Consider the following 132,632-nt stretch of genomic DNA (forward strand, 5'->3'; position numbering starts at 1 on the left):
CATTTTGATAAAAAATAAAAATAAATAAAAAATGGCCAAAAACCGTTGAACGGGTTAAATGAGTTGATAGTTCAACCGGCTATGTCAAGGAGTTATTGACCAATTCAATGATTTTTGATCGGGGACCAAGTTTGGGGTAAAATGGAACTGGTAGCCTGAATAATTCTTGGGCCGAACGGTCCAACCATTTGAGTCAAGAAAACATTTTTATAATGTATTGAAAATTTAAAAATTAACAAGGCAAGAGACTTTTGACAATTCTATTAGACCTTTTTTTTTTGGTATTTTATTAGACATAAGAGGAGAGGCTTTAATCTTTTTTTTCGAAAAGAAAAAAAAGGAAAGGTTTTAACATTTATAAGGAATTTCAAGGGAGGCTAAATTTTACCCAAAACTCAAACAGATCCCAATCTCAATCAGAATCTAACTCTCAAATAGATTCATTGAATCATAATCTACCACATGATCCAATTGAAGTTGGTTTCAGGCTTTTAGCACTGTTCAATTCCACGTTGCAGAAAAAACAAGCACAACCTAATTTTCCACACACGTTTTGAGTAGTTTTCTATCACAATCACATTTTCCACGTGTCAAGTTTTTCTTCCCCCCACACGACCTGCCTTTTGCCGTCACGTTGGAACACAAGAAGATCACGAATTGCCACGTGTTTGCATGGTCTTTTTCAACCGTCCACGTCATCAAGGTTGTCACGCGTATGCCATAACCCTAAGTGGCCCCCACATTTCCCATTTGTAATTAAATACAGTTGTAGTTGGGTGAAACCTCGGTCGGCCTTCCTTCCTTTCCCTTCACAACTGGTAGACGAATAGACGATTGACGAGGAAGAGCTGCACAAGGCAAAAAAAAGCTGCTTTTGTTCCCTGAAAACTGCTTTGAATTCACAGTCCACACCGTCTCAAGGCTCATTTTACAGTTTATAGCCAACCGACTTTTGTTTTGAGGTAAGCGAGAACCAAATCATTTCTACTTTTTTTTTTTTCTTTTATTTGAGAAAAAATCAGTTCGAGCGAGATAGAGAATTAAAACCCTTTTCAAATTCAAACCCTTGCTCGCAATCCAAATGCTGGATCTTTGAACGGTGAAAAAGCAACAAACACCAAGCTCAGCCCTGTGATCAGCCAACGGCGAAAGAGGGTTTCAGTTTCAGCAACCCCACCATTATTCGACGACCTTGGTCCCCGTCGTGCTACTTGCCTCTTTTAACTGCGACAAAGGCAAAGTGGATTGAAACTCTCCAACCCCAATGGCGAATTGAGCACGGTGTATGGACCCTGACCAGCAACCCATACGCTAGATTTGGAATCCCAGCCTCAGAGTTTTTGCACAAAGATTTGATTTCATCACCGAAAGAGTGTGCATTTAGCTTCCAAGCTTCTTTGTTCTTCCTTTACCATGTAATTGCGATTGATCATATGTATATGCGAACTTGGAAGTCGGTCAACTTTAGTTGCCTAGGACCTACTGATCAGTCCAAACCCTGTTTTCTATGAAAATTGGAAGCTTTTTGTTGATTCAAGTCGATCGATGTTGGGCATCAAGAGTTTAGATATGCCTCCTTCTCTCAACAAAGCTTTCTTCATCTTTTACACCTTTCTTTAATATTTTCTAATTGGGGTTGTCGTCCAAAAGAAAAGATTTTCAAATTACTCGAGAAAACTAAAGTAGGAAGTTGAATGGGCAAAAAGGCATAAAATTAAAAAAATGGTCTGGAAGATTTCTTCTTGACAATCTGGGTTTGGCTTGCTTCATTTATTCTTTCTTTAAGTGTTTTTCTTTTTTCAAATCTTTTATCAAATTTGAAAAAGCTCAATTGTTTTGGGCCTCTTACCTCGACAATTATTTATTTATTATGATTATATTATTATAGTAAGTGTTTAATTGATTTGTACAGAACCAAAAATCTAGGGTTTGAGGAGTTCTGAGTTTTTTTGGTTTGAAGGTGGTGGTTTGCAGATCGCGTTGTTTCTTGTTACGTGAAGATCAAACCTTCGTGTTTATTACTAAGATTCACCAAATGGTGTGTGTCCTCTCTCTGTGTGTGTGTGTGTGTGTGGATGCTCTGATTTGTAGCTTAAAATTGTGACTGGAATTTTTTATCTGCAGTGCATTTCTTTATTGAAATCTGCTTTGTCTATTTGGCATTGTGTATAAATGTCTGAGTTCTCTTGGTCGAGTTGAGGATCTGCTTGAAGTCAGTTCATTCTTTGTAAATGTGATTGTTTCTAGGCTATTAAAATCTCCATTTAATCATCTTTTACATAGATTATATTTTTTCCTTTAGTTTTTATATTCTTTCTTTTGGGCTATGGTTTTGATGTAGATAGGGTAGGGATCCTACTAATTTAAGATCTGGTCTGGTGGTAGAGAAGCAAGTAGATAGCCTGCTGTCTACCAAAGAATGAACAAGAACTCAGAAAGAGAGGAGAACTCTTGCTATTATGGTAAACAGAAAGAGGTAGATCACTTATAAGAAGAAATAGGTGAAAGAGAGGAAGAAAAAGAGAAAAATTCCTGGCAACAACAAGAATTCACTAGACCGAACTATTTTTCTTTTTTCTTTTTTTTCAAGTAATCTTCTCTTAACTCTAATTACAATGACTCTATTTATAGGCTTAACTACAACTTATGAACTTGGGTGTCCCTTAACAGACTCCAATTTGGACTAAGGAGCTAACTGAAATCAACTTCTAATTGCTTGGGCAAAAGGCCTATGCGAAGTCCCTTGGATTTACAGGCATGCCTTTAGGGAGATAGATTGTCTATTAGGCTCAGTTTGGAAGGAGTGCAAATATAAATATGTACAGTGCAAAAACATATAAAACAATGCAAAATACAAGGCTTTTTACTTTACATATTTGTATTTGTACTCCTTTCAAACTGAGCCTTAGGAGATAAACACCTCCTACATATGGGGTAGAATAATTGCAAATGGAATGGCAGGTTCACTAGCAAAACAAGGGGATCTTGTCTCCTAATTGGTGCTAATATAAATCTTATGTATTTTGGGTGGTTGAATGGTGGATCTTGTCCCCTAATTGGTGTTCTTTATGTAAGTTAAATGGTGAGATTGCTTTTCATCTCTTAATCTCCTGTCCCTTTGTTTGTTGTACTTGGGAATGGTTCTTTTTCTCTCTTTTTAGTTGCAGGTGAAACCCCCTTGCCAGTTTAGAAAGGTTGTTTTGCCTGTCTATTTTGTCATTTTGAGGAGCACAAAAAGGAGGGGTCAAATTCTGTGGAAATGTACAAGGGCAGTGTTGCTTTAAACACTTTGGGAAGAAAGGAACCCAAGAATATTTGGGGAGAAGGAGAGGAGTTAGGAATAAGGGTGTCAATGGACTGGTTTTGGATTGGACCCCGTCTAGTCCAAAATCAATTTGGATGGATTGGACGGAAAAACAAGACATATTGGATTAGACCAATCCGGTCCAAAATATTTATTAGATTGGATTGGACCTGGTCTGTCCGTAAAAAAAATTATATTGGATTGAGTTGGATTAAGCCAATATCTGGTCCATTGATATAAGATAAGAATATATGTGCAAATGGACTGGGTTTGGGTTGAAACCGATCTAAATCAAAATGAATTTGAATAGATTGGATGGTCCAGACATTGAATTGGACTGGTCCAAATTGGTCCAAAACATTCATTGGATTGGATTGGACCTGGTCCATTTATAATGGACTTACATTGGACTGGATTGGATTGGACCAAATCCAGTCCAATTGACACCCCTAGTTAGGAAATAGTGATTGAGAATTTGAAATTTGAGATCATTACTCTAAGAATTGAACATTGGGTAAAGACTTTAAGGTGGAGGATTTCTTTAGGAATGGGGGGGGGCAATAGTTGGCTTTTCCTTGAGGAAACAAAAAGTCCTAGAGGTTTGGTCACCTAGTTGGGGGCTGGTTGAAATTGAACTTTGATGGCAATAGTGTTGGCAATTTGGGTCCCTTAGGAATTGTTGGGTGATAAGGGATGAGGGTGGCAATTTATATGCTTTGTTCTCCAGCCCAATTGAGCAGGGTGATTCAATAAGGGCAGAACCGTTAGCAGCAGTTTTTGGGGTACAGAAAGCTAAAGAAATGGGAATTGGTAGATTAATCATTGAAGGAGATTCGAAGATAGTAGTGGGGTGGTTGAAAAAAGGTGAGGGGGTGATTTGGCAACTCGTAGATGAGTTTAAGCTGTTCAAGTGGTTATCAAAAGACATAAACATTCAAACAAGATGGGTAAAGATCTGCTAATATCCATTTATCAAAAAAAAAAAAAAGATTTGCTAATAGCTTGGCAGATGGCTTAGCCAAGCAAGGGGTTCAAAGACAACAAATGTATTGGGCACAATTGCAATATAGTGTTGGGTGGGTTTGCTTTGTAAAGGGTATTTCAGATTCTCACAACTTGTTGTAATTCAAAGAATTTAATGAAAGAATGATTTTCTATGTAATAAAAAATTGTAAAATAATGGAACTGTTAAACATTATGAAAGTTCTGAATCTGGGATAAAAACCTTAGAAAATGGTGAAATGGATACCAACACATACTTAATTTCCATACATGATCTCCGTACCCAGCTTTAAAAATCAATGAATCACTCTTGAGGAAACTTGTTAAAATGAGCCTTTCTTGCATAGTTGTTAAGGCGACGCCTAGGCGGGTGCCTAGGCGACAAGGCACCCTTTGAGGATTGCCTCGCCCAATCGCCTAACAATTTTCTACTGCCTACTATAATACTTTTTTATTCATAATTTTTTGAGATTATAATTATAAAATAGACATTATTAAACTAAAATAAAACATTTTGTGTGGTATAACTCGAGTGTTCAGGATTTAGGAGTTCGCAGAAGCCTCTCGTTCAAGAAAGCAGTGACAACAGGGATCTGGCCAGAGTTCGGGGTTACGATTCAGAAAAGGGAGGGGAAAAGATGGTTCCTAGAAACAGAGGAAGAGGGAGTAAGGGAAAGAAGACATTTCTTACAGAAATGTCTTGTGGGATGCCTTGATAGGAAGTTGTCGGTAGAGGTGATGGAACATTGGGCTACTAAGCATTGGTCCGAGGCGGGTGGTGTGAGAGTCAAGTATCTTCCGGAAGAATTGTTGTTGTTCATATTCCCTTCGGAGGAAGAAGGCAAAATGGCCCGTGGTATGTTGGACAAAATAGATTGGCGCTTGATTGGTGGGAAACGACAGCAACAAACCAGATGTTAGAGAGAAGAGAGTCGATCACTAAGAAGGAGGAGTGGATTAAAGTTTTTGGGTTACCCTTAGTCCTTTGGTGCTCAAGTCTGATAAGAGGGATAGGGGACCTTTGTGGAGGTTTCCTGGGTACGGATGATTTGACGGTAGAACTTAAAACATGTGAATGGGTGACGATCAAAGTGAAAGCGGGAGCGGAAATCCCTAAGAAGGTAGAAATAATGACATGGAACTTATCCTGTTGGGCTTCGATCTGGAAGGAAATTAGGCCGAAGGTGAGTCAGAGGGGAGGGAGTGAGGAAACTAGTGTTGAGAGGGGAGGGGGAAGGAGGAAATGGAAAAAAGGGGTTTGGAGGTAAGTTTTACGGTGGTTTTGTTGACGGAAGAAGAAGGAAGCTCAAGTAGAGGAAGGTCGCTGGAGAAGAGGAAGATGGAGAAGTGGAGGTTGGGGGACGGACAACCCGTGTCGTGCACGGATGACGAAGTGATGCAAAACCCGTGGAAGGAGACGAAATGTTAACCCCACCTATGAATCATCAGATGTTAGACCAGCCTTGTGATGGTGCAAAAAAGGAGATTCAAATTTCAAATGTTGATAAAAAGTGAGAAGAGTGCTCGAAGAATCGGTTGAAAGAGATGCTTCTAGAATGTCTAGTGGAGTTAAATGTGGTGTCAGATAGAAGGATGCTTTATCCAAGAGGGAATCGATAAGGTGAGATGACAAGTGGCTCGTTGGGAAGGTTGGGAAGGGCAGTTTCAGAAGCTAGGGGCGGTCAGAGAGTCGAAGTAGACTATCTAAAGTTAGGCCAAGGTTGCGTGGGGTCAAGTGGGTCTCCTGTAAGGCTGAGCCTAGAGCAGTTTGCCCGGGGTGGGCTGGACCAAGACCTTCCACACTTAGCCGGCCCAAATTGGCTTTTAGCCCTGGCTCAGTCACCTATTTTGTAGGAGGAGTGTGGTGGGGCTCATCACCAAAATGAAGTCCGCAGACTCGACTCTGATAGCACAGACCAGGTGTTGCCCTCTAAGTTGCTCGTGGAGTTTCAGCCAGATTCCTTTCTAGCAACATCGGTAAGAACTCCTTTTGATTGTATTCCGAAGCAGGCTACCCAACCCAATCATTTGTTGGAGGTGGTGGAAATCACACTGTTGGCGGTGATTAGGGAGGAAGCAAGTGTTGCTCATAGAGAGTCCACCATTGTTGAAGGTAGTTTACAGGTCCATATCACAGGGGAGGAGAGGGAAGGAGGAGGAAGGGTGGGGGAGATGTCAAGGCAATCGAGGGATGGGGTAAAGAACAGGCAAAAAGGGGGAGTTAAAGGGAAGGGGGAGGAAGGTTTGTCAGCTTGGGTGAATTCGAAACTCCTGGGTCTGGGGAAATTTCTTGGGATTTCAATAGCAGACATGGAGGTGGAGACAATTACTTATTTGGAATCAGTTGAAAGGAGGTGGTGGGAGGAGAAACATAAAGTAAATGTGAAGAAAGGGGGTAATGGGTCGAAGTAGAACACAGAGATGTTGAGATTTGTGTGGGGGTTGAATGACACAGCAGGGAAGGGGGAGGGGCCATTGAGGGGAGAGGGGAAAGTAGTAGTGGAGGGGGTGTAGGGGGATAAGGTTATCTGATTTTAATGGATATGCCTATCTTATCGTGGAATGTTTGGGCTTGTGCTCTGGACGTAGGAGAATGGTGGTTTGTAACCTATTGAGTAAGTGGGAATCAGATGTAGTGTTCTTCCAAGAATCAAAGTTGGAAGCAATAGATGCAGATTTGGTAAGAAGTGTAGGGGGTCAAGGTCAGGTACAGTGGGTTAGTAAGCCAGCTAGGGGCAGTGCAGGAGGTTTGTTGACCTTGTGGGATAGGTCTAAATGTAAATTAATTTCTTCTCATGTGGGTGAATTTACAGTCTCAGTGGTTCTGGAAGTGGAGGGGGGGGGGGTTTCAAGGTGTTTTCACAGTGTATGGACCGACGGATAGTGGGGAGAGGGAGAGGTTGTGGGAGGATCTGTTAGTAGCCAGAGGTAACTCTAACCTGCCTTGGGTTGTTGGAGACTTCAATGTATTGAGATTTTTGGAGGAAAAAATAGTGGCAATGGGAGATCGAGGGATAGAAGAAGATTTGCTGATTTTGTAAATCATTCTGAACTTTTAGACCTGCCTCTTATGGGGGCTCAATACACCTGGAAAATAATCAAGAATCCCTGATTCTGGTAAAACTTGACAGATTTTTAGTTTTCTTGAGTTGGGAAGAGGCATTCCAGCAAATAAAACAAGTAGCTCTTCCTAGACCTATATCGGATCATTCTCCAATTCAGTTACTACGTGGGAGGTTGGAAAATCAGGTGAGAAGCAAACCCCCTTCAAGATGGAAAATGCTTGGTTTGAATAGAAAGAATTGGTTCCTCTGCTTATGTCAAAATGGGCAGATTTTCAAGTGGAGGGTACCAGCTCTTTCATCATGGCTAAAAAATCAAAGGAATCAAAGAGGTGCTGAAATCTTGGAAAGTGGACTGTCAAGGAAAAACTGAAGCGGAGAAGAGTAAGTGCCTAGAGGTAATAAAAGAGCTGGATTCGGCTGAAGAAGTGGGACCCCTTAGAGAGGAAGAGACTTTTGGCCAAAGTGACTTTGGATTCTATAGCATACAAGGAGGCGTTAAAGTGGCGGCAAAGAGCGTAGGTTAAGTGGCTTAAAGCGGGGGATAAGAACTCCAGTTTCTTTCACAAAATGGCCAAAGCAAGGAAAAGAGTAAATCAAATTGAGAAACTTGAATGGGGAGGGCAAGTGGGTGAAGAATGGACAGAAATGAAACACATTTCCACTAATTTTTTCTCGGAGTTGTTCAAAGAAAACTGGGTAAGGAGTTCTTTTCCAGAAGATCTTAATTTCAAAAGTCTTTCTGTGGATCAGCAAATGGAGTTAGAAGCTCCCTTCACAGAAAATGAAATATTGCAGGTAATTAAAAATTTGGGAACTAAGAAATCTCTGGGGCCAGATGGTTTAACTAACATCTTTTATAAACAGTGCTGGGAGGGGGTGAAAGGGGATCTGCTGAAGGTGTTCCATGACTTTCACCAAAATGGCTCATTGGTTAGAAGTCTGAACAGCAGCTTCATCTCTCTTATACCTAATGTGGAAGGTGCAACCAACATCAAAGATTTCAGACCAATTAGTTTGCTGAACAGTTTCTATAAAATTCTATCCAAAGTACTAGCAGAAAGAATGAAGAAGGTCTTCAGTGTGATCATTGAGAAGAATCAGCTTGCTTTTGTGCCGGGTAGACAAATGTTGGACAGTGTGCTGGTGGCAAATGAGCTGATTGACTCAAGAATAAGAGAAGGTAAACCAGGGCTGCTATGTAAGGTGGATTTGGAAAAGGCGTATCATGTATGATCATGTAAACTGGAAGTGTTTGGACTTGGTGCTAAAGAAAATGAACTTCGGGCAGAAATGGAGGAATTGGATTAAGGTATGTATTTCCTCTCCAAAGTTCTCAGTTTTGCTTAATGGGCAATCTACGGGCTTCTTCAAAAGTTCTAGAGGTTTGAGACAAGGGGATCCTCTCCCTGCTTCTGTTTATTTGCGCAATGGAAGTTCTAACTCTATTTGTGCAGAAAGTGGGGGATGAGGGTATATAGAATGGTTTTGATGTCTCTCCGGGTGGGGAAAGTGTTCAGATCCTTCAGTTTGCTGATGATACTCTGTGCTTCATTGATGCGGAAGTTGATCAACTAGAGATTCTCATAGAGGTGCTCAGTTGGTTTGAAGTGGTCTCGGGTTTGAGAGCCAATTGGACTAAGAGCAGACTGATTCTGGTGGGAAAAGTGGTGAATCTTGAAGAGCTCATAGAAGTTTTACCTGGTCAGATTGGATATTTGCCTATTTCCTATCTTGGCCTCCCTCTTGGAGCTAAATGTATCTCTGCGGTGGTGTGGGATCCGGTGGTAGGGAGAGTGGAGAGGTAGCTTACTTCTTGGAAATTCAAATATCTGTCACTGGGGGGCAGAATCACATTATTAAAAGGCTCTCTCTCTAATCTTCTTGCCTATTTTCTATCTTTATTTCCAATTCCAGTCAAAGTAGCCCAAAGAATTGAGAAAATCCAGAGAGACTACCTTTGGAGGGGTTGGGAGGAGGAAAAGAAATTATATCTGGGTAACTGGGATCAGGTATGTGGTCCTAAGGAGAAAAGGGGTTTGGGGATCAGGAAATTAAAGTTGTTTAATAAAGCTCTTTTGGGAAAATGGATTTGGAGATTTGAGAAAGAAGAAGACAGATGGTGGAGGAAATTAATTGCAGCAAAATATGATACTGACAGTGGGGACTGGTTAAACACTAATCAGTTCAACTCATTAGGTTGCTCCCTGTTGAAGAAAGTTATGGAAATTCTCCCTTGGATTAGCAGTGGATTGTCTCCAAAGGTGGGGAATGGGAATAGGCTGCAGTTCTAGAAGGATACTTGGTGTGATAGTAGACCTCTTTCTGAAGTTTTCCCTCAGCTGTTTCAGATTGCAGAAAATCAGAATGGTTCGGTGGCTAGTCAGTTTGAAGTGAGTGGGGGTACTATTACTTGGAGCCCTTCACTTAGAAGGTCACTTCAGGACTGGGAAATTGAGAAAGTTGCAGATCTCTTGGGGTTGCTGTACAGGCAGTCCATAGATTTGTCGTCTGAGGACTCTTGGACTTGGAAGTATAGTACGGGTGGTATTTTCTCTGTTAGTTCTTTTGCTGGGGTTCTGAATGGAGCAATTCAACCAAAACTTCCGGCTGAGAAAATTTGGAACCCTTCTGTGCCCTCAAAAGTGAATGCTTTGGTTTGGGCAGCGGTTCTGAATAGATGTCTTATGAAAGATTCCCTGGTTAGGAGGGGTGTGCAGATTCAGGACCTGCTGTTTGTTCTATGTGGTCAAGTGGCTGAGGATGGCAAGCATCTGTTCATTCACTGTTTTGTTACAGATGCAATCTGGAATCACTTTCTTTCGGGATTGGGGCTTCTATGGTGCATGCTATGTTCTGTTTTGGATATGCTATGGAATTGGAAGCTTAAGGGTGGTTCAAAGTTGGCGAGGTGAATTTGGAGTGTCCTGCATGCAGCCATTTTGTGCACAGTCTGGACTGAAAGAAACAGAAGAATCTTTCAAAATAAGGCTTCTAATATAGATTGCTTGATTGCCTTTTCTTTCGGCAAACTCATTTCCTGGGTGGCTGCGGCTAAGGGCCTTCAAGCTTCTGTCCTCTGTTCTCAGTTGAGATCCAGGGACTTCCTTGAGTTATGATGTATTGTAGGTGGTTTAGTGTGTTTGGCTCCTTGTCTTGGGGGCTTTGGTTGTAATCTGTCTTATCAGGTGCTCCATGAATAAAATTTTACCTTTTCTCAAAAAAGAAAGCCTATTTAGACTAAAAAGCACTCCCAAACGCGGCATTAGATGGCTGTCTCCAAGCAAGCTGGGTATTATGACCTAGTAAAAGGGCCAACCTCTTCTAGTTAAGGTTGCAACTTGGGCCAAGTTAGCCCGAATCCAACCTGATAAATTTGGGTTGGGTTGAATTTTGGGTTAGGGTAAGGGTTGAGGCATTGACCTATATCGGCCCAACCTAACTTAATATTTGTATGTAAAAATATTATATTAACATTTAAATATGCAAGTAGTTATGTATATATGTATCTATGCATGTGGCATGTATATATATGTGCAACTATACATCCATAAATGTATGATGTATTTTTGTATCTATCTATCTATCCATATGAATGTGTTCCTTAACTTTAAAGGAAATAATTCCAAACTGAATTAACCTCAGCCCTTGAGTCTAGGAAATAAGAACATTCAGCAAAAGAAAGTAGAAAAGTTGGGCCAACCTGAACCAAACCTGAAAGTTTAGGGTTGGGTTAGGGTTGAGGGTTCTACAGCTCGGGTTGGGTTTACAAACTTAACCCAGGCCAACTTGCATCCGTACTCCTAGTGTTTTGAAGCATGCATAAAAGAGGCCACCAATCATATGCTTGTGCCTCTTCCCACAAAAGCATAAAAGAGAGAAAGGGAAATTCTCTTAGAGTCAAACTTTTTGGTCTTGTGCAAGGCCATAAACTGATTTATTCTCTGGGATAAAGCAACCTGAAAATAGGTGGCTGTCAAGTGGTTGTAAGTTGGACGCCCATCCCTAAGGAAGACCCATGGTCTCTTACATTTTTGTTTGGGGAGCCAGACTGGTGGAGTCTTTAGCAGTCATATTGAATTGCTTATTTAGGTGGATTATACATTCAACAAATGGCTTAGTAGACTCCTCATGAAAGAGGGGTGGGGGGGTGGAAAGACATATTTTAGAATGGTGGGTTCCAGTCCCATGGATTCACCATCATGGCTAATATTTTTTCGGATGATTAATGAGGTGATTATGTTGTTTGGTACTGTTTTGTTGTTGTGCTTATTGATTGTATCTTAGACGAGGTTTAAAATGCCTGTCGGTGGAAACATCAGTTACCCAAATATAGGATACTTGTCAGAAATGTTGTAAATGTTGTATGGAAATATTCTAAAAATTATATACATGGGGAATTATGTAATGGTAAAAGATGCATGGTAGACCCTTTTAAATTATTATCTTGCTCCACATCATCAAAACTACATTATAGTGCAAGTTCAAGGAAAATTTAAATTTGTAGAAAGTGCAAATGATTCTAATAGATAAACCAAATAATTTATTATACATTAAAAACCAAGATTTGACTGCATGTTTAAAAAGAACTCTGAACCAACTTATGTATGCTCCACATTATCTAAAGTATTGCCACCAACTTATGTAGTTACATTATAATACTATCTCTTGTACCCACATAGCACCGGTAGCTTTCATTGGAGAATATGTCAATTCCAATAATACTTCATGTTGGCATCCATGGAACTCAAAATATGTTGTGGAAATATTAGGAAAATTTGGACATTTTTAACCATGATCTTAGACATGGTCCCTTGCTATTAAACTCCCTTAGTAGCAAGCTTGCCTCTCTTTATGCTACACATTGATGAAGCATCTGATCACTGTTATTGATAAGAAAATAAGAAAAAAAGGGCTAATGAACTATTGACATGATTAGTAATAATTATTATTGTTTTGATTATGAATATATTGAATGTTCTTTCTTAATGTATTGTTCTATTTCTAAATTTGGATGCAATTGTATAGAGACATCATGTGTTATCGTTTCCTGCTAAAATCCTAGTTGGAGTATATGCATGTTGCCTGATGATTAAAATCTACCTATCGGAATGTTGTATCTAAACAATATGAATTGATTTTTCTCTCTCTTTTGGTAGGATACTAATGCAATTAAGGGGAATACGCTGGCGCTTACAGATCATGTGATTGTTCCTGCCAGTGCAATTTCAGCAGCAATAAAAGAACTTAAGGGTGAAGAGATTGGACAAAATGACCCCCTAATCATCACTCAAGCTTCATCTTTAAGTAATCCTTCTTTACATCTTGACTAGTATTTCTTTTCATTTTCTTTCCTTCTTTGCAATTCATCACTTGAACATAGTTCCTACTTACTCTTTTTCTTGGAAGAATGCCAAATTGATCTTATTTTGGTCAAATCCCTATGTCTTGGTGGCGTACTGTCTATATAACTTTTTTTTTTAAACTGTAAGGTGAAGTATTTCATTAATATTCTTTAAAACCATACGACTATGCAGACCCCTGTACAAGGAGAATCTGTACAAGAGGAAATAAACCAGTATACCCAACAATCAGCCCCACCAAAATTATGAACTCCTAATAGAAAGGAAATCCTGATCAGAAAAGGAACATGTTTGTCTATTTTTGAATAACGGGTGGTTTTCCAGCCATGAATGTATCATTCCTGAAATCCTTTTAAACACCTCTTCTTTTGAACTTTGTCTGTCTTAAAAAATTCTGTTGTTTCTTTCACTCCACACTGCCCAAAAAACTGCTGAAGGGAGGATGTTCCAAGCTAATTTTCCAGCCCTGCTTAATCCATTTACATACCAAGCTCCAATGAATCCCTTCACATTAGCCGGGAAGCACATCTGAATCCCAAACAAACTCATCATTCTTGTCCAAATCTAGTAAGTGAATTCGCAATGAAATAACAAATGACTAGAAGATACTACACAACTGTTACAAAGAGTGCAAACCATATCTGTCACCTCCACACCTCTCCTAACTAAATTGTCCTTTGTTAGGATCTTATCCAGCACTGCAGACCAAACAAAAAAAGCCAGTTTGGAAGGAAAAGACCTTACCCAAATCCTGTTGCTTGGAAAGGATGAAGTGTCCTCCCCTAACAAGTTGTTGTAAAAAAGATTCTACAGAGATGTTCCTGATTTCTCAAATAACAATTTTCTTTTGTCTTCCCCTACTCCAGCTGTACTTGAGTCATAAAGAATCTGGAGCAGACTGACCAAGGAAGTCACCTCCCAATCATTTAGGTTCCACCTGAATTGGGGGTTCTAAATGCAAAGCCCATTTTGCCTCTAGGTAATCCGCCACTGGTGCATCTTTATTAGTCACAATCTCGAACAGGTCTGGGAATAGAACCCTTAGTGGACCATTCCCACACCAGTAACCCTTCCAAAAAGACACTCTCCCCATTTCCAACTTCATACTTTATTCCCTTCATAAATTGAGAATTGAGTCTCTGTATTGCCTTCCAAACTGAACACCCATACGCTGATTTTACTTCATCTGTTTCCCACTCCCTGCTGCTGGAGCCATACTTAGTTACGATTAATTTCCTCCATAGAGTGTCCGGTTGTTCATTGAATCTTCACAACCACTTCCCTAACAAAGCATTGTTGACCTGTTTTACTGATCTGATCCCCAAACCCCCATTTGGTCTGGAACAGCAAACTTTTTTCCTACTCACCAGATGGCATTTTGACTCCTTCCACCCCCTCCATAGAAAGTCTCTCATCTTTCTTTCAACACTGCAACCCTATTTGCCGAAATTGGGAATAAAGACAAGTAATAAACTGGAAGGGAGGATAATACACTTCTAATTAGTGTGACTTTACCCCCTTTTGATAAGTATTTGGTTTTCCAAGAGGTCAACTTTCTATCCACTTTTTCAATGACGAACTCCCAAATGGAGTTAAATTTGCAATTTTCACCCAGAGGCATACCCAAGTACTTTGTTGGAAGATTACCATCAATGCAGCCCCAACTAGCAGCCCATGCTTCCAAGTTTTCAACATTTCTGACTGCCATTATTTCACTCTTTTGGATGTTAATATGTAAACCTATGATCACCTCAAACCATCTTAATATTCCTAGTGGTAACTAGGAGCAAGAAGTTAGGGGGGCTTGGGATTGGGAATATTAGGAAAAGGAACATGGCATTGTTGGGGAAATGGTTGTGGAGGTTTCCATTGGAAAGGGACAAATTGTGGATGAAGATTATGGCTAACATACATGGGTTGGATGAGAACGACTGGGATCCAGGAATTTTGGCAAGGGCTACTGCTGTTTCCCTGTGGAAAGCCATTCATGATCTGCTTCCAATTTTCTCCCCTTGGATTAGGTATGATCGAATAAATTTTTGGGAGCAAATTTGGGTTGGGGACTTACCCCTGAGAGACCAATTTCCCTCTTTGTTTGCTTTGTTAGGTTTGAAAAATGAACCCATATCCTCTTTCTTAGTTCCTTTTGATTATTCTTCTGGGTTTGGGTGGAATCTGGGCCTGAGAAGGGCAATTAGGGATACAGATTTGGGTTGTATTTCATCTTTGCTAGCCATCCCTGAAAATGTTTTCTTGAACCCTAGTAAGGAAGACACCAGAGTCTGGACCCCTTCCTCCTCCGACTCCTTTTCTTGTGCTTCGTTTTTTGAGACCTTAGTTTAGCCTACTATTCCTCCTGAGTTGCCCTTCCCTATTAAATAGATTTGGAGTAAACCCATTCCTCCTCGGGTTTGTAGTTTTTGTTAGGAAATTTCCTTGGAAAGAATTAACACAAATGACTTGCTTCAAAGTAAGAGGCCCGATTGTTGTTTACTTCCCAATAGGTGTAATCTTTGCAAAGCTGATGGGGAAATGGGTTACCACATTATGGTTACTAAAACTGTTTGGGAGTGGGTGTTTTCCCTTTTTGGGTGTACTTGGAATCCCCCCGTGAATGTGCAATGCTTGTTCTCTCCCTCGTTCTTTAGATGGCCTAAGAAAAGGGGGAAGGTTATGTGGAGAGGCATTAGGGCTGCAGTGTGCTGGTCAATATGGGAAGAGGGAAACTCATGAATATTTTCAGACAAGGAAAGAACCATAAAAAACTTAATAGAGTTGATACACTTAAGGGTAGCTCACTGGCTGAATTCTATGGAGATATTCTTTGAATTTTCTGTGGCTGACTTATTGAGAAAGTGGAAAGAGGTAGCTACCTCTGCTCCTTGTAAGAGGACCTATAGACCCTCTTGGACCCCTGCTCCTGCTGGATTCATAAAACTGAATTTTGATGGAAGTAGCTTAAGGAATCCAGGGCCTTCTAGGATTGGGGGTGTGTTTAGGAATGAGGGGATTATTATTGCCATGTTCTCAGGACCAATTGAAGAGGGTAACTCTCTTAGGGCCGAGATTCTAGCACTTCTTGATGGAATCCACAAAGCAAGAGAATTAAGCATCAGATGCTTAGTTATTGAAAGGGACTCAGAGGTGGTGATTAGGTGGCTGAAAGGAGATAACAGTGGTTTGTGGTGCTACAGCAATGAAAAGAAAAAATTTAAATGGCTAAGGATATAGAGGTGAAGTACAGTTGGGTGAAGAGAAGTGCTAACTCAATGGCTGATTGGTTAGCTAAGCAAGGGGTGACTAAGGAATCTTTGTTTTGGGCTAATTTTTAGTTTGTTCTTTGTCCTTTTGTTTTTGGGCAGTTAAGATAGTTTACCTCCCCCTTTTCTGTAATTAAAGTTTCACAAATATTATTCATTAATAAAGTTCTGTTATTGATCAAAAAAAAATATTGCTTTTGCATTCCAGATTTGCTTCCAGGAAGCGGCACAGAAAAAAGAGTGTCGTCTGCAAATTGGAGCATAGCAATCTCCACTTCCCCATTCTCTACTTTGAAACCTTCCACTAGCCCTCCCAGTCTAGCCCTCTCTACAAGCCTAGAAAGGGCTTCTATCACACAAACAAACAAACAAACTTGCCTGTGGGCCGTGGTATCTGATGGGACATTGGCCTCCCTCCCGCTACAGCTCGCTGTACATTCCTTTAGCTATAGGCGTGTCCAATCTGAGTTTAGTCCATTCCACATAGTGCAAGGAAGCTCAGTGGGGTTTCATACGAGGGTCCTACGTACTGTGCCATCGCCCAACCAGTACAGTACGGCCATCTCTGCTATGGTCAACAAGCGATAAAAACAAGAAACGGATGAGCGTGTATAAAAAAAAAATATTGCTTTTGCATTCCAGAATTGCTCCCAGGAAGCGTTCACTGCAAAAAGAGTGTCGTCTGCAAATTGGAGCAGAGCAATCTCCACTTCCCCATTCTCTACTTTGAAACCTTCCACTAGCCCTCCCAGTCTAGCCCTCTCTACAAGCCTAGAAAGGGCTTCTATCACACAGATAAACAAGAGTGGGGAGAGGGGGACCCCTTGTCTTAGTCCCCTAGAACTCTGAAGCTGCCCAAAAGAACTCCCATTTACCAGCACTGAAAAAGATGAGGAAGAAAGGCACACTTTTGTCCAATTTCTCCATTTCTCGCTGAAGTTCATCATCTTTAACATGTATTCCAAGAATTTTCAATTCACATGGTCATAAGCTTTCTCCATATTTGCTTTACACAGCAGCCCCATAAGACCACTTTTTCTCCTTGAATCTATTATCTCCATGGTTTAAAGTATCGATACGATACACCCAATACGGGCGTATTGTATAGTATCTTTTGAAAACGATACGCTCCGAAATGCCTGTTTCCAGGTGTTTCGGAACCCCAACTTTTTTAATAAAAAGGCCTGTTTTTAGGTTTCCGAAAAACCAAAATTGAAAAAAAAAAACTAAAAATAAAGAGTTTCGGGCGTTTCTAAGTACCGATACGATACTGCCGATATGCGTATCGTATCGATACTTGGAACCTTGATTATCTCGTTTGCAATGAGCATCTGTCCACAATCAATCTACCTCCAATGAATGCACTTTGAGATTCAGCAATCAGGCTTGATACCACCTTTGCCATTCTATTTGCCAAAAGTTTTGCTAGTATCTTGTAGAAGCTACTCACTAGACTGATGGGTCTAAAGTCACTCAACTTCACTGCCCCTTCTTTTTGGGGATTAAAGTGATAAATGTGTGATTTAAGCTTCTTTCAAGAGCATCCTTTTCATGAAACCCCCTTAATGCGTTCATTACATCTTGTTTCACTATTCCCCAACATTTCTTATAGAATAGCAGTGTGAACCCATCAGGCCCCAGGGCCTTATCCCCCTCTCTAACTCTTATCACTTCCCAAACTTCTTCCTCAGAAAAAGGCTTCTCCATATCTCTAGCTTGTTCAGTTGACAGAGATTTGAATTGCAGGCCATCTAAAACAGGTCTAGTCCTCCAAACTTCAACTTCTTTATAAAGTTTCTCATAATACTCAGCAATGTTTCTTTTAATCTGTCCTTCCTCTATTTCAACCCCCTGAACCTCGATTTTTTTTAATGTATTTTCCCTTCTTCTAGCACTTGCCATTTTATGGAAAAATTTTGTGTTATTTTCTCCATCCTTTAGCCATAGACACCTTGATCTCTACCTCCTTTTGATCTCATCTTGATAGGCTAGTTTATCAAACTCCTTTTTTCCATGTCTCTTCTTTTTCTTTCTGCCCCACTTATGGTCCATTTGGTTGCCGAGAAATAATGGGATGAAAAGGGATGTGAAGAGAAAGGAATTTTTTTTTCTCATTTTTGGCACCCTGTGTTTGTTTGCTGAGAGCCATTATCCTATATAATATGCTTTCCAGTGTTTGGTTGATGAGAAAATTTTGCAGGATGCTTGGTTTCATTCCAATTTGATAAATCTATGCATCTCCAACTCCACAACACAACCCTTATTTATGGGGTGACATGGCATAGTAATAATTGAATTTTGCCACGTGACATGCTGACATGGTGATATTAAAAAATCATGAACATTGAAAATATTGAATTTTCCATGCTGCATCATCCACTAGTTCAAGTTGATGGGCATGGTATTTGTCTAAGTAAGATTTTAGAACTCTATTAAAGATGAATTTCTGTATTCTGAATCAAATATTTTAGCTTGGGGTTTCATTCATTAACATATATCATATCTACCAAACTTTTTTTGGGATTATTTCCTATCTATAAAACACTTGACTTATTTCAGTAGAAAGGGGGAAACTAACTTGTAAAGTGTTTCATGTATAGAGTGAAAGATGTTTCACAGAGACGTCTCTGTAATATATACGTTTAGTGATCAACGTTTTTCTATTAGTAAAAGAATCCCAAGAAAAAAATTAACAAATAATAATATATTCATAAATCAATACTTCAGCAAAAATCGAAAGGTAGGAGAATGTAGGAAGGGTTTGACACCTTCAAAGTTGCAGAGGATACAAGGGAGAAGCAAGATCTGGAGTTGTTCTCACTGCCTCCGATCTTCACCCCAACGAGAAAACATATAAAAATAAAAAAGTAAAAAGAATAATTGGGACCTGTTTTAACAGATCTGAGGGAAGAGAAACATATATCATGGGAAAAACAGATCTGAGGGAAGAAAACTCTTACCTTGACGTGTTTTAACGGGAAGGTTTGAACCCAGAAAAAAGGCACAAACACCTTGACACATTTTAACGGGAACGTCAATCTTCCTTCTCCCCTTTGGCCGGGATCACAGCTAATGGCTGCAACTCCTCTCCATTATTGGTTTTGTCAGTGGTCTCACTCAGAATGACCAGATCTCCTCGTCGATCTTCCTTCTTCCCACTATCGCCTGGCATTTCCCTATCTGCTTCCACCATTTTACCTCCTACCCCTGAGTCTTCCTTACTTTTTTGAGTCTCTGGTACACCCACCCCGATCTCTGCAGGTGAGTTAATAAGCTTTTTCTTGGTTCAAAGACCTGGCTGGGCTGCAGTCCACCCGACGACTCAGCCTGCCTGGGTTCAGAGTACATGTTACTTTTGGGGCCTCCTCGTTGTAGGCCTCCTGCATGTTTGGTAGTGGGCTTGACATTATCGGCCCACTAACCTCTTCTAGCCCACGTGGAGCCAGCTCCAAGCCCTCATTAGGCATGAGATCAGCCTCATGGGAGAGTCTCATGAAAGATCTGGAACGTCTTCTTCAATGTTGACATCTGGATCTACTTCTCCCTCTCCAACGGCTGAGATTGCTCCAACTCTCCTCTATCCTTCGGCGACACCTCTCAACAATTTTGTCACAAAGAGCTTCCCAATTTGAGTGGATTGGAAGATATTCTTGTTTTTTGTATCTTGATTCCATTAATCCTATTTTGTGGTAGTCCTTGATCTGAATCTGGTTTTGTTGGACTAACAGAAGAATTTCCAATTGAGCCCTTCTCTATGGATCTTGTTGTTTATATTTCAAGAACGCTTGAACCTGCTGATCAGTTGCTTGAGGAGATATTCAGAGTGTTGAAACCTGATGGAATGATTGTAGTTCAGATTTCTCAGCCTGCTGCAGAAAACAATGATAAGGTAAAAAAAATTTGTCAGTTCAACCTTGGTGGAAGATCAATTTTGGGGAGATCTCTTAAAGTAAACAAATTGACTTTTTCTTGCAGCCAAGCAGTACATTAGAACGCAAGTTACTGTTTTCTGGATTCCTGGAAGCACAAGTTGTTCAATTGAAACCATTCCTGCAGCAAGAAGATATTCAACCACTTACAGTTAGTTCTGTTTCTTACCTGCCTTTTTATCCATTTTTTTTATGTGCAAACACAGGTGAAATTAGACTTGTGCTTCCATCATATAGATGGAACTGATTCTCAATGGGACTCACCATTAACGGGTGACTATTAAAATGTCCCTGGTTTACTTGTGGCATTTTGTCTGAACATGCACAAGAATGTATTGAGAAGCATCCGGGTTGTGTTTGATTCCATTGCTGTTTCTACCTGAAATGATTTGAGTTGATCAATACAAATTCGTGAGGGATGTGACATGTTGTATGCCTCCTCCACACATGAACTTTTAAGGTCTGCCTGTTTCAACCATAAACTTCGTCAGAAACAGTTGTATGCCATTTATATTGATCAATCAAAAAGTTTTCAGGTAGAAACAGCAATAGTACCAGATACAACCTTGATCATCCCTGTTTTATCTTGTGCATGGTTCTCTAGGATGGGAACAATCAATCCATGGTTCCCGAATCACTGATCCAAGCGAACAGAGGCATTTTGTGATTTTTTTTTTCTCTTCTGAGGATTCTTAATCTCTGACAGGTTTCACTTTGATGTATTTCTAATGTTTAACAGATAAAGGCTAAGAAGCCTTCTTGGAAAATTGGTTCATCATTTTCGATCAAGAAAGTGACAAAAAGTTTGCCTAAAATCCAAATTGATGATGATTTAGATCTTATTGATGAAGATAGCCTTTTGACAGAAGATGACCTGAAGAAACCACAACTGCCACCTGGTAAGATAAATTAGACCAATGTATGGTCATTTAGAAGTTTAATTATGCTCAAATCAATTATTCATGTACAGTTGGCGACTGTGAAGTTGGAAGCACTAGGAAAGCTTGCAAAAATTGCACTTGTGGGCGGGCTGAGGCAGAGGAGAAGGTGCAGAAGTTGGGTTTGACTGCAGACCAGATTAACCCTCAATCTGCATGTGGCAATGTAAGTGTTAGAATTGTTTCTTGGAATTTTTGTCTTTATTTAATGGCAGTCTCCAAATCCTTGGTCTGGAGAGCTTTTCTAGTATTGGGTCTCATTTTGGCTATTCATGCAAGTCTATTATCCATGCTTTTATAAGGGGAACAACATTAGTACTGCAAATGGTGTCTGAATTTTAAATTGAATTTGATGCGGTTAAAGGGTTTTTTTTTGGTAATCTGATGTGGTTAAAGGGTGATATGAATTCTATCTGTTTATAATTGGATCTAATGTGGATCAATCTGTCTGTTTTGGTATATGTACTATATACACATAAAATTTATATACTCAGTAAAATTGGTTTGAATATTGTGTTTTACTACCCCCTTCACACATTTTCAATCTAAATTTACCTTCCACAAAACTGGATTATTTCTAATGAAATCCTACAGGAAACATTACCAAATGGTGCCTATCTTCATGCTTTCATCTACTATGAAGTGGTGTTGTACTTTATTTCGTTACTGCCACAGCTAATGTGATTAACCACGTGGCAATGATGATCTATGAATAGATTAATTTCTGGCTTCTAGATTCCAAGTTGGGTAGGATTTTGGCCTCGCAGTTGTCCTAGTGCTAGATAAAAATAATAAAATTTTCAGTCATCCTGCATTTTGTCTTGGAAGGTTACCTACCTGTACAAGTGTCATTTAGTTGGATATTCTTCATGGGTTAGTAGATGAAGAACCATTATTTTAATTGATTTGGGCTTTATTTCTTTCCTTTAATGGTTTTGTTATGTCCTGCAGTGCGGACTAGGTGATGCATTCCGGTGCAGTACATGCCCCTATAGGGGTCTCCCTCCATTCGAGTTGGGTGAGAAGGTACGAACTGCTAATAAACCTCCAAGTTTTGATTCCCTTGTATTGTGATAACAAACTTGTACATCTACCAAGTGAGATGCCAATTGAACCTACTGCTTCTGCTGCAGGTATCACTACCTGTGAATTTTCTGGATGCTGACATTTAAACGTTGAGGAACAAGTTATCGGCAGGATCATGTTGTTGAGATGGTTTCTGAGTGTGTACGTGGTGTCAGAATCGGTGTAGTGTCTGGTCTCAGTATATATGTAGTTCTGTCATCATTTGTCTCAAACTTGAAAGGATTCAGGATAATAACCAAGTTCAAGTACCCTGTGAAGATTCCTTGATGCTGTGATGAGCCACCGATATATTAGGAAGAAGAGAAACCAAAATTTTAACCGCAGTTTCTGCATTTTGTGTTGTTTTTTCTAGGCTAACTTCTCATTTTGTGTTTGCTTGTAATGGATTCTTCTTTTAGGGGGGATTAACTCTCTCTAACCAAAGTTTTTTTTAGTATGATCCACTAAGAGGTCACTGCTGGCATTTCATGATGTTTCTTGAATGTCAATTAAAAAAAACACTTGCAATTGTAGGGGGTGTTCAACATTTATATTTTCTCTTATAAAAACACAACAAATATACTTTCAGTTTCAGATATATGTATGCTTTCTTAAAACAAGTGAACCGTTTCATTCGATTGGAAAAATAGTCTGGTTTCTAAAACAGAAAAAAAAAAAGCTCTTAAAACCCAAGAAATGTTTGCACTTTAACACAACACAAGACTCTTGTAGACCCCTATTTGCTTTCAAAGCATGCTTTCCGAGGCAAAACAAAAATACGACATTTGGATAGAATAGATGCCGCGCGTGTGATACCTACTATATTATCTTACATATCGACGCTTGTTTTCTTAATGGCATGTGTACCAGTTCGGATCCGGTAGGCACAATGTTGTAACGTTTAATAAGGATTTCAATTTTTTTGACACCTGTCCCTTAAAATACTTTCACCCCACTCTTGAAAAAGATTAAAATCCATTTTTGACACTTGTCAAAAATATTTATCAAGTGCTGTACGCTATTTGGCTACAACAATTACCAAGTATCGCCGTCACATTGCAAGATCATGCCAAATGGCATTGTTGAAATATACATGTTAGGTTGGTTCGGTCTGGCCTTGTCCGATTAATTTTATATCAGGTTTGGACAAATTTTTAAGCTTGTGGGCTCGGGCATGGGTTCCAAACACTATGCTTGTGAGCCGGATTCGGGCTTTCTCAAATAAGCTTGGTCTGCCTAGCCTGAGCCCAAGTTTGATTTGATGGAGATCAAAAGTCGTGATCCTTGTTAGTAGTGATGAACTAGAGCTTGGGTGCAAACTTTGGTGGAAAATATGCAAAAAGCAGTGTCAGAGGGCTTGGGTACATATCCTGGGCAAGGAATTCTGATGCTTAAGTCAGTAAATGCTGAGTTCTCCAAGATACGATAAAGTGTTTGTGCATGAATCAGTGAGTAAAATATATGTACTGTTTACTCACTGAAATGTGGCAAGAGGGGCAACTTAAGTGGCCGACACGTACAGTTGATGGTTGTGCGTCTGCTGTTTACGGGACACACCCATATGTCATGATAGGTGTCTTTATCCACTTCCCCATGAAGCGGAGGGAGTAGTCTCCAACCGTCATTAGGTGGCTTTTGTGCTCACATACATCTTGGGTTGGTCGTTTCGTGCAGATAGGGAAAAGAAAGAGATCTCCATGTAGGTCGGAGGTGTATTGAGGTCGGAGAGGTCCCTCAAGTTGTGGGCTGCCTGGATCAGATGAGTAGGTCGAAACCATAGTGTAACCAAATCGATCATATGCTCCAGATTTGTAAGCTGAACTAACGAGGTGCCTTTAAGCAAGGTTGGAGTTTACTCGGGCTTCATAAACTGATCTGATGAGGTGCCTTTAAGTGAGGCCTTGCCACATGTATTGCTGAGGTACCATAAAGTTTTCGTCGCCACGTGGTAAGATATAATTGGAGGGAAAGATCGTCCCTCATCAATTGCTTCCCACTTTTGAGCTTGAAGTGAACAGCTCGAGCAAAGGAAATAGTTGGTCTATGGCAATTCTTGTCAGACACTCTGGAGTTAAGTTTCTGACAGGTCGTGAATTCATGCAAGTTTGGTTTGCCAATTCAGGATCGTCTAATAGAGATCACATTGCTTTATGCACAAACTTCCCGTGGACATTAACTATCATGGATGCCAAAAAACATGCTAAATTGATTTCGAACCTTGGATCAAAAGGATTTCAACCATCGATGACCCACAATTCTTGCCTATGAATAGCAAAACTAGAGGATCCATTTTCACTTGTCCATTGTGAAGGTGCCCTCTAGAGAGGTTGGAGAGTTCAGTATGCGTTTGAGGAGTCCAGTTAGAGCCAGGTCGGTCGGTCTAGTCTTTTGGTTTTCTTGGGTGTCTTCCTTTCTTTTCTTTTTCAATTCAGTATGTCTAGTTCCTTTAAGTCCAAGGGAGAGGAGTAAGTCGTCACTCCAGTTGGGGAAGGGTCTTTGGTCCAGGAGCGCCAAGGTTCCCATAAAGGGACTTGTCTTTGAGGAAGAAGTCCAAATACGACCCAACTCGGCTAACACTTGCCAACCTCGAACAAATAAGAGACTAGTACCATTTATCTGAGGGTTTCAGGTTCATCCTCCTTGGCCCTAACCAACAACCGTGGGATCACAAGGACAAGGAGGTCTGTGTGTACGAACAGTCTTTTATGGTTGGCCTTAGGTTTCCCCTTCACTTCTTTGTGTTTAAGGTCCTCAATTACTATGACATCACCCTAAGTTAGCTTCATCCGAACTCAATGAGGGTATTGATTGACACATCTCAGTCTTCCATCAAATTAAGTTCCCCTTGAGCATCAAGTCATTTGGGGGGATCTATTAGATAAAGAAGCTATCCTGTGAGGATGGATTTTTCGACTTACCTTGTCACTCTAAGCACATGCTATTAGATGGCCTCCCCTCCAAGATACTAGACTAGAAGAGAAAGCTCTATTACGTCAAGACTGAAGGAGGGTGGCCCTATACTTCAAAGTGGAGAGTGGCCATATCTAACTAGGGTGACGAGGCCCTATCTAAGCCTGAGAAGGCACTGGTAAAAGACCTAGTCAGTAAGAAGTTACAAGTTGGGGATTATTTAGCCGAGGAGTACTAGTCTATGCTAGCTTGAGTCCACTGGGTAGGTCGCCTTTATAAGACACTTGATTTATTGTTGTCTTACATGAGATTGTTGTCTGACGTGATTTGTTCGTTGTAGGAGAGATGTCAAACGTCGATACTGCCAAGGTCTTCTTTGCCCTCTAGGAGAAGAGGAAAATTGTGAAGGTTAGGGCCTCCTAAATAGCGGGCGGTGAGCTAAGGATGGCTAAGCGGGGTGCCCGTTCCCCAGAGGTGGTGCACATTAACATGGACAATGTCAAGATGATGAGATTGAAGGAGGTAACTAGGACAGAGCACATAGAGTCCACTAATGCGACAATTCCCCTTGCCGATTAGGTCCCTAGCACAGAAGTGGTTGGCTTCTCGAGGACCCAGGTTCCTAGAGTAGGAAAAGCATAGCAGCAAGCCTCTAAGCTGGCACCACTATACAATCTCCATTGGTCAGTGCGGGTAAATGAGAAGGTCAAGGATGCATGAATGGAGTTTGAGCTGAGCAGGGGGTCTTTTTCCCCTAGGACGCAATGGAAATGGGGAGCCAGACTCTTCTTATGCTTGGTGGTCGATTATTTTGGCACCTTATGATGGAAAGTAGTTAGCTTCAAGTCAATGCCTTGTCATAGGTGTTAATGGGAAAGGTTGAGATGTATGCCCACCGATACGAGGCCATGAAGAAGGAAGTGAAGGGTGCCCGAGGAAAGTTAGAGGTGGCCAAGGTGGAAGTTGACACCCAAAAGGCCAAGGTGGGAGCCCTCTAAACCAAGGCGAAGAAGGCCAGACTGTTAGAGAAGTTGGATGGCATGGAGAAGAACACTATTGTGCTCCTTAGTGATCTAGAGCAAAAAGAAGTAGAGCTACCTGAGTAGAGGACCAAGCATGCCAAGGAGATAAGGGCCATCAAGGTGAAGGCTATGGAGAAGTACATTGTTTTGCTCGGGTTCCAACTTGACAGGAAAGAGTATGGCTCCGTCTCCATGAGCAAGGACTTCAAGATCTACCATCAACTCGTGGTTGAACTATTCCTAGAGTGACTTGGGGAAATTGAAACTATTGGCCATTACTAAGGAGATACTAAAGAAGGCCTATAAGGGCAAGGACTCTAGGATGGAGGAAGAAGACTTAGGAGACAAAGTCCCCCCCCCCCCCCAATGATGTTTGAACTTTGCCTCTTTTCTTGGAGTTTGTTTATAAAATTGATTATCCTAGGCCTCCGTGCTTAGCTTTTCTCTTTTTGACTTTTCTTTTGTCTTTTTTGCAATGTAAAAATTGAATAAGGAAATGAAGTGATCTCTTCCATTTTGTTCATTAATCTGTGTAAGTCGAGCTTATTTTTCCCAAGTAACCTGCGCATCAATCCAGAATGGCCTAGTTCAAGTTGACTCTCGACCAACACTGTACAAAGAGAAGTCACATAAGTTCAGGACAAGTTGTCCCGATCTGGGGTAGCTCAGTAGTTCAGTTTCACCCACCAAGCTATCGAAACAAACTAAAGCCAAGTTTTCCATTCCAGTGTCAGCTAAAAGCAGGACAAGTTTCCAAGCTCGTAAGGGTGAGCCAAGTTAAGTGAAATAAATCAAATCAGATAAAGTGAAGTAAATTGAGGTGGCAAAACAACTTGAAACTTTATTTAGTAATGTAAGTATAACCATTGGTAGTACAATTTGAGGTTCTCAACATTCCAATTGTGGGTGATGAGGGGCATTTTGGTCAACCTACATAACAGCAGACACGTGGACGTTGTCAACAACACAGTGTCCAACTTAGCAAGACAACTCACCAGTTCGGCACGTGATGGTCTACAATAGGTGCGCGGCCGAGCTGAGGCGAGCTCGGCCCACCGACAATGACAGCTCGCCTTGAAACCATCCCGCACGCCATGTCTATTCTAACACCGTTACCACAACTTCAAGAATAGCTCACCGGACCATGCGCCACAAGACCGTGGGTGATCTATAACCACCACGCGAATCTAGTAACTGACTGACCAGCATACCCCAAACTGCGAAAACAGCTCCACAAAAGACTCAGAGACATTGCCTAATGACAACTAAACCTCAGATAGCTATAAAAGGACCACAGGATCACTCAATAAGGTATGCACACTGAAGCTCTTGAACTCTCTCAAAGATTTTCTCTAAATCTCCTTTCTGACTTAAGCATCAGAGTGTTTTCCTGGGTAAAAAATACCCAAGCACTCTAAACTATCTTTCTTTATAGCATCTTTCAGCTCGAACTCCCAACTCGGCATCACAACTCAGCATTGTCATGATTGGACTCAGTTCGAGCCACCTCATCAGACACGAGGGAGTGAGTGAACTGTGCATCATCAGCAGGGTACCAAACTCCCCTCTAGAGTTTCGAACTGGTAGGTCCCAAGTCCAATACCTTAACAACTTTGTAAGGTCTTTCCCAATTATGTTGAAGTTTTCCAAAACCTACCTCAGGTACCATGACTTTTCAAAGTACTATATTTCTAGCATGGAAGCTCCTTTCTGAACTCAAGCATTGTGAAAGCAAGCAACCTGCTGTTGGTAGGTTGCAGTTTGGACTTGAGCTTGCTTGCAAATTTACTTCAATCAACCAACTGATTTCTTCACCCTATAGAACATAGGTATTTTCCGCCATGCTAGCACAACACAATTTTAATCAAGGCTTTATTGTTGTTTTCATCGCCACATGGCACATTACTAATTTCAATGTTATGCTCTCTCACCTCATACATCAAATATCAGGCATCACTCCACAAAAGCATTCATACATGTTGGAAAGTTCACTATTGCCAAAGTTAAATAAGCATAATACATTGAATTGCTTTTATTGTTCTTTTCAATTTATTCTCTGTGTTTTTCTTTATGGAAAATGTACCCTGATTCCGAGGGTTCTTGATATCTAGGAGGGGTCACTTTGCCAAGAATAAAATGGCCTAAACATGATGAAACGATATTGCACAGGAATTCTTCTTAACCTTCCCTCACCATAGTCATCCTTCCTTGTTTGCCCCTCTTCCTAGCCTACCCTGTACAAAAATCTCTATTTGTTTTTTTTGGTCTTTGTTGCTTCATAGTTTCCTAACTCACAATAAAGTGGGGCAGCTGTTAGCACCCGATTTTTGTTCGGTTCACCGCCTAAACCACAATTCACCCCAAATTCCTGATTAGACCCTTTCAATCCTTCTAAAACACCTAAAAACCCAAGAAACCCGAATTTCACCTCAAAAGCCCTCAGATCTGTCGTTAAACCTGCATGATACCAATCCGACAGCCTCGATCAACCCTCATCTACACTTTTACCCTCAGATCAAACACCGCAATCAGACTCAAGACCTTTCAAAATACCTAACCACAAAATTTTAGCTCAACATTCCTCCGTTTACCCCTTCATTAAACAAAGATTCTGTTGTGATACCTTTCGTTAGCCTAAACACTTGGAACCCAGATTCCCTTGATCTTAACACATCCAAACTGGTCAAACAACACCATTCAACTTTGGATACATCAAAACACTTCTCCATAAAGTTTTAACCCTAGATTCTCCCATTTACCCTTTCACCAAACCAAGATTCCATTCTAAATCCCCTTATTGACCCAAATTTCTATGATCTTGACACTCTTGAATCGATCAAACATTACCACCAGACCTCGGATACCTTAAAATACCCACCTGTAAAATTTTAGCCCAAAATACCCCTATTTGGTCACTCATGCAAAACGATTTTGTTTTGGTCAATCCCATTGACCCATATACACAAAACCCATCTCTGTGAACAAAAACCCATCCCAACCCTCTATTTTCCAATTCAAAATACCCTCCATCCATCAGGAACCCCTAGTTTGACCCAACTTTCCCAAAATTACAAAAATACCCTCAAGATTCTTAATATTTATGAAAATGCCATTTTGCCCTAATATAAATTTCAAACTAAGTTTCTTATTGAGGCTAATACACTTTACATTCTCTTCCACCTTTCAATACCGAGTAGAGGTGGTAAGAAATCCTTCTCCCCCGATCTCTCCTACTGTACCTTCTTTTCTCATTTCCCCTACTCCATCACAAATTTCCTTAGGCAGCACATAATTCACCTCCGACGAAGATCTAGAACATGGGCGATAAAACCCAAAGAAGTGGTGGCAAACCCAATCCAACTCCACCTTCATCATCATCATCATCATCATCATCATCTTCTTCTTCTTCTTCTTCTTCTTCTTCTTCTTCTTCCCCATCATTTCCCCTTTTCCCTTTCTCTGTTCCATCACCGTATAGTGGTGGGCTTTTTTTTCTTCATCTTCACTTAACACCGGCCTACACCCCACCGAAACTTGGTCTCATTTCCTTTCCTTAACTTCTCCCCCTCATTTTCCATCATTTCTACCCAACTATTTGCCAAACTCTCTATTCTTTGTTAATCTCGTCCTTTAGGTAAAGTCGATTGTATTAACCGCCATTTGATGATTGATATTCAATCAGCTGGTGAACTCGCATCTGGAAGCTCATTTGGAGTCCACAAATATTTTGATCTCACCCCTAAAAGCGATCCCCATCGAAGACAAGCTACCTAAAATTGGAATGCAATGAAACCTTCCCATTACACCGATCAAAGTCCAGGCCAAAATCCCAGTCCAGGTAGGTTATTCTCTCTCACTTTCTTCTAATTCTTTTCTTGTTTTTTATTTTGCTCTACTTATCATTTAGATGAAATGATTAATTGTGTTGTGGATTTGAATATCTCTCTCTTTCTCTCTCTCTCTTTACACACACACACACATATATATATATATAAAAAGGGGAAATAAAAAAATACAATAAATAAATTAAATGGGTCTTCTTTGTTGGTTTATTTTTAGTTTGGTGCTTTCTCTATCATTGCTATGCTTTTTATGATTATGTTGCTTGTTTTGGGATTTCCATGTCTACCCCACCTATTGGACCTGGGAGAGGGGTGCCTAACCCCTTCCCTCTCCCATCCAAGACTTGCCTAGATTGGTGTAGCTAGTGCTTCGGACCATTGGAGTCACTATTAAAACATAATGGTTTTGAAAATCATTATTGGATTTTCCATTACCGCTATTTCCAACCCAAGTGAACCATTTTCTAACGCTCACAAACCGGCAAGACCACCGGGGAGTTCTTGGACCATAGGCGGGGCCCACATGGGGTCCGTTTGTCTTGATTATTTTTCTTGTATATATGCATACTTCTATGTTGTTTTCATTTTATTAGAATAATAACTGCTCTCTTGACATTTATTTGATAGTTCTTTAATTCATTGCTTTATTTATGTTATTTCTTTATTTGCTTATGCACATTCTGCATACATCAACTTGCATTTAGACTTAGCATCCCATCATCCTATTAGGAGAGGGCCTAATACACTTGGGCCATCGGGACTAGGAACCCGGTGGGGCCAATGGAAAGCTTTCAGCCAGTCATCAACCCTGAGAAGCCCATAGGGGTGGAGGTTTATAGACTGGTGAGCTTAGCTATGGATCTAGGTGTTACACTCCAACCTCATGCATCACACTTCACATGTCAACCTGGTTAGGGTGTCAACTACCTTAGCTTTCCTTGCTTGTATGCCCCATGTGGGACCCACATCAAATAATAACATAAAATCAAAAATATAAAAAAAGAGATAAAAAGTCAAGAATAAATAACAAAATTAAGGGTCCAAAAAAATTAAAAAATAATAAATATATAAAGTCAAGAAACATAAGATCAAAAAATTTAAATAAAAAAGAAGAGAAAAAGTAAAAAAAAATTGAAATAAAAAGGGGTAGTAAGGTTTCGTTAAGCACAAATATACATAAAAGAAAATTTTAAAAATTAAAAAATTAAAATCCAAAAAATTAAAGAAGAGAAAAATAGAAAAAAAAAGGAATGAAAAGAGGAAAAGAAAAAAAAATCAAAATTCCCAAAAAAATAAAAATCAAATAAAAAGTAAAAAATATATATAATAATAAATCCAACAAATCAAAAGAGAAAAAATAAAGGGAAAGTTTTTAAAGAGGAAAAAGAAAACGAAATGGGAAAGGAAAATATATAAAATTAAAAATAATATGAAGTTTAAGAAAAATCCAAAAACAAAATAAATTATCAAAAATAAAAATAAAAAGAATATATAATTATATATAATACAACAATTAAAAATAAAAAAACATGCAAAAAATAAAAAATAAATAATAATAATAATGAAGAAAATTAGGAAAAATAAAAATACAAAAAGGAACAAAATGGAATAGAAATGAAAAAAAAGAGAAAAAACAAACAAAAAAGAAGAAAAGAAAAAAGTGAAAAATATAAAAATCTAAAACAAATAATAATAATAATAAAATCAAAATTCCAAAAACCTATATATATATATATATATATAATAAAAATTCAAAAAAAAAATGAAAACATATTAAAAGTAAAAAAACAATGAAAGACAAAACACAATAATAAATTATAAAAGAAGATGAAAATCAAAAGAAAAGAAAAAAAAGAAGAGAAGAAGATAAGGAAATAAAAAAGGAAAAGAGAAATAGAAAATGAAAAAACAACAAGAAGAAAATATTTAAGGGATAAAAAATAAAAAATAATAATAAATAAATTGAATAAATTAAAAGTAAAAAAGAGAAGATGAGAATGATCTAGGTTTCCTAGAGTATGTTTCAATCAACCAAGGTTTTGGGAAATGTGATAAAACATTATCTAATAAAAAAGATAAAAAATTATAAAAAAAAATATAACAGAAAAACATAAAAAGAATAACAAAAGAATAAAATAAAAAGGTCAAGTCATCATAAAAACATAAAAAAAGAGAAAAAGAATGAGAAGAAGATGTATGCAAAAAAATGAAGAACAAAGTGAACCCATGAAAAATATAAAAAAGGGAAAATAAAAAATAAAAAAGGAAAGAAAAGAAAAGAACAAAAAAAGAGAGAAGAAAAAGTTAATTAAAAAGAGAGAGAGAGGGAAGAGATTAGGCTAATGTTTGGTTTGAGGGAAAAGGTAGGGAAAGAAAGAGAAAGATATTAAAACCTATACAAGGTTTGTAAAGGTTTACTTGCCTTTCCTTTCCTTTCCCTACTTTTTCCTTCAAACCAAATATAAGCCTAAATGGAAGATGTCCATGTTAGGTCATAAAATAATGACAGTAATAAGCAAAATATGGGATAATGGTGTACAATGATTTAATTGGTGTCCTTTTTCAAAGGAGGATATTCTTGAAGATCCACAATTCAGAAAATATTGTAGTTTAACCCAAATTCTTTATCATGTTTGAAGTCCCTCGTAAGACTGATTACATCTCTCAAGTGATGGCCTCACCAAACACAAAGACAACAGTGCCGACTCATTTCCTTATACTGACTACCTCTATCTCCAAGAATTATTGAATTAGATGTGTATTAAGTTGGCCAAATTGGAAGCTAAGAAATCCCAAACTTCTCAATCTGCTCCCGCAATGGGAATTTAACCATCTTTCCCTTAGGCATCCTATGCCTTTGTACCCTCTTTGTCCCAAAAATCTGCATCTATGCTAGGAAAAACATACCGGTCACCTCCCTTTGTCTTTACTAAGGGAACCAAATAGGCTCATTAGTCGGGGACATTTCCCACCCATAACTTTGAGAGTTCAACCATACCTCAATCCACTATTATATCCTTAGGAGGAAAGAACTTGAATATGACGGTCATGCAATTGCCACTCCAAGATTCCTTTAAAATTGAATTAGAGAAGATGAAAGATGAGTTGAAGAGGTTGAAAGAAGTTCAAAACTTGAGAGTTACAGATTTCAAAGAGTTATGTTTATACCCTGATGCGGAATTTCCTACTAAGTTTAAGAGCTAGACCTTGAAAAATATGATGGGAAAGGATGTCCACAAACACATTTAAAAATCTTTTGCAGTGATATGTTTTAATATGGCTAAAACGAGAAGTTACTCATTAAAATGTTTCAGAAGAGCCTTACAAGGAGTGCTAGGACTTGGTTTGCAAATCTAGGGGATGAAAAGAAAAAAATGACTTGAAAAGGTTTCTCAAAGGCATTCTTAAACTAGTTTTCTTACAACATGGAGTTAGCACCTGATCGAGTAGATCTTGAGTCATAGATTTTGAAGTCAGGAGAAAGTTTCTTGGATTATGCATATTGGTGGCGTGAAATTGCAGCTAGGTTACGACTCCCAATGCCAAAGGAAGAGATGGTGTTGTATTTTATCAAGACATTAAATGATCCATATCATACATTGTTGATTACACAACCTTTGAAGGATTTTAGTGATGCCGTGAGCAAAGCTGTTAGAATTAAAGAGGCTCTTAGGTAGGGTTGAATCAATTCAGTGATGATACTTAGAAATTCACCAATGCTTGGGAAACCCTTACCTAAGCATATCCAGGATATCAAACTAGTTGGACCGCTCCCAAGTAGACATATTATCCCTCACCAGCAATAAGCACAAACATATCATATACTTCCCATGACCACGATAACTCATCAATCTCCTCAAAAGGAAAGAAGAAAACTCTTTCCTCTGCCATGTCCTCATTCTCTACTGCTCCCTGCTTTAGTTCAAAGCAGATTTTTGCAATTGCTTACATGGAGGCCTCCACGGGAGCCCAAACCAAGAAATTATGACAAGAATGCTCACTGTGATCATCATCAAGGACCCAATCACACAACCGACCATTACTGGCAGTTGAAATTTGCAATTCAAGATTTGATTGGTGGAAACATTCATACTTACTAGGACCATGTGCAAATGCAGCATTTTATAGAAGTCAACCAGAACTCGATGCCTTATTCAGGGGCAAAGTTTGACACTTCTATCAATTTCCTAGGTGAAGGAAAGGCATTTTGTGATCCTAGCATTCTTTTTACTCCCATTGGAGCTCCGCTTATGGCTCAACTTCCTAGAGCCATGTTATCAACCATTTGGATCTCTCGGTCTCAACTAAAGAACACCAATCATTCTTCGCCAATTCTCAGAGGAGGTAGTCATTATAAGGTGAAAATTTTGATATCATTGCAACATCGATCAAACAAAGTTAATAATTTCAATTTTGAGCAATTGTCGGTGATTTGTGCAAACTACAGAATATGTTATTGGAAGCCTACCCAAGGAAATTTTTGTGATCGATTCGGATGTTTTAATAGGAGTTAAGAATAATTTGTCTATTTAGATGTAACTTCTAACTTCTGGAGTAGGGGGACAATGCTCTCTATCATACTTTCACATTCGTCGAGAGCATCTTTTTGTCATTGTACATAGTCCTTATCCCTTTTTGTCTCCGTTTCAAGAAAACACACACACTGAATAACCCATCTCACTGGTCTGACCTCTTTGATCAATAAAATACCAGTTTTTCCAATTCTTTTTCTATTATCTCCTTTTGCCTAAAATACATAATCATAATTGAAAAATAAATCCTATTGGGTCCTATTACCCTTATAGAATATGAAGATTCCCCTTTATAAGAAAGTTGTATAATTGGAACCTAAGATAATTGTGGAATTGCAATGAATCACAAAGACATGTCTTCATAAAAGGCTAATTGACAACCACTAAATTGCATATGGAAATACTCGACAAAAAGGAATATCTCAATGAATAAAAGCATTGATGCCCACCCATACCCACCTCACTAAACATTCTAAACAGTCTTGAGCTTACATCCCAATCTTTTTCCATGAGCACCCAAATATCCTAAACTAGGGCAGTTTTGACAATTTAAGTATGCATCCTCTACTAATTCTAAAGTGACCCTATTATTTCTAAAAAACCGCTAGTTAACCTAATTGATCCATGCATAAATACATTTTCCTTGGTGAACTAGTTAAATTCTTGGTGTACTTTTTAGAGGGCAAAAAAAAAGAGAAAATAAATAAAAAAGGCAAAAAAGAAAAGAAAGAAAAAGAAAAAGAAAAAGAGAGCAATGAAGAAGAAACCGGGGCAACCTAATATGGAGGAATGGTCAAAGGAGATTGGATTAATTAGGTTAACTTTCTGTGTCAGTGGCTTAGTCAATGGGTCTGCTACATTCTCCGCTGATGCTACCTTCTAAATTAGGACGTCCTCTCTTCCAACTATCTCTCGTAGTATATGGTACTTTCTCTCAATGTGCTTGGACTTCGAGTGGGCTCATGGCTCCTTAGCCTGAGCGATAGCTCCAGTGTTTTCACACAACAGTGGAATGGGTGATGTGCTGGACGGAACTACTCCCAATTCATGAATGAACTTCTTCATCCATATGGCTTCTTTGATAGCTTCACTTGCGGCAATGTATTCGGTTTCGGTTGTGGAATCCGCCGTGGACCCCTGTTTGTTGCTTTTCCAGCAAATAGCACACAATCCTATCGTAAAAACATACCCAGATGTAGACTTTCTATCATCTGGATCTGACTGGAAGTTGGCATTAGTATACCCTTGGATCTGTAGTGAATTACCATCCAATATCAAACAAAACTCTTTTGTCCTTCAAAGGTACTTAAGTATGTTTTTCATAGCAGTCCAATGCTCCTGCCCTGGGTTGGCCTGGAATCGGCTTACCACACTCTCTGCCTGAGCGATGTCAGGATGAGTGCACAGCATGACATACATGATGCTCCCTACGGCTGAGGCATAGGGAACGTCTTTCATGCCCTCAATCTCCTTGGGAGTCTTGGGAGACATGCCCTTGGAGAGAGTGACTCCATGCCTGAAAGGAACATTTCCTTTCTTGGAGAGAATGACTCTTCACCGTACAATGCAATCTTGGGCCGACCAATCTTGCACGTCCTCAGAGCTATAGTGTCCACCTATTACTTAGCAATGAAGTTCCCAACTGACCACGAAGTAGGAGTAATGTGCAGAGATTAGTTGAAGTTGTGCAAGTGTTCTGTATGGCCCTGAAAGGCAAGGGGAAGCAAGATGTGGATGTTGACCTAGAGCCACCCCTGAAAAACAATGAGGAAAGAGTTTTCCCCATGGAAGACACTGTCCTGGTGCCAGTCTCAAACACCGACACCCGGAAGATAGTGTAGATTAGTGCTTGGCTTCAAGAACCACTGTACTCTGAGCTGATAAGTTTTTTACTTAATAATTTAGATGTTTTTGATTGGTTGGCTATCAAGTTGCCTGGCATAGACCCCTCTATCATAACTTACAAACTTTAACATTGACCCCCTAATTAGACCAATTAGACAGAGGAAAAGGAACTTCACCGAAGTGCGGTAGAGGATAATTAACGAGGAGGTCAGGAAGCTCTTCGCAGTAGACTTCATTAGAGAGGTCAAGTACCTGATCCAGATTGTGAACCTAGTGCTTGTGAAGAAAGCTAATGGAAAATAACACATGTGCGTAGACTACACTGACTTGAACTAAACCTACCCAAAGGACAACTTCCCACTCCCTAGGATAGATCGACCGGTAGATGCGACCTCGGGGTTCGAGCTATTGAGCTTCATGGACACCTATTCTAGTTACAACTAGATTCATATGGATCTTGCTGACTATGAAAAGACTGCTTTTGTAACCAAAACAAGCTTGTATTGTTATAAGGTCATGCCATTTGGCTTGAAAAATGCTAGGCGACCTACTAGTGAATTGTAAACAAAGTTTTTTTTTTCAAACTTATTGGAAATAAAGTGGAAGTTTATGTAGATGGCATGGTAGTAAAAACTAAGTCTTCTAAAAATTTAATTGTTGACCCAACCGATGTATTGTATTAAGGAAATTTAACATGAACCTCAACCTGAACAAGTGCATCTTTGGTGTCATGTTGAGCAAGTTGCTCGACTGTATAGTGAACCTACGAGGTATTTCAGCCAACCCCGATAAAATCTAGGTTGTCTTAGGTATGCAACCTCTTAGGTCCATTAAAGAGGTCCAAAGGTTAATAGGTCAGGTAGCTACCCTGAACCGATTCATGTCCAAGTCGGCTAGGCGTTGTCTTCCATTCTTTAAGGCCATCAAAAAGGCCCAAGACTTTGAGTGAACCGAAGAGTGTCAGCTCGTGTTCGATGAGCTTACAAGGTACCTTAGTTCCCCGCCCTACCTCTCTGCAACTGACGAGGTGGTCAGCTCAGTGTTAATCAGAGAGGTGGATAGAGTGCAATGACCAGTCTATTATGCAAGTAAAGTCTTACACGCCGCCAAGACTAGATACCCTAACATAGAGAAGCTGACCTTCTCGTTGGTATTAGCATGCTGCAAGTTGCGCCCTTACTTCTAGGCTCACATGATCGTCGTTCTTACTAATAAACCTCTGAGGCAAGTATTGCAGAAGCCTGAGTTGTTGGGCAAGTATTATTCGATTTGAGTCATGTCATGTGATAAAGGCCCAGGTCCTACTCGACTTTGTCATTGAGTGCACGTTCAACACGCTGACCCTTGAAGTAGGAGAAGCTATTACCACATCTGAGGCTTTGACCAATGCGACACCTATCTCGACCTGGGATGAAGAGCCATGGATCCTTCATGTAGATGATTCATCTAATTAGAGGGGAAGTGGAACCAGGCTGATCTTCTACGAACTAATCGAGGTCAAGTTGGAGTATGCTCTCTAATTCGCATTCCGAGCATCGAACAATGAAGCGAAGTTCGAGGCACTCATAGTGAGTATCTCTAGCCAAGGAGGTCAGCATGAAGCATCTCGTCTTTTGTAGTGACTTGCAGCTAAAGGTCAACTAAGTGAGCGTGTAGTACGAGGCCTGGGAGCCCGCCATGTTGACTTAATTGGCCAAGGTTAGAAAACTCCTCCCATACTTTTGCTCTTGGTACATCCAGCAAATTCCAAGGTCCGAGAACGCCAAGGCTGACAAACTTTCAAAATTGGGTGGTGAGATGGACACAACCAAAAGAACCATCTACATCAAAGACCTACGCTCGAGCATTGAGAAGGTGCCAAAAGAGGTCGCTCCCAACATGGTAGTAGAGCCGAGCTAGATATATCCTCTCATTGACTACCTGCACCACGAGACCTTATCGACAGATTGTAATGTGGCACAGAGGGTAGAGCGTCAATCAACTCGATATGTAATCATCGGCAAGTAGTTGTACCATAGGTCATTCACACTCCCTTACCTGTGTTGCTATTGCCTACCGAAGCTAACTAAGTGCTACGAGAGATCCATGAAGTTCTCTGTAGAGGATACTTAGGGTGGAGGGCATCAGCATAAAAGGCCTTGCAGCAAGGATATTATTGGCTGACCATGAAGGTAGATGCCATACAAAACATGTAGAAGTGCGACAAGTGTCAACGGCACGCCAACTTACCCCATCAGCCTGCATAGTGGGGGATTGACATATTTGGTCCCTTCCACTGGAAACCGGGCAGAGAAGTTCCTTGGTTGTTGTAGTGGATTATTTTACTCAGTGGGTAAAGGTCGAGCCATTTGTATCTATCACAGCTCGCAACGTGCAAAATTTCTTCTAGAGAAACATCATTTGCCGCTTTGGACTTCCACGCATGTTAATCTCAGACAACGGGAAGCAATTCAAAGACATCAAGTTGTAGAACTAGTGTGTCGATATGGGCATTTAGCAGAACTTCACCGCGATAGCCCACCCATAGACAAATGGACAGGCCGAGGTAGCCAATATAGCAATTTTGTGGGGTCTTAAAGCTCGGCTCTCCTAAGCCAAGTGTTTATGGGTGGATAAGCTACCTAGTGTCTTATGGGATTACCGCACAACCATCAAGATGACAACAAGCTACGCCCCATTCGATTTAACATAGGAAACTGAGGTCATTATTCCGGCCGAGATCGAGGTGCCTACTTTACGATCAGAGGTGTACGAAGAAGAGATGAATGGCGACGAACTACAGACCAACCTAGACTTGTTCGTGACTTAGACTACATTTGAACTACAATGTACTAGCAATGTGTAGCTCCATACTATAACGCTCAAGTTAAGAAACACCAAGTCTGAGTTTGCGACTTGATACTCAGGAAAGTTATGATACCTGAGCCCAGTTTTGGAAAGCTAGTTCCGAACTGGGAAGACCCCTATGCAAGGTGATCAGTGAAGGAACGTACAAGCTTGAAACCCTTAAGGGGAGGTAGGCCCCCTATGCATGGAACATCGACAACTTGAGAACATGTTGTGTAAGGATTATCCAAGTTTTGACCTGCATACGCCGAAGTTCAAAAAATCATTCTAAGCATAGAGTACTTCTTCAGACTAAAAAGCTGTCATTCCAAAACCTGACCGCTCGCTTCAATGACCTACTCAAGTTGACTTATGCTATGAGCACTTAGGCTAAAGAGTGAAAGGGGAAGCCAAATTGCTTTCATCTCCAAGACATACTTAAGTCGACCTCAAAACACGTCAATAGTTTGTGACCATCCTATGCAAGTTGGACCCCACCCATGTAGCTCGACAACATTTTGATTAAGCTGAAAATTTAATAGGCCAATTTGCTCTTAGCACCATGGCCTACATATACCTCATTACCTCGGCTTACATTTTAGACTTAGTCATTTTTCTAAGTTAAAAAAATAAAAAGGCACCAAGGAAGCACAATGTGTTGGAAAAATAGATTTCATTACTTAGCAAAAAAGATAAGCGATCTACATCAGCTTAAAAAAAGGGTCTTGAGAGCCAAGCTCAGAGGCTCATGATACAAAATGTATTTATGGGGGACCCAAAAAAAGAGGCTATGAGATCATATGTTTTGGGGCTCCTCATTGCCCCCAGAGTTCACTCCATCAACTCCAGTATCAGCACCATCTCCAACACCGCCCTCAGCCTCTTCTTCCTCCTTGGAGCCAGGCTCTTAATCGACATGACCCATCATCTCATCGATGCACGCTGATCTCTTCAACTTCCCCAAGTCGAAATCTAGACATACCAAGGCTATGAGCATCCAGCACAGCTTGAACCCCTGATGAAAGGCATCAGAAATGAACTCATCCCTATCCTTCAAAAAATCTGGGGAAGCTTTAAATTCCTTGTCTGCATGGGCCTCGGCGCCACAGATGTCTTCTATGAACTTTGAACATTGCTCTAGGAGCTCAACTTCCTTTTCCTCTAGTTCATAGCACTTATGCTCCAGCTTGCTGGATAGTTTCTCGACCCTCGTCACCAAGTCCACACTCTTGCCCCTTCTAGTCAATCTTCCTCTACCAGGTCAGACACCGACTCGTCTTTGGTGGCACTCCGCCCAGTAGACTCGAGAGCAATGACCTAAGGAGACTCCTAGGGAGCCACCTTTCTCTTCTTCCTCTTCATTGCTTGGAAGATCCTAGAAGTAGGTATGCCTGACATGTTTCCTACATGAGAAACCCGAAGTGATCCAAAATGTCGAGTCAAAATGTTAGACAGTGTATGCCCTTAGCTTCAATCAGATTGATGTATATATACATTTATTATAAATGAATGGAAGTACATTATTATTTCATGTTGACATTGGTATGTTTTTGTATAATTACCCCTTAAACTAGACACTTATGAGATTTGTGTTAGTTTATAATGTTCTCAACTATTGGATAGACTTGGAGAGTTTATCCTACTAAGGCTAACATTGATGTGCTTCCAAAGAAGTTGGTGCAGTTTGTCTTAGCTGTTGCGATTGGACCCGAAGCACATGTAATGTGTGTTTGGATGAAACACTGAACCCAGACCATTTTCCAATTATGCCTTAGACCTTGTAGATTGATGGGCAAAACTACAAAGTTACACATAACCCCTAGATTTGATTATGGTACTACACTAGGTGTTGGGTTGGGTTATCTTTGATATACTAATCAATGAGATCCATCAAGGGTCAAAACCTGGGTATGTTGGTGTAGTTTGAGAATTCACTTGAGTGGGTAATCATAGTGATAGAATCAACCCCTTTGTCATACAAAGTGAATGATTGGATTTACACTTTCTGTGATGGAAACCTAAACTGTTTGCAATGAATTTCAACAGTGTTTTGAAATCTGATTTCACAAGATATATTTATGATATGTATATATTAATATTTTATGAAAAAGCTTACAAAATGGTTTTAATTCTTGGGATCCATCCAAGTAGGGAGTGTGACACTGCACCTTGCAACTAGGGGGTGAGGTCCTTCCCTGTTGGGTAGTGTTTGATCATTATGAGCTGAGAGGTTAAGTGTAAGGGATGATTACCTAGTGGAATTTATCTTACTTAAGTCTATTATCCTTGGGTCTTCATAGGATAGCTGAATCAATGATTATTTAAGTGTAAATGTTGGGCCCATATCGAGCCCATAGTATGTGCTTAGGGTTTCACTGCGTTTAACAATGAATTTAGCCAAGTCTTTTCATAGAGGTTGGGCTAAACCCTTGTTGACTTATATGAGGTCATTATGGGGTTCCTCACCATACAAATCAGGCCTAAGTGGGCCAAGCAACACTTTGGAATCGTGAGCCTTATAGCTGATGGGCCTAAGGCCCATAATTAATATAATTAATTAAGTTGTCACATGATAGCTTAACTTGTCGAATCTGATTTTGGATTTGGGTATGGGGCACCTAATCTTATAAGAAGATAAGATATATCTTTAATTAGAGTCTAGATCTGAATTATCTCCTAATTAGATTAGGAAATAGCTCCATAAGAGATTACAAAAGAGGAAGGGGCGGACTGGTCCAGGACAACTCCATATTTTTGCAATTTCTAGTTCTCTCTACACCCTTTTGTCTCCCAGTTTTTTCCAGTCTGACATCAGCTATCTAGGACTGATTTAGATAAGTTTTCCTCTGATTTTTGTAAAAAAAAAATTCATATAATATTAGGCTCATCCTCCTCAATTCGATCAAAGCAATTGGATCTCAATTTTGTAGAGAACTATTGTTGAATCGACTTTAGGTACACACTGCACCATCTTTAGTGGAAGATGATTTTAGGACTAATTTTGGGCATAAACTTCCATATTGGGATCTGCATTTGTGGTATCCATATCACTATTGGGTACAAACCTCTCTCTTTGTTTGGTTTTAACTATGGTCTAATTCAGTGCAAGATTGATATGGAAAATGTAGTTTTTCAAAGCATAGGGAATTCAATTCCTAGAAGGATTAGGAAATTTTTGAAATTTCGCCCAGCCATCTTCCATGGTTTGACCATCCATAAGATGGATCCGAACCTTCTAACAAAATAAAAAAAAAAAGATAAGGGGAAAGGATAGAAGTAAATTAACTAAGCTTGGGACGATGACCTACCACGAGGACTCAGCCTGACATGTATCAACTTCTCCTTAGCTAAGAATTCACTCATCTTCAACCTCTTGTTCACTAAAACTTGCACCCTTACCTGCATGGACTCACTTAGGGTCTCCTCTACGGTATCCTTGGTGCCCTCTCTCCACGTCGTTAAGAACGAACATCCGCTACTAAGATCCAAAAAGAACTACTTCGTCTTCCAATCTGGTACCTTGGAAGGGAAGCCGCTCAAAAGCTTACATCCGGAGCGGTAGGACAAGTAATAGTTGTACTTATCAATGGGGTTCTGTTTCAACTAGCATATGTCGATGAAGGTCTTAATATCTAATTCGAAGATGGTAGCTTCATCCTCATAATGTTCCCAAGGGTATTGCTGTAGAGGAAGACAATAACCGAACTGGTCCAAAATCCTATATTAAGCTACAAGCTCATAAACATCTTCTATTGTCAATTTAGTGGGACCAAACTCGGATTTGGTCTTAGGTGGTTGACGGGAGGATGTGGCCCCTCTATGGGAACCTCACCACTCCTGGGTAGAGGACCCCTCCTTTCCCTAACCGGCATGATTCCTCTCTCCCCTGGACTCAATATCAGACATGATCAAAGGAAAGAAAAAGACAAGGCATGGGGGAAAAAGACTCACCAAGAAAAAGTGAAAGGACTGACCTCACCGACTACTTTAACTGCATCGAGCTCTGCCATCTTAGAAAGCACCAACTTCTCTTCAGAATCAGGGATGAACAAAATGGGCCCCCAAGGTTCTTATTTATAGACGAGTAAGTTAGGCTATAGACGGTTGAGATCGATTGGATCCGATGGTTCTCAAAGGCGTGATAATTTGTATTCTGAGGCGAAATGAACTTAGTGCATTTTTTTATGTCCGCGGGACCTAATGACCACGTAGCGTCCGTGTGTGCCTGAAACGTGACCTATTGGTTGAGCCGGATTGAATGAACCGATCCGATCTTGAGCCACTGGCCAGACCACAAGCAGACCAAAACTCAAATCAAATCACCTTAGGTTATACTACTCCCTCACCAACTCGCCACATCGGGCTCCGTAGTGTGGGCAATTGATGAGGGGTGATTTGGCCATCAAGTGACATCGTGACACATGACACCTCAAAACCGTCTCTTGAAACCTCAAAAGCACCTTGGGCACACCTTGCCCACCTTAATTGTCCTAGAGTCACCTTGGTAGGGTCGACCTGCGGACATCTTGATAGGGTTGTATTGGCATAAGAGGTGACCCACCTCCGCTGACTTGATTGAGACTTTGTTGGCGATTTGCTTGACGTGGTGGCCGACCTCCTTCAAGAGTGGACTATCATCTTTGACTTCCTCGAGATCATGTCGTCTCACTAGTGGAACTAACTTCTGCCTAATCCGCTTCAAAGGCAAACAAATAAGCTTTATCACTTTATGCGAAAGCCAATTCCGAGCGCAAAACCACCTCTGAGTGAGGTGGACCAATAAGCCACATCCCCCCCCCTCCATGATCTCGGACACGCTATGTGAAACCAACGATGAAGCCAACGACAAACTTTGTCTATATAAAGGCACCCCATTGAGCATAGAAGGTGCACGTGATTTAGCATTCACAACTCTCTTGCTTTCTCATTCTCTAGCATCCAAACACTTATCGCTAACTTAAGCATTAAAGTGCCCACCCTGGGTATTCTGACTTTTGTCTTCTTGTAGCTCGGCTAGCCAACCTTACTAGCCTAGTGTCTAAGCTGTCCTCTATCAAGGAGCATCAGATTGTGTACCATCACATATAATTGATTAACTGATTTGACCTAAACCATCAATTGACATTAAATTTTGTATTACATTTTCATCATTAATAAAATTATTTCTTATGTATAATATTTATTTTTGTTTAATATAATGAATGTATAATATTAGAGATAAACACAATATTTTATTTTTAAAAGTGTATAACATTAGATATGTGCCTAAATTTTTCTCTACTATTTTTACTTTTGTGATTCTTTGTATTTTCCATTTTTAAAAATTTTATTACTATGACACCATTTCATTTCTAGGTTAGATATTAAATTTGGTATTCCATTTTCATCATTAATAAAAATTCTTCTTACATTGCATACTTATTTTTGTTTAGTATAATGAATATACTATATTAGAGATATGTCCAAATCTTTTTATTTTTTTATTATTATATTTTGTTAATCTTATTTTTTATTATTTAATTATGACATTATTTATTATTCCATTTGACTCCAAATGGTTGAATTTCTTACCCACCATCGAGAGGGAACAAAATGATTTTGTTTTGAAATTACTTTTCAAAATACTTATTTTTATACTATTAACATTAATGTTGTGGATTTAATTAGTAGAATTTAAAGATGAGAATATATCTTAAATATATGATTTAATGAGAGGATATACTTTAGATGTGAGATTTAATGAGAGAGTATAGTAAAATAGTTTTATTTCCAATTGGATTTAAATTTTACATTCCATTTTCATTATAAAAACATTTCTTATTTAATATACTAATTATTTTTTATATGTCAAACACATGATGTTAAAAATATTTCCAATTTTTTAATTTCTATATTTTTTTTGTACTTTATCAATTTTTGAATTTTATTATTTAATTGTGACAACATGGATTGGCCCATTTGACCCAAAATGGTTTAATTCTTACTACCACCTAGATGAAAAAACTATTTTTTCCTGATAGATTTTAAAAGTAAAAGTTTTTATGCTATTAGAATTATTAATTTATTATGAATGGATTTAATTAATGGAACTTAATGATGAGAAGAAAAAAAAATGACTTAAATATATGATTCAGTGAAGGTGAGTGAAGTTAATACCTTAAATTTTGGGTTTAATGAGAAGGAATTGAATAAATTGAATTTATCAATAATTGATTACCCTATTTGCCCTCATCTTTTATTAACAAATTTAAATATGGAGGGGTAAATTTTGTCCTCAGAAAATTCTAGAAATATTCTTGAGGCTATTGTGCTTTTTAAAGTAGTATAGATATAGATAATATTAATTGAACCAGGCTCATGCTCTTTTGAGCCAAAATTTGTATTGTTCAAGTTCGAGTTCAAATAACTAATTGAGCTTACCCTGAAATTTGACCTCAATTCAAACTCGAACCAAGTCTAATCAAACTTGAGTTTGAACTATTCGGTCATTGCTCAATTTGATTGCATGGTTTGCACCCATAATTATATGCCAATTCATATTCATCAACCCAAAAGGTTTCATGTAGGAACAACAATGATACCAAACACAAGCATATTCTCCCTAGATCAATTTGCAATTTTGCATCACGTTGTGAGTGCCTTTGGACTCTTGCGTTTGCATATAGATATAGATTTTGAGGCCAAGGGTTTCTTGACCCCGAGCCCAACATTTTAGTAGGTGTTTGGTACTGTGGTTGTTTTTAGTGAGGTGTTTTCTACTAGAAACAGTAGTGCAATACCTCACTAGAAATGGTTTGGCAATGTTTCTGCCATGTAGGATAGCATGCAATGGCTTCACCTATATTAAAAAGTCACATTGGCAATGTTGCTGCCACATCACATCATTATTTGCGAGAAACACTAGCCTCTTGCTCAAAACACCTTTTTGGTGTTGTGAGCATTCCTAGGCATTTCTAATTTTGTTTGTTTTTCACTAAAAACGGTTTAACCAAATAGGTTTTTACCATTATAGCAGAATATCCTATGTGGCACCTACATGGACTCGAAACAGGCATGCAACGCCTCGATACCAAACAACTCCTTAGTCAATCTTCTTTGGATGATTTGAAACTAGTCTGCATGACAGTTGACAGGTGTACTAAGTTGCTATGTACGAAGGGAGTTCAAATCAGCCCCCCACAAGATTGCCCCCATAACGTCCCACAACACATCCTGTTGTGTATTGGGAGCATCTCCAGATGATAATACCAAGAAGGGAAAATTCCTGATCAGTATCCTGTACTTTGGCTTGAGTGACAATTTAGTCCTTGAACTTTAAAATGCGACAATCCGATACCCGAATTTTCAAAATGTGACAATCCAGTACATGAACTGTCAAATGTGACAATCCAATACCTGTCGTTAACCAGTCCGTTAATCAGCCGTTAAGTGACATTTGAAAAGTCAAAAATGCCCAAGGAATGCCATCTAATTCTCTTTATCAACCATCCAAACATTGACAATAAAATGAACAAATCCAAATTCTAGATTCTTCTAAGTAGTCACAACTTTTTTGAATAAAATAGGCTAGGATTTGGGATTATTTAGTTTTTTTGTCAATGTTTGGATGGTTGATAAAGAGAATTAGATGGCATTCAAAGGACAATTTTGACTTTTCAAATGCCACTTAATGGCTTTAACGGACTAGTTAACAACAAGTATTGGATTGTCACATTTTGAAAGTTTGGATACTGGATTGTTGCATTTTAAATTTCGGGTATCAAATTGTCACTTGAGCCAAAGTACACGATACTGTTCGGAAATTTTCCCTACCATAAATGATGATATTATCATTGGGAGATGTTCTCAATACATGGCGGGAATGTGGTGTGGGATGTTGTGGGAGATCACCGCCCCACAGCACATCCCCGCCTTGTATTGGGGTCATCTCTATCATCGGGAATGTTCCCGGTACATGGCGGGGATGTGAACTCTCGTCTTGTGGGGGTGGGGACTGATTCGGTCTCGTACGAAGGAGACGTGATGGTGAGGTTTACACAGCTATAGGTCCGACCGTCCGAGTAGCGTGTGGCCCGAATGAATGGATTCAATTGGTGTGGACTTTTCTGGGTCGTAATTTCGTAGCAATTCAGGGTTAGATTGGTGATCGTATATTTTTTATTAACAAAAAATTGAAAACAATAATAACAGCCAAACCTTCTTCGCAATTTCGAATTAAATTCTCCGAATGCCTTATTCCTTTCGTTCCAGACAGAGAAAGGAGAAGTTCTATTCTCTAATGGCGGAAAACTTGACCCTGGTGCTGAACTTTTCGCACCCCCACTGATTACTTGATTTATAGAAAACCCACTTGAATCAGAGAGCTTACTTTTGTGTATGTAGTTCAGCAGCAGCAGATGGATGAAGTGACCAAGGTGCTTCAATCTCTTCTTATTTGATAACGTTCTTTTTATTCTTGTGAGATTCTCGTTTTCTTTTTTTTGACTTTTAGTATAAAAGCTGGGTCTGATTTGTTGCTTTGTGGATTTTTAGATTGCTGTATTTTTCTGGGTTCTCTATTTTTCTTGGTTTTGCGTTCTGAGACTGAATTTGAAGTTGAAAGAAAAGGAAAAATTGATATCTTTGGACCTTCTTCATTAATAATTGATTGATTAATAACGTGTTCAATTCACAGATTATATGTATATACAGGGATGTATTCCTGAAGTGTGATTCAAATGCGATTCACTGCAATATGTTTGGTCAACATGGTAGCTTTTCTTTGTTTTTTTTTTTTGATTAATGAAGAAAAATTTTATTAGAAAGTGTATAGAACAGGTACAAGTGTCCCGTGGAGAGGCACGAGCTGCGGCCTCTCCAAGACATCAAAAACAAAAGCTTACTACAGAGATGCCCAATACATAAAAAACATGGTAGCTTTTCTAGTCTAATCGCTTTGTGGCTGACAAAAAAAAAGCATAATTGCTTGTGAAACTTAAATGTTCTGCCATCTTATGATAAGATTTATCTTCATTTTTGTTGATGGAGAATATACTGGAAATCCTAATTTCTATTTATCACCAGTTGAACCAGGTGATTGCAGTGGCTTATGGACTTAATATTGTTGAAGCGTTTTATAAATTAAATCTCTTGCTTCAGCATAATAGATGCAAAAAGCTAGATTACTGTCAACTTGAACTAATTTTCTCTTGGAGACTGTTAAGGTTCGTGTATAATTTCTGGACATAGAAAAGCTTAGACATTGGAAATATGGGTGCTTACACATAGGTTGTGAGAATACATACACATTTCTAAGAGCATGTACCAGACTTTCCTGGGATGAGAACTGCCATTTAGTAGGCTTATGGGGCTCAAATAAAGTCTTCAACATGCCTAGCATACCTCCTTTGGACCTTTGGTACAATATGATCCTGGTCTTGGATACTTCATATTAACTTAAAAAACGGCCAGTACTGAATGTTGATCCCAGATATGTTACTTCTGGAAAAAAATATTTCTTCCTATTGTATTATATTTTTTTAGCTGCATCTAAATCCTTGTTTAATTTTCCAAGAAATCTGCAAATGGCATCTAGGAAAGGAATGTATAATTTTAAAAACTTCCTAAACACTTCAAGGTTCATTTGATATGCTATTATGCAATATTAAAAGGAAAACACATACATTTGGAGTTAGAAATTGAATGTCTTTAACGGCATTTTGGATGACATATTCATACTACAACCTAAATTTTAAATGTCTTGATACAAGGTGTTGCATCTGGTTTTCTAGTGTTAGTATTAGGACCTATTCATATATTTGGACCTTTATATTGTTACATTACCTCTTCATTTCATCTAAAAGAATAATCATTATGATAATAGGATCATTTTGGTTAGGGGGACCTCCCATAGTCCACTAAATGATGAGTTCTATCTTCTATATATGCCAGATTTAGCACTATACTGTTGTTATATCTGCTTTAGATGTTATTCTTCCTGTTTCTATTATCATATACAATGTTGACAAATCTTGTCATATAATCACCCTCTCAAAACACACAAAAAAAAGAGAAGTTCCAATTATTGATCAATGATATGTAGCACCTTTTTAGGGTTATGCCTAATGTGGTCCACAGCTCAAATGGTAGTCTACTTAGTCCCATTAATGATGCATTCCAACCTATTGTATATGTGATACATGTCCAGAACCTTCTTGATTGATTGGTTCTTGCACCCCAATGCTCAAACAAAAGTTACTCGCATTGTAATTTACTTTCTTTTATGCCTTTAGTGGGCCTTATATTTAATGCCTTGTGATTTAGTCTACTCCTTTGACATTTGGTGGCCCACCTGTTTTACATTTTCTTTTTGCTAAGAAAATGGACTTTATAATGGAGGGGCCCATCCTTCAAACCTCCAAACCCCCTAACAGCTTAACCTTGACAATGTGGAATTTGATCCTTAGTCTCCTGATGCAGATACAAAAGCAAAGAAAAAATTCATGGGGAAACAAACCAAGTTTTCAATTCCTATGACAAATTCAGAATCATGGGTGATAGAATATTAACAATTCAGAATCATCACCATCATCATTCATGCCTTATCCCAACTATATGGGGTCTGCTACATGAATCTTGTTTCACCAATCCGTTTTATTTAAAGCTATATCAATTGTTAAATTTAGTGTTTTAAAAGGTGTGGGAGGCGTATGCTCGGAGGCGCCCCCAAAGCACCCTGAGGCGTATGCTAGAGGCGTTGACACCTCTGAGGCGTACGCCTCATATGCTTTTTTCATGAGGCGTGCTAGAGGCGTACGACTCATGCACCTCATGCACTCTATTTTCATTCTAGAAGAGAGAGAGAGGAGAGAAGAGAGGAGATAAGAGAGAAGAGGAAGAAAAGTGTGTGGGAGTCAAAAGGTTGGGCTGGCGGCACCCAACTTCTAATTTATAATAACATGCTGTAAAAAATAAAAGAAAAGGGAATTACAAATATGCCCCTGGTAGCACACCCTAATGATAAAAAACTTAAACAAGGAAAAGAACATGTTGACAACACCCTAGGCTGACAACACTCTAACAGTGGAAATAAAACTAAATCCAACAACACTCCCCCTCAAGTTGAGCTGAATACATCTATCATGCCCAACTTGTCACATAACTCATTGGGCCGCAAGTATGGAAGCCCTTTTGTGAGAACATCAGCTAGTTGCTCCTTGGAGTTGGCATAAGGAGTACATATATCTCCCTTTTCCAATATTTTTCTTATGAAGTGCTTGTCCACTTCAATGTGCTTGGTCCTATCATGTAGGACAAGATTTTTAGCAATGTTTATAGCTGCCTTATTGTCACAGAAAAGGGACATAAGATTGTGAATGGTAAACCCAAGTTCCCCTAAAAGGTTCTTCAGCCAAAGAACTTCAGCTACCCCATGTGCCATAGCTCTATACTTCGATTCAGCACTTGGCCTTGCAATTACACTTTGTTTTTACTTCTCCATATCACTAGATTTCCTCTTACAAATGTGCAGTACCCACTTGTGGACTTTCTATCATCCACAACACCTACCCAATCAACATCTGTATAGACTTCCACCTTCAGATGGTTATGTTTATTGAATAAAAAACCTGTTCCTGGATACTTCTTCAAATACCTAAGAATCCTCTCTGCTGCCTCTATGTGTGGTCTCTCAGGGGAATGCATGAATTGGCTTAGGACCTCAACTGAATAAGCAATGTTTGGACGTGTCATCAACAAATAAAACAACCTTCCCACTAACCTTTGAAACTGTTTCACATCTTTCAAAGGTTCACCATCACAATCACCTAGTTAATGATTAACATCCATAGGAGTATTTGTTGGTTTTGCACCTAACTTGTCTGTGTCTTGTAACAGATCAAGGATATACTTCCTCTGAGAAATGAAGGTGCCCCTTTTTGAGTGGGCAACTTCAATTCCAAGAAAGTACTTTAGAGATCTTTTACTTCAAATTGAGAGGCTAGGAACTCCTTCAACTTTTGTATTTTTGAGCTCCAGTTTCATGTAATGATGATATCATCCATGTACACTATCAACACAACAACCTGTTCCTGACATCTCTTCACAAAGAGAGTGTGATCGGACTGACATTGTTTGAACCCTACTTGATGGACCGCCATATGAAATTTACTGAACCATGCTCTAGGAGATTGTTTTAAACCATAAAGGGACTTTCTTATCTTGCACACCTTATTTTCACTTCCTTTGGCACAAAAACCTGAGGGTTGACTTTGTACACCTCCTGTTCTAGATCACCATTTAAAAAGGCATTCTTTATATTTAGTTGATGCAATTCCCAGTCAAGGTTTTCAACCAGTCATAGTTGACTTTGTACACCTCCTGTTCTAGAGCAAATGTCTCATCATAGTCAACACCATAGACTTGAGTGTACCCTTTTGCTACCAACCTTGCTTTATACCTTTCAACTATCCCGTCCGCCTTGTGTTTCACTCTAAACATCCACTTACACCCTATTGGGTCTTCCCCTTGTGGAAGATCCATCAACTCCCATGTCTAATTCTTATGGAGGGCATTAACTCCTTTATAGCATTTGTCCATTCAGGGTATTTTAAAGCCTTTGCAACATTTTTGGTATGGGGATGCTATCAACTGCAGATAGGAAGGCACAGTGAGAGGGGGGAAATGTGATCATAGGAGGCATACTGGTATTGGGGTGTTTGGTAGTGCATGGCTTGACTCCCTTTCTATGAGCAATAGGAATGTCAAGGTCATCCACAACTGAAGTGGGAGTCGGGGTATCAACTGGTGCAATAGTGTTTGGTTCATTTGGACTTACCTCCTGGGAGTTTGAAGGTATTAGTTCCTCAGTGTTTGGTGGCTCCATATCTTTGTCACATTGCTGATCTCTATGACGAGTACGTTGGGAGACACAAAAAGGAGCAGGATCTAAAATAGAAGGAAGAGAGACTTGATGGACCTGGGCCTACTTCTCCTCTTGCATGTTACTTCCTCCCTAAGGAGAAGCAGGGAAGAATCTTGGTTAAATTTTCTAAAAAAAAAAGGTAGGGAAGAATGGTTCAAACTTAAAAAAGGAGACATCCATAAAGACAAAGAACTTATGACCAATGGGATCAAAGCACCGGTAACCCTTTTGAGAGGAGGGATACCACAGAAAGATACATGGAATAGATTGAGGGTCTAACTTACCACGGGATAGAGATAAGTCATGGACAAAAGCATGATAGTCAAACACCCTCATGGGAATGAAAAATAAAGGAGACTGAGGGAACAACAACTGAGGGGCCTTGTAGTTCAACACTCTAGAGGGCATGCGATTTATGACATAAGCACCGACAAGTACAATATCTATAAAAAAACATTTTGGAACATTCATGTGTAGCATTATCCCTCGTGCTACCTCAAGGAGGTGTCTGTTCTTTCTTTCTGCAACACCATTTTGTTGCGGTGTTCTTGCACATGAGCTCCTATGAATGAATCCATGAGAAGAAAAGAACTCATTGAGCTCACCATGGAAATATTCCTTCGCATTGTCTGGTTGAAAAATCTAAATTTCAACATGAAACTGTGTAAACACCATCCTCTGGAAATCTCTCACAATCTTTGGAACTTCATCTTTGCTATGCATGGGAAATACCCATGTATAGCGGGAGAAATCATCAATCAATGTGATAAAGTACTTATACCCGCCCTCCGAAGTTATAGTAGTAGGCCTCCATACATCAGAATACACAATATGGAAAGGGAAACTTGATCTTTTATTACTTGAATGAAATATTGTTCTACATTGCTTGCTCAATTGATATGTTTGACATTGGAAATCTGATACTGAACATGATTTAAATAAATAAAGAAACAAAGACTTCACTATTTCAAAAGACACATGACTTAACCAATTATGCCACAAAAAAAATTGACTCTTATTTGATTGACTATGCGAATCTGAGGGTGACGTCGAGAAACCAGCCTTGTTGTCGAGAGTGTAGAGACCATCCACTAAGCTTTCTCTACCAATCGTCCTCGTAGAAGTTAGATCCTAAAAAACACATGAATTAGGAAAAAAGGGTGCACTACAGTTTAAAGAGTTTGTGGTATTACTAATGGAAAGCAAATTGATGGGAAGTTGAGGGACATGCAAAACATTATTCAGGTTAAGCCCACGAGGAAGGGATATTGATCCTTGGCCTGCAATGGAGGAGAATGATCCATTTGCAGGTTTCACTTTATCCCTTCTTGACAAAAGGTTATAAGATTGAAAAAGGTTTGGCTTACCGGTCATGTGATTAGAGGCCCTTGAGTCAATGATCCTGGGGGAATCAGTGGCAGTGGAGACATAGAAGGCAGATGCTGCATTACCTGATGTAGATGCAAATGAAGTAGAAGGGGTACTAGAACTGAACTGTCCATCTGGCACAAGGCCTTACCTATGATTCCACAGGACTACAAAAGGAATTCATGATGTCTTCCTTGGGGTCAGAACTAGTGAAGTGCTCCTGAGTAGTTGACACCTCAACAGACTGAGTATCTTAGGTTGCCACATTTATTGCATTATGTGCTGTATTAGGCTTCTTCTCACCCTGTACCTTACTCTGTTCTTGGTTCTTTACAGCCCACTTTGGCCTCCCATAGAGCTGCTAGCATTTGTCACGTGTATGTCTTGAACGTCGGCAGTGGGTATAGAACAACTTGTCATTACCATCAACTTTCTTGGAGTCATTTTTCTTTCCCATATTATTACCACCCATTGTAGCTAATGCCACCTGTTGCTCCCCCTCAGTTGTAACCATCACAGTCTGCCTACTTTCCTCAGATTGAACAAGGGCATACACCTCTTGAACTGAAGGTATCTCTTTACATCCTAAAATCTGAACTCTAAGAGGTTCATATACAGGGTTTAGTCCCAACAAGAAGGAAAAAACCCACTGTTGAGAAACCAACTTATTATAGGCTTTACATCATGTTTCCATTTTATAGCCTGATAGTGGTCCAATTCCTTCCATACTGAGGTAAGGGCTGAATAATAGGCTGGCAAACTATGATTCCCTTGTTTACAGATCAAGGATTCAGCTTGTAACTGGTAAATCTTCGCATAGTGCCTTTGCTCAGAATAGGTGGTTTTGACCTATTCGTACTTCATTAGCAGTGTCTGCCCATATAAAGTTCTTCACATAAGGTTCCATGGCTGCAAGAAGCCAGGACATCGCCATATTGTTTTCTTGGTTCCACCTATCATGTTCAGCTATCCCACTCTTGGGTTCTTTCACTCTTCCATTTATGTAACCAGCTTTTCTCCTTATTGTTGCATAAAGTTTTACATCTTTAACCCACTACAGGTAGTTTAGGCCATTTAAAGGGGTAATTGGCATAGGAAACATCATATTTTCAGCTTCCATTCCAGCTGTACTACTGGTTGATGTAACTCTAGATGGGGCAGAATCATCATTTTCCATTGGTAGAAATAGGTCTACAAGACAAAAAACAAAGCCCACAGGTGCACAAGACCAGTCCCCACTTCTTTTGTGTCTGTCTCTTTTCTTGTTAAAAAAATCTGGTATTCTCCTGTGCTGCCAAAGGTTAGGGCTTTTTGCTAGGAAGTGGCTCTTCAAAAGATCAATACTATGGATGTACTTCAAAGAAAAAGGCCAGACTGGAGCCTTTCCCCACATGTCTGTTACCTTTGCTTAAGAAATGGTGAGACAGTGACTCATCTTTTGATTTCTTGTCCTTCTGCTTATTATTTGTGGGATTGGTTCTCTTCTTTGTTTGGTTACAGATAGAACACCCCCCCCCCCCAGGTGTGCTGAACCTTTTTGACTCTAGCTTCTTCCGACAACCAAGGAAAAGGGGTAGGGTAATGTGGAGAATAACAAGAGCAGCCATCCTATGGTCAATTTGGGAAGAGAGAAACAATAGGATCTTCCTAGGGCAAGAAAAATCCAAGGAAGCACTTGTGGAGGTTGTCACCATCAAGGTTATGCACTGGCTGAAAGTACATCATCTCTTCAAGGACTTCTCCTCAGCTGACTTAATTAGAAATTGGAGTGCTATAGCTATATCCTCGCCTTCCTCCCTTGTGGTACAAGATTGTTGGGTACCACCGCCTCAGTTCAGGGTGAAGCTAAACTTTGATGGAAGCTCCTTGGGTAATCCAGGTTAGTCGGGAGTTGGGGGTGTGTGCAGAAATGAGGAAGGAAAAGTCTCGGCCCTTTACTCAGGTCCAATTGGGGTGGGAGATTCATTAAGGGCAGATGTAATGGCCTTACTTCAAGGTTTGAAACTGGAAAAATAATGGGGAATGCAGCAATTAGAAGTGGAAGGAGACTCCAAGCTGGTAATAGGGTGGATGCAAGCTGGAAACCTGGGAGTGTGGTCTCTTAGACAACCTCTAAGAGAGATTATTAGCTTAGCAAGGGAGATTGGGGTGCATTTTAAATGGGTAAGAAGGTCAGCAAATGGAATGGTTGACACTTTAGCCAAGCAAAGAGTTACTAGGGAGGCTTTGTTTTGGGCATGTTTGCAATTTTTTAATTTTCTTTTTCCATCCATTTTGTGGGTGGTAAGCCTGTAATCTTTTCAATTCTCTAATGAAAGTTACTGTTTCCTATAAAAAAAAGTGTGTGGAAGTCAAAAGGTTGGGCTGGTGGTGCCCAACTTCTAATTTATAATAACATGCTGTAAAAATAAAAAGGGAATTACAAATATGCCATTGGCGGCACACCCTAATAATAAAAAACTTAAACAAAGAAAGAACATGTTGACAGCACTCTAACAGCAAAAATAAAACTAAACCCAACAACACACTCATGTAAAAAGACCAAAAAAAAAAAGAAAAAAGCAAGAAAAAAAAGAAAAAAAGGAAAGGAGGCTTATGCTTCATATGCCTCATGCACTCCTCTTAAGGAGGCTTACGCCTCCTTGTGTTCGGGAGGGCCTCTTACGTTTTGAACTACGCCTCACACCTCTAGGTAGTGGAATGCCTCGCGTTACGCCTCCGCGTTTTAAAACATTGGTTAAATTATTAGTGCTTAAATCATTTCTTACTACTTCTACCCATGTCTCTAGCCCTTCTAGCCCCTTTAACATGTAACAAATCACTTCTTCTAACTAGTTCTGTTGATGTTCTTCTATGCACATGACGGAATCTTAGTCTATTTCCTCTCATTTTATCACCTATTGGGGTTACTCCTAGGTTCTTATGGATGACTTCATTTCTAATCCTATCCTTTCTAGATTTTCCGCTCATCCATCTTAGCATTCATACTTTTTCCACACTCGGTTTTTGGACATGTTTCTTGACTGCCCAACGCTCTACTCCATACAACATAGCTAGCCTTACAACTGTTTTATAGAATTTTTGTTTTGGTCTAAGTGGTATTCTCCTATCACATAATAGTCTAGATGCACCCCTTCATTTTTCCTGTCCTGCTTTAATTCTTTGGGTGACATCCTCTTCAATCTCTCCCTTATTATGAATTATTGAATCAAGGTACTAGAAATGGTCACATTGAGTAATTTCTTGGTCTCTAATCCTAAGTATATCTTGATTTACACTCATATTAGTACTAAATTTGTATGTCATATACTCTGTTTTAGTCCTACTTATTTTAAAGCCTATTGTTTCTAAGGCATTTGTCCATAAACTTAATTTTGCATTTAATCCTTCATTAGTTTCACCAATTAAGACAATGCAAACAACATGCACGATGGAACTTCCTCCTGAATCTGTTTAGTCAATTCATCTAGGATCAATGCAAAGAGATAAGGGCTAAGTGCTGAACCTTGATGAAGAACCATAGTAACAATAAAATTTGAAGTCTCCCCCACTGGTGTTCTAACGTTGGTTGTTGCCCCCTCATACATATCCTTAATTAGGTCTATATACCTATTGAATCCCTTTCTTTTCCAAGACCAACCATAATACCTCTTTAGGAACTCTGTCATATGCCTTTTCTAGATTAATGTACACCATATGAAGATCTCTCTTCTCTTTGAACTTTTCTATCAATGGCCTCAAAAGAAATATAGCTTTCATGGTTGATCTTCCTGGCATAAAGTCAAATTGGTTCTTTGATATACGTGTTTTAAGTTGTAATTTTTGTTCAATTATTTTCTCCTAAAGTTTCATAGTGTGGTTCATAAATTTAATACCTTGATAGTTATTACAACTTTGTTCTTATATGTAGGGATCATGCTTTTGTTCTCACACAGTTTGGAGAGAGGACTAGGATTTTCAGAGTAGACAATGCTAGAGAATATTTTGAGAATGATTTGGCTACATATTTTTTGGAAGTTGGAACATGGAGTGTGATTCATCAAAGTAGTAGTGCCTATACATTGTAACAGAGAGAAAAAATAGACACTGTGGAGGTGGCAAGAAGTTTTATGGTGTGTGCTTCAGTTCTTGTTCGGTTTTGGGGGGATGCAATTCTCACGGTTGTGTATTTGATCAATTGTGTTTCTTCATGCATCTTGGGGTTCAAGGTGCCATTCAACCCTTTATTTCTAGATGATGAGATTTTTCATATATCTTTGAGAGTTTTTGGGTGTGTTTGTTTTTGTTTACATTCTTGGTCCTCATTGTAGGAAGTTGGATCATAAGGCCAAGAAATGTGTTTTTCTCGGGTATGCTCAAAACTAAAAGGGGTGTTATTGTTATGATCCAGTGTTGGAGAGCAAGTTTGTCACTATGGGAGTTGTTGTTATGATCTAGTGTCTAGGGGAGTGTTTTTTTTGGGGGGGGGGGGAGGCTCTCAGTCTGTTCCTCTTCCTGTTCCTCCATTGGCCCATCAATTCCACCATCAGTTCCACCTGTTGCTCCACCATCAACTTCACCATCAGCTCTAGTCCCATTGCCTAATCCACTACGAACTGTCTTACAGTTCTTTCAGTGCCAATGCAAGAGGGTTGACTCCAGTAGAAGAGATGGAGACTTTCCTTAATGGTGATTTGTTAGAGGTATATATGGACCTTTTAGCTTGTTTCTATGAAAATGTTGGTGAAGGAAAAGCTTGTATGCTAAAGAAATCATTATATGGTTTGAAATAGTCACTTAGGGCATGGTTTAACAAGTTTAGAGGAGCATTGATCTGTTTTGGAATTTGGATACACACAAACCTAGTCAAATCATACTTTTTTTGTGAAGAGGAGAGAATCATTGGTGTTAGTATTGGTTGTATATGTGGATGACAGTTGTTGCAAGAAATGATTAGAAGGAGATTGATGCACTCAAGAAGTTACTACAATAAGAATTTAAGATTAAGGATCTAGGTGAACTGAAACATTTTCTAGGGGATCGAGGTTGCAAGATCTAAGCATAGGATATTCATCTCTTAGAGGAAGTATGTATTGGACTTACTGCAAGAAACTGGGAAGCTAGGAGTTAAATCAGCTAATACTCCTAGTGATCCGAACCACAAGATTAATGCTTTGGATGATGAGTTGGTTAAGGATGTGGGGAGATATCAGAGGATGGTGGGTTGGCTACTATATCTATTCATGACACGCTCAGACATTTCCTATGCTACGAGTGTTGTGAGTTAGTATATACATGCTCCTTAGGTTCAACACTGGGAAGCCATTGATCGAATACTTGCATACTTGAAGAAACATCCAGGTAGGGATTTTATTCTCAGGTCATGGGAATTTGAAGCTGCAATCCTATACAGATGCAGATTGGGTAGGGTGTCTAGATGACAGAATATCCACATCAAGGGTATGCACCTATGTGGGAGGAAATCTAGTTTCATGGAAAAATAAAAGACAGTCAGTTGTGGCAAGGTCAAGTGCAGAAGCCAATATAGATCTATGGCCAATGGTGTCTCAAAATTACTTTGGGTTAGATCCTTGCCAAGTGAGATTGGGGTAGATCTAGAGGAGCCCATGATGTTGCATTATGATTTAAGCTGCAACCTGCAATCAATATTGTCCACAATCTAGTTTAGCATGACAGGACAAAGTACATTGAAGTTGATAAACACTTCCTAAGAGAAAGGGTGACAACCAAAGAAGTTTTTATTTTTGCAGATTTCTACTTTTGTCTTTAATATGATAAAATATTAGAGATGTACTCAAATATTTTCTATAAAACTTATGTATTTATTTATAACTTCTTTGTGTTTATATATATATTTTAATTTTTATTATTTAATTACAATATCAATTGTTAACACATTTAACCCAAAAGGTTGAATTGTTGACCCACCATCGAATAGGAAAACAATTTCGGTTTTGGGTTGGTTGTAAATTTTGTAATTCATTTTCCACCATTAATAAAAACAATTATTGTTTATCATACTTATTTTTTTAATATGATTAATAGAAAACATTAGAGACATGTCCAATTTTTCTATATACATTTATTTTTGTAACTCCCCTTGTGTGAGGTCTTACACTATCGGTCCCAACACAAATAAAGGAGGAGGGTTTTATAGGTTAGTAGCTGACACTAAAACTTTTGCCAAACTCTCATGAATATCTTGATTTGTCTTTTTTTTGTTCATGCTAGGGCGTTCTCTAGAAATGACGCACTGCACTCTAACCCAAGTGTAGTGTTAACTGTTAAGTGGGCAAGGGTTTGCTAGGATGGTTCTTGTAAGTGACCCGCCATGGCAACACCTGGCTGTGGTGTTAAATAGGCAAGGGTTCCTACATCATGTGTATTTATTTCTATCTAAAATTTTTGTTTAACTATATGATATCATGGATTGATCTATTTGACCTAGATGCATGCTTAAATTTTTTACTCACCATTTGGGTGGAAGAATGGTTTTGATCTTGGGTTGGTTTTAAAAAAACATGGGTTTTATATTGTTAAAAGTATTGAATTTAGATCCAAGTGACCTATTGCTGTTTATCGTAACTAAAAGACTTCTCTTCTAATACTTTGCTCATTCTTCCATGGATGGCAAGGTGTCTACTTGTTTTTCCATCTCCATTCTTCAACCCTGATCACTTATAGCCTGTTATTCACTCTACAAAGCCCACCACTAGATCTAAAATTAGTAGGACTCCTACCCTGTCCTACATCTCTGCTGTAACAAGTAGGACATATTACCAGCTGAGTCAGCTAGCATCTCCATACATCTTAAACAATAATTTGTAACCTGAGGAATTGAAAACTATATACTTAGGTTTTCTTGTGGTTGAAATAATACTTATTGTATGTGCAATTTTAATAAGAATTGAGACTTTATTCTGATTATGTATTTTCTTACACTTGTACCTAATTTGACAACATTGTTTCATATTTTTCTTAATCTTTCATTGATCATATGTAGGATGAGAATTATGCAATATCATTTCCTGAGGATTATGAGACAGTGTGTTGGGGTTGTGGATTGCGGCTTCTTCTTCCATCATATGCACCTGTTTTCAAGTGTGGGTGGTGTGGAGCCATAACAAATCAGAACCCACGGAAACATGATAATCGATGCTTTCGATGGAGAAAGTTACGAGACCGGTGCTTTGTTTCATTCCTTCTCCTATTCATGCTCTTTGTGATATGTATGTCACTTTAGTTTATTCCAAGCCTCTAATTGTTAGCTCTGTTTTGTTTGTGGCATTATTAGTTTGCATTTATCATGGTTGTTATTGACAAATTAATAATTAATGTTTTAAAAAGTTTAAGGCTCATCCATCTTAGCATTCACATTTTGCCACACTCATTTTTTGGACATGTTGTTCCTTGACTGCCCAACACTTAGTTCCATCCAACATAGCTGGCCTTACAACTGTTTTATAGAATCTTCCTTTTAGTCTAGATGCACCCTCCGTCCTTGGGTGACATCCTCTGCAATCTCTCCCTTGTTATGAATTATTGAACCAAGGTACTGGAAATGGTCGCATTGAGTTATTTCTTGGTCTCCAATCCCAAGTGTATCTTGATTTACACTCCTATTAGTACTAAATTTACATGTCATATATTCTGTTTGTCCTTATTTGAAAGCTTCTTGTTTCTAAGGCATTTGTCCATGGCTTAATTTTTCATTTAATCCTTCATTAGTTTCATCAATTAAAACAATGTCATCTGCAAACAACAAGCACCATGGAACTTCCTCCTGAATATGTTTAGTCAATTCATCTAGGATCAATGTAAAGAAATAAGGGCCAAGTGCTGAACCTTGGTGAAGACCCATAGTAGCTGTAAAATTTGAGGTCTCTCCCACTAGTGTTCTAACATTGGTTGTTGCCCCCTCATACATATCCTTAGTTAGGTCTATGTACCTAATTTGAACCCCTTTCTTTTCCAAGACCCACCATAATATCCCTCTAGGAACTATATCATATGCTTTTTCTAGATCAATGAACACTATATGGAGAGCTTTCTTCTTCTCATTGAACTTTTCTATCAATGGTCTCAAAAGAAATATGGCTTCTGTTGGAATAGTTTAGTTTATTATTCTGTTTACTATGTTAAAATAGTTCAGTTTTATATTCAGCTTTATATTGTTTATACACTGTAAGCACCACAGAGGCATAAGGGTTTTTTCCCTTCTTTTAAGTGATGCCCTATATAATAAAATATTCTGGCGCCGCCAGTACTGATACTCTCTCCAAAAACTCTCTTCTCTTCTCTCATCTTTCTCTTCTCTCTCTCTCTCTCTCTCTCTCTCTCTTTTCTTCTTCTTCCTATTTGTTCTATTCTTTCTCTGTTAATATGGTATCAGAGCGGTTCTACTGGGTTTGAGACCAGATCGAACAAGTTTTTTCTTCTCCATCTTTTTGTGTTCTCCAGATTGAAGTAAGAAAAGACAATCTATGATTGATACAATTTATTTTTATTCCTTCTCCTTTTCTCTTGTTCGTGTACCAAGAAAATACCAATGAATCGTGGCTACTGAATGCTGTCAGAGAAGTTGTGAGGTTCTAACCTCTTTTTCTATGGATCGTGTGATCTTGTACCTGAAAATAGAACACCTTTAGGTTGTGGATGACCTTTTTCTTAACCTTTTGGTGTGATGGCACTGTTTTATGACCCCTCCTAGTAGTCGGTGTGTTTGGATGGTTTGGAAGTTTGGTGGATTGTGACTGTTAAGGCAATACAGCACTAAAATCAACTTAATAATTTTTATTTTGGAGAATTAAAGCTGGTCTGTATTCAGACTGTCCAGATTGCAGTGTGCATGTGGTTTGCATCTTTGGTGTGTTTCTAGGACTGTTTTTGGTGTTAGGAGGGATCTTAGGGTGTGTGTTGAGGCTGAATAGTGAACTGAACCATGTCTTCTAAGAATTCTGCAACTTCTTGGGTTTCTGGAAGTCAAATTGGAATGGGTGGAGGGCTGGATATGAGTTTCCCCATGGTTGTAATTCCCTTTGATGGACTAAATTACCTTGAATGGTTCAGGGGAATTAAACTCTACATTACTGTTAGGGGAAGATAGGCTATATTAATGGTAAAGTGAAGGAACCAAAGGCTGAAAGTGCTGGACATGACAGGTGGAACCAAGAGAATAGTATGGTGATGTTGTGGCTCTTAGTTTCCATGTTGCCACAAGTAAGGAAAACATTTATGTGGGCTGAAACAATTTGTGAAATATGGGAGCAAGCAAAATTTACCTATTTGGAGCAGAAGCATTATGCAAAGATATACCAATTGCAAGTTGAATCCTCCACTTGCAAGTAGAGGGAGAGGAGTCTCTTGGTGTATTACTTAGACTTAACATCAATCTGGAAGGAATTGGACTATTATTGAAGTGTGAATTGGACCATTCACTTGCCAGAACATAGCTTTATCTTCAAGGGGCTCTCCACCCTCTGCATTGATCTTGTGATTCTGTTCAATAGGTGTGTCAGCAGGCTTAACACCCAACTTTCTAGTTTCTTCCAACAAATCAAGAATGTACTTTTTTTGAGAAACAAAAATCCCATGTTTGGACCTAGCTACCTCAATACCCAAGAAGTATTGTAGCTCTCTCAGATCTTTTACCTCAAACTCTTGATGAAGGAGTTGCTTAAGAGACTCAATCTCACTGTTATCACTCCCTGTCACTAAAATATCATCCACATATACAACAAGCAGGGTTAAGGAAGTGGAAGTGAACAAAACTTATGCTGTTCAAAGGAGGGTAGACTTGGAAGAGTTTGTTAACAAGGAGGTGGAGGTGAGTAAAATATTGGGGATTTTTTTTTCATAGGGGGTGAGGAGTAAGAAAGGTCTTTAGAAAATCTGAAGAAAATAATTGCCAATTTTGGAGGTAGGAGAGTATGGGTGTGAGAAGAATTCCAATTGTGTAGAGTGAGTTCTAAGTTTCAAAATGTAGGGGGTTTATATTTTTATTCTATGAGGTTGCTTCCGGGGTGGCTTTTTCTTTCTCTTTGGGGGGTTTTTTTATCATATTTGTTTATATTCCTTCTTTCTTTCTAATGAATTTTATTTTTTATTTATTTTCAAAAAAATTATTACTATGGATTTTGTGTTGGAGTTGCCAAGAACAATTAATGATTCTATTTTTGTTCTAGTTGATTGTTCCTCTAAAATGGCTCACTTTATTGGTTGCCAAAAGACTTCTGATGCTTCTCATATAGCTATTGTTTTTCAAAAAAGTTGTTTTTTGCATGCTTTGCCAAGATCCATCACATTAAATTGTGACACAAGATTCCTTAGCCACTTTTTTGAGAACTTTATGGAAGTATATGAGTATTGTAGTACATTTCATCCACAAATAGATGGGCAAACTGAAGTGGTTAATTGAAGCTAGGGAAACCTGTTGAGGAGTTAAATTGGAGATTACTTGAAGTAATGAGATCTTATCCTACCACAAGTTGAGTTTTCCTTAAAAGATTTAGTTAATAGATCTACAGGGAAGACTCCTTTTGAGTGAAAGAGTTTCATAAGGGTGACCTAGTCATGGTTTATTTGTGGCCTAAGCGGTTTCTTGTTGGGGCTTACAACAAAATGAAGCAGAAAAAATTAGTCAATGTCAAAGTGTTAAGACAGCTTGGGGATAATGCACATGAAATTGAACTACTTGCTGGTTTGTCCATTTCATCTATTTTTAATGTAGCATACCTTTTTGATTACCATGGAGGTCTAGAACTAGCAACAAAAATTGATCAAGGACAAATGCACACTGCAAAGGGCCAATAGTTCTAATGAATTTGAGCAAGTAGGTGTAGAAGATGTTCAAGTCACCAACATTCGAAATGGGGCCTATTTTAGGTTCTTGGTCAAGTGGAAAGGGAAACCAACAATTGAGAACTCTTGGATTAGTGAAGAAAATTTTATTAAGCTAGATGGAGATATGTGCAAAGTTGCTAACACTAGTGGTCACACGGGGTTGAGCTCTTTTTAGCCTAGCGGGAATGACAAGCCCAAAAAAAAAAGAGGGAAAATGTATAAAGAAAAAAATGATGTGAATATGTTTTGAGTTTGTTTTTGTAGTAGGATCCTCAAATAGTTTTCTTGGGAAGCGTTGTAGTCAATTTAGGTCTAGGGGCATTTTCATCATTTCATAATTCAAATTCTGGAAGAGGCAATTGGGTGTGCATTTGTTGAGTTTTGATCTCTTTGGTGTTTTTGTAACAAAAGTTATATTTTGGGGGGGCTTATGTGTAAATATTTTAGTTGGCTTCTCTAGCCCATTGGGTCTTAGAAAAGAGAAGGGGGTTATTTCTATGGGGGTGTTTTTATGTTCTTTCTCTTATTTGAGCTGTAGCTCAGCCCCAACTAGGGCTTTCAAGTATCGGGAGCTTAGGTTTTGAGGAGCCGATCCATTTGGTGTCTTTCAATCCCTCTACCGCTATGTGTCCGCGTGAGAGGCCAGCTTGACACCATTATTATTGTAGCAGAACTGTTTGAGGAGGAGTTCTGCTTTAGGTTTAGATCTGAAATTCCTAAGAATTCAACTATTCGTTGTTTTTAGCTTGATATTGTTGTATTTATTGCTGTACACTTGAAGTGCTACTTATATCTTGCTTTTTGTCTGTATCACACCTTGAGATGCCCATGCTTAGGATATAATATCACCTTGCTTGGGCATCCTTTTAGATAGGAGAAAATCCTATTTACTTCTTGCATATGTGATGTTCTAGGCTTGTGCATATATTGACTCACCACACTCATTTTGGAGGAACAATCTACCACAACATATATGGTATCATGATCCCTAGCAGTCTTGGGCAGTCCAAGGACAAAATTCAGGATAAATCTTGCCATGGTTTATGAGGAATTAACAAAGGTATATATAGCCTAGTGTTACATTCCTTTGGCAAATTGGCATGTCTTTCTTTACTTTATAATATGGGCAACTTCATTTTTCATTATAAGCCAGTAAAACCTATCTTCTACCATAGCAATTGTCTTATCTCTACCAAAATGACCTATTTGGCAGACATAAACAAGTGTTTAAAATAAATAGCCTTTATGGAGAGAAAAGGAAGGAACATCTTGCATCCTAGCTTGTAAATCAGCATAGATGATGCTGAAATCCTTGCAACCATTAATCACTAACAGGGATTAGAAACTTACTTGGATCAGTTCTAGTCCTTTGAGAATGTTGAATGGTCGTCCTTTGATTAAAAACTAATGTCTATTAATAGCTGTAATGGATTATTGAAGGAATAAGAAAGAAAATGGAGAGAGGAGAGAGAGAGAGAGAGGAGGGAGAGAAAACCTGGAATTACTCATGGATACCTAGAAGCACTCTAGGGCATGGGAATTACTTACCACAAATAGCACAAGCTGTAAGAACTCAAATAAACTTCATTTATTTTTGCAGAAAATATCCATATTTACTGTAGATTCATTAGAAATCCTAGCAGGACTCAAAAAAAAAAATGAAAGTTATTGAATTTCCACTATCCTATTTCAGTTCAAAGAAGAGTTTATTAACTCTTAAACTAATTCAATGGCCTTGAAGTTTTAAATATAGAACCAACTATACCTATGCAAATCAGACCCTATCATTGGACCTCATAGGAAAACCACACCTGTTTTAGTCTTTTAGTGATCTTCTCTTTTATATCTATGCCATTCACTTGCCATTTTGACTTCCGTTTTCTTTATTGCTTTATGTTTAGATTGAGAATCCTTCTTTGTAGTTGCATGGCTTTTCTTTTTCATTTGAATCATAGTGACTTGGTAAGTGAATCATGTTCAGACTTGTAAGCCAATAATCTAATCATTGAATCCCTATTTGTTCTTGTAGGGAAAACTTGGAAAAAATCAATGATTTTAGTGAACTACTAGGAAGTTTCAATGATATTCCAAAATTTTAAATGCATAGTTTATAAAGAAATTTGGAATATTGTTGACATATTGACAATGTATTAGAGATGTGAAGAAAAAAGTTCATTGAATTATTTCGTATTGTCCCCTAAAATAATGGGGAATTTTGTGGATATTGTGCCAAATATTGTTGATATTGTGAACCATGCTCTCAACATGATCACTCCGTATACAACCTAATTTGATATCATATACTTTTGTATCGATTGTGTGCTGGAAACCAAGTCAATAAACCAAGAGAGTGAGTGGTGTGTTTGAGGGATTGGTTATGTAGTTGTTCAGTATATATACTCCTTTGGGACTAGTAAATTACAACTGTAATATAAAGAGAGATATTCGTGATCCATAATACTGTGAACTACACTAACTTTTTCCCTTTATAGAGTTGAGGCTTGAAGTTGGCTCAAGGTGTTGGGCTCAAACCTGGTTGGCTCAACAATACCCTATGATACCTAGACATGGATAATTTGTTATGGACGCCTTCCTCGGGAAGACGTACCATCGCCGCCGGTAGCAATAGGCACCTGACCCACCGCCAGCAGCAGCAATGATTCAGTGATACTCATCCTACCCAGTTCGACAATAGCAGCCTTATCTAGATTAGATTAGCTCATTTTCTTGTTCTTATCTTATTGTTCTTATCTCTTATCTTATCTTGTTAGTAGCTTATCAGATTAGGATTAGCTTATCTTATCCTTAGCAAGATAGAACTGGAAGTCTCCCTATTCAGCAAGGAGACTCCCTTTGATTAGGACTCTTGTAATCTCCTATTTAAGGAGACCCCATTATTGAATGAGATATCGAATATTCAGTTGAAGAAGTGAGTTAGGAGAGTTGGTGATCTCTTGAACAAATCACCAGAGGCGCCAAGATAGGTTCATCAAGAGCAGGAAGGAACAAGGGAAAACAGGAGGTTTTCCCCGTGGACCGACCCGTGACGAGATCCTATTCCCGGGCCCTCAACAACTTGGTATCAGAGCAAGGCGTCATGGGTGATTTGGAGCAGCTACCATCCAGGGTCCACGACCTCGAGCACCAACTCGTGGAGACCAGCTCCAAAGTCCGTGAGATCAAAGACGAAGTGAGGGAGCTGCGACGCCTGATGGAGCTATTCCTTTCTAGGGAAGGGAACTCTGAAGGAGGGACAACCGCCAATGGCCGCCGACCAGATTTGCCAGAGTCTTCCGGCGAGCAGCAGTCCGTTAGCCAAAGAACCGCAGTCGTCCCCAAGTACAACAGGCTGGAATTCCCGTCGTACAACGGCAACGGAGATCCCTTAGGCTGGCTCTGTCGCTGCGAGCAATTTTTTCGGAACCAACAGACAGATGACCGGGATAAGGTAAGTCTAGCCGCCTTTCACTTAACAGAGGAAGCACAACTTTGGTTTTATCGGTTAGAGCAAGAAGAATCCGGGCTCAGTTGGCCCCAGTTTAAGTCCTATTGCCTTCTTAGGTTCGGACCCCCACTGACCAGCAACCCACTAGGTGAGCTAATTAACCTTAAACAGACCGACATAGTGGCTGAATATCAGCGACAGTTCCAAACCCTCCTCGTGAGGGCATCCTCCGTGCGACCTGACCAGCAAGTGAATATGTTCACGGCAGGGCTATCAGAACCCCTGCGGGTGGATGTCGAGATGCAGAATCCCCCAAATTTGGTCACAACCATGAACTTAGCCCGCACGTTCGAGCGCAACTGCAGCTCAGCCGCGGAATTTTTAATGTGGGTCGGCCACCAAACTCATGGGTACCCCCAAGATCAGTAGCAACGACCCCCTCTTCTGCTACCAACCGAGAACTGAAATCTCCCACCACCACGGCCTCTAGACCAATGACAAGTAGCAACATGCCGCTCCACCCATTAAGCGTCTGACCAGGGTAGAAATGGCAGAACGCCGAGCAAGAGGCCAATGTTTCAACTGTGATGACCTCTACTCGGCAGGACATAGATGCAAGAGGCTTTTTTGCCTCCTCATCGATGAACAAGAGGAGGAGGAAGAAGAACCAGTCATATTCAAGCCAGAGATCTCTCTCCATGCGATCACCGGCATTAAAACTTCTCAGACCATGCAATTACAGGCACAGATAGCAGGCCAACCGGTGCGCATTCTCGTCGATTCAGGGAGTACACACAACTTCATAAGTGAGCATGCCGCTCTTCAGTTAAAGCTGCCAATGGAGTTTCGACCGCGACTACAGGTAGCCGTCGCAAATGGTGAGAGAGTTCACAGTCCAGGAATTTGTAAGGACGTGCTGGTACAGGTCAATTCTGAACTGTTTCTTGCTGATTTATTTGTACTTTCATTGGATGGGTTCGATATTGTTCTAGGGGTCAAGTGGTTAATTACCCTAGGGCCGATTTTGTGGGACTTCAGCGCACTCACCATGACCTTCCACCTAAATGGAAAGCAAGTTTCATGGCACGTTTGCAGGGTTAAAGAGAGGACACCACAGGTCCATGCACTTCAGACAGAACCGGCAGCCATGGAAAAACTTCTCGCCGAGTTTTCAGATCTGTTCCAGGAACCCAAGGGCCTCCCCCCTTTCTGAGCTTGCGACCATCATATTCCTTTGGTGGCGGGTTCAGCACCAGTCGTTGTCCGGTCTTGTCGCTACCCTCACTTACAGAAGGACGAGATAGAGAAACAATGTACAAAGATGCTGAACCAAGGAATCATACGCAAAAGTCACTCCCCCTTCTCTTCGCCGGTTCTGTTGGTGGCGAAGCAGGATGGAACGTGGAGGTTCTGTGTTGACTATAGAGAACTCAATGATCGGACGATCAAAGATAAGTTCCCTATTCCCGTTGTGGACGAACTGCTGGACGAGTTGCATGGTGCCCAGTATTTCTCTAAGTTGGACCTCAGGTCCGGATACTTCCAAGTTTGCATGGCTCCCGGTGACGTGAAGAAGACTGCTTTTCGCACCCACCATGGCCACTTCGAATTTTTAGTCATGCCATTCGGACTCTCCGACACCCCATCTACATTTCAGTCACTAATGGACGAGGTATTCCAGCCCCATCTGCACAAATTTGTTTTAGTTTTCTTTGATGATATCCTCGTTTACAGATATTCATGGGTAGAGCATGTCCACCATCTGAGGACCGTTTTCGAGCTCCTACGCCAACACAAATTATTCCTGAAACGGTCCAAGTGGTCCTTCGGGGAGCGACAGGTTCTTTATCTCGGCCACGTCATCCATGGGCAGGGTGTGACAGTTGATAGTTCCAAGATTCAGGCTATAAAAGAATGGCCCAAACCTCAATCAGCCAAGGCCTTACGCGGGTTCCTCGGTTTAACGGGTTACTACCGCAGATTTGTACAGAACTATGGAGTGTTGGCAGCCCCGTTAACCAACCTGTTGAAGAAAAATTTCTTCCGGTGGGATGACGCAGCAGATGAAGCTTTCCTAACACTGAGAAATGCCCTGTCTTCCACCCCTGTCTTGCAATTACCTAATTTCGCCCTCGAATTTACAGTCGAGTGCGATGCTTCTGGAGTGGGTATCGGGGCCATACTACAGCAGCAAGGGCACCCGATTGCTTTCTTCAGCTGCAGACTGGCCGACCGGCACTTGAAGCTTCCAGCCTATGAGCACGAACTAATTGGCCTAGCCCGATCCGTCTAGCACTGGAGGCCATATTTGTGGGGGCGGTCGTTCGTCGTCAAAACTGATCATTACAGCCTCAAATACCTGTTAGAGCAGCGTCTCACCACTTCCCCTTAGCAGCATTGGGTTAGCAAACTGCTTGGGTTTGACTTCCGGGTGGAATATAAGGCGGGATCCTCAAATCGCGCAGCTGATGCCTTGTCTAGGCGAGATGAAGACGCGATGGTTCTGTGTAGCATTTCCCAACCTCGGATCTCTCTGTTTGACGACATTAAGAAGGTAGCACCACAGTCCCCGGAATGGTCGCTCTTGCTACAGAAGATCCAGTCCGGCACCGCCGACCCCAATTGGTCACTTCAAGACGGGTTGGTACTGTATAAGGGACGAGTCCATCTTCCACCAGACTGCCTGTTGATCCCCACCATCATCACCAGCATCCATAACTTCACCCACGAGGGCATTCAAAAAACACTACACCGCGTCCGGACTGATTTCCATTGGCGAGGTATGAAGACTTCTATTCGAGATTTTGTCCAGAATTGCTCCACATGCCAACAACACAAATGGGAAAACCTACACCCGGCAGGCCTCCTTCAGCCCCTTTCCATCCCGACACAGATCTGGGCCGACATCTCCATGGACTTCATTGAGGGACTACCCAAGGTAGGTGGCAAATCAGTTCTCTTTGTGGTAGTCGACCGCTTCTCTAAATACGCCCACTTCATTCCTTTATTACACCCGTACAGTGCCACTTCGGTTGCTCTCGCCTTCTTTACACATGTCTTTTGCTTCCATGGGTTACCAGAATCCATAGTCAGCGATAGAGACCCGGTTTTCATTAGTGCCTTCTGGAAAGAGTTATTCCGGCTACAAGGCACCACCCTGGCCTACTCATCAGCTTACTAGCCACAAACCGACGGTCAGACGGAAGTGGTTAACCACACAATCGAGATGTATCTCCGCTGTTTCGTAGGCGATCAACCACGATGGTGGGTGGATTGGCTCCCTTGGGCCGAGTACTGCTACAACACAGCCTACCATTCTTCTCTTGGCATGACTCCCTTTCGCGTCGTTTATGGCAGGGATCCTCCCTGCTTGCTGTCCTACGAGCCGGGTTCTACTCGTTTGGAAGCAATTGATCACTCCTTACAAGAACGCGATGCCCTCCTAGCCGACGTCCGCCTTCGCTTACAGCAGGCCCAGCTCTGCATGAAGCTCCACTATGACAAGCACCACCGGGAACTGTCATTCGACCTAGGACAATTTGTTTGGTTGAAACTCCAGCCCTACCGGCAACGCTCCTTGCGCCACAAGGCTGTCCCGAAGCTGGCCCCTAAGTTCTATGGGCCCTACAAGGTTCTAAGACGGATTGGCAGTGTGGCCTACCAGCTGGAATTGCCTGAGACCAGCCGGATTCATGATGTCTTCCACATCTCCTTGCTGAAGCCATTTACGGGTGTTCCCCTAGACCAAGTTCCCTCCCTGCCACCCTTGAAAGATGGCAAGCTGGTCCCCCAACCTAAAGCTGTCACCCGCTCTCGTTTCAATCGTGGAACCCTTGATGTCTTGGTGGAATGGTGTAATTTACCATCAACAGAAGCCACATGGATCCCATTGGCGGAGTTCTAAGCCACATATCCAAAGTTCGAGCTTGAGGACAAGCTCGTAGTCCAGGAGGGGAGTAATGTTATGGACGCCTTCCTCGGGAAGACGTACCATCGCCGCAGGCAGCAACAGGCACCTGACCCACCAGCAGCAGCAGCAATGATTCAGTGATACTCATCCTACCCAGTTCGGCAATAGCAGCCTTATCTAGATTAGATTAGCTCATTTGCTTGTTCTTATCTTATTGTTCTCATCTCTTATCTTATCTTGTTAGTAGCTTATCAAATTAGGATTAGCTTATCTTATCCTTAGCAAGATAGAACTGGAAGTCTCCCTATTCAGCAAGGAGACTCCCTTTGATTAGGACTCTTGTAATCTCCTATTTAAGGAGACCCCATTATTGAATGAGATATCGAATATTCAGTTGAAGAAGTGAGTTAGGAGAGTTGGTGATCTCTTGAACAAATCACCAGAGGCGCCAAGATAGGTTCATCAAGAGCAGGAAGGAACAAGGGAAAACAGGAGGTTTTCCCCGTGGACCGACCCGTGACGAGATCCTATTCCTGGGCCCTCAACATAATTACACAAGTACAGATTTAGGAAATGAGGATTCAACTCTCAATTGTCTAAAATTATGTACGTGGATAAGGGTACCGTTGTTGTAAAACCCAATCCATAGATCAAACTATTTTTAGCTCTGAGTGGCTGTTCAACTATTTGACTATTTGGTTTAATAGTTCAAAATATTCACCATTTAGGCCATTGGATTGGTAACTTACCAAGTTACTACTACAGGTGGCTATTCATGCGTTTCGGCAGCTGATGACAATTTGAAAGCATAGATAGTGCCTCCTTTGGTAATGCCTGTCAGTTGTGAAATCTTCCCTTTTTTCTTACCTTGTATCTTTTTTTCTTTTAATAAAATTTCTTTTATTACTCTTGAAAAAAAATTTCCCCTTTTTACATGGCACCAATTAATTTCTTAGCTGCTGATGGACCTTCTTCTTATGCTTATTGTAAGCCCGAGGACACAATGGTGACTATAGGCTCTGAAGGTCTAAGGGGGGAATTTGTTGGGGAAGTAGTGTGGAAAATAGCTCTTGATCTTAAGAAAGGCCTGAGGTCGAGAAAGATTGCTTGTCTAGGACCTGAAACCCTTAAACACAAGCAATGATCTACTCAAAGAAAGGGTTTCTCTGTTGACTAGGGTTTTGGGGAAGAAACGGTGATGATCTACCCAAACAAAGGGTTATTGTGGATGGTTGTGATGACCACGATGAGGGTGCTGTCTGTAGTGTCGAGTAGCAGCAACTTTAGAAAGGAAAATGTTGGCAATGGGATTGTGTTTTGGAGCTCAGCAACTGAGTGGATTGAAAATTTTATGCTGCCACGACTTCTGTTCACCAAGGACCATCTTGTGGAAAATTAAAAAAGAAGATAGAGCCGAAAAGAGAATTGAGATTGGGAAGGTCTCTACAATGTCATCCCCTTCAAGATCGGAGCCTAAACTATAGATTCTTATTGTAAGCCTAAGGACATGGTGGTGACACCACTAGTCTTCTCTTTTTTTTTTCAGCAAGCAAGACTTTTATTAATAACAGAGAAATATTGAATTACAATAGATATAGGTTGCAATAATGCTTTAACCCAATCTATAACCCAGTCTACAGACACAAAACAGTTATAGTTCAGCCCAGTACAAGGTTGGCCTATTTGCCCCCTGTTTTGCTAGGGTATCTGCCAACCCATTTGCAGTCCTTTTCACCCAAGCAAACTGAGAGTTGAATCTCTTTGCAATTGTGTCAGTTTCTCTGTAGATAAATTTGAGCTTCCAAGGTGCTGATGTGATGTGTTTAGCCCAAGAGATGACCAGTAGTGAGTCTCCTATTTCTAATTCTGTTGTTTCAATCTGCTCAGCCATCTTTAAGCCTTGAAGTAGAGCCAGAGATTCAGCCTGTATTGAGTCACCAATACCTATTGGTCCCGAGAAGAGTGCCACAACTGGTCCTGAGAAGAGTGCCACAATTTCACCCAGATGATTTCTTATCACACCCCCTATGCCTGCCCTTCCCGGGTTACCAAGGGAACTCCCATCAAAGTTTAGTTTTAATTTGTTCATTGCAGGTGGCTTCCATTCCTCTCTCACATCTTCTTTGGGTACGCCTGTTTGTGCTACTTCAGTTCAGTTTCTTAGAATGTCATTCATGGAGAACTTTTTGAATAGTTCCATGGTCATCACCCAATGTGTTCCTCCTTTGTTTTACTTTTTTCCGAGAAGAGTCTTTGGTTTCTTTCCTCCCATATAGTCCATAACACAGCAGCTCTTACTGCCTTCCATAAGCACTTTCCTCTTTTCTTCTGCTGCCTCATGAAGGAGGGGCTGAATAGACTTACCACATCCTGTGGGGGAGCCCATCTGCATCCAAAGAGAGAACAAACAAAATCCCAAATACAATAAACAAAAGAGTAGGATAATAGTAAATGGGGTAGGGTTTCACCACAATCCTTACAAAGGACACACACATGAGGGGATAGGCATTTGTTTAGCCTTCTTTTCTGTAGCACATCACAAGTGTTTACCACCTTCCCTAGGAACACTTCCCAACAGAAAGCTGGTACTTTAGGAGGGATCGGTTTACACCAGATTTCTCTCACAGGGAAGTTCACCCCCAAAGGGTTAGAGTGAGTGAGCAAACTGAAGGAGGCACAAGAGAATAACCCATCAGGAGTTGGAGACCAAACCCTACTATCATCTGTAGTTTAGTCTAAGTAGACCTTCTCGAGGGTTGATAACAAAAGCAATAGGGACTCACATTCGTTTTCCCTTAGCCCCCTTCTGAAGCCAAAGTCCCAAGATATACCCAAGTCTGAAAGCATGCCAATATTACTGCTTTGCAACAGTGGGATCCACCAACACCTGATTTCCTCAAGCTGAATGTTGACGGGAGCAGTGTTGGTAATCTAGACCCTTCTGGAATAGGAGTGTTAAGGAATGATAAGGGAGAAATCTTGGGGTTATCCTTGGGACCAATTGGAGAAGGGAATTCCATAAGAGCTGAGCTGGAGGCAGTTCTGTATGGCTTACAAAAAGCAATGGAGTTCGGCATTCAGAATTTGATAATCTAAGGGGACTCTAAAGTGATCCTAAGCTGGTTGAGAGGAGAGGAAAAGAGTCCTTGGTGGTTCAGAAATGAGATCAAAAAATTCAGAAGTCTGTCCAAAGATATGCAAATATCAATCTGGTGGGTTCCAAGGTCGGCTAACAATTTAGCAGATCAATTAGCAAAACAAGGGGTTAGAAGAGAACAGACTTTCTGGGCATGGTTGTAATTCTAAATAGCTAAAATCTGGGTTTGTTTTTCTGTTTATTGTTACAAGGGTAGCTGAGGCTGCTCTCCATTGCAAATTTCTTCTATATCAATAAAGTTTTCTCTGTTTTTACTGATAAAAAAAAGTTTTGCCAAATTTTATTAAATTTTCAACATATATAAATTTACAAGTGTAAGAGAATTTGTGCAAGTAAGTATGAACCCATATAGGATGCATGGAATTTGGATTTAACTTTTATAACCTGCAAAAAACCCTAGGAAAGTATCCTCTTTATATAGTATATCTGATATGTAAAAACATTTCATATTACATAAGTAGAGTTTAGACAAGGCCAATCTCGTAATGTAGTTTTTTCTCCCCATCTCCCTGTTCATGGTTAATGTACATATTGCTCAATGTCCTGTGTTGTACCTGAGAAACCTGATTATCTAAAAAATGGGCAGCCCAGTGCACAAGGCTCCCGCCATTGCGGGGTCTGGGGATGGACACATGTATGCAGCCTTACACCCCTCACCCTCCTCCACATACAGAGAGGCTGTTTCCAAGATTTGAAACCTGGTCACCCCTGCACATGCAGGGTCACTCAAAAACATGATTATCTGAGTGTACCATATATGTACAACCTGAATGGTTTAGCTCCTATTGGAGAGAAAGTTGCTGATTGAGTATTGTAAATATTCTGTTAACTTCTTGTGTTTCATAATTTCTCTCCCCTTCTTTCCTTTTATAGTACTGCAAATCTGTAATCTAAGGACCATTACTTTGTGTAATGGTTAAATCTTGGGCTGGCGAAGTGTGAGAATGTGGATTTCGAGTCTGAGAGTAGCTACTTTGTGCAAAATAAGGTCAAAGGTTAGATCATTTTTTGGTGTACTCAAGACCCCAGATATCTGAAACCAATGTTGGGTATTCACCTTGATTTAAATTTATAATGTGATGTTTCTTATATGGAGATATTGGAGCTCTGATATCCAAAAGCATTCATTTTTCCAGCCATAGCATGTAGGCCAGTGTTCAAATTGGATTAGTTCCTCTTTTGCAGTTTCTAATTGCTATAAATTCTATGTCTCTCATGCTTCTATCCAAAAAATTGCAGGTGGTGGAGTATGGGCAGTTTATCCAGTTGTTTTTTCTATCAGCTATTTCTGTGGGGTTTCTCATTCTATCATAACAGTGATCTTGGCTATAAGTACAGTTTCTAGCTTCTGCCTTGCAGCATTTTTCTGTGCTGGCACTCCACCAAGCATACTCTGGGGTAGCTATCCAGTTGTGGGGAAAGCTGGCCTTGAGAATTACACCTTTTGTCTGTATTGTTCAAAGCCAAAATCACCACGAGCCCATCATTGTCGTTCATGTGGAATGTGCATACTGGACATGGATCATCATTGCCCATTTGTAAGGCTTTATCAACTTTTCTTTTTACTATTTCAGAACCATCTTTCATTTGTGTCTAATTTATAATTTTTTTTATATCACCTGCCAATATGCCGTATTTTGACTTGTTTGTTACTGTCATCTTGGTACTCAGAACCAGTTTGGGACTTGATTAAATTGAAAAAATAAATCATCTTTGTTGTGTGAAATAAGGGTTGTTGCCATGTATTAGGCATACTTAATTTGTTACAGTCCTGTAAATGCAGTAAGAAAATAAAAAAATATGTAGCTGCAAGCAGGAGAGAGAGAGAGAGAGAGAGAGAGGAAAAGACTATGCACCCCATTTACTGCTTCTATTGCTTTTATATTGTACTGTACAGGATTAGTAAATGACAAATTTGCCCTGTTTTGGTAAAAATAAATTAAATGCAAAAATAACCCTATAATCATAAAGACAAAAATAAAACATCCAAATAATTTAGGTGCTGTTTGGATAGACTTCTACTTTTTGTACTTTTAAAAATACCAAAATACAAAGTACATAAAATACTTTTACTTTCGTATTTTTGCTTTCAAAACCGTTGGGTAAAAAATTCTGAAAAGTATGATTTCCAAAACAGAAGTACCATTTTCTGTTTGGCAAAAGCACATCCATTCGTGCTTCTGGTGATGGTTTCCAGTGGTTTTGTGGTCTGAGACCAGTGATTCCGACTCTATCAGCAGGGAGCAAAGGTAGGGTCAAGAGTTTTATCGAAGGGTGGTCGCATGTGACCCGCTGTTTGCACAAAAACAGAAGTACTATTTCGCCAAAAGCACGAAGTATAAAAAGCTGACTTCGTGCTTTTGGTGTTTTTCATGCTTTCCAAAAGTACGAAAGCAAATATAAAGTATATGAAACAAACACTATATCGTGTTTTTCGTACTTTCGTACTTTTATAAAAGTCTATCCAAATAGGGCCGTAATTGTTCTCTATACTCCTCCTCAAGTTGAGAATGGATATAAAAAAGAGAAAATTGAATGTGGAGAGAGTTTGGGGTCATTAATCAATCGTGTGGTATCTGTTCCAAACATATTCACTTCTATTAGCATAGAGAAAATTACAATATTATCCCTGATACCGATATATTAACAAAAAAATTATTGTATAATGGTAATACACTTTTTCTAACATTCCCAGCATGCCCAAACAACTAGTTAATTATGTTTTAGAAATTGCATTAGTTCGGATGTTTGTTAAATGATCTTCCAAGTGCTTTACAAAATGTGTTACAATTTGTGTTTTACAAAGCTCGTGAATGCTGATTGCCCTAGTGCTTTTTGGCCTTTAGCAGTTTCAGGGAGTTTGGAGGAAAATGTGGAGTTGAGTGAGGATAAAGTCTTAGGTTTAGTATTCAGCAATCTCTCTAATTTGCTGGAAGAGGAGGAAAGAATTAGAGGATTAGAGCCTGACCCAGTCTGCTCGAATGGGGAAAATTCAGAACAGGGAAAGGGTGATGGGGATGGACAAGAGAAAGAAGAACCAGGTTTAGAGCATGATCCAGTTTGCTCAAATGTGGAAAATTCAGAATAGGGAAAGGGTGATGGAGATGGGCGAGTGGAAGAACCAGGTCCCAATGTCAAAACCTATACTAGAAAGGGGAAAGAAAGAGAAATAAAAAAGAGAAGAAAGAAGAAGAGTGAAGTGGAAAGAGCCTAGCAGTTGAGTAGGAAGATGGAGGTCTGAGGTGAATGCAGACGAGCTAAGATGGAGGGGGAGAGGGGATTCAGAACCGTAGGAAGATGGAGGTCTGAGGTGTTGATCGAAGCTAAGACCTTAAAGTTCGAGGAGGATCAGATCAAAGGTAAGGAAGCACTGAACATTAGAGAGAACAGCAGGGCGACAATACTGGTACCAAAGGATGTCATTGTGTGGATGAAAGGTTTTATAGATGGGGCTATCAACTCCGGCAAGGTGAATGGCTGGAAGAACTCAATGTCAGTTCCAGGCAAGAAATATGCAATTGAACTGAAAAGAAATTGGAAGGGGTGGTTCATCACGGTGGAGGAGTTCTTTGGAAGAGCTGGAAAACAAATGCTCTGTGTGCCGGAAGGGAGAATGCAGAAAGGGTGGAGGACTATCAGGAAGGTGCTGCAGTCCTTCCTTGTAGCTTTGGAAGGAGGAGGATAGAAGGAGTGGAGGAAATTGGTCAAAATTCCAAGGACCAGGGTAGGAAGGATCAGGAGGAGTCAGCTTCGATTAGAACTACCGGGAGTGCAGAAGCTCAAAATACCTTGAACGATGGTGTGGTGGTGGCTTGCTATTCTGTGCATTGGAGAATTCTGGTGGGAGCAGGGACAGATGTATGGAGGAGAAGAATGGTTCTGAAGGCTGATAAAGAAGTGACAGACTGGAAGAAAGTGTTGAATGCAGTAGCTGGAGATATTGGTTTTGGAAACGAAGCCCTGCTGGTTCCATTTACAGATTCAAAAGTCGTTCTGGATGTTGGCAACCAGGAACTAAGCTTCAAAGCTGTAGAGGTGGACCGGGGCCTGATACAGGTCCAGAATTGGAGTCCCAGCTGTAATGAAGCTGCACTACAAGATGGTTGCGTTCGACTGAAGTTTGTAGGTCTCCCCTTCCACCTGTGGTGGGACTCTGTTCTTGAACATATAGCACAGATCTTAGGAGGAGTGTTGGTGGAAGCTGATAAACGTAGTTTGGCCACCGTCGAGGTTCGTGTGGCTGGTGTTAAACACGAAGACATGCCTAGGTGCGTCGAGATTTGCTCGGATGCAGTCTAGTATAAAGGTGTGGGTAGCTTCAGAAGTCGAACAGGTGTGATGGGGAAGAGGATTCAAGGTTGAAGACGATGAGCTGGAAGGATGGTGGACACGTGGAGGGCAGAGAGAGGGCGGTCAAAAAGGGGCGCAGGTGGAATTTAAGGAAAGATTTAATGGGACGGCTGGGTAACTCAATCGACAAGTCAGCCAATTAACGTAATTAATTCAAAATTTTTTGAAAGGTTTAAAGATAAGGCGGGCTCTTTATCCTTCGCTGACGTGACGAAGAAAGGGAGTGGCCCAGGTTGCAGTTTAGCTCGGTCCAAGCTGGTCGAGTTGATAGGGGGGTCGGGCGAACCACACAACAAACCAAAATCATTTTTAAGTGACCCACTTGACAACTTAAATGGTCATGTGGGTCGGGCGAAGGAGAAGGGCTTTGAACGGATGATGGACAGGAGTTTGGGTCTATCATCATCTTAAATGGTTAGGGGCGTTGAGAGCAGCCTGTAGCAGCGGCAAACGGACAAGCAAAGGGACCTCCAGTGGGTCCCACGTCACACCAGTGAGGAACGGAGCCTAGGGTGACGCTTCTCAGAGAAGCCAAACCCAAGGTACACAAGGGAGAGAGCCGAAGAGAAGGAGGAGGCAGACGAAGGTTGGGTAATGTGTAGTGTAGATGAAGGAGAAGATTCAGATGATGGTATCGGTATTGGCAGCGTGAATGACAAAGGTGGCTATACTGCATGTGACATGGGAGGATGAAACATTGCAAGGTTGTTTCAGAGTGAGTTAATGGGAGGCCAGGAAGGTTGACTAGAGGAAGAAAGAAGCTTGGGACTCTACAAGTTAGATGAGAATGAAGTCAGTACACGAAAAAACCCATTCTCAAGACTTCAGATTTGGCAAGCAACACAAGAAAGGGGATATCAGGAAAACCTGAAGCAAAGCAGGAACACACCAAGCGGGGGTGAATCAAGGGTACAGAGGAAAGATCGCCATGTTGACCAAGGATAGATGGTCTTCCCAACCAACTTAGGGAGATAGATTTTTACCAACCTCTGGATCAAGAAAGGGAGGTCGGGAACAATTTTATTCCAACCCCTCTATCAAAACTAGGTAACCAAGTGAATTTAGTTTATGCTACTAATGTGTCTTTTGTGTCCTGTGTTCCAGATTCTGCTCCCGACCCATGTCCTGCAGACCATGTATGTGCATCCAGTCAAGGTGGTGAGATTTCTAAGGTTTTGGGAAGGGGATTGGAAACTAGTGAAGAGGAGCGGGAAGGGAGGTTAAGAAATGAGAAAGCATGGGAGATTATTGAGAGTATTTAATGAGGTGGAAGGAAATTTAATTTGGAGAGAGGGTCGAGAGGACAGAAGAGAGGAGGGCTTAGGGGAGGGGAGGGAAGGAAAGGAGGGCTGGGTTGGGAAGGAAATTGTGGAGTGCATAGAGGAGGTGGGAGGTAACATCATAGGAAGGAAGGATGGAGAGGATAGAGGAGGGGAGGGACCCAAGGAGAGGAGGATAGGGTTGAAGGGGAGTGTGTAGGGAGGGCTGTTGGGGGGGGATCTAAGCAAGAGGATTTGATAGCGGATTTTGTGGGGAAGTTGGGATGCAGATTAGAAGATTTGAATGTGCTGAAAGATGGTCTACAAAAGAGGAAGAGAAAATTGAGTGAAGTGGAAAGATTGAGAAGAGATGTGGAAGGAGACAAGAAGTTTGGGGCAGAAGGGGAAAGGAGGGGGAAAGTAGTGGTGAAGGGCAGAAGGGAATTAAGAAAGAAGTGAGATTGAAGATACTAAGTTGGAATTTGAGGGGGTTAGGGAAGTGCAAGGAAAAGAGCAACAATAAAAGAGGTAATAAAGAGGTTCGACCCAAACATAGTACTATTACAGGAATTCAAGAGAATGGAGTTTAATAATAGTTGGGCACGGAGTGTATGGAAAGCCAGGGGGATCAGTTGGGTGGCTGCCCCATCTTGGGGTGCTTCAGGGGGGATAGTGACAATATGGAAGAGGGATGTGGTTGAAGGTCTGGAGGAACTGATGGGAAGATGCTCAGTTTCCATGAAGTTCAAACAGTAGGAGGATGGATTTGTGTGGGTGCTTACAAATGTCTATGGGCCAAATGACTACAGAGAGAGAGGTTTTCTAGGAGGAATTGGATGATATAAGAGTGCTATGGGAGGGGTCATGGTGTGTGGGTGGAGACTTCAATGTGATCAGATACCTAGAGGAAACTAATAAGACCAATCAGAGGGTGACAACGAGTATGAGGAAGTTTAATAGGTTTGTGGATGCCTATGAACTTAAGGAGATTCCGTTAGCCTAGAAGACATTTACTTGGTCAAATCTCCAAGATAGACCCTTATGCTCTAAGTTGGATAGGTTCTTGTTTTCTATGGATTGGGAAGAACACTGGTGGAACTTGACATCTAGAGCTTTACCTAGGGTGACCTCAGACCTTTGGCCCATAGTGTTATGCAAGGAAGAGAAGAGTGGAGGACCCAACCCTTTTAGATTTGAAAACATGTGGTTACTCTATCCCGGGTTTACCAGTAGAGTAAGGGAGTGGTGGAATGAGTGTAACCCCTTGGTGGAATGGGAGGGGATGAGATTTCATAAGAAAATACAATTCTTGAAAACAAAGATTAAGGAGTGGAATATTTTGGAGTTTGGGAGGATAGAAGAAAGAAAGAGAGATTTGATGGACCAACTTGAAAGCCTTGACTCTAAAGAAGAAAGGGGAGAATTTGGAGAGGAAAACAATTGTTGTTAGTTGTTTATGTATTCAGATTTAGTACCATAAGGGTACTGTTGTAATTTCTCCTCTGTTTATATTGTTTGACTATACTAGTATAAATAATAAAATCATTCTTTCGCCCCCTATGTTCTGGAGGGCTTTCAGTCACTCGACTCATCTCTCTTCTCTCTTCTCTTCTCCTCTCTTCACTTGCTCTTGCTCAACATGGTATCAGAGCAAGTCGTCCAGGCCTGAAGGGTGGTGTCAAGCTAACTACTGTTGCATCCAATGCTGTCTCCAATCGAACTCCTGATCTGGTGAAGTCAGTTCGACCCAGAAGTTACAGAGTCTTTTCGTCTTCCAGCCCAGAAATTGCTCCTCCTGTCTGCTCGACTGTAGAGAGACTATTGTTTGCAGTTCGTAGAGGGTGTTCTGTCTTCAGAAATTGCTCATCTTCTGTTCGGCTGCCTATTGTTTGAGGATTCGTAGAAGGCTTTGGTTTACAGTCAAGGAGTTCCGGTTTACCATAAGGGAGACTATCATTTGAAACTAAAAGAGGTACTATCATCCTTGTCTGTTCGGATGCCTATTGTTTGCTGAACTGTTTGATGACTGTTCGGCTACCCTACTGTTGTCTGTTCGACTAATGAACTGTTTGATGCCTACTGTTTGTGGACTATCATCCTTGTCTGTTCGGATGCCTATTGTTTGCTGAACTGTTTGATGACTGTTCGGCTACCCACTGTTGTCTGTTCGACTGATGAACTGTTCGGCTGCCCTACTGTTAAGCGACTGTATTCTTTAACACAGTAACTGTATTCAAACTTTTTTGTTGTTGGTATTGTGGACTATTGATGGTCTGTTTTAGCCGACTAATTGTCTGCTCAACATCAATCTTATTAAGCCCTACTAAGTAGGTCATTCAGACCTGTTCTTGTACTGCAACAGCAGTGTGCAGACTTGTTTCAGTGAAACCGTAGGTCAGAAGGACCTGTTTCAGTACTGCAACAGCAGTGTTCAATTTGTTATTTGTTCTCAGTGAAGCTGTAGGTTAGAAGGACCTGTTCTTGTACTGCAACAACAGTGCTCTTTCTTTTGTTCTCAGTGAAACCGGTGGTTAGAAGGACCTATCTCTGAAATAGTCTTGTACGGCTGTGCCTTTTTTGGTTGCTGTTTCAACTTTTTATTCAGATATCATGGGCAGTGAAGATTCAGCCACATCTGGAGTTTCCTCAATGCTGAATGGAATGGGTGGGGGTGACCTATCCTTTCCTATGGCTGTTGTCCCTCTTGATGGTTTAAATTACCTGGAGTGGTCAAGAGGGATCAAATTATACATCACTGCAAGGGGGAAGATAGGCTATATTAATGGGAGGATAAAAGAACCATCCTCCGGGAGTGCTGAATATGATAGATGGAATCAGGAGAACAATATTGTTATGTCTTGGCTCTTGGTGTCCATGCAACCTCAAATCAGGAAGAATTTCATGTGGGCTGAAACAGCGAATGAAATCTGGGAACAAGCAAAGTCTACATATTTAGAATTGCGACACTATGCCAAAATTTATCAATTGCAGGCAGCATCTTCTACTTGTAGACAGGGGGAGAGGTGTTTATCGGTCTATTACTCTGACTTAACATCTGTCTGGAAGGAGTTGGATCACTACTAGAGTGTGGATTGGAAGTGTGATGAGGATGCTAAGAAGTACAAACAACTTGTCTCCCAGCAAAGGGTGTTTGCATTCTTACATGGTCTAAATCCTATGTATGAATCTATCAGGGTTCAGATTCTCAGCTCTAAGGATCTCCCTTCTGTTCAAGAAGTCTATGCTCTTGTACAATTTGAAGAAAGCAGGAGAAATTTGATGAACAACCCTGGTGGGGATGCTGTTGTGTTAGTTGCAAAAGGTGTATCTACTGGTGTGGGATCTTCTTCCCGGAAAGGAGATCTCCAGAAAAAAACAGAAGATAAGGAAAAATTGTGGTGCACTCATTGCTAGAAACCCCGACACACCAAAGATACCTGTTGGGATCTTCATGGGAAACCAAAATGGGCTCAAGATCTGACTAAGAAGCAAGGTTCCGAGGTGAATAAGAAGTACGGACAACAAAGTACAAAGAAACATCACATGGCCAACATGGCTACTCAGGAGAATCAGCCCCTCATTTCTACTGTGACTCAGACACATCTCATTGGACTTGACCCGAGGGAGGACATTATGAATTCCTTCCGTGACCATTTAGAGCTCTATGGTAGAGCAATTCATCAGATGGATACTCCTCCCTCAACCTCATTTGCATCTACCTCAGGTAACCCTGCCACTGCTTTCCATGTTGCTTCTCACACCCTTGACTCTCCATGGATCATTGATTCTGGAGCATCAAAACATATGACTAGTACGTCCTCTTACTTTCAAACCTATCACCCTCTTTCTGGAAGAGACAAGGTGAGACTAGCCGATGGATCATACTCTTCCATAGCTGGTCAAGGAACTCTCTCTCTTCCTCTTGGCCTTACCCTTTCTGATGTTCTTTATGTTCCAAATTTTCCCATTAATTTGTTCTCTGTTAGTAGTGTTACTAATTCCTTGAATTGCTCAGTGACCTTTTTCCCTTCTCATTGTGTGATTCAGGATCTGGCTTCGGGGAGGACGATTGGTAGGGGTCGTATGGCTGATGGACTTTACATGCTGGAGAATAAGGCTAGTCTTCATGTTACAGAGTCTATGAGTCAGTTTATGAGTCAGTCCTGTAAGAAAAAAGTCTATTTATGGCATTGTCGTATTGGTCATTTGTCTTTTGAGTCTTTGAAAGTTGTATTCCCAGAACTGTTTAAGTCAATGTCTATTTCTGATTTTTCTTGTCAAACGTGTCAGTTGAGTAAGCATTGTAGAACTCATTTTCTTCAAAGAAATAGTAAATCTGAATCTCCGTTTCACATTGTTCATTCTGATGTGTGGGGCCCTGTTACTTTACCATCTGAGAGTGGCTACAAGTATTTCATTACCCTCATTGATGATTATTCTAGATATACTTGGGTATACCCGATGCGAACCAGAGAAGAAGTACTAAAAATCATTCAAGATTTCCAGCGGATGGTCTTCACTCAATTTCAAACTGAAATCCAAATTTTCCAATCAGACAATGCAAAAGAATTTTTTCATAGTGACCTCACGGAATTTTTTGCTTCGCATGGTTCCCTTCACCGTAGCTCTTGTGCCCGCACACCACAACAAAATGGTGTGGCCGAACGGAAGAACCGACATCTCCTTGAAGTGGCTTGAGGTTTACTACTTCATATGAATGTTCCCAAACGGTTTTGGCTTGAAGCTGTTCTTTGTTACACTTACCTTATAAACCGTATGCCCTCTCGTCGGTTAGAGTACAAAGCCCCACATCAACTTCTCTTTCCTAAGGCTCCCCTTCTTTCTATTCCTCCTCGTGTCTTTGGTTGCCGGTGTTTTGTCCAAAATCTGTCTACCACCTGTGGGAAATTGGATTCTCGTGCTATCCCTTGCATATTTCTTGGTTACTCCTTCACTCAAAAGGGATACCATTGCTTTGATCCTGTTTCTCGTAAATTCTATGTTTCCATGGATGTTTCTTTCTTTGAAGATGAGCCTTTCTATCCTGTTTCTCCTCAGGGGGAGTGTAGGCATGAGGAGAAACTGGTTCAACTTCCCTCTCTCCCTGACCCTCCACCTTTTCGTGTTTTTTCTCGTCGTTGCAAAGGCCAACCAAATTCAAGAGCTGTAGAGAATCCGGAAGCTGTACCTCCAGTGCCACCAGACTCCTCGGGGGAGGATCATACTCACTCAGGTATTTTGGCTCCCAATGATGTCCTTGAATCTATTGAAAATGATTCCTCTACTGCTAATGATCTTGACCGTCCTATTGCTCACAGGAAGGGTGTTAGATTGTGCACCACTAAACATCCCATTTCCAACTTTGTCTCCTATGAGAACATTTCATCCTCATTCTGTGCCTTCCTTACCTCTATTGACAGTGTCCCTATCCCTAAGAATGTGGCAGAAGCTCTTTCAGTTCCTGAATGAACAAATGCCATGAGGGAAGAAATTAATGCCCTTCACAAAAATGGCACATGGGAACTTGTTGATCTTCCTAAGGGAAAGGTTCCAGTTGGATGTAAATGGGTGTTTACAGTCAAGCATAAGGCTGATGGAACAGTGGAAAGGTATAAAGCTCGCTTAGTGGCAAAGGGATTTACTCAAGTGTATGGAGTTGATTATGTAGAAACTTTTGCCCCCGTTGCCAAAATGAATTCCATTAGAGTCCTTTTCTGTCTTGCGGCTAATCTGGATTGGGTTTTACACCAGCTGGACATCAAGAATGCATTCTTGAATGGTGACCTTGAAGAGGAAGTGTACATGATTCAACCTCCTGGTTTTCTAGCCCAAGGCAATGAACAGAAAGTGTGCAAGTTGAAGAAGTCCTTATACGGGCTGAAACAATCACCAAGAGCTTGGTTCAGCAGATTCCGTGTGGCAGTTCAGCAGAAAGGATACAGGCAATGTCAATCAGATCACACACTGTTTGTGAAAAAAGAAGGTAAAATTTCTGCTCTAATTGTATATGTGGATGACATAATTGTTACTGGTGATTGGGAGGATGAAATTCAGAAATTGAAACTTTTTCTTGCCACTCAGTTTGAAGTGAAGGATCTAGGACCTGCCAGATGCTTCCTTGGAATTGAAGTTGCCCGATCAAAGAAGGGTATCTTCATTTCTCAAAGGAAATATGTCCTAGATTTACTTCAGGACACTGGAAAGATGGGGGTGAAGCCAGTTGACTCTCCCATTGACCCCAACCATAAATTAGGTGACAACTGTGGTGAATTGCTCAAGGATGTGAAACAGTTTCGGAGACTTGTAGGGAGATTGTTATACCTTTCTATGACTCGCCCAGACATTGCATATGCTATTGGTGTCCTCAGTCAGTTCATGCATGCTCCTAGATCTTCTCATCTTGAAGCAGCAGAGAGAATCCTCCGATATCTAAAGAAGTATCCGGGTACTGGTTTGTTGTTTCAAAAGCACGGACATTTGAAAGTTGAAGTTTATACAGATGCAGATTGGGCTAGATACCAAAGTGACAAAAAGTCTACCAGTGGCTACTGCACCTTTATAGGAGGGAACCTTGTTACATGGAGGAGTAAAAAGCAAAATGTGGTAGCTAGATCCAGTGCTGAAGCTGAATATCGTGCTATGGCCCACGGGGTTGCTGAAGGCATGTGGATAAAGAATTTGTTGGGGGAGTTGGGTTTCCCAGTGACCAAACCTATAACTCTATTTTGTGATAACAAAGCAGCTATAAGCATTGCTGCCAATCCGGTGCTACATGATAGAACAAAACACATCGAAGTTGACAAGCATTTTATCAGAGAGAAAGTTATCACAGGCGAAGTGTGTACCCCCTATGTCACTTCTGAGAACCAGCTTGCAGACATCTTTACAAAGGGTTTAAACCTTTCTAGACATCATGATCTTTGTGACAAGTTGGGCATGATTGATATCTATGCTCCAACTTGAGGGGGAGTGTTGTCAGTTGTTTATGTATTCAGATTTAGTACCATAAGGGTACTGTTGTAATTTCTTCTCTGTTTATATTGTTCGACTATACTAGTATAAATAATAAAATCATTCTTTCGCCCCCGATGTTCTGGAGGGCTTTCAGTCACTCGACTCATCTCTCTTCTCTCTTCTCTCTTCTCCTCTCCTCTCTTCACTTGCTCTTGCTCAACAACAATGAATCGAGAAGGGGCTTGAGGAGACAGTTAAAGGATTGCCTTTATAAGGAGGAGATAAGTTGGAGGCAAAAATCTAGGTGCAAATGGTTGCAAGAGGGAGACAGGAACACCAGGTACTTTCATTCTTTGGCAGATGGAAGAAAAAAGAGAAATTTCATTTCCAAACTGGTGGTGGATGGAATTGAATTAACTCATCAAGAGGAGATAACCGGGGTATGTGTGGAACATTTTAAATCCCTTATAAGAAGACCTGTAAATGGAAGGGTGTGGGTTGAAGGTCTGGACTGGGCAAATGTAGGGGGAGATAATAGGAGGTGTTTGGAAAGGAATTTTGACTTGGAGGAGATTAAGGAGGCTATGTTTTCTATGGACAGAACAGAAGCTCTAGGGCCAGATGGGTTCACAATGGCTTTTTATCAGGATTGTTGGGATATTTTGAAAGATGATCTTCTCATGGTTTTTGAGGAATTTCATAGGAAAGGAATTGTTAATCCGGGGGTGAATTCCACTTTTATAGCTCTGATTCCCAAAAAAAAGAAGTGTTGCATCCAAGGGATTTCAGACCAATCAGTCTGGTAAATAGTTTGTACAAGATCATTGCAAAGGTGTTATCCTTGAGGGTATTGCCAGACATAATTGAACAAAATCAAGGTGCCTTTGTAAGTGGAAGACAGATCACAGATCAAATCCTCATTGCCAATGTGAGTGGAGAATTTCAAGAAGGATAAAAAGAAGGGGGTGGTGTGTAAGTTGGATTTGGAGAAGGCTTATGACATGGTGGATTGGGAGTTCTTAAGTAAAGTTATGATTAAAATGGGGTTTGGGGCCAGATGGTGCACATGGATCATGGGTTGTGTTCAGAATTGTCATTATTCAGTGCTAGTGAATGGGATAGTGGTGGATTTCTTCCCAGCCATTAGGGGTATAAGATAGGGAGACCCCTTATCTCTATTTTTGTTTTTACTGGTTGCTGATGTTTTGGGGAAGTTGATCCACAGGGCAGACTCAAGGGTTGGAAGGGAGAACATTCCACTCACTCACAGTTTGCTGATGATACGATCCTGTTTTGTGGAGGTAGTGAGCTTCATAAGGAATCTGAAACTGGTGATCTATTTGAGTAGGTGTCAAATTTGAAGGTGAACTTTGGGAAGAGTTGTGTAGTGGGGGTGAATCTAGAGGAGCGAGAGTTAAGGGAGAATGCAGAAGTATTGGGGTGTGAAGTATCAGGGTGGCCTCTGAACTATCTAGGGTTGCCCCTAGGAGATAATCCTAAGAGGGAGAGCTTTTGGAACCCGGTGGTGGAAAGATTTGAATAAAGACTTGTATCTTGGAAGAAGAATTATCTCTCTCTAGGTGGTAGGATTACATTGATTAAGGCCACGTTAGCAAACTTACCCATTTATTTTCTTTCAGTGTTTAAGATTCCAGGGAAGGTTTGTAGTAGGTTGGAGAGGTTGATGAGAGATTTCCTTTGGGAGCCGGGAGAGGAGAAGAGGGACCACAGGGTTAGCTGGAAGGTGGTGACCAGAAGTAAAAACTATGGGGGTTTGGGGCTTGGGAACATTGGGATAAGAAATTCGACCCTTTTGGGAAAATGGTTGTGGAGGTTCCCTCTGGTGCGGCAGAAGCTATGGGCTAGAATAGTGGTAAGCATACATAAGCACTTCACCTTGGAATTCATGATTTGCTTCCAGTCTTCTCCCCTCATGTCAGGTATGATTTGAATTCAGGTAATTCTATAAAATTCTTGGAACATATTTGAGTGGGGAATGTTCCTCTTAAGGAACAATTTCCTTCTTTGTATGCTCTATCCAAATTTAAAAATGAGCCAGTTTCTTCTTTCATCACCCCTTCCCCTTCTAGTTAGGGGTTTGGGTGGAACCTAGGTCTGAGGAGGGCTATGAGGGACTCAGACCTTGATTGTATTTCGAACCTCTTTGAACTTCTTGATAATGTTTTCTTGGACCCTTCTATGGTGGACTCTAGAATTTGGACCCCTATCCCGATTAGTGAGGTTTGGTGCAGACCGATTCCTCCTAGGGTTGGTTGTTTTTGTTGGGAAGCCTATTTGGAAAGATTCAACACTGAGGATTTGCTCCAAAAGAAGAGACCCAATACTTGTTCGTCACCTCCTTGGTGTGTTCTTTGCAAAGCGGCTAGGGAGACTGGTTTTCACTTATTGGTGTCTTGCCAATTTGCAAAGTCAATTTGGGAGTGGGCTTGTTTTCTCTTTGGGTATAGGTGGAACCCTCCATCAAACTTGTAGAGCCTATTTTCCCCTTCCTTTTTCAGGTGGCACATGAAAGGGGAAGGACTATGTGGAGAGGTCTGAGTGCTGCAGTATGCTGGACATTATGGGAAGAAAGAAATACTAGGATTTTCTCAGAAAATGAGAGAGGGGCTGAAGATGTGAAGGCTGTGATCCACATAAGGGCAGTACAGTAGCTGAATTCACTAGAGCTATTTACAGACTACACAGTGGAAGACATGCTGAGAAAGTGGGGTGAGATTGCAAACTGTACTCAGATCAAACCAGTAATAAGGGTGTCTTGGACTCCCTCACCTGCTGGCTTCTTATAGTTAAAATTTGATGGGAGTTGTAGGGGGAACCCGGGACAATCAGGGATTGGTGGTATTTTTAGGGATGAGAACGGGGTCATGTCTGCCTTGTTCTCAGGCCCAATTGGTGTGGGGGATTCCCTTAGAGCTGAGATCTTGGCAGTTATGGAAGGAGTTCAGAAAGCCAAGGAGTTGAATGTCAGGAAACTCATAATTGAAGGGGACTCGGAGGTGGTGATAGGGTTGCTGATTAAAGACAACTGCGTTTTATGGAATTACAGAAATGAAAAGAAGAAATTCTGGTGGCTGGTGTGGGAGATGGAAATCAGGATGCATTGGGTTAAGAGATCAGCTAACTCTTTGGCTGATGGATTAGCCAAACAAGGGATAGAAAGGGAAGCAATGTTTTGGGCTAATCTGTAACTTAATTGTTTCTTTTGTTTCCTTTTCTCTGTTTCTCTCTTTGGAAGGTTTAAGTTGTACTTGGACGATAAGAGTTTTTGTCTTCCTTGCTGTAAATAGTTAAACATTTCAATGAATTGAATGAATCTGTTATTGATAGAAAAAAAAGAGTGAAGTGGAAAAGATGGATACCGAGGTCTCTTATGAGAAAGATGATAAAGAGGGAAAGGAAACAAAGATCAGGGTGAAAAGTAGGTGTAGTGGGGGGTTTCATTGTTGAGTTATTATGAAGATAATTAGCTGGAATGTGAGGGAATTAGGAAGTGCAAAAAAAAAGAAGATTAATAAGGAATGTTTTGAGGAGGGAGAGGCCAGATGTCTTCTTAATTCAGGAAACCAAATTGATAGAATTAGATAGAAGGTGGATTAGAAGCATTTGGGGTAGTAGAGGATTAAGTTGGACCTTTTCACCTTCTTGGCGAGCCTCAAGGGGAATCCTAAGTATATGGAGAAATGAAGAATTCAAATGTTTGGAGGAACTTATTGGGACTTACTCTGTATCAACCAAATTTAAAAGAATAAGACCAATGTTTATGGCCCTAACTCATATAGAGAAAGGGACCATTTTTGGGAGGAGCTAGGTGCAGTCAGAGGACTTTGGGAGGGGCCTTGGTGTCTTGGTGGGGAGTTTAATGTCCTAAGATTTTCAAGAGAAACAAACAATCCAGAGCAGGGTCTCACCCTTAGCATGATGAAATTTAACAACCTAATTGATTCCTTTGAATTGGAAGAATCTCCCTTGTTACATGCAGATTTCACAGGGTCCAACTTTCTAGCAAACCCAATATGCTCCAAACTTGATAGATTTTTGTTTTCGGTTGATTAGGAGGCTTTATGGGGGAACCTAACAGCTAGGGCCTTGCCTAGGGTGACTTTAGACCATCATCCTATTATCCTTAGGTCAGGATACTTTGTTCAGTGGCCATCACCTTTTCGATTTGAAAATATGTGGTTGGAGGACCCCTCATTGAAAGAAAGAATTAAAATCTGGTGGGATGAGGAAAAACCAAGGAATAGAAAGAAAAGTGTTAGGTTCATGAGGAAGCTTAAAGCTTTAAAAGGGAAGATCAAGGATTGGAACAAGGAGCACTTTGGAAGGCTTGAAGAAATCCAAGAAAGAATTTCATCTAGAATTGAGTTCCTAGACACAAAAGAAGCTATGAAGGAAATGAGTTAGTAGGAAAGAGAAGAAAGGTGGAAGCTGAAAGTGGAATTGGAAGATTTTTTGTGAAAAGAAGAAATATCTTGGAGACAAAAATCAAGATGCAAATGGCTTCAAGAGAGGGATGGTAATGCAAGTTTTTTTCACTCTTTGGTAGAGGAGAGAAGGAAGAAGAATTTCATAAGGAGCATAGAGGTTAATGGAGTTGAATTGAGAAGGGAAGAGGAGATAGTAAAGGTTTTTTTGGATAACTTCAAAGGAATCCTATCCAGTTTTGAGGGGAGAAGACAAAGCCTTCCCATTCTAGAGTGGACTAAGGTGACAGAGATCCAATCCAAAGGCTTGGAGAGCAATTTTAGTGTTCAGGAGATTAGGGAGGCTGTGTTTTTGATGGACAAATCAAAAGCACCAGATCCAGATTGATTTACAGGGGCTTTTTATCAAGATTGTTGGGAGACTCTAAAGAATGATTTGAAAGAGGTTTTCGATGAGTTACCAAATTGGGAAAATTTCCTTGAGAACCAATTCAGCTTTCATTGCCCTAGTCCCTAATAAGAAGGAAGCTAAATCCCCAAAGCACTTTAGGCCAATCAGTTTAGTGGGAAGCCTATACGAAATGATTGCAAAGGTCTTATCAGGCAGGCTAAAGAAAGTTTTAGTGACAGTAATCTCACCATTCCAAGGGGCCTTTGTAGAGGGCAGGTAAATATTGGATAAGATATTAATGGCAAATAAGGGTTGTTTAACAGAAAAGAAGAGAAGAGATGAAAAATGAATAATTTGTAAGCTAGACCTTGAAAAGGCTTATGATTTAGTGGAGTGGTCCTTTCTCTTAGAGGTAATGAAGAAATTTGGTTTGGGAGAGGTGGAGATTGTGGTTAAGGGGTGCTTAAGTTCGGTGCAATATTCTATCTTGATTAATGGGTTTGCTAGGGATTTCTTCCCTACTAAAATAGGTTTGAGACAGAAAGACTGTTAGGCCCAGCCTAACCCAGCCCAGGCTGAGGGCAATCCAAAACCAGCTCGAGAGGGAGCAGCTTACACTCCTACAATGCAAAGCTTTACTTGTAGGAACAGGGACTTGAAAGCCATGCCAGTAGTTTCCATGTCAAAAATGGTTACCATTTCTTATGATTGTAATCATGTGCATGATAGTGGTCTCAAGCCAACTATGTAAGGCTCCAACATGTTATGAGCGCACATGAGAATTGAGACACTTCTTTCCCTTCTTTAGTTCTTCTTCCTTCTTCCCCCTTCCCCATCCTCCATCTCTCTGTTTCAAGAGCATAAGTCTCCCTCAAAGAGGCTTACAAGGTAGGTAGTACCTACCATTTGGTATCAGAGCATTTAGCATCATTGACCATGTCTCAGACAAGGTCAACGACAGCAGATGACCATATCAATCAGATGGAGGACAACCTTGACCAAGTGACCTTTGACATTAGGGAATTGAAGGCAGTGATATCAGCCTTGGTATCTCAACAACAGTATAGGAGAATCAAGCCAAAGGGATGGTGAGATGGAAGGTTCCAACAATGGCAACGCTTGGGCAGGGGCTCCATCTCACTAGAAGGTAACTAAAATAGACTTCCCTCATTTCTTCAATGGTGATCTCATTTCATGGATTTTCAAGGCAGAGAGGTACTTCGAGTACCATGAAACTCTGACTCATAAGAGGGTTTTGATTGCTTCAACCCACCTGGATGGCGATGCTATCCTATGGTTCCAGTGGTACTGGCGATCAAATCCTTAGCTCACTTGGTCAGAGTTTATAGAAGCTTTGTGCTTCAGTTTGGGCCTACAGGTTATGTGGACTATGACGAGCTCCTCTCTAAGTTGAAGTTGATTGGAATGGTGAGTGAGTATCGGCTTGAGTTTGAGCGATTGGCAATGAGGGTCTATGTGTGGCCGAAGAAGGCTCTGGTGGGGTGTTTTGTAGGTGGCCTGCGAGAGGATATTAAGTTGCAGGTGAAAGCTCTGCGACTAGCTATAGTCATGGTGGCGGTGGGGATGGCTCAACTACAAGAAGAGGATAGACTACCAGCGTCAGGTCAACCGCTCAGTTGGTCCAATATTCAAAACCCCACCTAGGGTGGACCCACCCACTAACCAAACCGATAGAGGAAGCACTTAAGCTCACCGTTCAGCCCATTCTTTTGAAGCCCATAATGCCTTCTAAATGCCTGTCTTGGGCTGAAATGCAATCTTGATGCGAGAAAGGCTTATGTTACAATTTTGACCTTAAGTTTGGGTCGAGGCATAGGTGCAAGGCCCAACAAGTGTTCCTATTGCAGGTAGATGATGATACTTGTTAACAGGTGTAATACATGTACTGTTCACAGACTTAGTACCCACAGGGGTATTTTTGTAATTCTGTAGACATATTGTTATGTATGGCCAGAATAGTATAAATGCAAAGCTTCACTCGACTGAAGCTAAGTTTTGTTGAGGCCTTAACTCAGTTGCCTCTTATTCTTCTTTCTCTTCTCCTTCTTCCTTCTTCTTTTCTCCTTCTTTTCTTCTTCTTCTTGGCCTCCTGCTCAACATGGTATCAGAGCAGGTTCGTCCAGGCCTAGAAAACAACTAACTGAGGTCTCTCTCCTCTGCTGCGAAGGAGCTATAGTACTGATGCTCGAAGACAAGGAAGAGGAAGCTTTTCTAGTGCTGCGGTTAGTCTTCACTGCCGAGTAGGGCTCTGCTACAAGTATGCTGACTGTTCAACTTCCTAGCACAGAAAAAGGGTTCGGCTACATGTTTTTTGCTGGTAACTGGGTTGCTCCGGCTAAGAGGACTGTAGAAATCCATCCCAGATGTTCGAAGGAAGGCTCTGACTTGAAGGGGAGTTCGAGTTCATGACTGAACTGCCTATTGCAATCTGACCTGAAGGGAAGTTCGAGTTCATGACTGATGACTGTGCTGCCTATTGCTGGTACTGAGATTTTTTTTTTCTCTCTTCCTGTTTATGGCTTCTTGCACGACTGTTAATGTTCCAGAATCTGAGTAGGGACTGTTCCCCTTCCTCCGATTGTATGTTGCCTTAGTCTGCACTCTAAGGGGCTGTTGATGAACCCTAGAACTTGAGTGACTGTTCGGCTGCCCTGGAAAGTGGATATCAGCCGATTAGGTGTGGTGAATCACCACTCGTATTGCTGCTCCTACTGTGCCTTTTTTGGGCTGAGAAGCTGTATCAAAGTTGTGAACTGTAGGTCTTTCAGACCTGGTTACACTGCATGTGCAGTTCGTATAGTGTTTTTGTGAACTCCTACACAGTGTAGGTGATAACCCCTAGTACTGCAGTTGCAGTGTTTGTGTTTGGTTCTCTGTGAAACTGAAAATCAGCAAGTGCCTAGTTGTGGACTGTAACAGCTCTGTAAGGCAGTGTACCTGTGTTTTTTGAGTACTTCTAAACCTAGAATCATGAATAAGGAAAGATTGTGGTGCACTAATTGTCAGAGGCCTCGACACACCAAAGATACTTGTTGGGATCTCCATGGGAAACCAAAGTGGGTTCAGGATTTACCTAAGAAGCAAGGCTCAGATGTAATTAGAAGACCCAGGCAACAAGGTACCAAGAAACACCACATGGCAAATATGGTTTCTCGGAAGAATCAGCCCTCCACTTCTACTGTGCCTCAAACACCACATAGCCAACACAGCTACTCTGGATCAGACCCAAGGGAGGATATTGTAAACTCCACCACCTCTTTTGCATCCATATCAGGTAATTCTGCCACTGCTTTCCATGCTACCTCACACAACCTTGACTCTCCATGGATCATCGATTCTGGAGCGTCAAAACACATGACTGGTATGTCCTCTTACTTTGAAACTTATCACCCTCTTTCCGGAAGAGATAAAGTGAGACTAGCTGATGGATCATACACTTCCATAGCTGGTCAAGGAACTCTCTCTTCCTTCCCCTCGGCCTTGCTCTTTCTGATGTTCTTCATGTTCCCAAATTCCCTATGAATTTGTTCTCAGTCAGTAGTATTACAAATTCCTTGAACTGTTCTGTGACTTTTTTCCCTACCTATTGTGTGATTTAGGATCTGGCCTCGGGGAGGACGATTGGTAGGGGTCATATGGTTGATGGACTCTACATGCTGGAGAATACGGTTGGCCTTCATGTTACAGAGTCTATGAGTCAGTTCAAAAAGAGTAAAATGTATTTGTGGCATTGTCGTCTGGGTCATTTGTCTTTTGAAACCTTGAAATTGGTTTTCCCAGAATTGTGTAAGTCAATGTCTGTTTCTAATTTTTCCTGTCAAACGTGTCAGTTAAACAAGCATTGTAGAACTCAATTCCCTCAAAGAAATAGTAAATCTGAGTTTCCTTTTCACATTGTGCATTCTAATGTGTGGGGCCCTGTTACTTTACCTTCTGAGAGTGGTTGCAAGTACTTCATTTGACGATTATTCCAGATACACTTGGGTATATCCAATGCGAACCTGTGAGGAAGTACCAAAAATTATCCAAGATTTTCAGTGGATGGTCTTCACCCAATTTCAGACCGAGATTCAAATATTCCAGTCAGACAATGCAAAAGAGTTTTTTCATAGTGACCTCACGGAGTTCTTTGCTTCACATGGCTCTCTTCATTGGAGCTCTTGTGCCCGTACACCACAACAAAATGGTGTGGCTGAACGGAAGAACCGACACCTCCTTGAAGTGGCACGGGGTTTACTACTCCACATGAATGTTCCCAAACGATTTTGGCTTGAGGCTGTCCTTTGTTCTACATACCTCATTAACCGAATGCCCTCTCGTTGGTTAGAGTACAAAGCCCCACATCAGCTTCTCTTTCCTAAGGCCCCTCTTCTTTCTATCCCTCCTCGTGTTTTTGGTTGTCGGTGCTTTGTCCAAAACCTATCTCCCACCCGGGGGAAATTGGACTCTCGTGCTATCCCGTGTATATTTCTTGGCTACTCATTCTCTCAAAAAGGGTATCGTTGCTTTGATCCTGTTTCTAGGAGATTCTATGTCTCCATGGATGTTACCTTCTTTGAAGATGAGCCCTTCTTTCCTGTTTCTCCTCAGGGGGAGTGTAGGCATGAGGAGAAACTGGTTCAGCTTCCTCCTCTTCCTAATCCTTCTCCTTCTCCTTCTCCTTCTCCTTCTCCCCCTTCTCTTCCTGATCCTCCACCTTTCCGTGTTTTTTCTCGTCGTCATAAAGGCCAACCAAGTTCAAGAGCTGTGGAATCCAGAAGCTGTACTTAAAGTGCCATCAAACTCCTCGGGGGAAGATCATACCCTCTCAGGTAACTTGACTCCCAATGATAGTCCTGACCTCCCTGTTGCTAATGATCTTGACCTTCCTATTGCTCACAGGAAATGTGTTAGGTTGTGCATCACAAAACACCCCATTTCCAACTTTGTCTCCTATGAGAACATCTCACCTTTATTTCGTGCCTTCCTTACCTCCATTGACAGTATCCCTATTCCCAAGAATGTGGCAGAAGCTCTCTTAGTACCAGAATGGACAAATGCCATGAAGGAAGAAATTTATGCTCTTCATAAGAATGGCACGTGGGAACTTGTTGATTTCCCTAAGGGTAAGGTTCCATTTGGATGTAAATGGGTGTTCACTGTTAAGCATGGGGCTGATGGAACTGTGCAGAAGTATAAAGCTTGTTTAGTGGCAAAGGGTTTTTACTCAAGTATATGGAGTTGATTATGCAGAAACCTTTGCCCCTGTTGCCAAAATGAACTCTATTAGAGTACTTTTCTCTCTTGCTGCCAATCTGAATTGGGATCTACATCAGCTCGATATCAAGAATGCCTTCTTGAATGGTGACCTTGAAGAGGAAGTTTATATGGCTCAACCCCCTGGTTTTTTGGCTCAAGGAAGTGAACAGAAAGTGTGCAAGTTAAAGAAGTCTTTATATGGGCTGAAGCAATCACCAAGAGCTTTGGTTTAGCAGATTTCATACTACAGTTCAGCAGAGGGGATACAAGCAATGCCAGTCAGATCACACACTGTTTGTAAAAAGGGTAGAAGGTAAAATGGCTGCCCTAATAGTATATGTGGATGACATAATTGTTACTGGTGACTAGGAGGATGAAATTCAAAGTTTGAAGGGCTTCCTTGCCACTCAGTTCGAAGTGAAAGATCTAGGACCTGCCAAATACTTCCTTGGAATTGAGGTTGCCCGATCAAAAAAGGGTATCTTCATCTCCCAAAGGAAATATGTCCTAGACTTGCTTAAGGACACTGGACAGATTGGGGTTAAACCAGCTGACTCTCCCATTGACCCCAACCATAAGTTAAGTGTGAAAGAATGGTAGGATCCATCTAATGGACGCCATGAAGGTTGCGGAATGGGTGGGGCGAATTTCAAAAATTTCCTACCTTCTCCCAACTGGGAATCATATTCCCTGAATTTAGAATACAATATTCAAGGATCTACTTGAACCCTAATCAAACCAGATCTGTACCAAAAGATAAATGGGAGGATTATACCTGATCCGGAGAAGCAGTATCTCCCAAAGTTGGTGTTCACGCCCAAAGAATGCTCCAAGATCTGTCCCTGCTGAAGATGACACAGCTGTGGATGGAACAGAACCAGCAGGGTGCGTCCTACACACTGGATCCTTCACAAGAATCCCCTGGATGTACTAAACACTGAATTCTTTCAGTCTTTCTTGCAAGACTGATGTCAAGAACTGGTTTCTTGACTTTCTTTTCTGCAAAGATCGAATCTTGCAACAATACAGATGGCGGCGGCAGGAGGAGATCTCCAGAAACGAAAAGGCTGAACTGTTTTCTTTTCTGGAGAGTATGAGATCTAATCTCAAATCGCAGGAACCCTTCTTGCTTACCAAAACCCCTTGGATCGAAATCTGATTTCTCTCCCTCTTGGTACATTCGAAATCTCCTCCTTTCTTCTTGATTAAGAAATCTCCTAATTAGGAGTTATCCCAATCCAAATCAGTATTTGGATAGGGGATATTCTTAATCCTTTTCCCAGATAGAGTTAGCTTACTCCTGATCTTATCAGGAGGTTACCAGATTCAAATCTGATTTGAATTTGGTCTCTAAGAGTGGATAAGGCTAAGAGCCCAATCCTTTTTGCTAACTTCAATCTCAAATTCGCCCCATTGATGGGTGATCATATCAGCCCACTTCGAAATGGGCTTTAGGCCCATTAAGTATTCAGTGTTTAATTAGTTTCCAATCTGCTGCCCAGTTGGGCTTCTTTGTATGGCGTGGGACCCAAGCATTGATCTACACACCAGCCACATGGGTTCGGCCCAGCCTTTAATAGAAGGCCCAGCCAAATTCACTGAAAATCTCAATGAACCCCTTGAGTCCATCGTATGAACCCTATGGGCCCAACACTTACATTAAGTGGTCCCTGGGCCAAGCCATCTTATAAAAACCCAGGGACTGTGGGCAGGTGCAAGATTAGCCCATCAGGTATTGTCCTAAATGGTCTTACACTTAACCTCTCAGCCCTTAATGATCAAGCACTGCCCGACAAGAGAGGACCTCTCCCTCGGCTGCAAGGAACAGTGCCGCACTCTCCTCTCACATGGATCCCGGGAATTAAAACCATTTGCAAACATTTTGAAACCGTACATATATATGTAAATATATTAATTTTGCAAAAACAAAATTCCAACGATTGAAATCAACTGCCGGCAGTTTGGTTTCCATCAGAGAGAGTGCATTCCCGATCATTACCCTTTGTCCGACAAAGTGGCTGATTCTGTCACTATGACCACCCACTCAGATGAATTCTCAAACTGCCCCAACATACCCAGGTTTTGATCCCCACTAAGGATCTCACTGATTGGCATATCAAAGGCAGCCTGATCCAACACCTAGTGAAGTGTCACAATCGAGTCTAGGGGTCAGGTGTAACTTTCCAGTTTTGCCCATCTATCTCCAAGGTCCAGGGCAAGACTGGAAATCTGGTCCGGTTCAAGGATTCAAGTAATCCCATGCTGTATGTGCCTCGGGTCTTACCCTGATGGCTGAGACAGGCCATCCCAACACTTGGTGGCACACCAGTATCAGCCTTGGCAGGATAAATCTCCCCAGACTTATCCAACGGCTGTGAACATTTAAAACTAACATGAGTCTCTACAAATGTCCAGTTTTAGGGTTTTACACAGAATTAAACCAAACAACATGAATCAAACATGCACTTTATTTATTTCCACTAAACAACAAAAGTACATCAAAATGATTGAAGCTAAGGGCATACAAAACTGTCTAACAAAGTGACAGCCAAGGTGAACCTCTTAAGGGTGTGAAGCAATTTTAGAGGCTTGTAGGAAGATTGTTGTACCTCTCTATGACTCGTCCAGACATAGCATATGCTGTTGGTGTCCTCAGCCAGTTCATGCATGCACCTAGGTCCACCCATCTTGAAGCAGCAGAGAGAGTACTTCGGTATCTTAAGAAGTTCTCGGGTGCTGGTTTATTATTCCAGAAACATGGACACTTGAGGGTTGAAATTTACACAGATGCGGATTGGGCTGGATCCCAAAGTGATAGAAGGTCTACTAGTGGTTATTGCACCTTTATAGGAGGGAACCTTGTTACTTGGAGGAGTAAGAAGCAAACCGTGGTAGCTAGATCCAGTGCTGAAGCTGAGTACCGTGCAATGGCACACGGAGTAGCCGAAGGTATGTGGATAAAGAATCTATTGGGAGAGTTAGGTTTTCCAGTTGGTAAACCCATGACTCTTCTCTGTGACAACAAGGCAGCTATCAATATCGCTGCCAACCCGGTACTACATGATAGAACAAAGCACATTGAAGTTGACAAGCATTTTATTAGAGAGAAAATCATCACAGGCGAAGTATGCACTCCATACATCAGCTCTGAAGACCAACTAGCAGACTTATTTACAAAAGGGCTAAACCATTCCAGACATCAAGGTCTCTGTGACAAGTTGGGCATGATTGATATCTATGACCCAACTTGAGGGGGAGTGTTAACAGGTGTAATACATGTACTGTTCACAGACTTAGTACCCGCAGGGATATTTTTGTAATTCTGTAGACATATTGTTATGTATGGCCAGAATAGTATAAATGCAAAGCTTCACTCGACTGAAGCTAAGTTTTGTTGAGGCCTTAACTCAGTTGCCTCTTATTCTTCTTTCTCTTCTCCTTCTTCCTTCTTCTTTTCTCCTTCTTTTCTTCTTCTTCTTGGCCTCCTGCTCAACAATACTAATGGGCTGGATGAGCCCGACCTGGCTACTATTGACTTGGTGGCAGACGGACCGGATCAGGAAGGCATTGAGATATCTCTACATGCTCTAATGGACCTCGATTCCCTTCAGTCCATGAAGGTAGAAGGATGACTTATGGGCAGGCCCGTGACTAATTGACAGTGGATGCACTCTCAATTCATTTCTTGCATTCTGCCCAAGCGGTTAGGTATGGCCCTCCAACTTGTCTCTACTTTTTCTGTTCATGTGGCTAATAGGAGTAGATTGGCTTGTGACAATGTCTATAAGCATGAAAAGCTTGTGGTCTAAGGGTATCAATTTGTTGTGGACCTACAGCCCTTGAATTTTTTTGGGGCCGATATCATTTTAGGGGTACACTGGTTACACAGTCTTGGCCCAGTGCTCTATAATTGGAACCTCCTAACTATGGATTTTGAGAAGGACGGATCATTGTGCCATCTTCAAGGGCTGCAGCCTAAGGCACTCCATTCCGAATCCTTGGCCTCCATGCTAAGAACCTCCAAGGAAACCGGCCAACCCATATTCATGTACATGGGCTTTCAACCCACAATGCCACTCCACACACCAAATAACCCAGGTCTGGATGAAACTCAACAGTCTTCCATTAGGACTGTCAATGGGTCAGATTTGACCCAACGGACCCGAATCGATTGGGCCGGTTTTGGTTCCAGTTCTTGGAATCAATGGGTCGGGTTTTGGATCCTGATATAGTTTCCCGATTTTTATCAGTTTGGAACCGGTTCCACCCAATCCCTAACCGATTCAGACTCAAGCAGTGCTATATACATATAATATATATATATATATATATATATTTATTATAATCGGGTCTGTCAGGTCAAACTTGATTGTCCTGAGAACCGATCAATTTGGTTCTGAGTCTAAAAATTACAGACCTATCAGGTTCGGTTTTGGGTCCTCAATATTTCATGTTGGGTTGGTTCCGGTTCTAGCTGGTCCCAGCCCAGACCCGACCCGTTGACAGCCCTATCTTCCATGCAATGATTGTTGTCCAGTTTCAATGAGGTGTTCTCAGAGTCCACATGCTTACCCCCAAATCAAAGTCAAGATCATAAAATACCCCTTCTGCCTGATGCTAAACCCACCAATGACGCCCCTATTGGTACCCCTATCATCAGAAGCTAGAAATTAAGTAGGCAGTCTAGGAGTTGCTAAACAAATGGCATATATAGCCCAGCACCAGCCCATTTTCCTCCCCAGTTTTGTTGGTTAAGAAAAAGGCGGAGCCTGGTGGTTTTGTGTAGATTACCGGGTGTTGAACCAAATCACCATCAAAGACAGGTTTTCTGTCCTCATTATTAACGAACTCTTGGATGAACTAGGTTCGGCTAAGGTTTTTTCCAAACTGGATTTACATTCTGGGTACCACCAGATCCGGGTCCATCCCGAAGATGAACTGAAAACGAATTTTAGAATTCATGATGGTCATTTTGAATTCTTAGTGATGCCTTTAGATTGACTAACACGCCATCTACTTTTCAGCCCATTAGGAATAACATATTCAGGGCTTTCTTGTGGCATTATATATTGGTCTTCTTTGACGATATCCTGGTCTACAACCCTAATTGGGACTTGCACATGAACCAGATCCAAGATGGATAAGTGCTCATTTGGCCAGACCCAGATCCATTATCTGGGGCACGTGGGTTCAGGGGGAATGGTTATGGCTGATCTGGAGAAAGTAGCTTCAGTGCAGAACTGGCCCAGGCCCACCAGAGTGAAGGCATTGAGGGGGTTCCTCAGACTCACTGGGCATTACAGGTGCTTTATTAAGGGATATGGACTGATATCCGCACCCGTCACCCAGCTGTTAAAGAAAGATTCTTTCTTCTGGACTGATGAGGCCCAAAAGGCTTTTGACACACTCAAGAAGGTTGTCTCTACCCCTCTGGTGCTGACTCTTCTGGAATTTTCACAGCTGTTCGTGTTGGAGTGTGATGCCTCTAGCAATGGTGTTGGGTCTGTCCTCATGTAGAAGGGCCAGCCCTTCTAGCAATGGTGTTGGGTCTGTCCTCGTGTTGGAGTGTGATGCCTCTAGCAATGGTGTTGGGTCTGTCCTCACAGCTGTTATTGTCTTTGTACACTCTATGATAATAGTAGTGGCCATCCTATTAAGGGCCTTTATTGTCTTTGTACACTTTATGATAAAGTATAAATAACAAGAGAGGAGGCGGCTATGGAAGTTTTTCCCTCTTCCTCATTGTTTTTCTATTTTTTCTTTCTTCCTCTTCACAATAGCACTTTTTTTCTTTTAATTTTTCTATAGTTTTTTTTTGGTTCTTGATTTCCTACTTGGTATCAGAGCCACTAAAGGTTTCTTGAAGTCTCATCCATGTAGTCTTTAGATCAGCTGACTGCATGGAGACATAAGAGAGGCAATCTGATCTTTTATAGCTCAATTCTTGGAGTTTTTGGTCGATCTTCTGGCCAAGGAGGTTTCTTGGAGTAAAGACCAAAGATAGGAAAGATTAGAGAAGGAAAGAAAGAGCCCTACTGGAATAGGGAACTGTTTTTTAACTTGAAAGTGGGGCGACTGAGTTTTTTCCAGCTTCCCTGAGTTTTTTATAGATGGTGATTCAATCAGGAGATGTTTCTGGTGCATTTGGTGAGATCAACAGTTATTTCTCTAGTTTCTCTTGGACCCAGGTTTGATATGCCTTCAGTTTTCCATACTTCAGGTGAGGTTTTTTGTTTACAAATAGTTCATTTCTTCACCTAGAAGAGATTGATTGGGTTGTGCGAGGTTTTTGGAGAGATTGTTTGGCCTTTCTCTCTCTTATAGGGTTTCTGGGTTGCTGTTTTTTGTTCTTTGCACCAAATTGATTTGGTCCAGGAGAGGGTGTTATTTATATTTTGTGTTTTTGATTGGTCCAGGAGAATTACTGTTATTTATCTATATTGAGGAATCAAGTGTTTAATACAAATCAGGGAGATAAGCCTCTTGTAGTGTACTTTTATGCTTTGAAGACTTTATGGCAAGAAATAGATTACTTGGAGACAGTTGAGTGGGAAAGCACCAAAGATCCTGCAATTTATCAGAAATTGGTTAAAAAATTGGGTGTTTGAATTCTTGACTAGACTAAACCCTAAATATGATGTTGCCAAGCAGCATATTTTTTTCTCGTGAGAGTGACTTCTTTTGTGTCTAGGGAAGGGAGTAGAAGGAATGTTATTCTGAGGAGTCTTGTTATTGACCCATCGGCTATGGCCATCACTACTAAATACAGACTGGTGGAGATAGGAGTGGTGGTAGTGAGAGTAAAAAGGAGGATAAGAAGGATTTTATCTATGATCATTGAAATAAGCCCAAGCATACTAAAGATACTTGTTGAAAGTTTCACTCTCATCTGATTCTATCATAGTTGAAAGCTAAATTACTGTAGCCGAAATAGCAGAAAAGAGAAGAAGAAGAAGAAGAGATGCAGGAATGTCGAACTCCACTACTCAGTCGACAGTACTATTATTTATATTATGGTGTAGTACAATGATACAGGAAGTTACTAGAATGCCCCTGATTAGTGATGGGACACCCAGACAACTTAAAACATTAAACAGGATTAGGCCCATTAACAAAGGCCCAGTACAGGACAAATTAAACTTAAGTATAGGCTAATAAGAACTCTTATCAGCCGAATACTCATACATACAAAGACTTCAATCCAACACTCCCCCTCAAGCTAAGCATGGATATCAATCATGTTTAGCTTGCCAAGCATGTCCCTAAACTTTGCTGCTGCCAGCCCTTTAGTCAGTACATCCGCAATTTGCATCTCAGATGGAGTATAAGGCACACAGAGTTCACCCGAGACAATTCTTTCTCTAACAAAGTGCCGATCAATCTCAATATGTTTTGTCCTGTCATGCTGCACGGGATTGTTGGCAATGTTGATGGCAGCTTTATTGTCACAATACAGCCTGAGAGGACCTTCAGCCTTAATGCCAAGTTCATTAAGAAGAGTTCTGAGCCATAAGAGTTCAGCAACCCCGTGGGCCATAGCTCGATACTCTGCTTCTGCACTTGATCTAGCCACTACATTCTGCTTCTTACTGCGCCATGTGACCAGGTTTCCTCCCACAAATGTACAGTAACCCGAGGTTGACTTCCTGTCTCCAACAGACCCAGCCCAATCTGCATTAGTGTAGGCTTCAATTTCAATTCTATTGTTTTTCCTGAAGAGAATTCCCTTCCCTGGGTAAGTCTTCAAGTACCTGAGAATCCTTTCAACTGCTTTCATATGAGGAATCTTTGGAGAGTGCATAAATTGACTGACAACATGCACAACATAAGCAATATCTGGCCGAGTGAGGGATAAGTATATTAGCTTCCCTACCAATTTTTGGTGTCTCTCTTTATCATAGTAATCCTCCCCTACTGATTCCTACAGGCCATGGTTCCGTTCCATTGGAGTATCTGCTGGCCTACACCCCATCATGCCTGTTTCCTCTAGGAGGTCAAGAACATACTTCCGTTGACATATGTAGATTCCCTCTCTTGACCTGGCAACTTCAATCCCAAGAAAATATCTCAAATGACCCAAGTCTTTGATCTCAAATTCAGAAGCTAGAAACTCCTTCAGCCTTTTTATTTCTTCCAAGTCATTCCCGGTAATTACCATATCATCCACATAAACAATGAGTGCAGTAAGTTTGCTATCCTGTCTCCTTATGAACAAGGTATGGTCTGCACCACTCTGAGTGTACCCCACTTTCTTCATGGCCCCACAGAGCCTCTCAAACCATGCACGGGGAGATTGCTTCAACCCATATAATGCTTTCCTCAGTTTGCACACCTTTCTACTAAAGTCATAGCCTGGTGGAGGTTCCATAAATACCTCTTCATGAAGGTCACCATTTAAGAAGGCATTCTTCACATCTAGCTGATGAAGTTCCCATGAAAAATTTGCTGCTAGTGACAATAGAACCCGAATTGTGTTGAGCTTTGCTACCGGGGCAAAGGTTTCTTTGTAGTCAATCCCTTCTTACTGAGTAAACCCCTTTGCCACAAGTCTGGCCTTGTACCTTTCAATGGACCCATCCTCTCTGTGCTTTACAGTAAACACCCACTTGCACCCAACAGTGGTCTTCCCCTCTGGCAGATCCACTAATTCCCAAGTTCTTGCTTTCATTAGGGCTTTCATCTCTTCATTCATAGCTTCTTTCCACCTTGGATCAGACACAGCCTCTGAGTACCTAGAAGGAACACGCACAGAGGAAAGAGCAGACACAAAGGAGTGATAGGCAGGAGATAAATGTGAGTAAGAAACAAAATCAGCAATGGGGTGCCGGGTGGTGCAAGAGCGGATAGGCTTACGGAGAGCAATAGGAAGATCCAAATCAGAAGTATGAGAGTTGAAATTACCTTGGATTGTAGAGACAGATTGATCCGAGTCCAACTGGTTGCTGTCATGAGGTTGAGGACCCCTTTTCCTTCTATTGTATGTAAGTATCTCTTTTTGTTGCCTCTGGAGCCTTCAAGAACATCTGCAGCATCAGGAGAGGTAACCGGCACAGTGGGAGCCTCAATGGGTTGACCCGGAATGTCACAACAAGGAGTAGGAGGAGAGGATGGAAGACCCGAGGTAGATAGGGGAACAAAAAAGGAGGGAGAATGAGAATCCTCTTCCATCCCACTAGTCTCCCCCTGAAGAGGATTCTGAGAAGACTGAAAATAGGGTTGAGACTCAAAGAACACCACATCTCTGGTGACATACTTTCTCTTGGAGACAGGGTCGTAACACTTGTAACCCTTTTGTGTAGGAGAGTACCCCAAGAATATTCCCTTTGTAGCCTTAGGATCTAGCTTAGTCTTCTTTGGATCCTTCACATGTATGAAACATATACAGCCAAAGACCCGAGGAGGAAGGGGAAAGTCTGGAAGAGTGGGGCACAAAACAGAGAAAGGGGTTTTCATACCCAACACCTTAGATGGCATCTGGTTTATCAGATATGATGCAGAAAGTACAGCTTGAGACCAGTATTGCTTGGGGACTTTGTGTTGGAATAGTAAGGCTTGAGCTGTCTCCAATAGATGTCTATTCTTGCGCTCAGCAACTCCATTCTGCTGAGGAGTATAAGCACATGATGACTGATGTAGTATGCCAGCATCTTCCAGGAATAAGTTCAAGGATTTTTCAAAGTATTCAGCAGCATTGTCTGACCTGAATTGCTTAATCTTCTTATTAAACTGTGTTTCAATCATCTTGCAAAATGCCATGGTTATCCGTGGTACTTCATCCTGTCCTTTTAACAGGTAGATCCATGTACAACGAGAGTAGTGGTCAATAAAACTGATAAAGTACCGGAAGCCATCAAAGGAAACAATGGGTGAAGGGCCCCAGACATCAGAATGAACCAAATCAAAAGGAGCACAAATTTCATTGCTGGAAATTGGATACACAGTTCTACATTGTTTTGACATTTGACATACTTCACAGGTTAGACTCTGACTTGGAATGCCCTTAAACAATTCGGGAAACAACATTTCTAATGAGGAGAAAGACACATGACCTAGCCTAGCATGCCAAAGATGCAGCTTAGCTATTGACTCCACACTTTCCAGATTACTAGCAGCAGATGCTTGTAAGGCTGAGCCGTTGTCTGCATCAAGGTAGTAGAGGCCTCCATACTCATGACCACACCCAATCGTTCTCCTTGTCAATCTGTCCTGGAAGACACAATGAGTAGGAAAAAAGGTTATACTACAGTTCAAATTTTTGGTAAGTTTTGAAACAGACAAGAGATTTGAGGTAAGACTGGGAACATGTAAAATTGATTTAAGAGAGAGGTCCTTGCTTAGGTCAACAATTCCCTTTCCAGAGATAGTGGAGAAAGACCCGTCAGCAACTCTCATCTTATCCTGACCAGACAACAAATGATATGAAGAGAATAGGGAAGACATATGTGTCATATGGTCAGTAGCACCGGAATCAATAACCCAAGAAGTAGAGTCAATAGAGCCAGTGGCACTGAAGGCAGAGGCTGTACCTGATCTAGCAAGAGATGTAGAAGCAAAAGAATTATTTCTTAGACGGGCTAATGCCCTACTAAGGATCTCAACCTCACTAGCAGAGAAGCCCAATGTACCAGTTCCAGAGGAATCAACAACCTGTCCCATAGGAGAAGAAGACACTGTTGGTGTATTTTGTGAGTTGTCATCATTGTTGCTGGCGACGAAATTCCCACTTGCTGCAGGCCTGTTATCTCTAGAAGAAACATCTCTGGGTATTGAAGACATCTTGACTGCAGCCACTGTGTAGGTGACACTGATTGAGACTAGCCGAAGCAGTTCTGAAGGTTCTGAACCAGTTCTGGAGCAGATCTGATTAGCTGAAATGATCACAGTGGGTTCTGACAGCACTCGACACAGTTTCAGACTTGCCGAGACTGTCACAGTTCTGAAACAGTTCAGTTACAACAGCAAGCAAGGAGTTCTGGGCTGGTAACCGACCTGAAGCTAAGGGTTCTCAGCTATTGTGCTATGCAGACTCCACTTGAACTTTTAGTACTGCAACTGTAAAGAGAGTGCCCTTCCTTGCGGCCAATACTAGGACTGCTGACATCAGTCCTCAACTAGGGTTCACAGTGCTGAACAATCTGGAGCTGGCAGCTCCCTAGGTAATCTCACAGCAGTGGTGAGGGGTTTCGGACTGATAACCACCCTGAACTTGGAGCTGTTTGCCACATTGCTATGATGGTAGAAGTGTTCACAGTGCTGGTAGAACACTAGATAGACTTCACTTGGGCTGAACCAAAAACTGCAACAGTTCGGGTACAGTAGTGAGTGAACAGTTCGAGGCTGCAACAGTAGCAAGTGAACAGTGGCTCTGTAGAAGAAGCTAAGTCTGTGCGAGTCTTGCTGGAGCACCGAAGCTGTAACTGTAGAAGTAGCTAAGCCCCTTTCGGCTAGTGCTAGGACTGCTGAAATCAGTCCTCAACTAGGTCTGTCCTACACAGACCTCTCTTAGTAGCCAAATAGCTACTATTTGCTGGAAATAACCTAGTAGGACATCTACTTCTGGGTCTTACTTCCCTTGAGTCCTACAACCAAGAGAAACCCTAGGTTCGAACTTGCTTTACTCTTACACCCCTAGGTCTTCACTACAGCAACCCAGAAAAGGGAGAGAGAAGATGAAAAGACAACAAGAGAAGAGAGTGTGTGCCGGCTGAAACCAGGAAGAAGCTAATGCTCTGATACCATGAAAGCTAAATTACTGTAGCCGAAATAGCAGAAAAGAGAAGAAGAAGAAGAAAGAGATGCAGGAATGTCGAACTCCACTACTCAGTCGACAGTACTATTATTTATATTATGGTGTAGTACAATGATACAGGAAGTTACTAGAATGCCCCTGATTAGTGATGGGACACCCAGACAACTTAAAACATTAAACAGGATTAGGCCCATTAACAAAGGCCCAGTACAGGACAACTTAAACTTAAGTATAGGCTAATAAGAACTCTTATCAGCCGAATACTCATACATACAAAGACTTCAATCCAACAATAGTGGCTATTGTTAGAGCTGAATTGGGAAGTATGAGCACTACCTTAGGCAACAAGATACAACCAGTAGCAATGTGTCACCAAGAGGTTAGTAGGGTGTAGGAACCTTTGGAGCTAGACACTCTACATCCTTTGCACATACATGTAATTCATATGTCACTTCCAATTATGCCTCCATTTTAGGTGAGGGGCCTCCTTGGATCATAGATTCTAGAGCCTAGAGCACATGACTAGTTTTTCTAGCCTTTTTCTTCATATTAGTTGTGTTCTGGTAGAGATAAAGTCTCAATGGAAGATGGTTCCCATGCTGCTATAGCATGGAGGGGCACTATTAAGGTGTGTGACACCATTACTTTACCTTCTCTTGCATGATCCCAAATTACCTACTAACCTCTTATCTATGAGTAGTCTGACAAAGAGTTTGAACTATCCTATGACCTTTCTTCCTGATTGTTGTGTCTTTTAGGATCTGGAGTCGAGAACATTTGGGATTGGTTGTGAGGTGAATGGAATCTAACTTTTGGATGTTCTTCCTAGTTATTAGAGTCACCATGTGAGGCAGTAGTAAAGGGTCGAAGTTTGTGAGTCAAATTTTGTTATGGCATAATCAATTAGGGCATTTATCCTTTAGTTTTTTACATCTTTTGCTTCCACTTCCCAAAGTTGTTTGAGTTTGCTAAGGTGTCTATTTAGAATGTAAGAGCTATCATCTGGCAAAGCATTGTAGACATTATTTTTCTTCAAGTAATAAAAGAGGTTGTTCACCTTTTGATATTTCCACCTACATTGAAAGTTAGTGTGTTGTGTTAAATACCAAAAAAAAAAAAAAAAGTGGTATCTAAGTATAGATATTGAAATATAGGCTTAGGTGATCTGAGGTATTTTCATGGGTTTGAAGTTGTAAGGACTTGGTGCTACATTTTTGCATTACAAAGAAAATATGTTCTAAATCTCTTGAAGGATCCTTGGGAATTAGGAGTTGAGCCAGAGATACTCTTCTTGATCTGATCATTGATTTGGTGCTGAAAATTGGAAGCTACTTGAGAATAGATGAATTATATGTCTTGTAGGTAGTTTTCTATAATTGTGTATGACTCAACCCGATATCTCTTATGTATTTAGTGTTGTGAGTCAATTCATGCATGCACCATGTAGATATGACTTCTTTGTAGTTGAAAGGATTCTTGCTTACCTCAAGAATAGCCCCAAGTATAGGGGTCCTATATTCACAGTATGGGCATATGAAGATAGGAGGTAGTTTATAATTGATTGGGCTGATTCTGTGGGTGACAGAAGGTCCACTTCCTTGTATCAGAGGTTTTTGGCTTGCTCCTTGCTTAAAGAGTTGGAGGTTGCATATGACAATCCACTTGTGTTGCACTAAGACAATAGGACTAATAATTATTGCTTATAATCCAATTCAGCATAACCGCACAAGTACTACACAAGAAACAAGTGTTGGGTATTGCACCATATGCCCCTTTGCATATGTGCTAACTGCTAAGCCTAGCCTGGCCTTGCCCATGATCACCCCTAGTAAAAATGAAATTATTATTTATAAAGTTTGGGGATTACTATTTTAGCAACTTTTTTAATTGCTACTTACCAAGGTTCAAAGTATTGATATGATATGCCCCATATTGGGCATATCATATCATATCATATCTTTAGGTGGCCCGATACACCTGTTTATGGGTGTTTTTTGGGAACCCTTTTTTATTAAATAATATATATATATATATATATATATATATATAAGAGTCTTAAAACTGCTTAAAAACTGAAATTTGAAAAGAAAAAACAAAATAACAAAATTAAAGGTGTGTGGTTCAAAGTGCCGATACATAGAGGTGTATCAATACTTTGAACCATGCTACTTACATTAAAATAGGGGTCATTACCCAACATTGCTTCCAGTGAACCTAGCCATCTGGGGTTTTGGGAGGGGTAGACTGATACAATCATAACCATTGGCATTTTTGCACAAAGGACACTCTTGGACTTGAACTTGTATTCTCATGCTTGCCATCTCTAGATTTTACTGGTAATGGCATTTAATATTTATAGTAAAAATGATGTCATGCTATTTTTTGTAATTCTAGTTTCTTACAGTAAATTTGTTTTGGTGAAAGTAATACAGTTAAAAAGTTGTCCTAGATTGAATGAGAAATTTCTATTTTCCATTAAGAGTTTGAATCTAAATGAGGATTTGTAATTTTTTTTTGTCTTATTGGTCTATAAAAGAGTGCCATAGATCTAATAAAAACAACAATCTAAAAAAACAGCATTCCATTCTATTGTTTTTCCCTGTGATGTGAATAAGCAGTTCCTTTTTTGGTTTCTATTATAGCCAACGGCCATATTAGGATTAATTCTGCTTTTTTATGTTATCTTCTTTATTTGCTAGAATTTTTTTCTCAAAAGCTAGCTTTGTGAAATATAGAAAAACCAAGTGTAGGGATTTATGATGCTTTTAGAAGATGCTTAAGACAAAGGATTCTATGGATGATTTGAAGCTAAGGTTTTGGATGCAGTTTTGGCATGAGATTTGGTAGGATCAAAGGTGATATAAACTTGGGCAAGGGAGAACCTAATATAAAGGTATTTGAAGGTGGTTTGGCAAAGAAAGGAAAAGATTGCCTAAATGGGAAAATTTTTGGGTTTGGTGTTAACTTGAGGTGAAATGTAGCTGGATCAATTTTCATTCTTTATGGATGCTGAATAAATTCCTTTGAAAAAGAACTTGTGGGTTGTTGGTAGCTATAATAGCTAAGCTACCTATAGAATTGGAAAGAAAACAAAGGAGAGAAGATGGAGAAAATTCAGAAGCGTTGAATGGGTACTTAACACTTAGGGTTTGTGGAATAATTGTAGGCTACAATGTGGTGCATGGAGGATTTGGGTTTGGGGAAAGTAATGAAACATGAGATATAATTTTAAAATTTGTACTTACCTATGATATGACTGTTTGCTGAAATAGAGCTGTCGAATGAGAGAAGAAGAAGAAGAAGAAGAAGAAGAAGATATGAGATGGGCGGCAGAATTTTTTCTCAGCCAGCCCTAATCTATTATATATAACAACATTACATAATGTTACATAAATAGACCAGAATGCCCGTGATTAGTGGAGGGACACCTAGTCAAATAAACACTAAATAAGATTAGGCCCAGTAACTAGGGCCCAATAACTAATGACTTAAGACCCAACAAGGATAAACATACAAATTAAGACAGCCGAACCAACACTCCCCTTCAAGCTAAGCATGGATGTCAATCATGTTTAGCTTGCCAAGTAAGTTCAAGAATTTCACTGTAGCTAGCCCTTTAGTCAGAACATCTGCAATCTGCATCTCGGAGGGAGTATAAGGGATGCAGAGTTCTCCTGAGACGATTCTTTCTCTGACAAAGTGACGGTCTATCTCAATATGTTTAGTTCTATCATGTTGCACTGGGTTATTTGCAATGTTGATGGCAGCCTTGTTGTCACAGTACAACCTGAGAGGACACTCAATCTTTATTCCAAGTTCACCAAGCAGGATCTTAAGCCATAAAAGTTCAGCAACACCATGAGCCATAGCTCGATATTCGGCCTCTGCACTAGATCTAGCAACCACATTCTGTTTTTTACTCCTCCTTGTTACTAAATTTCCTCCAACAAAGGTGCAGTACCCAGAAGTAGACTTCCTGTCCCCAACTGAGCCAGCCCAATCTGCATCAGTATATCCTTCAACTTCAATTTTACTGTTTTTTTCTAAACAGAATCCCTTTCCCCGGGCAAGACTTCAAATATCTGAGGATCCTTTCCACAGCTTTCATGTGAGGGATTTTAGGAGTGTGCATGAACTGACTGACAACATGTACAGCATAAGCAATGTCAGGGCGAGTGAGGGACAGGTAAATCAACTTCCCCACCAGCTTTTGGTATCTTTTCTTATCAAGGTAGTCCTCTCCTACTGACTCCTGTAGACCATGATTCTGTTCTATTGGAGTATCTGCTGGCCTACACCCCATCATGCCTGTCTCTTGAAGAAGATCAAGGATGTATTTCCGCTGACATATATAGATGCCCTCTTTGGATCTTGCAACTTCAATCCCAAGAAAGTATCTCAGTTGGCCCAGGTCTTTGATCTCAAATTCAGCAGCCAAGACCTCCTTTAGTCTTTTAATCTCTTCCTGATCATCCCCTGTAATTACCATATCATCCACATATACAATAAGTGTTGTAAGTTTGCCATTTCTCTTCCTTATGAATAGGGTATGATCTGCCCCACTTTGAGTGTAACCCCCTTTCTTCATGGCCCCACATAGCTTCTCAAACCAAGCTCGAGGGGACTGCTTAAGGCCATATAGGGCTTTTCTCAGTCTACATACCTTCTTGCCAAACCCATAACCTGGTGGAGGATCCATGAAAACCTCTTCATGCAGGTCACCATTCAAGAAAGCATTCTTCACGTCCAACTGATGTAGCTCCCATGAGAAATTTGCAGCTAATGATAATAGAACTCGGATTGTGTTGAGTTTTGCCACCGGAGCAAAGGTTTCTTTGTAGTCAATCCCTTCTTTTTGAGTGAACCCTTTTGCTACCAGTCTAGCCTTGTTCCTTCAATGGACCCGTCCTCCCTATGCTTCACAGTGAACACCCACTTGCATCCAACAGTGCCTTTCCCTTCTGGTAGATCCACTAATTCCCAAGTCCCTGCTTTCATTAAGGCCTTCATTTCTTCATCCATAGCCTCTTTCCATTTTGGGTCAGATACTACCTCAGAATACCTGGTAGGAACATGCACAAAAGAGAGAGCAGACACAAAAGAACAATAACGGGGAGACAAATGTGAGTAAGACACAAAATCAGCAATGGGGTGTCTGATAGTACAAGAACGGGTAGACTTACGAAGGTGAATAGGAAGATCCAAGTCAGAGGAGGATTACCTTGAGTTTCTGAGATAGGTTGATCCGAGTCCAATTGGTTGTTGTCATGAGTTAGAGGGCCCTTCTTCCTTCTGTTGTAGGTGATTCTGATATCTCTTTGCAGCCTGCTTGAGTCTTCAGTAACATCTGCAACATCACTAGTAGTAGTACCAATGGGAGTTCTCACTAGATTCACCCGGGATACTACAACTAGGTGGATCAGGAGGAGAAGATGGAAGGTCTGAGGTAGAGAGAGGCACAAAGAAAGGGGGAACAGAAGAATCCTCTTCAATCCCACTAGTCTCCCCCTGAAGAGGATTCTGGGAAGAATGAAAATAGGATTGAGACTCAAAGAATACCACATCCTTTGTAACATATTTTTTCTTGGTGACTGGATCATAACACTTGTATCCCTTCTGAGTAGGAGAATACCCCAAGAAGATTCCCTTTGTAGCCCTAGGATCCAATTTGGTCTTCTTCGGATCCTTGACATGTATAAAGCATACACACCCAAAGACTCTCGGTGGAAGAGAAAAGTTAGGAAGATGAGGGCAAAGAACAGAGAAAGGAGTTTTCATCCTCAATACCTTGGATGGCATTCGATTTATCAGGTATGATGCAGTAAGGGTTGCTTGAGACCAATAGTTTTTTGGAACTTTGTGCTGAAATAGTAAGGCTCGAGCAGTCTCCAATAGGTGCCTATTCTTGCGCTCAGCAACCCCATTCTGTTGGGGGGTACTAGCACAAGATGACTGATGAATCATTCCAGCATCCTCCATAAACAGATTCAAGGACCTTTCAAAGTATTCTACAACATTATCTGACCTGAATTGTTTGATTTTCGTGCCAAATTGTGTTTCAATCATTTTGCAAAAAGTCATGATTACCCGTGACACTTCTTCTCGTGTTTTTAATAAGTAGATCCATGTGTGTCGAGAATAGTGATATATAAAACTGATAAAATATCGAAAGCCATCAATAGAAATAATGGGAGAGGGGCCCCAAACATCAGAGTGGACTAAGTCAAAAGAAGCTTGAATTTCATTACTCGAAGTTGAATAAACAGTTCTACATTGCTTTGATAGTTGACAGACTTCACAAAATAGCTCTTGACTTGAAACACCTTTGAATAATTCTGGAAACAATACTTCTAATGATGAAAACGGTAAATGACCTAGCCTAGCATGCCACAGATGTAAACTAGCTATTGACTCCACATTGGACTGACTACTAGTAGCAGATGTTTGTAATGCCGAACTAATGTCTGCATCAAGGTAGTAGAGACCTCCACACTCATGACCGCTCCCAATCGTTCTCTTCGTCAATCTGTCCTAAAAGACACAATGGGTAGGAAAAAAGGTTATGCTACAATTCAAATTTTTGGTAAGCTTTGAAACAGATAAGAGATTTGAAGAAAGATTGGGAACATGCAAGACATATTTGAGTGAGAGGTCCTTGCTTAGGTCAACCACTCCCTTCCCAGAGATGGTAGAGAGAGAACCATCAGCAACCCTCATTTTATCTTGGCCAGACATTAAATGATAGGAAGAAAATAGGGAAGACATGTGTGTCATGTGGTCAGTTGCACCAGAATCAATAATCCAAGAGGCAGGATCAATAGTACTAGTTGCACTAAAGGCAGAGACAATACCTGATCTGGCAAGAGAGGAGGATGGAAGAGAATTGGTCCTTAGACGGGCTAGGGCCCGGCTAAGTACCTCTACCTCATCGGCAGTAAAACCCAAGGACCCGGTTCCGGGGGAATTAGTAGTCTGTCCCATGGAAGAGGAAGTAACTGTGGATGAGTGTTTTGAACCATCATCACTGTGACCCGTAGCCAGATTCACACTTGCAGATTGACCCTTCTGATGCTTCTTATCTTTCCTCAATGCAGTTGGCTTCAAATGTGGAAGGAGAACCCAACAGGTCTCTTTCACATGCCTTTCCCCTCCATAGTGGGTGCACTTCAAATGTCTCTTGTCAGAGTGTCTGTTTCCCCTTTGATTTGTAGAGATTAAGGCCGAATGTTCCACAGACTGTTCAACTAGTTTAGTTTGAGTATCAACCTGCATCTCTTTTCTTCTCACCTCTTCATTCCTCACAAGGTAGTAAACATGATGTAAGTCTGGCATTTCATCCCTTCCCAGAATTTGGGACCTTATGCTCTCATATATAGGATCGAGGCCAGCCAGAAATTTAAATGCTCCACCCTCTTCAACTTGTTTGTCATGCTTTTCCTTGTCTCTGGCATTCTCCCAATCAATAATAAGGTGGTGATCTAACTCTTCCCATAGTCCTTCTAGTGTAGCAAAATATGTTGCAACACTCATATCTCCTTGCCTCAAGGCAGCAATGTCTTGATTCAGTCTGTAAATTCTTGCATTATTCTTTTTCTGCCCATAGGTTTTAGAAACTTTTTCCCATATCTTGGTAGCCGTGGAGAAATGTTGAACAGTCCTAGCTACTCTTGGAGTCATTGAGGCAACTAGCCAGGACATAACTGTAGCATTCTCCTTGCACCAAGCTGCATATTCAGCACTCCCCACTTCGAGTTCCTTCTTCTGCCCGTCCAAGTAACCGGTGAGTTCCCGGGATGTGATGAACAACATGGCTGAGACAGACCATTCTCTGAAGTTGTACTCATCCAACAACACACTTGTGATATGTAGGCTGTGCAGATTTGGATTCTCCAAATTAGGAGACCTCTCACAAGCCCTAACATTTCTAGAAGACACTTCCCCGGATATGGAAGACATCTTCTCCTACTCGTAAAGTCAAGACTGTAAACACAATATATAATGAACTGTTTCACACTTACGGAGCTTGCTGCACTGTAAACTCAGTCCTGAGAACCCGACACAGAGCTGAAACACCGAGTACTACACTGCACACTGTGCCCTAATTACTGCTGTTGCAGATTATAATCTGTTGTGCTACCTTCTGTTGTGTTCTAATCACTGCTGCCGCAGCCTGCAACTTGCTGTGTTAGCTTCTACTGTGTGCTAAGCACTGCTATCTCAGGTTATACTCTCACCCACGAACAGTTCTAGGACTGTTGAGATTCGTCCTTTCTCCTAGATCTGTTCTACACAGATCTATCTTAGCCGAATGGCTACAGTCTGCTGTCCTGCGTCTATTAGGGCATCAGCCTCTGGGTCTATCTCCCCTTGGGCCCTACAACCAAGGGAAACCCTAGATGTAGGTCCAGCTGTGTTCTGCGACCAACCCTAGGGTTTCTTTGCAGCAACCAAGAAAAAGAAGAGAGAGAGTTAACTGCGAGTAGAAGAAAAGGCAGTTGCTGTAACCAGTCAAAAGATTAGTGCTCTGATACCATGTTTGCTGAAATAGAGCTGTCGAATGAGAGAAGAAGAAGAAGAAGAAGAAGAAGAAGATATGAGATGGGCGACAGAATTTTTTCTCAGCCAGCCCTAATCTATTATATATAACAACATTACATAATGTTACATAAATAGACCAGAATGCCCCTGATTAGTGGAGGGACACTTAGTCAAATAAACACTAAATAAGATTAGGCCCAGTAACTAGGGCCCAATAACTAATGACTTAAGACCCAACAAGGATAAACATACAAATTAAGACAGCCGAACCAACAATGACAATTGTAAACACATTTTCAAAAGAATTATAAACATTTAATAACATTTAAAAGTTGATCAAACATAAGTCAAATAGATTTATTTTCCTTTCGTAGGAGAACATAAAGAATGATATGTAAAGATTGCAAAGTTATTCTAATGTTTTAACCACTCAAACATAGATTAATGATGGTAGATATATGCCTAGGAAAATGTGAGAGAATTACAGAAGAAAATAGATGTCAAAGTATTAGGTGGGTAAATCTAAAAGGAGTAAATCTAGTACAATTTAGAAATAGATTCATAGTAGAAGTCAAATAAAATTTAGATGAAGAGATTAGTGATATGTGGCATGAAATGGCTAATTTTGTAGAAAGTAAGAAGGATGTTATAGGAGAATATATATACAGAAATTTGGTGGTGGAATAAAGATGTTCAAAATATAATCCAATTAAAATAAACATGTTATAAAGATAGGCAAAAGAACTAAGTAGGTGTTTGGTACCATTGACATTTATTTGCATACATGCTCCACATCAGCACCAAGTAGGCATGGTGGTTTCACCACCTACTTTTTCTATTTGGTTGGGATGTTTATAAAAAAATGCCTACTTTAAACACCTGGTTTCACCACCTACTTTTTACCTTTTTGTCTTTGTGGCACTTAACCGACTTGAAAAAATAATAAAAAATGTGCACATAAACTAATATTACTTCAATGATTTCCAAGGAATAAATATTTCTTGAAAAGATGTCCATGGTACCAAACATGCCCTAAGAAAGTAGAAAACTTAGAAAATATAAAACCATAAAAAAGGGCGCAAGAAAGTAAAGTTAAATTTGATGAACTACATCATAAAGTGCCAAAGAAGGAAGAAATGGAATTTATCAAAGAAGCTAGATTAAAGATCATAGAACTAAGATGGAAAAACTATTTCAAACATTATTAAACGAGGAACATGTAGAGACTGCTAGTGGAGGGATTAGTAACTCATAGTACTGAAAATAACATATACCTTTGTTAAACCAGACTTACTGAAGTGAAAGATGCACTAAACAAGATAAAGGGAAAGACGTTAGGACCCAATAGTACTCCAACAGAAGTTTTGAAAGTTGTGAGAAAGTAGGCTTGTTATGGATATGGCACTGAACAGAACAAATTGGTGAAACAAAGTAGGCTTTTTATATTTTTGAGAAAAGTAAGCTATTTAATAAGATAATGAAAACAAAGATGTAGGATGAATGGTGATAAAGCCAGGAGCAGACAAAAAAGGACTTTAGAAATAGTGAGAAATGATTTCAGTGCCCATAATCTAGCGATGGGTATGGACTGAACAGAATGAATTGGTGAAACAGGCAAGGTTCAGAGTATCGATACACCCTAATATGGTAGAAGGGGTTTATCGGTACTTTGAACCCTACACTTTATTTTTTTTAGGTCTTTTTTTTTCAAAATCTTTTCAAGGGGTTGGTTTAAGACATGCCTACCCCTGAAATGGGTTTGCCCCAAAAGACCTTCATTTCACGTACCAACAGGCCACTGATACTATATGATATGCTCGACGTGGGGCATATCTTGTCAAATTTTTGAACCATTGAAATAGGATTCACGTAGTGACTCCATATAGTTGTGACAAGGCTTACACGATGGTAATAATTCAAGAGAATAATCGGGATCTCCTAAACTATTTAACCAATGGCTATGAAATTTAAGCAAAAATAGACTTGTACCTGATAAAGTATAATCTCGTGGAAAACATGTAAGTTGAGAAGGACTTTATTGCCTTTTTTTCGGGACCGGTGGGAATAGGAGACTCTGTGAGGGCTGAACTCCTAGCTGCAGCACAGGGGTACAGATTGCCTATCAACTTGGAGTGCAAAACTTAATAATTGAAGGACTCCAAGGTGGTAGTAGGATGGTTGGCTGACCCGGGTACTGTCACTTGGAAGTTTAAGGATATTTTAAAAAAGGTCAAATGGCTATTGAGGGGCATGACAGTTAGAGTTCAGTGGTTGGGTAGATCGGCTAATGCCTTGGCTGATTATCTTGCTAAACAAGGGGCTACTCAGGTTTCATTTTATTGGGCTTCATTATAATTTTCATTTTCCTTTGTTATGTTCTTTAACTAAAGGGTTGATGGTTTCTTCCATCTCCCCTCCTTAAAGGGAAGGTAGCATCTCGTGCCTCTCCCCAAGTTGTACTATCTTTGGCTTTGATTTAATAAATCTGACAATTCACTGATATAAACAAAAGGACTTTACTGCCCAAAAAATACAAAAATCCTTAAAAGCTCACAACTTTACATGTCTGATCACCTAGCTCCCGTGTTATAGCTGGCCTGTGATCATTGAATCCATTAGTATAGCTCAGATCAACTAAATTTTAAGCTTCTTTGTCAGAGAATTTAAAACATGTTCGGTTCAAAATAGTTTGTAGACAATTCACTTGATGATTTGATTTACACAAGTTGTCACTAATTCTTGTGGTTATTCATGTTTAGATTTTTTAATTTGCTTTAACATCTATCATATTCTGCCTGCAGATTGGGAACTGTGTCGGTGCTGCAAATCACCGGTATTTCATTGCTTTTCTGTTGTCAGCAGTGTTCAGTACGACGTATGTATCTATCATGACTGCATATGCAGGGTTTCATGTTTGGCCCCCAATGTCATACAGGTCTGTTGGACATTTGACAGTGTTTAGCAGAGATATGGCTTTGAGAATGGTGAAGGAAATTATTGTTGCTTTCTTAGACTCTGCAGTACTTCTATCCCCAAGAGGCATTGTTCTTGTTTATCTGTTTGTTGCAAGTCTTTCTGTGGGAATCGGTTTAACTGTACTTCTGTGGCAGCAGCTTTTCTATATTTATGAGGGTAAGACTTATTTGAGCCATTTAAGTTCAAGAGGAGATGTTGAAATTGGTGAGAAGGGTTGCCAGAATCTATACCGGTTCTTTGGTTGCCCCTATTCTGCTACAAGATACTTGAGATGTTTTTTCAATATTAAGAAGATAAACAAAAAGTTTCAGGGTACCCGCATTCGGAGTGACTGAAGAAATTTACTTTTGCTCCTCCCCCACTCCACCCCTCTCCAAAAGGAGGAATCCCTACAAGAAAAACAAAAAAAATGTTAGATGCTTGTCAAAATCATGCTGTTGTATTAACATTTATTTATAGTTTGTAATGTATATATTCATTGTTTTAGGATGTGCTATTATGTCATGACAGCAGTTTTTGGCTCGTGCATAGGTGTGATGGTGGGCCAGCCTGGGCGGTGTTTCCAGGCCTACAAACATTAAGGCTGTATTTGGTTGCAAACTTGCAGTGCAAATAAATTTGCACTGGTGCAAAATCATGGCAGTGCAAATGATTTGAGTGTAAATTCTGACCTATTTTTATTTCAAATTTTAGCTTATTTTGTTTTATTGCAGTACAAATGATGTAAATTAAGACATGAAGCGGAATAAACTTAAATCCAGAACAAAATTAAACAAGAATTTGCATTTTTTTACATTTGCACTCCCATGCAATTGTACTGGTGCAAATAAGTTTGCACTGTAACCAAACACAGCCTAAATATATTTTTAGGCTTGTTTTTTTTTCTCTAAACAGGCTTGATGAAATGAGCTTATTAATGAGGTAAATTGCAAATGAACTATGCTGAACTTTAAATGAGCTATGAATGGGAACAAGATAATTAATCCTTTTATCCTTTACTATGCAGAGCAGCTCCTATTAATGTATAACAGATCAGATGCCTATCCAAAAAATAAATTCAAAGGGTCATTAACTAGAACATCTCCTATAGGTTTAATCAATTTATTAAAACCTACCCTACGGTTTGTACTTCATTAAAACACCCGCTATAGTTCTTGACTGATTTACTTAACCTTCCATTAGATTAAAGTAGAAAACCATAGTTTTGGCCTTAGTGTTTGTTGAGACCAATCTAATGTACAGAAAAAAAATATATATATAAATGAAAATACCTTTCTTGCCCCTAGTAAAACACTGGTAATATAATTCCTTTCCATCAATTTTATTCTCTTCAAAGGAAGACATGTTACAAATTAATAACATGGGATGCATAGTTTTCTATTTTTCATTTTGCTAAAACCAAATGTATGGTATATTGGTAGATTTGAAAATCAAACATTGATTTTAAAAACTCGAGCTAGGGGTGATTTCATAATAAAATACCATGAGCCCATGCCCTTGAAGTGGTCAAGTTGCCATTTTCATGCAGTAATACAAAAGATTCTTAACAGAAAATCGATTAAATAAATCAGTTTCAAACTATAAAGGGAGTTCTGTAATAGTAAACTAGACTACTAGAGAATGTGAAGCTATGGGGGAGGGGGGGGGGGGGTGTTTTAATAAATGACCCAAATTTAACGCAGTTTTAACTAAGGTTTTAAATATTGATACAGGCTGATCTGTATCGGTGCTTTTTTTTTATGTTTTATTTATTTATTTTTTCAAAACCAGTTCGGAGGGGTCGGTTTAAGTTCTGGCTACCCTTTGAACTGTGGTCTGACCCAATAGACCTTCTGTAGGGAAGTATCAGGAAGGCCCCAATCTGATATGTATTTGTTAATATGGGCCGATACGTGATGGAATTTTGAACCAAAGAAATTGAATTACTGAAGTAAGACAAAAGAAACATGATTGTTAGGCAACTTGGTGATGAAAACAAATGAAATGATTGTTTGAAAAGTATTAATGCTAATAGTAAAAGATGAAAAGAGGGTTTTTTTTTTCATATAGCTAAACAGAAAAGAAACAATACTAAGCAGAAGAAACATTACAAATAAGAGGTTCAAGCCACAAGCTAACACCTTAGGCCACCAAACTACCCTATCTCTAAACAACTTAGCCTAGAGTGAGCACAACCCATAAAAGTTACTTTTCTATATACAAATTTTACTGGTTCAAGGAAAAAAAAACACGGAAAAGAAGCCAAGCTCATAATTTTATCAATCCAAGACTGAAAAGACCAAAAAATGCCAGACAGATTTCCATTGCAATCTTCCATAGACAGATTTCCATTGCAATCTCCCAAATTTCCGCAAACTCTGCCTCTATATGCTTAGAAACTTTTCCACCTGAAGCCATGATATATTTTAACTCGTTAGTAAAGGCATAAAAACTAAAAGTTGCTACAGACAGCTTATCAACCCCACCATCACAAACTATCATATAACTATTGTGATGCAGGACCTTAGGGTGTATTGTATCGTATTGGTGGATGCCCAACACACTTGTTTACAAACAAGTGTTTTCGGGATCCCATTTATTTATTTAAAACTAAAATTTGAAAAAAAAATTAGGGAAATTTTCCAATTAGTACCTTGTACTTTGGGCTTAGTGCCACTTTGGTCTTCGAACTTTAGAATGCGACAATTCAGTACCCAAACTTTCAAAATGTGCTAATTTAGTACCTACTGTCAATCAACCATTAACTAGCCATTAAGTGGCATTTTCTAAAGACATAAATGTTCTCTAAGTGTCATCTAATTTTTTTTATCAACCATTCAAACATTGATAAAAAATGAACAGTCTCAAATCCTTGCCTCTTCTGTTCAAGAAAGTTGGAGTCACCAGAATGTCCACTAAGATGTGACCCATCTAATTTTTTGTCAATGTTTGGATGGTTGATAAAGAGAATTAGATGACAATTGAAGGGCATTTATATCTTTTTCAAATGCCACTTAACGGCTGGTTAATGGCTGACTAACGATAGGCACTAAAGTGGCACATTTTGAATATTTGGATATTGAATTGTCGCATTTTAAAGTTTGGGGACCAAAGGTGTATTGGTACTTTGTACCATGCTTGTATCCAAGACAATTGAGCATCTAAAAAAAAAATTAAAGACTTTTCGGTATCACTTAGTACTAAAGGAAGAGTTAGGATCCATCATATGGATGGCTGAACCATACCAGATGGTTGGGCGAAATTTATAAAATTTTGTAATCCTTTCGAGAATCCAATTCCCTATGTTTTGAAAAACTACATTTTCCTTGGATCGATCTTGCATTGAATTGGACTAGATTTGAAACCAAACAAAGAGGGAGATGTATACCTGATACGGATGCCACAAGTGTAGATCCCAAGGTGGAAGTTCACGTTCAAATCAAACCTAAAACCAGCATCCACTGAAGATGACACAGCGTAATCTTGAACCTGGTTCAACAATGTAGTTTTTCAACAAAATTGTAATCCAACTCCTTGGATCGAATTGGGTACGTGAGTATGGAATTCCTCTAAATTTTTCTTGCAAAAATCAAAGAGAGAATTGATCTTTATCAGTCCCAAAAGCTATAGTCGAACTAGGGTTTCTTGGAAGACAAAAGAAGAAGAAGAAGAGAGAGAGAGAGAGAGAGAGAGAGCAGAATCGAGAGGTCTTCTAGTTCAATTTGCCCTCTTCTTCTTTTCTCTCTTTATGGAGCACTTCTCCTAATCAAATTAGGAGATTATCCAAATCTAAATTGGATATGGACTCTTTGAAGAGATAAACCTTATCCTCTTAAGAGGATAGGTGCCTCATGTCACATGACAACTTAAGCTATCATGTGACAACTTAATTAATCATATTAATTACAGGCTTTAAGCTCATCAGCTATAAGGCTTATGATCCAAGGGTGTTGCATGACCAACTTAGGCCTGATTTGTATGACATGGGACCCCACAATGACTTCACATAAGTTCACATGGGTTGGGCCTAGCCTCTATGAAAAGGTATTGTTGAATTCATTGCTAAACGTAGCGAATTTTTGAATACATCACTATGGGATCAAAATGGGCCCAACATTTACATTAAATGATTATTGAATCCAACCATCCTATGAAAACCTAAGGATAATGGGCTTAAATAAGATAAAGCCCATCAAATAATCAATCCTTAATGGTTCGGTGCCAGAAGACTTTGAAGGAGAAAAGAAAGAAGAGGAACAAAGGCAAAGTAGCTCCTTAGACTCAGAGACCTGGGTTTTGTTAAAGAGATTGATGAGCAAGAGAAGAACATGGGCGTGCCTGTTGGTGTTGGTGTACGCTCTTCTTCTGTCTTCATCATGGAACCTCCTTTGTTCCATTCTGTCTTGGTACAATTCCAACATCTCTTCCACTTCTTCTAATGGAGCCGGAGTTGCTGGGCGGCCAGCTCTTTATGTCTTGGTGCTCTTCAGCATTGTGTCCAATCTGCTTTCTATGGTGGCAATGCTGGCCGTTGCCGTCCTTGCAGCCGTCGTGGCATGGATTACTGTGCTGGCGCTCCTCACTTTCTATGGTAAGTCTCACTAGTCTCTAGTGTTAGAAGGGAGGAAGATCATAGTAGATATTACGGGGTTTTCCATCAAAGTTGTGATAAGGGAAGGGAATATCGAGGAAGATCACGGCAAATATTATGGGGTTTGCCATCAAAGTTGTGATCAGGGAAGGGAATATTGCTGTGTTTACAGAATCAAGAGAAGTTTTTTTCTCAAGTTCTTAATGCTTTCATTTCTTAATATAATTGGCCATTACTTATGATTTTGCTTGTTTGAAATAAAAAACAGTTATGTGATATTTGCTTTGAAAAACAAAATCATACACTCCTCATGTATATATTTTACATTTTTATTTTTCTGTGAAGGGTAAAATAATAATATATTAACAACCGTTAGTTTGTTTAACGTCAATTTAGTAACATTGCGAGTTTTAGACATAATTTTATTAGGATAAATCTCTTAAACTACTCTATTGTTTACAAAATTGACAAACTGTACCCTTACTATTTAGATATTATCTGGTGGTACACAAGTCTTTTGACAATTGTAAGGTAACGAAATGTCAAATTTACCCTTCACTATTTATCAAAATTTCAAAATGTCAAATCCTCCACCGAGTTTCAATACCTCTCAAGCCTGAAATCATAGTTGTCTGTCTCAAGCGCGTCAGTTCTGGAGAAGAGAAACAGAGCTGAACTCGAATGATCATTTCAAGGCAAGAGTGGTTTTGTAGTCTTTTTCTGGGTGTTGAAGAAAAAGTTAACACCAGCTACCTGCGCTAACTTCAATCCTGACCGAAGTTGAAGAAAAAGTTAACACCATCAACAATAGAAAAATGTATTAGTAATTAAAGGCTGGAGGTTAAAATTAAAAAAAAAAAAAAAAAAATCTAAAGAAATTCAAGAAAATGAAGTTAAACGACGAACGACGAGCGTTTCCTCCAAGCTTGGTTAGCAACGAGCAGGCTATTCTGCTTCAACGACATTCCAAAACGTTGGATTCTCTGAAATTCGTGTAAGAATTTTGGAAGCTGATTCGATGAAAAATCTTGAGGGGTTGGAGTTCATGGGATGCAACTTCACTATTGTTACTACGGTGGCTGTTGTTATTGCGCATATCTTGTTGGAGAAAACCAGTCAGAACTGAGTTGAAGATGAAACCAACATCATTGGATTTTCTCAGGTGCCGGTCCAGCAGCAGAGCGACTATTTCAGTTTCAGCAACTGAAAAGAATACAGAATTATAACTACAGATACAATCACAGGACAGAGTGAAAAACACAGATGAACATATCTCTCTGACTGATCAAAGAGTGTAAGAGGGAGTTGGACTGGGTTGGAGAAGCATTCCTGGGAATTTTGTAACTTGTTCTCCCTTAATGCAACTACAATCTTCAATCCAAACCCATTCCCATCTACCTTTTTCTGCAACTTCTCTCCAAACCAACAATTCAGACCCAAGATCCCCGTACAAGTATACAGCCTCATCAATCCCCACACACTTGGTACTAAACCAGTTTCCTTTGCCCCCAAGAAACTTCCTTCCCAATTCCGTTGGCACCATTTCCACCAACGCCCATTCATCTCCAGTTCGAAGCTCCCATATGCAAGCTTGTCCCTCACAGTCTCCCCCAACAAGCGCCAGCCTTCCCTTTCGCCTCACCAGAGTTGCGAACTCCGTTGATCTACCTTCGGCACCTTCACCTCCTTCCACAAACCAGTGCTCACCTCGAAGCCCATTACGCTGTAGGCATGGGCAGATGTCATACAGAAACCCATCAGAGTACACACTCTCATTCGGGTCCAAACTGTCAGCCTCATTGCAAATTCATCACAAGGCATCCATCCAAAACTCTGCTGCCATTTATCAGCTCGCGAATCATACATTTCCATCGTAGGTTCATATGTGGTACCCCCACGGGTTGCCGTCAACATGCCTCCGGCGATGTAAACTCTGAAGGAGGAGAGAGCATCATCTCCAGTCTTGTCCACCCCAATCACGCCCACAGCCATGGCTGGTGCGTGGGGTGTTAAAAGGGGGAAAAAGTCTGTGACGTCTGGTGAACAGGTTACACAGCGCCAATTGGAGGGGAGAATGAACGGCGAGGAACCACGGAGGTTGTCACGGCCAGAGCCCTGCCGAGACTGTGTAAGAAGGGCAAGTCTTGCCACACGTCTGCCAGTGCTTGCAGGCTGTTGTAGCACGAGGTAAGGAGTCCGGCGAGAGGAAGGAGAAGAAACACAAATAGCTGAGTGAAGAAAGGTTTCTCATTAAAAACAGAAAACCAGTGGCCAATACCGGAACTAGCTCTTTCGACTTTCTTTACCTCCTCACCAAATTTTTGCGGTTCGGAAGTTGTAGTGGCCGTCGTTGCTTTATTCCAAAATCACTGCCACGCTGCAACTTCGAACGGCAGCGGTGAATAATAAGGGTAATTTGAGAATTTTAAAATAATTATCAATCACCTGATGTCACATGTCACGTGTGAGTGGAGTGTGAATTTTTAAAATAGAATAATACAAAATTTTTAAAATAGAATAATACAAGAAATATAAAACAATTTTAGACACATCTATAATATTATATATTAATCATATAAACAAAAATAAGTATGATAAATAATAATTATTTTATCAATGATATAAATGAAATGAAAAAAGTAAAAATTAGTTTGAAAATGAAAACCATTTTCATATCTAGATGATACATCAATGATATAACCTTCCAAGTCAAATGGGTCAATCCATGATGTTACGACTAAGTAATAAATATTAAAAATATATATAAAAACTCAAAGAAAAATATAAAGCTTTTTGATATAATTCTAATGTTATATATTCATCATATTAAACCAAAATAAATGTGAAAATAAGAATTACTTTTAACAATGATGAAAATGGAGTACAAGATTTAAAATCAACCAAAAAAGCAAATGGTTTTCTTTTTCATCCAAGTGATGGGTTGGTGGTTCAACTGTCCACATCAAATGAATCAACATATTATTTTATTATTAAATAATAAAATACATAAAATTCTAGAAAATGTAGAAATTTGTAAATAAATTTGAGCACATTCTATAATATTATATATTCATCATATAGAATAAGTGTGATAAATGAGAATTATTTTCATTAATAATGGGATAAAAATTAGGAGAAAAAAATAAAAATAATTAATGTCTAATACATGACTCCACTAACCATGTTAAAGGGATATATGATTTAATTAGCTAGGTCACATTAGGAAAGTGGTTTGGTGGTAAATAGACCTACAATCTTGAATTAAGTGGTGGACTGATCAATCTAATCAATTGATTTGACCACAATATTAAAAACCAATATTTAAACAATATATTTGAATTGTTTTTCCTCCTAGTAAATAAGTAATTTTATTATGTCATAAATTAAATAATAAAAGATAACAATATAGAATTTTTTATAAATTTTATAAAAAAAATGAACATGAATTAATATTATATATTATTAAACAAAAATATTTAAAAAAAATGTGAACTATTATTAGCAAAGATAAAAATGGCTAAAAATAAAAAAAAAATGAAATAACATCTTAACCATAGTCCATTTTCCTGGTTAAATAGATTAATGGTTCAATTAGTAAGGTCATTTAGTTATTGACCAAGTCAATGATTTTTTTAATAAAGTGGTTTAGGTTAAAACATACTAAAAAAATTGTGTTCAATTGACAAACTAATAAATCCAACTCTATGGTTCAACCACATCTTGAAAACATTGATAGAAACTATAAGAACATTTGAAGTTAAGTCTTTGAATTGAAAGACAACATATCCACCATTATGCTTTGATCAATTTTCTTTGTTTTATGAATTCTATTAAAACACTAAAATATTATTATTGTCATCATCATTTGAGACTGGCACGTGCACATTTATTAGTACCATTAAAGCTCCATATCGTTAGATATGAAACAACACAACCTTTCACTATAATGGCCTAGACCAATCTGCAAAAATCAAAGACTCTTGGTGTCCTCTACAACTGATCTTTGTCAACGTAACCAATCTGAAGCTCTTGAATATTCAAGTAGAAAAAGAAAACAAAACAAAGTGGTATTATCCATTAGGGTATATTTGGAACAACAAAACATTACATGATTGATATACAAAGTATGGGAGTGTCTTAGTAATAAACAAACTAAAGAGTAGGTCTTAGTACTAAGGGGGTGTTTTAGGGCCTGTTCATTTGCTATAAAGTTTGACATCTGAAAGTATAATAATTACATTAAGAGGTATATTGGTATTGGTGAACTTTTTTTTCCTCTGAACTCTGAATTTTAAATTTTGAAAATGATCAAATATCCATTTTGACCCCATATATGAGAGTTTTTGTTTGTCTTTTTTCGGGGTATCATTGGAAAACAAAAACTTGTAATAAGAGATGAGAGATAAGAGGAAATGAACAACTAATTATATTTTAAAATTAAAAGGTTCCTCTCAAGAGATAAGAGTTAAGAGCAAAGGAATAGGCCCTTAGTGAATCACCTTTTATAAAACAATCAAATCATGGGGTAGCAAATTCAGGAAATGCATCATAAAATATCAAAACATAGTAGATGAGGTGGTTTGGTTACATGCATAGTCTACATCACCCATTAGAAGAAGTGATCTTTTATAAGTTTTCACTTGAGCACTTCAACTCATTAAATGTTAGAGTAATGTTCGGCCATGTGGTCCTTGTTTATAATGAAGCGAGATAAACATTATAAAACTCATCAATTTGGAATTGAATAGACTTTCACCTATAAGCATCCTAGGGAATAACAAGTATTCTCTCTTTCACACTCTCTTATTCTTACACTTGCTCTCGCCTCGGTGCCTTAGTTCTTTGATCACCTTGATTGACTTAATCGTTGTCAGAGTCTCTAGCCCTGAGCCCACACCTTAGGACCTCTGATGTTTTTTGTGCTTACAATTGAGACCTATAGCCAGTCTCAACTCCAGAATTTACTACACTCGTTGCCAAGTTTGATAAAAACAACAATGATGATGATTCTAGTGTTTTCTTATCAAAAACTCATGTAACAAAGATAAATAATAGAAACTTGGTGTATTGGTATATTTATTGTCTTTCAACCCAGAGACCTAGTTTCAAATCATCACACTTGTAGTTTATATCAATGTTTTCAACTTATAGTTGAATTGGACAGTCAAATTTTGTCATATGAACAAATTTCTATGTTTATATTATACATATTCATGAATTAATACATGACTCTAGGGATGGCAATTTTCTCCATCCCCGATGGGTAACTGATTTCCTTGACCCAACGAGGTTGAGGATGGGGATTGTTTTGGCGAAATGAGGACAAGGATGAGGATTAATAGTGATCCCCGACCAAGGTCAAGGTTGAGGATGGGGAATGAGGTCCCCGCCTCACTCCGACCCCAATTATATATTAAATAGTATTCATATTAAATATATATTATTATATTATATATGATATTATATATACATATATCAAAATATATTTAAATTATTATTTATTTATTTTAAATAAATTTATTTTTCAAGAAAATACTATTAATTAAAAAATTTCAAAGATTTGGATCCCCATAGGAAACCTATCCCGTCAAAGATTAAATTTTTATCTTTGTTAAGGATAAGGATGGAGATTTATTCCAAAATTTGGGTTGGAGATAAGAAATATGATCTCTGCCAAACCTTTCCCGTTGCCATTCCTACATGACAGTTCTAATTCCTTAGCAATAGCAATATTGGAGTTGGAATAGGATTCAATAGTGAGCGTAAAAGATAGACATGCCCAGCGAAATAAAGGAAAAATAGCCCAACCAAGTCAAGTCCAGTTAGCTTGGGCCTATGTAATAATTCTTTTTCTTGTATTAGACATCATATAATTTAAAATTTTATACACAATTAAATTATAATTTTTTGATGCCATAGGCCCACAAAGCTTGGCCCATAGGCCACATACAAATTGAGGCCTAGGCTTAAATTTAGGCCCAAGGTCCGGTTGGTTTCCCACTTCACTCAGCCTCTCAGATTTTTGCAATGTATAGGGTAAATCCGTCATTACACAAAAACAAGCGGCCCAAAATAGATTACAGAAGATTTGCAAGGATAAACCTGTAGAGGGTAGACCACCTCTCTCTCTCTCTCTCTCGCTCTCTCTCTCTTGCTCGCGTCGATGGCGACCTCTTCTCTTCTCAGTCGTCCACAACTCAGAGGTAAATTATGAACTTCATGCACCATAGATGCCCATTTTCTACTCTTCATATTACATTTGGAAATCAATATTGATTTAGTAATCCTTGAATTAACTTTCCTTGTTTCTTCGTAGGACTTCCTCCTCCTCTACGAAAACAGAAGATTTTCAGCAATTCAGTAAGTTCCAAATTTGATTATCCTTTTCTTTTACAATTTCCAGATGTGAGTGGTAGCGTACACCATAAACACTTAATGTTGATTGTTCTGAGTCCTGGATAGATAAAGTTATGGATGTCTGTGTCTGAGGGGGTGGGCGGGGGAGGATATTGATCTGAGAATGCAGTTTCATAGTTTCTATAACAGCTATATAATGCAAAGACCGAAACCATCTTCAAGACAATAATGATCCGAACGTCCTCTGACCTGGGTTTTTACTTTTTAGTCTAAAAAATGGTACCCTACAGTCTGTCAGGATAAGGAAGATGGTTTTAATCTCTAATGCAGTTTTCGGTTTGATAGAAAATAAGAAAGAAACAGAAATTTGAGCGAAAGTTATTTTCGAAATTCCTTGAGAACTTTCCCTCAACTTTCTGTTTCCTTCTTATTTTCTGTCAAACCAAGCATAGTCTAACCTTGATTCTTGAACACCTAGAAAGTTTCAAATTTGCATTATATCCTTGCAAAGCCCTTACAGAATGAGAACTTGGTCATTAGTCACTAAAATTTCTATTCATCCCAAAAACCAGTAAGGTAAAAGATTAAAATAAATAAAATAATTTGCTCCAGTCACTTGTTGTAACATCTATGATAACCACAAAATCAAGAACTTACCAAAACCATGTCTCCTCTGAAGCATTGAAGCTGGTTGACTAACAATCAACTTTGAAGTTGCCAAGCACTTTCTTTTGAAGTGCCTTTTAGAGTGATTTATTTTTGTTTCAGTTCAGTGATGGAGGAAATGCACTGCACCTATTTGATTACAGGAATGGTTGAAGAGCCCAACCAAAAGAAGCCAGCACCATGTCTCAAGCATTCAATGTGGGACATACTGTTTCCTAGGGAATGTAGCAAGAGGAGTTGTCAAGAGTTCACCTTTGGATGCAGTCATTCTACATGAACAATTTGAGGTCTCTGCAAGTGTAGAAGATTTCTATAATATAGCAAAGATACAATACAACATCTTGGAGAACATGGTGCTGGCAGACCTGGACCCATCATCTGCAAAGTTGTTAATTGGGATCCTGGGTCCCATTCTCCCTGCATTTAGCTTTCTGTTCATCCTCCGAATAGTTATGTCATGGTACCCCAAGCTTCCTGTGGGAAAATTCCCTTATGTTATAGCTTATGCTCCTACAGAACCACTTCTTGTACAAACACGTAAGTTGATTCCACCCCTTGGAGGAGTAGACGTAACCCCTGTGGTCTGGTTTGGATT

The 132,632-nt window shown here is 40.1% G+C and overlaps 4 protein-coding genes across 10 annotated transcripts in view; 3 read left to right on the forward strand and 1 right to left on the reverse strand.

The window, feature by feature from the left end:
* The first annotated feature begins 773 nt into the window (after window positions 1-773).
* On the forward strand, window positions 774-22,387 carry LOC104611782 (anamorsin homolog). 6 transcript variants are annotated; one of them, XM_088903145.1, is made up of 10 exons: window positions 774-962; window positions 1,109-1,372; window positions 1,961-2,038; window positions 12,528-12,675; window positions 19,720-19,880; window positions 19,967-20,071; window positions 20,660-20,819; window positions 20,891-21,024; window positions 21,810-21,884; window positions 21,992-22,387. In XM_088903145.1, the coding sequence occupies exons 3-10, from the start codon at window positions 2,036-2,038 to the stop codon at window positions 22,028-22,030; spliced, it is 825 nt and encodes a 274-aa protein (XP_088759271.1). In that variant the 5' UTR covers window positions 774-962; window positions 1,109-1,372; window positions 1,961-2,035; the 3' UTR covers window positions 22,031-22,387. The 6 variants fall into 6 exon arrangements, with proteins under 6 accessions (XP_088759271.1, XP_088759272.1, XP_010277288.1 ...); XM_088903146.1 differs by having other exon boundaries at window positions 1,109-1,283; XM_010278986.2 differs by lacking the exon at window positions 1,109-1,372 and having other exon boundaries at window positions 1,913-2,038.
* A 24,699-nt stretch (window positions 22,388-47,086) lies between these two features.
* LOC104611781 (DHHC-type zinc finger family protein) lies at window positions 47,087-120,931 on the forward strand. Of its 2 annotated transcripts, XM_010278984.3 has the most exons (4): window positions 47,087-47,314; window positions 60,173-60,398; window positions 75,763-76,061; window positions 120,270-120,931. In XM_010278984.3, exons 1-4 carry the CDS (start codon window positions 47,297-47,299, stop codon window positions 120,777-120,779), a joined length of 1,053 nt encoding a protein of 350 aa, XP_010277286.1. In that variant the 5' UTR covers window positions 47,087-47,296; the 3' UTR covers window positions 120,780-120,931. The 2 variants fall into 2 exon arrangements, with proteins under 2 accessions (XP_010277286.1, XP_088760642.1); XM_088904516.1 differs by lacking the exon at window positions 47,087-47,314 and having other exon boundaries at window positions 60,217-60,354.
* A 4,607-nt stretch (window positions 120,932-125,538) lies between these two features.
* On the reverse strand, window positions 125,539-126,820 carry LOC104611818 (uncharacterized). Its single transcript, XM_088904492.1, has 2 exons — window positions 126,413-126,820; window positions 125,539-126,217 (listed from the first exon to the last, which is right to left on the reverse strand). Exons 1-2 carry the CDS (start codon window positions 126,555-126,557, stop codon window positions 125,970-125,972), a joined length of 393 nt encoding a protein of 130 aa, XP_088760618.1. The 5' UTR covers window positions 126,558-126,820; the 3' UTR covers window positions 125,539-125,969.
* A 4,282-nt stretch (window positions 126,821-131,102) lies between these two features.
* Window positions 131,103-132,632, forward strand: part of CCB3 (cofactor assembly, complex C (B6F)) — a 1,713-nt gene continuing 183 nt past the window's right edge. The window contains exons 1-3 of the mRNA XM_010278982.3: window positions 131,103-131,217; window positions 131,331-131,374; window positions 132,181-132,632. The exon at window positions 132,181-132,632 is cut by the window's right edge and continues 183 nt beyond it. Of these exons, the coding sequence (XP_010277284.1) occupies window positions 131,178-131,217; window positions 131,331-131,374; window positions 132,181-132,632 (536 nt within the window). The 5' untranslated portion in view covers window positions 131,103-131,177. The remainder of the gene's footprint in view (window positions 131,218-131,330; window positions 131,375-132,180) is intronic.

This window comes from Nelumbo nucifera, chromosome 4 (genome assembly GCF_055504915.1).
Source record: "Nelumbo nucifera cultivar China Antique chromosome 4, China Antique-T2T, whole genome shotgun sequence".
NCBI lineage: Eukaryota > Viridiplantae > Streptophyta > Magnoliopsida > Proteales > Nelumbonaceae > Nelumbo > Nelumbo nucifera.

Coding starts and splice junctions, on each gene's coding strand:
- LOC104611782 (XM_088903145.1), top strand. Junction 19,881..19,966: donor CTGCAGAAAACAATGATAAG/GTAAAAAAAATT, acceptor TTTTTCTTGCAG/CCAAGCAGTACATTAGAACG. Junction 21,025..21,809: donor CTCAATCTGCATGTGGCAAT/GTAAGTGTTAGA, acceptor TATGTCCTGCAG/TGCGGACTAGGTGATGCATT.
- LOC104611781 (XM_010278984.3), top strand. Junction 60,399..75,762: donor ATTCATGCTCTTTGTGATAT/GTATGTCACTTT, acceptor AAAAAATTGCAG/GTGGTGGAGTATGGGCAGTT. Junction 76,062..120,269: donor TGGATCATCATTGCCCATTT/GTAAGGCTTTAT, acceptor TTCTGCCTGCAG/ATTGGGAACTGTGTCGGTGC.
- LOC104611818 (XM_088904492.1), bottom strand. CDS start 126,557: ATGGTGCCAACGGAATTGGGAAGGAAGTTTCTTGGGGGCAAAGGAAAC. Junction 126,218..126,412: donor GAGAGAAGTTGCAGAAAAAG/GTAGATGGGAAT, acceptor TATTCTTTTCAG/TTGCTGAAACTGAAATAGTC.